Source organism: Cibotium barometz, chromosome 8 (assembly GCF_041138505.1).
Source record: "Cibotium barometz isolate CiBa-2024 chromosome 8, ASM4113850v1, whole genome shotgun sequence".
NCBI lineage: Eukaryota > Viridiplantae > Streptophyta > Polypodiopsida > Cyatheales > Cibotiaceae > Cibotium > Cibotium barometz.
Genome location: NC_141053.1, coordinates 24,266,203 through 24,388,002, shown reverse-complemented (window position 1 = coordinate 24,388,002; position 121,800 = coordinate 24,266,203). Strand labels below are relative to the sequence as shown.

The following is a 121,800-nucleotide window of genomic DNA, read 5'->3' as shown; positions in this document are numbered from 1 at the left end:
GCATAATGTTTTGTACTCTCTTGGGCTTGCTTCATATGCACCTTGCATTGTTGAAACAAACCTTGCATCTTCTCAGCCTCTTCCTTTGCATCTTAATTCACCACATCTTGCTTTATGATCATCATTGGCACATTCACTTTGTATCCATACAATGCCTCAAAAGACATGGCAATGCTCTTATGATGGGTGCTATTGTATGCAACTTCAGCGAGAGGAAACTACTTATCCCAAGAACTTTGTGTCTCATAGCAAAAGTGCCTCAAGTTGGTCTCCACCCACTTATTCACCCTCTTTGGCATCAACTTAGTGCCCATGGTAGCAAATAATGCACCCCAAAATAAGCTCATAAACTTTACATCTCAGTCACACAATCTCCACCGGCATACCATGCAATTTGGACACATGTTCCATAAATTGCTTGGCAACCAAAGACATGTATATTTAATCTTGGTAGGGATAAAATAAGCTAACTTTATTATAAGATCCACCACCATATACACGATGTCCCATCCCTTTCTTGATCTTATAACAAAGTCCATAGAAATGTGAGTACACTTGCCTTCGAGAATAGGCAAGGGGGCTGAAGAAATCCATTCAGCTCTAATGTGTAGGATCTTTGTTAAGTTGGCAAGGTATACACTTCGATACAAATGTATATCTGTCCTTCCACTACCATTCCACTATGCTCCTCCATACATGCATGAGATCCTTCTCCTTTATCTTGCTGTAGATGAGAATATCATTGAAGAATAGACCTCCCATACATGCACGAGATGATGCTCTTCCATCTTGCTATAGATGATAATATCTTGAAGAATACCAACACAAAATTAAAGAGGAAGGGCTACAACACCTTGTTCATTACGGCTTATCATGAATTAAAACAACCCTCTTTCCATCCTAAAAGTTGTTTTGAATTCATCCCCTTGTCTTGTCCCTATTTGATGGTCTCCTGACCTCAAATCAATCTTTGAAAGTAATGAGAGTTTTTCAACTCATCAAGGAGGTCATCAATACGAGGTATTGGGTAGTGATTCTTCAAGATAATCTTGTTGATGTCCCGATAATCTATGCACATTCTAAATGAACCATCCTTCTTCTGTACCAAAAGCATAAGAGATGTAAATGTTGATTAGCTTGATTCAATACACCCCATATCCCCAAGTTTCTTCATTTTCTTTGCCACTTCATCTCTTTCCACCTTTGAGAGTTTATAGAGTGGCTTGTTGAAATCGGTTTGGCATTTGGTTCAAGCTCTAAAGAATGATCCAACTCTCTCTTAGGCGGTAAACTATTGGGCATTTGAGACCAGTTTGGCATTTGCTTCAAGCTTTATAGAATGATCTACCTCTCTCTTAGTTGGTAGACTCTTGGGCATTTGAAACAGCTCTTTGAACTCATCTAAGAGTATTGTCATGACTTCATGTAAAACTTTCTTATCTTCCACATTGCTCTTTTCTTTTGGCAAAGTTGTAATACATATACACATCCCATTTGCTTGAGCTCTCTCTTAAGCTTATTTAGTAGCATTGATCAAGGTGACCTTTGATAATAAGCAAGATCCATGGACGTGCCCTCTTGATCCCCATACAAAAAGCTCATGAATCCATGCTTTAAATTCATTGAAAAGGTCCCAGGTGTTGGCTATCGCACCCTAACACAATGTCAATTGGACCCATCTCCAATGTAAGCAAATCCACATGGCATGTGTATTCATTAGAAAGCATGACCTTTACATCCTTACACCATTGTGAAATCCATCATTGACCCATTTTGCTACTTGCATCATGTGTAAACTTTGACAATGCTATGGGTTGGAGTCTTAGATTGTAGATTTGTATGTGTTAAGAAAACCATCAAAACTTTAAAAAATCAACAAAATCAAGAAACCATACCTTTTCTTGAAATTCTTACAACAAGCAGGTGCAAAAATGATGAAAATCTCTCCAACACAAATCAAAATTGAATCAAAGCCAAGCTCTAATACCAATGCAAGATAGAGGGTAGAGAGAAAATAATTCACTCAAGTGGAGTACCACACATATGCACTCTATGAGAGTACCACCATGGCCAAGAGCTTGGAGCTTATTCTTTGTATTATGAATATCAATATTACTTACATAACCTTGCCTAAGTTCACTTATATAGGCCTTAATTTATTCACATGACTTATTGTCCATGATCCTATTTACATGGCAGACTGCCCATGGCACCTTAACCCAACCAATGTGTTCCTCTACATTACAAATACCTATACATATATATACATAAGTTCCATAATGGCCCACTAATTCATGGGGGGGAACATAGATAGATCCTCATGTCTCATGAGCTATTGGTCAGACACTAAGTTATCTCTTGCACCCAGCACCTCTTTCAGTCTGCTAACATGAAAGACAAGATGCACATGTACTCCATTTGAAAGATGCAACCTATAAGCAATCTCATTAATATTTTCCAAGATCATAAAAGGTCCAACAAATTTCGGAGATAACTTATAGACTTTTCTAGTCCTCATTACTTGAGAGTCATTTGGGATTCTCAAGTAAATTCGTTGACCTTCTTCTAAGACTCTAAGTGATCGCTTTCGATTGGCATAAAACTATGCTCTATCTTGCACAATCTTTATGCTCTCTCTTGTAAACTGCAACATGTCTTAATGTTGTTTCTAAGACTCTAAGTGATCGCTTTTGATTGGCATAAAACGATGCTCTATCTTGCACAATCTTTATGCTCTCTCTTGTAAACTGCAACATGTCTTAATGTTGTTTCAAGAAATCAACCGTAACACCAACTCAAAATTTCTCTAAGCCAATCATCCACACATGGCTCTAGGCTAATCATCCACGGGGCTCTAGGATGAAAGCTATACATGAGCATAAAAGGTCTCATCTTAGTAGCCGAATGCTTAGCATTATTATAAGTAAACTCTACTAATGTAAGGCAATCTTTCCAATCACACTGTCTCAAAGAGAATATGCACATAACATATCTTCCATGGCCTGATTTATACGTTCTTTTTGTCCAACATTAGGCTCACTATGGGTCAGATGAACTCATATTCAAATTAGTATCCAACTTCCTGAATACTTCATGCTAGAAATATCTAGTGAACTTTGGATCTCGATCATTAACAATATCAACTAAGAACCCATAAATGCTAAAGAACTCAATAAAGAAATGAGCAAGGTGTACAACTAAGATTATCTTTTGTAGGGATGAACCTAGCCAATTTGGTGAGTCAATGAATGATCACCCAAATGGCATTATTCCCCCTCAAAGTCCATGGTAATCCAACCATAAAATCCATAAAAACACTTTGCCATTTTTTTCAGGTACTTCCAATGGCATCAAGCCCCACGACATCTTAAGTGCTTAGCCTTATAGACTTGGCATGCTAGCAACATATTATTCGATATCAACCTTCAACTTTGGCCAAAAGAAATATCTTCTTACCAAATGCTCAGTCCTAACAATAAGCACACTTGAATGCCCAACAAAAGGTGTGTCATAATAATCAAACATGATGTGACTCCTCGCACACCATCAACATTGAGTACATAGACCTTTCCCTTTTGAAAGAGGAAACCATTTCAAAGAATAGAATAATCCCTCATAGTAACATAAGTAGGGGTCGTCCTAGCCTAGATAATATCCCAGATCCTACCAAAGCAACTATCACGAGGATCCAAGCCCTTGAGAGAGTCAAATAGGTCAGAGTGAATTTCAACAAATGAAAGTTGATTTACATGGCCGATTTTACTCAAAGCATCTTCCACTTTATTAGTAGATTCTTTTTTATAATAGATCTCAAAATCAACCTCTTGCATAAGGTCAAATCTAGAGAATTGTAAAATTATTTCATAGATGAATTATCCATGAATACCATAAAAGTAGAGCTATAAAGATAATGTATGCACTTTTTTAAAGTACGAATAATAGCAAAAAGCCCTTTCTCATGCGCGTAGGCCACTTTTTATGAGGGCTAGTAATCTTTTTACTTTAAAAAGTAATTGGCCTACCATCTTGGAGCAATGCAGGTCCAAAAGCGTACTCACTAGCATTCATTTCCATAAATGGTTTACTTGGATCCACAACATAGGAGTGGTGGTTTCTTGACATTTCAATTCAATAAAGCACCCATCCAACTCCTTAGCCCACTCAATAGGCTTATACTTATTATACTTGCCTTTCTCCACCCCTTTTGAAAGTTTCCAAAGAGGAAATGCATAATTCCAAATAAATGTGTGGAAAATTTTGACAAATCTTAAAAAATATTTGACTTAGGTAATGGTCTTTAGGATTGGCCATTCACAAACCTTCCTAATTTTCTCATAGTCAATATGGACACCATTAAGAGATAATGTGTCTAAGGTACATCAACTCTTGTTTAAATAAATCACATTTGCTTTCTTTAGCAAACAAAATTTCTTTTATAAGAATATCTAGCACAATTCTCAGCATGTTCAAGGGTCCTACTATACACGAGGATATCATCTTTAAAAAAATCACAAACTTTCCCAGATATGGCTGAAATAAATCATTCATTATTTGCTAGAAAGTTGCCAGTGCATTCGTGAGTCTGAATGGTAAAACCAAGAAATCATAATATCCATATCTAGTCCTAAATCCAATCTTAAAGACGTCATCCTCAAATATCATAATTTGATGGTAACCTGTTCTCAAATTAATCTTCATGAAATATTACACTCCACAAAGCCAATCAATAAGGTCATCCATCCTTGGAAAATGATATTTATTCTTAACACTAAATTTGTTAAGGCCCTTGTAATCAACACACATTCTCTTAGTCTTATCTTTCTTGTCCACTAAAAGAACAGGTGCACCCCATGACGACTTACCAGTCTTGCATGCCCCATTATACGAGGTATTACGAAAGCTGTTTAGCAACTTCATCCTCCTCAATCTAGCTTAACCTTTAAGGCTACCTAAATATTGATTGAGCCCTAGGCAATAGCTCAATATTATGGTCTACACCCTTTCTCGAAGGTAAATCAAGAGGTAGTTCTTTTGGAAACATATTTGAAAACTCAAGCATAATCTCTCAAAGAGTCTTCCCTTAGAAGAATTCACACTCCGAAGGTCCACTCCCTTCGAGCCTACCATGTCAATAGCACAAATCTCGAACTAATCTGCTAGTCTCCCACCATAACCAATCTCTCGAACCACTCTTTTCTCCCTTCCCTAGAGCTAAACTCATAGCCCTAATAGGTGATACCCATAAAGCATCAACTTCACGTTGAGGAAAACAACATAGAAAGAACTCTTTGGATCAAGAAATGCTTCAAAATTATTCTTTAAAGAAGATGCACAAATACCATCACTGCATTGTACTTCGTTCTTTAAAACACAATAAAGAAAATCACATTCATTGTAGTTTTTCCAAAGTAAAACATACATGACTATCATTATTAATTACATTTGATACACCAACATTAGAAGAAATTTTACTCATTGGACCAGATAAATTACCAACCAAGGAAAGCTTTCTCATATTATGTTGAAAAGTGAATACATGTTTTACATAGTGAATATATTTACAATGGGGATTTTGTGGAAAAAACCACTTTTGCCCAATAATACATCTATGATGTTTTCAAGGTGCATAACAAGGAAAGAAAGGTTTTCTTCATAAACTTGGATCTTCAAAATGACTCGAGGAACCTTCCTTTGCCAACATTGACGCACGCCTTAAGCAAGATTGACCACATAGTGGTGGTCATTTGATGCCACTAGGATAAATAAGATGTGGATAAGAGAAGCATCAATAAAGTTGTGAGTACTATCATCACCAAATAAAACACATAGAGGGGATCCCGTAACTTCACCCATCATTCGGATAACGTCATGTGGACCAAACACCCCCATGTTAAAGTGACAATTATCATAGCTATTATTGAAAGCATAAAAAACAATAGAATGAATGAATGGATTACCTAGAATAGTATCTGACTATACCAAATAAGTGTGCACTAGTGGTTGCACTACTTTGCCACCGAAGAATTTTTATTGAGAATGGACAATTATAAGCATAGTGGCCTTGCTTGTGACATTTAAAGCATCCCACTTTGCGAGCAGTGGTCACTGTAAAATCGGATTAAGGCCTCTTACCCAAGAGAGTTCGATTTAGTTTTCTCTAAAGATGAGGCCTGCCCCAAAAGGCTGCCCACCACTAGGGCTTGAAGAGGCTACTACATTGCTGCTTGGTGGTTTCTCTTCATTTGCCTTTTTTCTTTATTGCACTTATTTGGTAAGAAAGACCTACAATGTGCTTCCTCGCAACTGGTGGTTTCTCTTCATTTACCTTTTTTCTTTATTGCACTTATTAAGAAAGACCTACAATGTGCTTCCTCGCAACTTCACATGTATCATCATATATATGTGCAAAGTGCAATGTGTCCTCAAAGGACTTAATCACGTTCTGTCTTACCTCATTTTGATAATCATGAGGTAAACCCTAAAGAAAGAAGAGACGATAGATGTAACAATCTAGGAGATCTAAGAACTTAGCTATAAGTTCTCAAAACTCCTAAATGAAAGTCTCAAGCTAATTATATTTTTTGAAGTTAGTGAAAATCCAAAGTTTCATTAGGTACTCTAATGAAAGTCTCTAAGAACACAGTCTTGAAGTTTTCCTAGGTCTTAGGAGCCGTGAGTTTCAACTTGAGATCCTGCCACAACTAAGTGAAGATACGACCTCTTAAAAACATTCCTATTGCCATTATTTTAGGCAACTCCCCAGAAAACAACTCTGGAGTAAAAAGAGGATATATTCCAAAAGTACCCAATGGTCCAACTTCTCTAGACAACTCCCCATAAAACAACTCTGGAGTAAAAAGAGGATATATTCCAAAAGTACCCAATGGCCCATCTTATGGGGTCCATCATTGTTCACTTTATGCTACTCAAGTTTGTAGATCCTGAACTTGCTAGAATAAATTCCGAAGCTCATTTGGATCGATAAGGACCATCTATGGTTGTGGCTGGGTAGCACTCCTCACACCCACTATAGCTTGAGAAACTGTTACCGACAATGTCATGTCCCACTTATCCTGTCCTACTCTAGTAGGTCTATGACTACATTTGTCAGAAGAAGAGGTTTCCATGTTTTTAACCAAACAATTTCAAAAGTTTAGCTTTGGTTAAATGTAAAATATATTCCTTTAATCTAACAAACCAAATAAAGCTTTTGCTTTCTTCTCTAATTTTCTAAAATTTCATGCATGAAGTTTTTGGAAAATTTTGATGTAACTTCCTGAATTTTGAAGCATGGAAAACCTAATCAAATTCTACCTACTTCTTATGGCACAACTAAATAAATTTTTACAATGTAAAAATAAAATTATGCATATACTAATGCATAATTTCTTCTTGCATAAACATAAATAAAAAATGTTAAATTCAAATATTTGTGATAGTGGCAAATCACTTGCCTCCATCACACAATTCACTAAAAAATATGCATGCAAAAATACACATTTTTGCCCCTCACAAAAGAGGTATGAAATATGTATTTTTATGTGTTGGATAATTCTAAATAATTTCGTTTATTATTGGGATTTGGTTGACTTTTGAAATCAAAATTTTACAAATTTGTAAAGAAGAAAAAATAATTGAAAACTCCGCTTACTTGGAATTTGAAAGCTTCATATCTCGGTTTATAGGAGGACAAGAGTTTTGTTTATGACTTCGGATTTCACACGTGGAAGGGTGAGAGTATTTGATGACCTTGTCTTTGTAAACTTGAGAGAAGAAGAGTATTTATATAGTTTTTTTTAAATATTCACTAGACATATTCACATCTAGTGAATATTAATTAATTAGTGCCCCTTGAGGGCACTAATTAATTAATAGTACTAAGGTAAATCTTTAGTACTAAGGCCGACCCTCCCTCCCTCTCTGTGCATCGACCCTCCCTCCCTCTCTCCCCCTTTCTCTCTATGCTACCCCACATACTCCCTCCCTCCCTCCTTATTTCTCTCTACGCTGCCCCGCACCCTTTCTCCCCGTTTGTCTCTACATTGCCTTGCAACCTCCCTCACTCTCTGCTTATCCCCACACCCTCCCTCCCTCCCTTAGCCCCATACCCTCCCTCGCTCTCTACTTAGCCCCACACCCTACCTCGTTCTCTGCACAGCCCCACACCCTCGCTCCCTTCCTCCCCCCATGGCCTCGCATCTGTCTCTCTCCCCTCGTTCATGCAAACTGTCGAAGACCAATTTTTTAAATAAAATAAAATAAAATACATTCACGTGAATTCTCCCCAGAAGCGTCCTTTTGTCTAAGGTCTCATTAAATTTTTTTAATCTTTTGCCTAAGGTCCTTTACCTAAGGTCCCGTCACATTCCTTCTTTGTAACTAATTAATTAATACCTAAATAAAATTTGTCACCCATATTTGAGATTGATTTTTGTCGGCTATTTTAAAAAAAGGAAAAATATAGTATAAGGTAAAGTTTATATGCCCCCAAAAGTATAAAGATGTAAACCTTACACATGTCATTAATATTGGGGGTAGAGATTAAACATGTGTAAGGATGGACGTTTAGGCGGCTTAGTCAAAGCAAAGATTGGAGTTGGTGATACTTATCATCTGCTATAGTCGACACCTACAGCCAATATGTGTCAACTAACACAACTACCAACAAACGTTGGTTGCCATACACTAAAAAGTGGACAACACATGGCAAAACATGAGAAAATGGTAGTCATTTTATCGCAAGAAAAAGTTACCAATCACCAAATGGTGACCACTGCCAATCACCAAATGGTAACAGAACGTTGATCATCACAAAGTGTTTAGCTATTGCCGGCGGTCGGACTTGGACCTCCAAAGGGCATAACTCCTAGAAAGCCCATTAAGTCCATTGGGTAGTCATGTTTACAATATGGGATATGCATGCCTTTTGGATACAAAGTAGGCAAGGTTGCAAGTTCTCTAGCTTACCAATGTCTTTGATTTTTATCTATGATTGTATGGTAGCTAGCCAACCCCACCTTTTATCCTCATAATATTTGTTGGTGTGTTGGTCTCCATTGATAACGTACTTGTATTACTTCATAGTTATGCTTATATCTATGTGTAGATCATGGGACCACACTCAAGTAAGAGAAAATCACAATTTTATTTTCTTGAGGAGATTGTGAATCTTGAATCATATTATTAGTTCTAATTGTTTGTTGATTAGATTGAGCAATTGGTTTATGGGTCATGCTAGGAAACCATGCATTTGAACACAACCAAATGAGGCTACTTGATTGTAAGCCTTGAGATTGATTTGCTTGGGCTTGGGCTTAAAAAGAGAAATATGATACAAGTGGTATTTTGATTGATTGATTTATTTTGTGTGCGTGTGTGTGTGTGTGTGTGTGTGTGTGTGTGTAAGAGAGAGAGAGAGAGAGAGAGAGAGAGAGAGAGAGAGAGAGAGAGAGAGAGAGAGAGAGAGAGAGAGAGAGAGAGAGAGAGGGCTTCATCGAAAACCTTAGTGCTTCAAATAAGTTTGTTTTCCCTTAAGTGATTGGGGATTTTAGACCTTTTGAGACTTGAAACTGTCATCTTGTTGATATTATTTGGTTTGTTTCATGAGGCTATCTCTAATGTGTTGCCATTATCCATCATTGAAAGTTGATTACCTAGTTGGAGATTCCCTTGTGTAGCTCCCAATGCTCTTGTTTGGAGCCTTGCAAGTTGGGGCTATGTATGCCTATAATTTTTATATGCTATTAGACATGGGTGGGTACTTGAACTAAGTATTTACAGGGGCCTACACAACATTAAACAGTGTAACAAATTGATGGCAAGATTTGGTGACCACCATTGCACAAAATTTTTCGCGGCCAACATTTTACTTGCGGTAATGTGATATGATCACATTGAGATGTAGATGTTGTATTATGGACATAAACATGCTTAGGACTCAAGACACATGGATAAATCTAAAAGGGGACACTTTATTGGATATCTTAAAGCATTGTATATGGAATCTAATCAAAGGCAAGAAAAACCAACATGACAAGAGCTCATATGAGAGCTAGAATAGTCACAAGTACCATGAAAGCTAGAAATTTCAAGAGAACAAGCACATAGAAAAGGATGAGAAGAAGAAGAAGAAGAAGAAGAAGAAGAAGAAGAATATATTATCGTCCTCGGAAGGCCGAAAAATGGCCCATGGGACCCCCACGAAGTAAGTACAAAAGTTGTAAACAAAGCCTCCTCCTTTCATGGGAGGGAAAAAAAAGACTAGTGTGCATGCCATTTTTGGCTTTGGAATCTCTAGGGGGAAATTAGAGATTCCAAAGCCAAAAATGGCATGTAAAAGTGTAGAGATATTGACTTATATACAACTTGAATTATGAAATGAGAAGCACCCACAAGAGGGAAACATGAGATTCTAAAGCTAAAAATGGCATGTAAAAGTGCATTGTGAGTGTAGAGATATTACCTTATATACAACCTGAATTATGGAATAAGAAGCACCCACAAGAGTGAAATAGGAGATTCCAAAGCCAAAAATGGCATGTAAAAGTGCATTAAGTGTAGAGGCATTGACTTATATACAGCTTGAATTATGGGCATTCACACTTGTCCGGTTCTCGAAACTCTTTTATTTTACAATATACAACTTGAACTATGGGCATTCACACTTTTTTCGGTTCTTGAAAAACTTGTTTATTTTATAATCATTCTTTAAATCCTTAATCTCCTAGATTCTAATGGCATAGTAGGCATACCCTAGTGCTATCACGACCACCTAATATATCACACATACACATTTCCTTGAAGCTTAAAGCAAAAAATGGAGTTTTGTCATTATTTTGGGTTTGAATGTTTATGGATTGGGAACTTGTCTTTGGTCAATGTAGACCTTTAATCCCCCTCAGACGACCAGTCTATTTGGCCTTGTTTTTAGCGGCATCTTTTACCATGTGTACCCATCCCAAGTTGCACATCCATATAGTAGATGCCACACATGTGGTGAATTCTTTTGCTAGAGCTTTTCTTCTTGCATTAATCAAGCTCATAATTGGTCCTTGTATCCATGGCATCTACTTCCCTTGTTGACCTTTGGATCCTTTGACTCATGTTAACTTGGTTAAAGCATTGAAAGGGTTAACATATATAAATGTTATCATGCTAGAGTGATTGCAAGCTTCTTGCTTTACTAACCATCTTATACTACTGTGTGGAGCCAATATATTGCGATTCAACCACTTTAAGTAGTTGCCTTTTGCCTTGCAAGATGAGTGACATTTTTATGGGTTTGAAAAGTTTGTGCAATCCTTTTAGCCTTTAAAGGTTTTTATGTAGGTTGTTTGTTCTACCTTGGGGAACATTGCATTGCCTTTTAGAGATTTTTTTATAATTTTTATTTTTGGAGAAAAGTGTCCCTATTTTTAGGAAGGGTTACACCTTCAAAAGTAGTGGGGGTGAAACCATGCCCTTTAGAATAAATTCAAACCTTGTATAGTTTAAAGTTTGTAGGAGAGGGTGGTTTAAAGTATTTGCCAAGTCAATGCTTTATGAGGTCTTTAACTCTAATCAATGTTACATTTGAGTCAGTGCTTTGGGAGGTCTTTGATTTTAACCAATGTTACCTTGGGCTTGTGAATTCCAAACTCATTTTTGTGAAGCTAAAAAGGCTTTCAAAAATGAATATTGTGAGCTTCAAACTTATTTTGGTGAAGTTAAAGAGGTCATCTCAACAATATATGGTTAAAACATTCCCCTCCCTCTCTTTGCAATTCAAATGATTACCTCTCTTATCTACTTGTCTCTTTGGAATTCAAATGATTACATATCCTCTCCCCCACATCCACCCGAAAAGGTCAACCCGCCTTAGAAAATGTGTAGGGGAGAGAGAGAGAATTATGAATGAAGGTTGAAATTTGCAACCATGTCTAAATTTTCAAAATTGGAGGTTGAAATTTGCAACCATGTCTAAATTTTCAAAATTGAAGGCCAAAATTTGCCTTCAAGTGAAACCCAATACTACTAAATATGGGACCAAAATATTTCTTTCCTATTAATTAATTAGTTGGTAGAGAGGAACCTTACGAGTTGGGTTTTAATTTTTTTTTCCTAAGGTCGAACATGTTCGGCATCTAGCACATTATTTTTTTAAATTTTTATTAGTTTTCTTGGGCTTGGAGCTTCTGGAGTCTTTCGAGAAGGCTATAAAATCCACCCCCAACCCGTGAGAAAGAGAGTCAATGGGTTGGCAGGCAAGCGAGAGAACGAAGCCCTGGCCCACGAGAGAATGAAGGGTTGGAAGGCGCGCGCGAGAGAGTCGAACCTCCATTTAAGCCTTCGGCTAAGGTATAAACCTTAAACCTTAGGCTTCATTAATTAATTAGTGCCGCTTGGCGGCACTAATTAATTAATAGAGACCTAGCCTGAATAGAGGGTGGCCTTCTTGGGAAACCTTAGGCACTAATTAATTAATAAAGAGGAAATAGTCTACTGCAACCTTCAAATTTCAGGACGCAATGGCGTCCCAAGGGTGAAAGGTCAAAGTCAACATTGATATTATCAAAGCTCCTCCTCGCCCACCAGATGATTTGATCAACTCGGAAGGTGAGGTCCGTCTATCTGTCTCTCTCACACACACACACATACTTGTACCAGAACACCATCCTTTGCCATTAAATGCTGATGGGTTCCATCGTATGAAGGCCTCACCACTGCTCATCTACATAAAAACGAACAGTAGAAGCACCATCTCAACAAGGGCTTCTTTCTCTCTCACAAGCAAGACGGGGAACCGGCAGCAGTCAGGGAATTCGGCCACGATGGCGGCTAGCTCCCATCCCAGTCGAGTAGGAGCGGGCGGCCTCAACGTGGGTTCTCCGATGACGCCCCCTTCTGCGGCGGTTCGCAAGTTTTCTAGTGTGCCCGCCACCAGCTCCGACAGAATCGAGCTCCTTTGGCACCTTGCCACAAGCTCAAGCCATGAAGCTGACAGGGTCCCCTTGACCCCCCAGCAAGTGGGCTTCTGCCAAGAAGCCCTCTCGCGCCTCGTCAAGAAGCTCAATGTATCTGGCCGCGGACGTCGACGTATCATAGACAAGGAGTTCGATTCCCTGCTTGTAAGGTTCCTGTCATTGACATCATTGTGATTGTGGGCTTGCATCAACATGATTTACAGTAGTTTGATTATCACGGAAAATAGGTATCTCCATAGAATTGTCGCATCTTACTTTTCCATTTTTCTGCAAATGCCTAATTTGTAGCACAGAGAGGGTTTTGTGAATGTGGCTTAGTCAAAACAGTACTATATATACACACACGAGATAATATTGCAATGTGGGCACTTCACATCTAAAGAATGCAAGTATGTACTGAGATCTTTCAGCAAAGCATGAGTGTGTGTGTGTGTGTGAGAGAGAGAGAGAGAGAGAGAGAGAGAGAGAGAGAGAGATTAATGTCTATGAAAGACCCCAAGGGATCTTAAAGAATCCAAAATTCAGAGTCTCAAGAAGCGATCGTTGACGGGGACACCCACGTCCAATGTATGTGTAGTCTGAGTAGATCTAATTGGATGATCTGGTTGATCTCCTGCCATGAGAGGTCGAGGTAGGGGGGATCCAGGCTGTCCTGAGATGGGAGGAGATGGTCCATCTGTATGCCATGTGCATGAAACCATTGAACTACCCTTGAATACCATGCACATGTAGGTATTGGTGGTGGCCGTGTCAACGAGGAGGAGGGCGATGCCCGTCTGACTGGCTCTCTCTCCCTCGTTTGTAAAAGGGCCTTGATCTTATAAAAGGCTCCACACCCTATCATTCCTCTGTTTCGATCAAGGGGCTGTTATCTTGTATCAACTGATGGGAGGCTGTCCTCTGTGGTCAAGCTTCTAAATCAAGCCTAACACGAGAGTTCGGGTGTTGGTGCGAGTGTGCCATCCCTGAGTGAAGCCAAGGGTGTAGTTCGGAGCCCAAATCAGAATGATTATTGAAGGTTACTCAAGCAACTCCACTGTTTCTCTGAGGGGGGTTTATTGGGATTCGGAGCTCATGTGTGTGAACCGCTTCTATGAGTCATTAGTGTTTGTGCATATGTGTGTGAGAACCCACTTTTAAAATGGGTGGATAAGTGTGTATTCACTGTATGTCTCTGAGGTAGCTAGCCTGTAAGGCTATATATGTAACCAACCTTTTGAGTAACGATCAAGCTTTGTGAGTCGTGCAAATCTTCTCTCTCTCTCTCTCTCTCTCTCTCTCTCTCAGACCTTATGGTTTTTTGCAGACGTTTAATATAACTTTCTTTATTTCTTTCTCTCTCTCCCTCCGTGACTACTTCACACTCTCTTTGCTCCCTATCCGCCGTGACCCTTAAGTAATATAAGCTGAACTCATCAATGTAGAAGACACAAATGTTTAGCCATGATCAACTAATAATGATGCCCTCCTTAGCCAATACAGATCTGATGGCTTAGAGAATATCTGGCCTATATGATGGAAGCATGTCATGGTGTCAAAGAACCTCCTAGATCCGCATCTATCTGGTGGAGGGTCGTGATGCTCTGGGCTGGGGATGTCTCATCCGCAAAATAGATCGAACTCTATCATTGAGGACCCTCTAGGGCAGAGGATCAGACCACTAGCGTGCGCCGTGGGCGGTGGGCTCTGATCATAGTTGTTAGGTGTTTCATGAAATGCGTTTCCCAAACGCGTTTGAAATGTTTCACAGCGTGGCAGGTGTCTCAAAAAGGTTTCATAAGGGGTGGGGGGGAGGTGGCGGGGCGTACGTGTTGCAAAAAATAGGAGATATGAAAGTTTTATGCATAAAAAAACCCAAGCAAGCAACAAAGTATGGATAAATGTTTAAAACAAAAACAGTATGATGTATCATCATCATGTATCCTGATTCTTGCAGCCTACTTAGGACTTACTACTGCTTGCATAGTGGTCAGGTACGATACCATACGGGAAAATACGATATGATATATATATTTTTTCTTATCGTACGATAAAATATGGTGTTTTAAAAAATTACTTATAAACTTAGGTATTTATGATTTTGAGATATGGAGTATTTTAAAAAGGAGGGAAGCATCATAGTACTGAGGAAGCTCAAACAGCCATAGAAAAGCAAAAACAAAACCTTTACTCCCAAAAAAAATAAAATTTTGGGAAAAAAAATTCCCCGAAAAATCTGTACGAGTCCGTACGGTATCATATTGTACGATATGCCGTCGTACTTCATGAGGAGACAACTATGACTACTTGCTGCTTGCAAGCTGCAAGTGAACATTGAGTGACCAATGATTGTTGAAACTTGAGAAGAGAGAAAATCAATTAAAAGGATAGATGACATAGATCATAGATCATAAGACCTGCCATGCAATTTTGCAAAAGTGCTCTCAAAACTCAAATCACTATGGGCACGATACATGGCAAGGACCTTTGGTCTCTTGGTGACAAACTTTACCAACCTCCGAGCTGTGTTGAAGATGTCGGAAATCCACCCCACCTTGGCGGACATCCTTTGTCAAGAGGTCCAAGCTATGGGCTGCACATGGTGTCTACACAATCTGTGGAAACTCATCCTCCAACATTCTGCCCATAGACACACAATTTGATCCATTGTCTGTGATCACTTGTACTACATTTTGAGGGCCAATCTCTAATAAAGCCTGGCGCAAATGTCCCCAAATGAAAGTGCCTGTCACAACTGTCCCTGGAACCCAAGCATCAATGGCACACAAGAACATTGTGCCCTTACAAGAGGACACTAAGATGTTGTAGACATTCCTCTTGCGCATATCTGTCTAGCCATCACATAAAATTGTACAACCATACTTTTGCCAAGTTTCCTTGAGAGGCTCCATCTCTAATTGCACACTAGTTTTCTCATTTTTTAAGTGTGTAGAGCATAAAGACTCATAAGATGGGCCCTCCCACTCATACCCAATGCGGCTAATAGCTTTCATGGCCTTCTTCCAGCGTGGGGTGCACAAAATGTGAAATGACAAAGCGCATTGAATAAACAACTTTGTTATCTCACGGGTAGCCTCAACGACAACTTGCTTCTGAAACCCTGCTTTGAGGCTTGCCCTCTTCAAAGTAGGCTTGGTGGGCAAGGAAGACTTGTGGGCTCGAGGGGCGGAGCTAGACCCAGCACCAATGGTGTTGGAACTAGGCAAATCAACCTGACTTTGCATATCGGGAACCTCTTCCATCCTGGCCCTTTTGTTTTCATCCTCTGAATCATCATGGGTATCATCACTACCACCCCCAATTCCTTGCATAGCCTCTTGTTCTCTCTTCCATGGCTGAAGAGAGGCTTTCAAATCTGCAGGGACTCTAGCACACGGACCAATCCCTTTCCCCTTCAATCCCGAGAAATGGACCTTTATCCTGATTGTAGAACCACCTGATACTTTGTCACAGCGCTTGCATTTCCATTTTTGTGTGCTTGAACCCCCGTATCTGCCAACGGGGGTTACATGGGTCCACACAGTATCCCTTACCCTCGGCATTTTGCCAAAAGAGGGGAGAGATTTGGGACAAGCTGATGCAAAAAGCCCAAATTTCAGAATCTGAAATTTACAAAGAAATTGCACAAAATCATAAAAATTGGAAGAAATCAACTTGAATAGCGGGCCACACAAGTCCCATGGTTGAACTAGGGCACAACTCTCGAGGAAAACCCAAGCGTGAGGGTATAGATGAAGACGGCACAACAAACAAAAATATACTGTACTTCGCAGGTACAATTTTAATGTAGGGCACGTTTTTTATTCATTAAAAAAAATGAGAGCTTTGAAACTCGTTTGAAACGTTGCAGAAGTTTCAAACACGTTTCATATGTTTTGAAACGCGTTTCATGGCAACTATGGCTCTGATGTGATGACCCTTTGGGAAATATCATGTTAGCTCTACCTCTCGGTATGTGTCTAAGTAATACATCCCGATGGCGTCTGAGCTCTAGTAAGTACATGCCTAGGCATCTTTGATCATCAAACTACTTTATGTGTGTGAGTGGACCAAACCCCTCATGGAAGAGGTAGTGGAGTCTGTTAGAAGTCATCTCCTGTCTTTATCAGACACCAGGGCCTCTGTCGTGGGTGTGCCTGCCCTTTGTAGGTGTTTTCTCATTTTGAGCTCCCCGTATTTTTTCCCCATTTTTCCCTATTTTTACCAGGTGTGGGAGGCAGTTTTCTGCACCCTGGCTGATCCAGATACTGGCCGACTGCTGGTCAGGAGGTTTTGGATGCTGGCCGACTGCCCCTTCTGGTCCCCGACCGACTGTGCACAGCTGGCCGACTGGTGGATGGGGCTGGCCGTGGACATGTAGGCCCAGTCGGCTGCCTTTTCAACAGGCCGACTGCATGTATGGGGCCATATAAAATGGCCCCATGGCCCCCACACCATTGTATCTTGTTTTCATCTCCGGGATCTTGTGTATAGAGAAGAGTTACACGCCTATCTCTCTCCTTCTCTTGTGCTGTCTATTTTCTGCACTCTACTTGCTCTTGTGGTCTCAGATTTGGTTATCATCTCCGCTGCGTATTTTGACATGGTATCAGAGCCCTAGGCTCTTGAAAGATCTTGGGAGTTTTCTGAGCAAGAGGGGGATTGTTGCGTTGCTGATTGGTGGATTGTTAGGGACTGTTCGGGAAGAGAAGAAGCTTGAGGAAGGCGGGCTGAGTTGCTAGACAGCCACTTGCAGGTTTAAAGTTTTTTTTTCCACCCACCCACCCTTTTTCAGTTACATCCCCGCGATGGCAGATTTGTTAGAGATGGCTGAGAAGCATGTGAAGATCCCAACACTCCCCACATTCCCAGTGGACCGTCAATTGGACGGGAAGGATTACGGCATCTGGAAGGTTATGATGGAGTCTGTGCTGGAGTCATATGACCTTGCTGATTTCATTGTTATCGGGGTTCCACGGCCGGAAGCAGAGGAAGGGGAGTTACTGTCAACGAGGAAGGACCGCGAGGCACAGGCACAGATGTGGGATCATGTCAACGCCGGGGTCCATTCATTTATCTTCCTCAACTGCACACCGCAAGTAATCAATCACGTAAAGCATATGACGCTGGCCAGAGGCATATGGCAGCACTTGGCTTCTCTTTATAACAGGGTATCGCCCATGAAGAGGATTTACTTGGAAGTACAGATGCGGGTTATGAACCCTGCAAAGTCGTCGACGATGCGGGAGCACATTAATAAGTTGCAGGCCCTTCAACAGGAAGTCCTCCAGGCTGGGAAGGAGATATTATCAAAAGATATGGCCATTACTTTGCTGTCCCACTTGCCTGCTCAGTATTCTGCTTTCTACTCCTCTTTGATTACTAGTGGCAGGCTCAGCACCATTACTTGGGAGGAGCTTGTGCCCATGGTCTTGGACCAACAAGGGCAAAGGGAAGGCTTCACCGGAGAAGTCTTCTGAGCATAGTGACAGGGGGACGGAGGGACGCCCACGTGGGACGTGGGAAGCGTCCCGAGCAGAGAGACCTGCACACCGGGCTGGGGACGGCCAGGGGGACGGGACGGAGGGGACGTGACCAGGGGATGGGCGTTCCCCCCTGTGGGAACGGGGGAACGTTGTCTGCAGGGGACGGGGACGGTTGCAACAGCTAAAACTTCAGGCATTTTTTTTCAAATAGACGGCTACTAGCCGTTAACACTGGCCATTTGAGAGAGAGAGAGAGAGAGAGAGAGAGAGAGAGAGAGAGAGCAACACAACTATGTAATGGGCTTGGAGCCACTCCTCTTCTACTCAAGCCTTCCAAGACTTGAGTTCCTCTCCACGATCTCCCTCTCCTACTCAAGCTTTCCTCTCCACTATCTCCCTCTCCTACTCCACGGTCCATCACCTTCCTCTCCACCCTCTCCTACTCACTACACCGTCCCCACCCCCCGTCCCCGTTCCCTACCTTTAGCCGTCCCCGTTCCCGTCCCCGTCCCTTGGTAACTATGCTTCTGAGAAGAAGCCTGACATAGAACGAGAGAAACTGAAGGCCGAGCGGTCGTGCAATGATTGTGGCGAGAAAGGCCACTATTGGAGAAAGTGTCCTAAGCAGATTGGGAAGAGTGCTGATTCTTGAGCCTCAGCTGCAAAGACTCCTGCATTTGTGCACTTACTTTCTTCGAGCAAGGAGGCAGTTGGCTTCACCGCGAAGGATACCCGGGAATGGATTCTTGATAGTGGTGCCTCCAGGCACATGACTCTGTCCCGTGACTTCTTTTTGGATCTGAACGGTAGTCAGGTCGCATTTTTATTGGCGACAACTCCACCATTCCGATACACAGTGAGGGCCGGATGGAGATTATTCCCGACGGCAAGGGGGGCAAGCATGCCTCCCGTGTTCTTTACGTCCCTGCTCTTGGTTTTCATCTTCTGTCAGTGCATGAAGTATGCAAGACTGGCTTTCGGGTGGAATTTGAGGAGCATTCAGTTGCTCTATGGGACCGTGAGACTGGCCTTTTGTTTGGGAAGGCGGTGTGGAGAATGGTATCTACAAGCTCTCTGCACTCTCCTCATTGATAGGTTCTCAGGTCGGAGATCTGTGGCACTTTCATTTTGGCCACTTAAATGTGGATGCACTGCGGTGAGCTTTCCGGGACTAGATGGTGGTTGGCTTGCCAGATGTTGGTAGCAGGCAAGGACGTTGCAGTTCTTGCATACGTGGTAAAGCAGCATAGGGAATCCTTTCCGAAGTAGGCTTCCAGGCAGGCTTCAAAACCATTGGAGTTGATTCACACTGACTTGTGTGGACCTCAGCAAACACCATCATTGGGAGGATCTCTTTATTTTATGCTGCTTGTTGAACTGTACCAGATTCACGTGGGTCTACTTTCTTTCATAGAAGGACCAATCTTTTGCACGGTTCAAGGATTGGCACATGATGGTGGAAAAAGAGTCTGGATTGCAGGTAAAGACTCTCAGGGTTGACAAAGGGAGTGAATTCTCTTCGAATGTTTTTCTCAGATTTTGTGCAGACCATGGCATCAAGAGGGAACTGACCAATACAGGATCACCTTTAGAGAATGGAGTTGTAGAACGCAAAAACAGGATTGTGGTGGAGATGTGGAGGACCATGCTGGACCATCGTGATCTTCCTCGTCCACTTTGGGGAGAGGTTGCGGCAACGGCTGTCCATACCCTCAACCGGTCTCCAACGACTTGAGTACCTAATATGACTCCGTTTGAGGCATACTTTGGCAGGAAACCTGATGTCTCGCATTTCCGTGTTTTTGGGAGTGATGCGTATGTACATATTCCGAAGAAGCAGAGGGGGAAGCTTGACTCTAAATCCCGCAAGCTTATATTTGTGGGGTATAATTCTCTTACCAAGGGATACAGATTGTATGATCCGGAATGAGATTGTTTTCAGCCGAGATGTGGTCTTTGATGAGCATGTTTCAGTATCCACTGTCGAGGAGCTGCCACTTCTTGGCGATCCAGAGGAGTCTGATGATGAATCCCAGACCATTGTTCCAGTTGATCAACCTCAGTCAGCACAGGAGGTTGAGCCCGCAGCTGGAGTAGAGCCCCCGCAACGATAGGAGGCTCCACGATCTGTTCGAGTACCCAGGTTGTTGATGGACACCCTTCGGGAGTCAGGTGTCACGGAGCTACCCTCTGAGTGGACCACAGAGGACGGCCCTCGAAGATCGGACAGAGTTTATGTGGATGATCTCATTCTCACCGGCGGTCATGTGGAGCACATTGGCGTGATGAAGGCTGCCTTGTCAAAGGAGTTTGAGATGACTGACCTAGGCTTACTCCACTTCTTTTTGGGATTGGAGATCTGGCAGACCTAGAGGGGTTTTTTTGTCTCTCAGCAGCGGTATGCTCATGAGTTGCTTGAGGCCTTTGGGATGATGGAGAACTGCAAGCCTATTACTTCGCCGATGGACCCAAATACAAAGTTAACTGTTAATGATCCTTGTGAGCCAGTTGATGCCTCGCAGTATCGGAAGTTGGTTGGTTCATTGATCTGGTTGCTAAACACCAGATTGGACTTGAGCTTCTCCGTGGGGCTGTTGAGCTCTTTTATGTAGATGCCATTGAAGTCTCATTGGGACGCAGGATTGCGGATCTTGCGGTATCTGCAGAGTATGAAGGAGCTAGGACTCTTTTACACAGGAGGGGATGGAGTCAGACTCCAAGGTTGGAGTGACTCAGATTGGGGAGGAGATCCAGACACGAGGAGATCTACTTCAGGTTACAGTTTTACCCTCAGCTCAGGAGCAGTAAGAGGCAGCCAACTATTGCCCTGTCTTCGACAGAGGCAGAGTACTGGGCTGCTCGTGGTTCTGCGTGCGAGGTTGTGTGGCTGCGGAGGCTGCCAGGCGAGATTGGGTTTCCACAGAAGGAGCCCACAGTCATCCAGTGTGATAACCAGAGTTGTATAGCTATTGCTCGGAACCCGGTCTTCCATGCCCGGACCAAGCACATAGAGATACAGTATCACTTTGTACGTGAGAAGGTCTTGGCTGGTGACATCTTGCTACTTTATTGTTCGACGGAGGACAATGCGGCGGACCTCTTCACGAAGTCTCTACCTCAGGCTATGCTCAGGCGGCACTCCAGCTCCCTAGGGTTGATTTCACAGCCAGGAGCTGAGAGGGGGTGTTAGAAGTCATCTCTGTCTTTATCAGACACACCAGGGCCTCTGTTGTGGGTGTGCCCGCCCTGTATAGGTGTTTTATCATTTTTCCTCACTCCCCGTATTTTTTCCCCATTTTCCCCATTTTTCCATGGTGTGGGTGGCTGCCACAGGCTGGCAGGAGCTTCTGATGCTGGCTGCACTCTTGTTCACCTGGAGCTGGCCGACTTGATCAGAAGGAGTCGTGGTTTTTTTCTCTGCTGGCCGACTGGCTGTGCCCAGTCGTGAGGGTTGGTGGGGCATGATGCGCTGGCCGACTGCACTCATGGGGCCATATAAATAGGCCCCATAGCCCCCACATTGTATTTATTCAGTTTTTCCTCGGGATCTTGTGTATAGAGAAGAGTTATATACGCCTATCTCTCTCCTTCTCTTGTGCTGTCTATTTTCTGCACTCTACTTGCTCTTAACTCTGAGGCGGTGAGAAGACAAAATGAGCTGGCCAATCACGATACGCATGGCATGTGACATGGATCTATATGTATCTAGGGATCATAATAAAACCATCCTCCGAGACTCTCAAGAAGAGGTCCTTGTAAAATTGGGTTTTCGTGCCACAGTTGGAGGAAGGAGACACCCATGTCTGATGTATGTAACACTGCAGTAGAGCCAACCGGATGATTCTGGTGATCTCCTATTGTGAGAGGTCCAAGAACGGAGAGTCTAGACTATATTGAAAAGGGGGGAGATGCATAGTTGTTAGGTACGATACCGTACGGTTTGTACGATATGATACTGTACGGGAAAATACGGTACGATATAATTTTTTTTTTCTTATCGTACGATAAAATTCGGTGTTTTGAAAAAATACTTATAAACTTAGGTATTTCCAATTCCAGATATGGAGTATTTTAAAAAGGAGGGAAGCATCATAGTACAGAGGAAGCTCAAGCAGCGTACTCTGACCTTTGTATTTTATAGAGTTCTTCAATTCAAAACACAAAACAAGACCTCATACATTTAGAACTAATCTTCAGATGTGCCTGACCCAGTGAATTTCCCGTCGTCAATTTCCCAAAAAACCTGTAGTTTCACTCCCCCCTCAGCTTTAAAGCAAACTAGACTAATGATTCCCCTATAGAACAAATTCAGACTCAATACAATATCTCAATTCAGGTCTGAATTTGTCTTGCTTGCTTTGAGGAGGTTGACCCAACTTGTAGTATCTCCCTAATCCTTTAAACCCAGAAATTCTCACACTTCTCAAATTTCATATAAACACCATCCTATGATACCTTTCCATGTTCATCTTTGCTACTGTACCATACTCTCGAGTCTCCACTGAGATCAAACCTGAGGTGCTGCTAGGATGATTGATCAACTTAAATGTATCTCACCTGTCTCCTAGAAATGATTGTTCTCCAACTAAGCACTCTCTGGTCATGTACACAATCCCTTATTTAAACGCCAAATCTGTCCAGCTCCATAGTCATCTTGGCTTCAGATTTGTCCCAGCCAGGTTGGTTCTCCTTATGACAGTTACGAGAAATCCATCCTCTCTGCTCTTTATAATATCTAAATCAAAAACACATCAGCCCCTTCTGAGTTGCTATGCTCTCTCAGACTTGTATTCCCAACAAACCCATGCTACCATATGAACAGACTCCATGTGGATGTCAGATGTATACATCCATGTATCATCATCATGCATATCATCCAACACAGCTTATTTTCATGACTCTCTACATGCATTTCAGTTATCTACTATCAGGCACCAAACCATAAGAATCTAAGGGCTGCCTATAGCTACTCTTTCCCATATTTACACCTACCATGGAATTCTAGCTGGGACTCTGATCTTTCTTGCCGGAATCACCAAATTTCCCCTCACACCGTGTGCATCAAACCAGTCGACCACCTCTGAGTAGCATGCTAGTGAGGATAATGATGTTGATGGTGTTGATGAGGTGGAGGGAAGTCTAGCCAACCTAGCCTGCTTTCCCTCTCCTGATGTAATTGCATAGATGACTCTTGTGCCATCCTTAGAGAAGGCGATCCCTGTCAAGAGTGTATAGATACTCGATGTAAGTGATCGTTTGAAAGAGGGTATCTATGGAAGTGGGGCCACCCTGAACACTGCTAGCACAACCTTATGTGGCACCGGCATTTGACTTCTGATCATGCGTGACAACATAATAGCCTGTAGCCTCTCAATACTCTTCCAGATAGCCTCCCCTAGCCTTGGTCCCCAAAAAGCTGCACCATACATGGTTGGTGGGCATACCAATGTGTCAAAAAGCAAACACTTTGTGTGAGGCTCCTAAAAGTGTGCTTGGAAACATTGCCTCTCTAGATGGGCTAGGGAGGGATGGCATTGGGCTATTTGATCAGTGGTGGCTGTGGTCATGCAAAAGAAGGACCTTTAAAGGTCACTCTGAGGTATACTAAACATAGAAGAGGATAGCCGTGATGCAACATCATAGGATGTGTTAAAGACCATGACTTTGGTCTTGCCAAGGTTAACAGGAAGGTCTCTCTCCCAACAAAACTTCTCCAATGCATCAAAGTATCTTTGTAAACCCTCGGATCAAGGCAATGTCATTTGCATACAACAATATGGGCTCCAATAGATGAGCGAGTGGTGAGCCTCTGCCTCGAAAGCTATATCTCATCAATGTATAGACCAAAGAGTGTAGGAGAGAGTGGGAAACCCTGTTTGGCCCCAACAGTATCGCATATGTTTCGAAAGAGTCCACATTGTGCATGAACTCGGACAGTCACTGCCTCGTATAGGGCTGTCAAATCATGTCGTGTGTGAGCTGGAGCCCCTGCAAATGTCCTAATAGGCGAGATCGATTGACGGAGTGAAAAACTTTGTGGAAATTCACAAAGCAACAATATACGTGCTGCTTCTGTGACCTCGCCTCCTCTATGATGGCCCATAGAGTGAAGATATGATCTAGGGTGGAGAAATTCCTCTTGAAGCTGACTTGACTTGATGCTCTGGAATAGCGTCTCAGCCATAAAGTTGATCTCTACCTCAATAATGCTCCATAGATCTTGGCCATTGTGTGGCCAATCACTCACACACAAAGGAACCAAATCGATTGAGAGAGAGAAAAAGAAAGAGAGATATATTATGCCCTGATGGCCCAATGGAGGAGGTATCAGGAGGGGTGTGGGCTGGGTTGCTGGTGCTGGTGCTAGTGCCGAAGAAATCTGTCAGGGTCCTCTGTCTAGGTACATCATGGCTCGGCCTCCTGTCTGCCAAGAGGGTCTCTTTGTGTCTGAGCTCAAGTAGAAACAATCCCAGGCATCTCTGATCCTCAAACTCCATGACTCTGCGTAACGGCCCAAAACCCTCTCGGAAGAGGCAGTGATATCTCCCTCGGATCTCATAATAGACTGTACATCGGCAAATGTAGTGTTCCTCTGTCTCTACCTCCTGGTAGCATAGTTGACAAATGCGGTCATCCAAGATCTGATGCACATATCGCCCTGTCTCAATCCGCAGCTGGTGTGATGAGGTTGTTAGAAGTCATCTCCTGTCTTTATTAGACACCAGGGCCTCTGTTGTGGGTGTGCCCACCCTGTATAGGTGTTTATCATTTTTCCTCACTCCCTGTATTTTTTCCCCATTTTTCTCCATTTTTCCATGGTGTGGGTGGCTGCCACAGGCTGGCAGGAGCTTCTGATGCTGGCCGACTGCACTCTTGTTCACCTGGAGCTGGCTGACTTGATGAGAAGGAGTCGTGGTTTTTTTCTCTGCTGGCTGACTAGCTGTGCCCAGTCATGAGGGCTGGTGGGGCATGATGCGCTGGCCCACTGCACTTATGGGGCCATATAAATAGGCCCCATAGCCCCCACATTGTATTTATTCAGTTTTTCCTCGGGATCTTGTGTATAGAGAAGAGTTATACGCCTATCTCTCTCCTTCTCTTGTGCTGTCTATTTTTGCACTCTACTTGCTCTTGTGGTCTCAGATTTGGTTATCATTTCCGCTGCATATTTTGACATGGTATCAGAGCCCTAGGCTCTTGAAAGATCTTGGGAGTTTTTTGAGCAAGAGGGGGATAGTTACGTTGCTGATTGGTGGACTGTTTGGATTGTTTGGGAAGAGAAGTTGCAAGAGGAAGGCGGGCTAAGGTGCTGGACAGCCACTTGCAGGTTTAAAGTTTTTTTTCCCACCCACCCACCCTTTTCACCCCGCGATGGCAGATTTGTTAGAGATGGTTGAGAAGCATGTGAAGATCCCGACTCTCCCCATGTTCCCAGTGGACCGTCAGTTGGACAGGAACAATAACGGCATGTGGAAGGTTATGATGGAGTATGTGCTGGAGTCATATGACCTTGCTGATTTCATTGTTATCGGGGTTCCAAGGCCGCAAGCAGAGGAAGGGGAGTTACTGTCAATGAAGAAGGACCACGAGGCACAGGCAGAGATGTGGGATCGTGTCAACGCCAGGGTCCAGTCATTTATTTTTCTCAATTGCACACCACAAGTAATCAATCACGTAAAGCATATGACGCTGGCCAGAGGCATATGGCAGCACTTGGCTTCTCTTTATAACAGGGTATCACCCATGAAGAGGATCTCCTTGGAAGTGTAGATGCAGGTTATGAACCCTGCAAAGTCATTGACAATGTGGGAGCACATTAACAAGCTGCAGGCCCTTCAGCAGGAAGTCCTCCAGGCTGGGAAGGAGATATCATCTGAAGACATGGCCATTACTTTGCTGTCCCACTTGCCTGCTCAGTATTCCGCTTTCTACTCCTCTTTGATTACGAGTGGCAGGCTGAGCACCATTACCTGGGAGAGCTTGTGTCCATGGTCTTGGACCAGGAGGAACGTTTCACGAACCCCCCTCGCAGCGGAGGTTCGGAGGCCTTAACTGGCCAACGGTCGAAAGGCCGGAATAACAACAAGGGCAAAGGGAAGGATTCACTAGAGAAGTCTTCTGAGAGAAGCCCAACACAGAACGAGAGAAGCTGAAGGCCGAACAATCCTGCAATGATTGTGGCGAGAAAGGCCACTATTGGAGGAAGTGTCCTAAGCGGACTGGGAAGAGTGCTGATTCTTCAGCCTCAGCTGCAAAGACTCCTGCATTTGTGCACTTAGAGATGATGGACTTCGATGCTTCATCGTCTTTGAGTGAGGAGGCAGTTGGCCTCACCGCAAAGGATACTCGGGAATGGATTCTTGACAGTGGTGCTTCCAGGCTTTGACTCCGTCCCGTGACTTCTTTTTGGATCTGAAACGGCAGTCAGGTCGCATTTTTATTGGCGACAACTCCACTATTTCGATACACAGTGAGGGCCGGATGGAGATTATTCCCGATGGCAAGGGGGGCAAGCATGCTTCCCGTGTTCTTTATGTCCCTGCTCTGGGTTTTCATCTTCTGTTAGTGCATGAAGTATGCAAGACTGGCTTTCGGGTGGAATTTGAGGAGCATTCAGTTGCTCTACGGGACCGTGAGACTGGCCTGGTTGTTTGGGAAGGCGGTGTGGAGAATGGTATCTACAAGCTCTCTGCACTCTCCTCGTTGACAGGTTCTCAGGTTGGAGATCTGTGGCACTTTCGTTTTGGTCACTTAAATGTGGATGCACTGCGGCGAGCTTTCCGAGACCAGATGGTGATTGGCTTGCGAGATGTTGGCAGTAGGCATGGACGTTGCAGTTCTTGCATACGTGGTAAGCAGCACAGGGAATCCTTTCCGAAGCAGGCTTCGAGGCGGGCTTCGAATCCGTTGGAGTTGATTCACACACTGACTTGTGTGGACCTCAGCAGACACCATCATTGGGAGGATCTCTCTATTTTATGGTGCTTGTTGATGACTGTACCAGATTCACGTGGGTCTACTTTCTTTCACAGAAGGACCAAGCTTTTGCACGGTTCAAGGATTGGCACGTGATGGTGGAAAAAGAGTCTGGATTGCAGGTAAAGACTCTCAGGGCTGACAAAGGGGGTGAATTCTCCTCGACTGTATTTCTTAGATTTTGTGCAGACCATGGCATCAAGAGGGAACTGGCCAATACCGGATCGCCTTCAGAGAATGGAGTTGTAGAACGCAAAAACAGGACTGTGGTGGAGATGGCGAGGACCATGCTAGAGCATCGTTATCTTCCTCGTCCACTTTGGGGAGAGGCTGTGGCAACGGCTGTCCATACCCTCAACCGGTCTCCAACAACTTCAGTACCTAATATGACTCCGTTTGAGGCATACTTTGGCAGGAAACCTGATGTCTCGCACTTCCGTGTTTTTGGGAGTGATGCATATGTACATATTCCGAAGAAGCAGAGGGGGAAGCTGTGGGGTATAATTCTCTTTCCAAGGGATACAGATTATATGATCCAGACAGGAACGAGATTGTTGTCAACCGGGATGTGGTCTTTGATGAGCATGTTCCAGTATTATCCACTGTCGAGGAGCCGCCACTTCTTGGAGATCCAAAAGAGTCTAATGATGATTCCCAGACCATTGCTCCATTGATCAACCTTAGTCAGAGGAGGTTGAGCCCGCAGCTGGAGTAGAGCCCCCGCAATAGTAGGAGGCTCCACGATCTGTTCGAGTACCTAGGTGGTTGTTGGACACCCTTCGGGAGTCAGGTGTCACAGAGTTACCCTCCGAGTGGACCACAGAGGACGGCTCTCGAAGATCACACAGAGTCCGAGACACAAGCAATACAGCGGAGCTTCTTCAGGTAAACTATGCTCTGATGTCTCGTATTATGCGGGACAAGGAGCCCACTTCCGTCAAGGAAGCCTCTCACAGGATACTTGGAGGAAAGCCATGCAGGTGGAACTTAATGCCATCGAGAAGAACAACACATGGGAGTTGGTACCGAGGCCGGCCCTTGGGGGCCTGAGCAAGGGTGCATGGGAAAAGGGCGCCCGACCTGCGCACAGGGCAGCGAGCAAGCCTACAGCGGCGGGCAGAGCAGAGCAGTACAGTTGGCATAGATCAACAAGTGGGAGGGTGGGTGGGAAAAGGGAGCCCGACCTGCGCACAGGGCAGCGAGCAAGCCTACAGCGGCGGGCAGAGCAGAGCAGTACAGTTGGCATAGATCAACAAGTGGCAGCAGTAGCAGTCGTACAATCTAGTCAGCAGCTGCAACAGTCGTACGGCACATAGTACAGGCGGGGGGCAGATTCAGCTGGCAGCAACTAGTAGGCGGCGTCGCTGGCAGCAATTTAACATCTTTCAGTTGGAAAAGATTGCTACCACAAAAGGTTGAGAGAGAGAGAGAGAGAGAGAGAGAGAGAGAGAGAGAGAGAAGTACTTGCACGTATATTCACACAATAATATGATAAGTGACAAGTACAAGTGATGCGCACAGGGCAGCGAGCAAGCCTACAGCGGCGGGCAGAGTAGAGCAGTACAGTTGGCATAGATCAACAAGTGGCAGCAGCAGCAGTCGTACAATCTAGTCAGCAGCTGCAACACTCGTACGGCACATAGTACAGGCGGGGGGCAGATTAACTAGTAGGCGGCGTCTCTGGCAGCAATTTAACATCTTTCAGTTGGAAAAGGTTGCTACCACAAAAGGTTGAGAAAGAAAGAAAGAAAGAAAGCTGTATTAACGTCTACTAGAGGCCGAACTCGACCTATGAGACAAATCAATGTACAACTGTCAATGTCTTTTGGATGTCCAGAAAAAAAAGGACAAAATGAAAATGAAATAAAGTATGAAAGTACTGAGCGCGGGGGGGGGGTGTGATGGATGGAGCACTACTGCTAGAGGCTCAGTATGCAACCTATATGCGTAGGGTATACAAGAATGCAATGCAGATCTGTCTAGCTCCAACCAGTACGATAATGGGGGTGTAATATGTGATACATAGGCGATGGCGAGGCTAAAATACCTTGCAGCATGATCTCTGGGTGTGAGTGTAAGTGAGCTAGCCGCTCCTGGATATGGTGCTGAGAGAGAGAAAGAAAGAAAGAAAGAAAGAAAGAAAGAAAGAAAGATTTTATTAACTTCTTCCAAAAGACCGAACTCGGCCTATGAGACAAATCAGAGTACCTGTATGGGGTATCCTTTGTCATCCCAACAAAATGAAAAAGTACTGAATAAAAAAGCTGAATCTGGGTGTGCAGGGGATGGAGCTCTATTACTAGGAGAATGCAAAGCTATATGCGTGGAGTATACAATCATGATATGCAACCTAGCTAGCTCCATCCTGTACCATACTGGGGGTATAAAATGGTATACATCAGTGAAGGGGGTGTCCACAGCTCCCTAAAGAACATGCCTGGGTGTGCTATGAAGGGAGCCAGTCGCTCCGCACCCTCTTTGTGAAACTGAGCTCTGATCTCTGTCATCTCTCTCTGGTATAGGCGTGGTGTCCGAAAGCCAGGTGTCCTCTGTCTCCTGCGGGCTCTAAGTGTCTCTGCTCTCTAGAGAGTAATTCCCTGCCGTGTAGGGGCTGGGAGGGGTATGGATCTCTGAAAAAATGTAGTAATCTGTGTCTGTCGCCCCCCCTCTGGAGCTGTCTGAGCCTGTAATAATGTCTCTCTGTGGCGCTGTATGTCTAGAATGTATCTCCCCAGTATGCGCTGGTCTGCTGTCTCAAAGATCTGGCGTAGGGAATGTGGCTCTCTGAATAAAATGGGATATCTCTCTCTGATGGCTGTATATGCTCTGCATCTGCATACATAATGCTCCTCACTCTCCACCTCCTCTCTGCACAATCTGCATACCCTCTCCTCTCGGGGGATCCGTGCTGCTCTGCCAGTCTCAATCTCCAATCGGTGTGATGAAACTCTGAGCTGACCAATAGCCACTCGGGAGCCGTGTGGTAAAAAGCCCTCCATGTATCTAGGCCTCTCTATAAATCCATCAACAGTGATACTCATGAAGTGATCTTTGTAGTATAGCATCTTCGGTGGAAGAGGCTGTGTAGGCGATATCCATGTCTCTCGTGTATAGAGCTGCCATAGATCCTGTCTCAATACTCTGTTCCTCTCACTATGAGAGAGACAGATATGTGGTGCATCCGTGTCATACTGGAATGGTGGTAGATGATCCATGTCTAGGCCATGCTGTGAGAACCAATGTGTGACCTGTGCATACCATGATCCTCTATCTCCTGCCTCAGCCAACTGTCTAGATGCCTGAAAAGCTCTGTATGATAATCTGTCCTGTGGCATCTCTTTGAATCTGTCTAGCAGGCATATAGTCTGAAATATGGCCTCTACCATCATAGGAGGCGCAGCAAACTCTGCTCGGATAATGTCATGAGGTACTGACGGTTTGCTGCGTATCATGCGTGCCATCATGAGGGCCTGTGGTCTCTCTATCTGTGTCCACCAATGGGTAGCAAGGCCTGGCGCCCATACTGCTGCTCCATACATCAATGCCGGTGTGACTAATGTGTCAAATAGCCACCCCTTCGTCCGGGGCTCCTGAAAATGCGCCTGGTGGCACTGTCTCTCTAGCATAGCCAATGCTGCATATCCCCGTGTCAATTCTAGTGATGTCACCACCTCCACCTGGCATCCTGCGAGAGTGAATGTCAGCTGACTCCTGCCCTGTCTCGATGTATGAAAGACCATAACCTTGGTTTTCCCAAGGTTCACAGTAAGACCCCTCTGTGTGCAGAAATCATCAAGTGCATGTAGATGCTGCTGTAGACCACCTGGGGACTCAGACACTAATACAATATCATCAGCATAGAGCATAATATGTACTGAGGTACCTGCTAAATCAACTCCATCTCCACCTCCCCGTGTAATGAAGTCAGCCACCTCATCAATGTATAACCCAAATAGCGTGGGGGAAAGTGGGCATCCTTGCTTCACACCAATGGTGCTAGCAATAGTCTCGGACATACCTCCTGGACATCTGACTCGCCCAAAAACCTGCTCATATAATGCATAGATGCCCCATGTCATATCTGCTGGTATGCCAAGAGACTGCAGGCGCTGAAAGAGCCTCTCTCGTGGTACTGTGTCAAATGCCTTGCGAAAATCCACAAAGCAGCAATAGAGCTTTCTCTTCCTCACTCTGGCCTGATCAATCATACATCTCAAAGTGAATACATGGTCAGTGGTAGAGAAAGCTCTCCTGAAGCCTGCCTGCCCTGATGAGCGTAAACCTGCTCGCTCAGCATATAAGCTAAGCTCTTGCTCCAGCACTGCACCATAGAGTTTGGCCAGCACGTGGCCAACCATAACCGTCCTGTAGTTGCTCGGATCGAGCATATCCCCTGTTTTGTGAATCGGCACAATGGTGTGCATTGTCCACTCCACAGGCAAACCCTCTGCTAGTGCCCTGTTAAACAGGTGTGCAAGAAAAGGAGCTAAAGAATCTACTGCATATATGAGATGCTCACCCTGCAGGCCCATATGGTCGGCGGCCCGTCCATGCTGTAGGCGGCGGATAGCTTCCTGTACCATCGAGTGGGTAAAGAACCTAGCTGTGGTAGGTCGAGGCTCCTGTGGCTGAGGTATAGGTGGCTGCTGTGGGGCATGGTATAGACCCTCTGCATATGTGTGCCATGTCTGCGGGTCTGCAATAGGTGTCGGGGTCCGGGGCTCTCTGAAGTGCCGCCATGAGACAGGGCTATCTCTACTCATGAAGAAATGAAAGATCTCTAGCTCCTGTATCTCTGCGAAGGCCCGCCTTTTGCGGCGAGTAAGTCTCCTCATCTCTCTCCTCGACTCCTGCTCTGTGATGGCTCCCAAGGCTCTCTGTATGCGGAGTCGTGAGTACAGGGCTCTGCACTCGTCATCATACCATCTGTTCTGGGGCATAGTCCCAGGTCTCGCAGGCTCTCCTGAGTGTACACGATGTGGGAAGCTCTGTAATGCAGCCGTGTGTAGGAGTGATGCGAGCTGGGCTGTAATGGTATCCATAGATGCCAGGGGATCCATGAGTAGGAGCCCATCCTCTACTCTGCCAGTGTATATGTCTGCCATGTCATGTGTGAAGTAGATGGTAGTGTGTGGCGTCGGTATGTGGGGGGCTGGTGATACTGGTGATCCGGCTAGTGAAAATGCCAAGTATGTATGATCTGCCCCAATAGGACGAGGTGGAATGGAGAATGAGGTGACAAGCTGTGATGCCTCCAAAGACCCCATAATGTAGTCTACCACCGTGCCTCCGGTCCGTGTATGACCCCTATGTGGGAAGCATGTCAGCCCTCCTGATCCCGGCCACTGTAGCATCCCGTTATAAATAACGAGACGATGCCTGGCTCCCAACTCTAGTAAGTGGTCCCCATAATGTCCTCTGTGTGGTCCAGTGTCCTCTGATGCCCGACTAGCCCCTATCTCCTTTGGATCCACAGGGTGGAGGATCTCCATGTCATCATAGTCATACACCTCACACTGTCTGCTCTGTGTGTGGGCATTGAAGTCGCCCGTAAGAAATACTTCCCCTAGTGTAGAATAATGCATAATCTCCTCTGACAGACAAGTGTATGGCGAGGCTCCTATCTCCTCCTCCTGTGGCATGTCCTCTGTAATGACATAGGAGGATCCTGATGGAGAAAAGTAACATAGAGCTATGTATATAACCTGTCCTGTGAGAGCTGCAAGCTGATCCACATGTATCTGGCCTCTGGATCCTGTGCTACCACTCTCAGTCTCCCCTGTAGCTCCCGTCTGAATAGGACTGCTACTCCCCCCCGACCCTCTCGAGGTACCCTGGCATGTGGTCCTCCTGTATGCTGACTCCCACTGGAATCCCTCTACTCGAGGTAGCCCTCTCTCTGGGCTCTGATGTGTCTCTGTCAGAAGTATGATGTCTCTCCCCACCATAACATGCTCCAGTCGTCCAGGCTGCACCCATAGTGAACCATTACAGTTCCATACTGCTATGTGTATCTCTGTCAGTGGCCTGGTCTGTGTCCCATAGGCCCCAAACCGCTAATCCATGGGCCGGCCATCAATGATGACCCGACCATCTCAATAGAAGGCCTTCTTGCCTTCTCTCCTCGCGTGTAAGACTCGTGGCATGCAAGTTCTCCTATGCTCAAGCTGCATCCTCGTGAGATCATCATCCAAGAAAATAGGAGCTCCCTCTAAACCCCGTAGTATGACCCTCTTCCTCATGAAGGTGACCCTCTCCGTCTCTCCTGCAAACTGTAGGATGAGGGCTCGCTTGCGTGTTGAGTCTTTCCCGGCTCTCCATGCTTTGGTGAAGGGGAGAGGGTGCTCTTCCTTGTAGCCGAGCTTCATGCATAGAAGCTGTCCATCTTTCTCGGGAGTGGAGTCAGGTGTCTCGGCTATACCTGTGACTCGAATGTTGAGGCGGCGGGCATGCCTCATCTTCTCCTCCTCAATGGTGGTGTGAATGATTTGGTTTTCTTCCCTTTGAGTCTCCTCCCTCACTTCTTTACGGATGTTCTTCTTCACCACCTCGACCCATCCTGACTGCTTGGCTTCGAGCTTTCCCTCCATGTCCTTTGTGATCTCCTTGGAGATCTCTTCTTTGATGGCCGTGAGAGTGTTGTCATTGATCTCCCCTTCTTCCTTCTCAGCATTCTTGATGGCTACCATTTCCACTTTCAATGCACTCACCTCCTCCTTGAGTGCCATGTTCTCTTGTTCGAGGTTCGTGACCCGTGCTTCGAGAGCTATGATGTGCCTGTGTAGTTTGTTTTCCACCTCATTGAGGTTGGAATCGGATGTCTTCTTGTTCTCCTTGATTAGTGCCTTCATTGCCATCTCGAGGACCTCGAGTTTCTCTTGGAGACTCGGGGCCATTCCTCCAAATCACTCTGCAGTCCTTCCCACAGGCAGGGAGGAGAGAGAGAGAGAGAGAGAGAGTTATGTTGCTGCCTTGGGGGCCTGAGCAAGGGTGAGTGGGGAAAGGGGAGCAAGGGTGGGTGGGGAAAGGGGGAGCAAGGGCGAAATGGCGAACTGGGGGGCAGAGAGGCGCACAGGCGGAATGGCGAACTGGCGGGCAGAGAGGCGCACAGGCGGAATGGCGAACTGGGGGGCAAAAGGGGGCACAGGCGGAATGGCGAACTGGGGGGCAGAGAGGCGCACAGGCGAAAGGGGGCTGAGGCGCACAGGCGAAATGGCGAACTGGGGGGGCAAAAGGGGGCACAGGAGAGAGAGAGAGAGAGAGAGAGAGAGAGAGAGAGAGAGAGAGAGGGAGAAGTACTTGCAGGTATATTCACACAATAATATGATAAGTGACAAGTACAAGTGATGCGCACAGGGCAGCGAGCAAGCCTACAGCGGCGGGCAGAGCAGAGCTGGGGGGCAAAAGGGGGCACAGGCGGAATGGCGAACTGGGGGGCTGAGGCGCACAGGCGGAATGGTGAACTGGGGGGCAAAAGGGGGCACAGGCGGAATGGCGAACTGGGGGGCAGAGAGGCGCACAGGCGAAAGGGGGCTGAGGCGGGCAGGCGAAATGGCGAACTGGGGGGGCAAAAGGGGGCACAGGAGAGAGAGAGAGAGAGAGAGAGAGAGAGGGAGAAGTACTTGCAGGTATATTCACACAATAATATGATAAGTGACAAGTACAAGTGATGCGCACAGGGCAGCGAGCAAGCCTACAGCGGCGGGCAGAGCAGAGCAGTAGATTTGGCATAGATCAACAAGTGGCAGCAGCAGCAGTCGTACAATCTAGTCAGTAGGTTGAACAGTTGTACGGCACATAGTACAGGCGGGGGGCAGATTCAGCTGGCAGCAACAACTAGTAGGCGGGGTCGCTGGCAGCAATTTAACATCTTTCAGTTGGAAAAGGTTGCTACCACAAAAGGTTGAGAGAGAGAGAGAGAGAGAGAGAGAGAGAGAAAGAAAGAAAGAAAGAAAGATATATTAACGTCTACGAGAGGCCAAAGTCGGCCTATGAGACAAAAAATAATACAACTGTGTTCTTCCGGTCATCGGAAGAAATGAAATGTTATATTAACGTCTTCAAAAGGCCAAAGTGACCTATGAGACCAAAGTTACAACCATGTGACATCAGATACACTGTCTGGAAAAGAAAAGAAAGAACTGAAGGTAAGTATCTAGCCCTACAACACATCAGTGATCCGGAAGCAGCAACTAGGGAGAGTGGGAAGCTAATGCTACTAGTCAAAATGGGGTACATGAGTACATGGATACATGAATACATGAATATGGGGGAGTACAAAAGTGACAGTGAGTACAACAGTATATGGCTGGAGTCGTAATCATCCTAGGAGCTCTAGCATGGGTCTCTGGCGGATGGCCTGGATATCTGCCATAGTGAGATGCCTGGTCGGACGAGCCCGATGCCTCGCAATGATGCTATGAATCCTCCGGTGTAGGCACCGTCTCTGATGTGAGGATCCGCGAACCCTCGGGCGTTTGGATCTGCCCAACTGGATAGCCTCAACTAGAGTCCCACGGGGTGCCCACTGTTGGGCTGTCGGCTGTGTGTCCTCCCAGGTAGTCCCTCTAAAGAAGTCAGTAATCTGTCTCTGTGTGGACTCCCTGCCAGTCGGGCGTCTGCTCCTGATAATGGACTCTCTGAGCCTGCGGATCTCTAGGAGATAAAAACCCAAGCATCGCTGATCACAATAGTCCATGACTCTAGCCAGTGGTCCAAATCCCTCTCTGAAAAGGCAATGGTAGTGCCCTCGAATCTCATAATATGCTGTGCAGCGAGAGACGTAGTGCTCCTCCGTCTCTGGCTCTATCCAACAAATCTGACAAATCCTATCCCCTGGAGGTATGCCTCTAAATCTGCCTGTCTCTATCTCTAACTGATGTGAAGAGGTGCGGATGTGCCCAATGGCGCACCTCAATCCATGAGACAGATGGGTATCCATGTAGCTCGGTCTAAGTATAAAGCCATCCTCAGTGGTGCGGAGAAGATGGTCTCTATAGAAAGCCATCTTCGTCCCCAACTCCTATGAGGGCTGTAGCCATGTCCTCCTAGTGTCCAACTAAATGAGGTCCTATCTGATGACTCTACTAATCTCAGAATGTGTCAAGGTTAGAGAGGACTCTAAAGCAAGTCGTGCATGCCGGTGTCGGGGAAGCTCCCAGGTGCTATGAATGAAGGACACTTATCTGGAAAGAGCCTCAACTACGATCGGTGGTGCTCCCATCTCGGCTCTGATAATCTCATGGGGTACCGAGGCCTTAGCGCGAATCATCCTGGAGATCATGGACACAAGTGGTCTCTCCATCGATCTCCATCCATCATATGTGCGTCCTGATCGACTGTGACGATCTAGGCTAGGCCTCCAGATCTGTACTCCATATAGCATAGCCGTGTCAAAAAGCCACAGCTTAGTGCGTGGCTCCTGAAACTGTACCTGTGAGCACATCCTCTCTAGACCTGTGAGCACATCCTCTCTAGACCTCCTAGCACTGCATATCCTCTAGTCAATCTGGCCTCTGCTGCCCCCCTCATGGAAAATGTGGGTCCAGTGAACACCACTCCAAGATATGTGTATGAGTCAACATACTCCACTGTCTCCTGCCCATATGTGAAAATAGGCGCTGATCTCCAGACCCACTGAGCTGTAGTGTTAAACCCATAACCTTGGTCTTACCAAGGTTAACTGAGAGCCCACTGTCCTGTGCATAAGCACGTAAAGTATCCAAGTGCCTCTGCATACCCTCTGGTGAGTCTGCTATAAGCACAATATCATCAGCATATAAGAGCAGAGGTATCCAAGTGCCAGCCAACTGGGCTCCTCTGTCCCCTCGTGTCCCAATATAATCAGAGATCTCATCAATGTATAGTCCAAATAGAGTCGGAGAGAGCGGGCAGCCCTGTTTCACCCCTGTAGTGGAGTGTAGTGGCTGGGAGAGACCCTCTGAAGTCCGCACCTGCCCAACTACTGTCTCATAAAGTGCCATAATACCCCAAATGAGCTCACATGGAACCCCCAAGTCTTGCAGCTTGCGCATCAGTCTAGCTCTGGGCACTGTGTCAAAGGCCTTGCGGAAATCCACAAAGCCACAGTAGATCCTCCTCCCATGTGCTCTGCCTTCCTCAATGATAGCTCTGAGGGTAAAGATATGATCCAAAGTAGAGAATCTCCTCCTGAAACCGGCTTGTCCCTGAGCTCAGACCCCTTGTCTCTCTGCCCATCTGCTCAACTCCTGCACAAGAATAGAGGCATATAGCTTGGCCAGCGAGTGACCAATCATAATGGTGCGGTAGTTAGTCGGCAGGCTCGGATCTCCAGACTTGAGTACCGGCACAATCGTGGAAGTACTCCAAGTCCCAGGAAACCCCTCACACATGGCTCTATTAAACATGAGAGCTAGCAAGTCTGCAATCATATCTCTAGCATGTATGAAATGCTCGGCTACAATGGCCTCATGATCCTGTGCCCTCCCTGTATGCAATCTGTTGATGGCCCTCCTCACCATCTCTGCTGTGAAGAAGGTAGAAGTGGGTGGACAAGGCTTTGGAGGGTTCGGTAGTGGTGGCTGCTTTGGTACTGTGTAGAGGGAGGCTGCATACTTGCCCCATGTATCTGGAGAGGTAATGGCCGGAGGCGGGAGGGTGCACTCTAAGCAATCTCCAGGCCTCCCCAGAATCCTGACTCAAAAACAACTGATAGATGTCTCTCTCCAGCCGAGCTAAGAATGCTCTCTTCTTCCACCGAATGAGGGATCGGAAGATGATGCGTGACTGTCTATATGTAGTAACACTTGTGGCCACCTCTCTGTGTAGCCGGGCTCTGAGCTCCCTACAGTCATCATCATACCAACTATTCTGGGGCATGCTCCCAGGATGTGGTCGTACTGTGGGCTGTGTGTGTGGGAAGGCCGTCGCTGCAGCTGTATGTAAAGCCTCTGTCAGGATCTGTGTGAGCTTTGCTAATGGCCTCTGTGGATCCTCGGCACTCAACAAGCTGTAGATCTCTGCGGTGTATACTCCCATTAGTCTCTCTACAGAAGGTATATCTCGGGTGATAGGAGGACTGCCCAACCTGGCAGGTACTGTAGTGGAAATCCACCGTAAAGGAGAGAAGTGCATGATCCACCGTAACTCCGATGGGCCTGGGCCAATCGCAAAATCCTGGATACTCGGGATGAAGGTTGGCGAGGCTAAAACATAATCCACTGTGCTGGTCCCATGTCTGTGTGGAAAGCAAGTAAAGCCACTGGCAAGTGGATACCTCTCTAGGCCATTTAAAATGGCCAGCCCATGTGCAGAGAGAGGGAGAAGTACTTGCACGTATATTCACACAATAATATGATAAGTGACAAGTGAGAAAAGCCCGTAGGACAAAAGTTCCTCTAGAGTTAGTGCTTGTTCACTACATATAACCATATGCCCTCAAATCCTCCCCGTAGTGGTAATGTGAACTTGTACAAGGATGCATATCACTCTCTGTCAGAGAGTAAGCCTAAAGCTTTGCGGAAAGCTTCAAACTTATCTTGAGACAATACCTTCGTAAACAGATCTGCAATGTTATCAAGTGTAGAGCAGTTTAAAGTGATCTCCTCTGCATGAAGCTTCTCTGTAATATAGTGTTAGTGTATCTTTATGTGCTTTCATGCATGGAAAACTGGATTCCTTGCCATGGTCACTGTTAGTGAGTATGGTAGTGGGTGTTTGCTGACACTTCCATTATTTTGCCTCTAGAGATTGGAAGTAAAAAAACATTGATTGCATGTATCTTGTGACTAGATGTTGTGGTATTATCAATATGTCACGGTGTAGGTTGGGTTTGCTATAGAGGCCTTTGGTTGTGTTCTGCTCAACCTAACAATGTGTTTTGAACAGGTACCCTACCAAGGCTTAAAGACCACTACTCCATATGAGGCCTAGTATGACAGAAAGCCTAAGGTTGACTAAATCAGAACTTTTGGTTGCCTTGCATAAAGCTTAGTTGTAGTGCTAGGTGTCCTCGTAGGTGTCATTTTACTAATAATGTGTGCTAGGGTAAGATTCTAACCTTTTATTTTAATGTGTGCACCACCTCTAGCACTTTTATTCCTAATACTCTAACTACCAAACACATTTTCATTACCAAAGTGTGAACATTTCCAACAATTTGATCACATGACCAAGCTTGTCGCAATAGAAACACTTTGCCTTTGATTTCTTCTTCTTCTCAAAAGTATTGGGGTTATCGAAGCCCTTCCCCTTGCCTTTTGTTGCAATAGCGTAGAATGCAGCGCCACCACCATCTCTGGCTTTAAAACGCATCTCCTCCTCCACCAACATTGCGTTGGACTCCTCAAAAGTAAGAGGCGGGTTGTGCACCTATCTATTTAGTGAGGTCACATCAAACTATCATAATTCAAGGGAAAAACTCTGATGTACTTGTGTGCGAGTTCTTCATTGGTTTTGGTGATCCCCACTGCCGCCATTTGATCTCATAGATTATTTATCCGTGTCATGAACTGCTCTACTTCTCTTTCAGAATGTTTTTGTGTTGCAAGTTGATTCTCAAGGTTTTGTATCCTTGTTTGATTTCTTGTCTCATACGGTTTTTGAGAACTTGCCATGCTTCAGAAGTTGTGGTAGTATGCTCAATCAGGGTCATCACTGAATCAATAGTGCTGGTGACGATGGCATACAATGCGTCTATGTTCTTTTGTCTCCACGCCAAAGCGAGAGCATGATCTGGTAGTGTGGTTTGTAATGGATCTATTGGTTTGACCCGACTTTGTATCAACCCCTGTGTCATTTGTCCCATCCAACTTCCCACATCCTCAAAAGGTTGAGGGCAGGCACAAGCAGTTGCATTATTTGCAGGTTGGGCATTGGGCCCTCTCTCCAAATCTGCCTTCAAATACCAAACCGCCAAAACAAGCTTTGTCTAGAGCCTAATCATTGGCACCATGTAAGAAAACATTAGCAGAAGCAACACAAAGCACTAAATTGCAGAAAGATGTGGAGAGTAAATGATATAACTACTTGAAACTTTGATTACAAACTGATGGCTGTCCACCCACCCATGTGCTTCGGGTAAGGAGCATAGATGGCGATCTAGTCAGACTCTAGACGGAGGATGTCTTGCTTACGAGAGCGCTTGAACACGATGATGAACAAAGGTTGCCAAACTAGTCTACATATAGTGCCTAGGGTCGGCCATGTGGGCCAATCCATGACTTGGTCCAAAATGGCCAATTGACCATATCATCCAAATAGGACCATATTAGAATAAAAGTGATCAAGCAGGGACTTAGCGTAGCTCCCACGGCCACCATTTGAGACCGTTTGACCCTCAAATAGGCCCTACAACCCGAGAATAGTGGCCTTGGTTAGCTGTCGAGCACTCACAAATGTGGTCACATAGCCCACACAAGCTTGCATCCTACTTGGCAGAGTGCCAAGTCTACATAGCCGTCTCCTAACCACTTGACCACATTTGGCCACCATCTAGTGTTAAAACCGGGAATTGTTGGCTGCTCGAGTGCTCACCACACAACGACGACTACTCATTTAGGGGGGCTTACAAAATAGAGCACATCTGACACGTGCAGTGACAACACGAGAGTGGAGCATTGAGCAAATGCTTTTCCAACAAACACTTTATAAAAGCATATAAACATGAGAGTATTCAATTACCCTTTTCATGGGCATTCATAAGAGAGATCTTGGGAGCAGTTTGGGATGAAGTAGTGGTTAAATTTGATTGTCAGCCATCACAATCGTACATAGCTACATGGACTTTGATTCAGTCTTTTGACCTCTGTGCAGTCATACACAGTGCAGGTTGACAAGTGTCTTGCATAAGAAAGAGCAGAGTTTAACTTATAGCCTTTTGAATTTTATGCAGTCAGACAGGCTACAGATGAACAGGATTCTGGCTTGTGCCACAGTTGGGAGGTTGGAGAGCAACCTACCAAAGAATCGCTATCTTGATGTCTTGCCATGTATCCTATATACGTGTTTTGACTATCTAAGCAGGCTGAAGCCTTTGTTGAATTAACCCTATTTTGCTTGCCTTGATAAATAAACAAAGACGATGACACTAGGGTTCTACTTGAGGAGAAGTCGTTTGGCTCAGGCTTGACATCTTCCTACATTAATGCAAGCTATGTGGTGGTAAGGACTTCCTGTTTTTTGTGCATTGCATTTGTGTCTGAATGTTAAAGGAACTTATCATTTGGGTTGGTAGAGCACAATGGTAGGCAATGGTAAAGGATTTCAAGTGTACAAATTGAGTGATTCTTGTGTGATGCAGGATTCCACACATGAAACTTTACCGAAGTTTATAGCAACACAAGGCCCTTTGCCAAACACAAATGCCGATTTCTGGGAGATGGTAGTGCAACAACAATGTCCTGTTATCGTTATGCTGACTGGTCTGGTAGATCAACATAATAAGGTATTTATTAGGTTGTAAGTCATGCAGTTGTACATGTTTCTTTTTATTTTTTGTCTCAAATATGGCAGCATGTTGATAAGATGTGGTGATTTTAAGACTCACGTTTGAAGCATGCCTATTTCCAGATGGTGAAGTGTGACAATTATTTTCCTGCTCGATTACAAGAGTCCCAAACACATGGACAGTTCAAAATAACAAACAAATGTACTACAATCTCAGAAAATGCAGTGGTACAGCGCTTGTTGGAGATCGAGCATTTGCAAGTAGGCTTACAAAGACACAAGTTAGCTGTTCTGTCTTTTGTTGTCTCCACTGAGAAGTTTCTTAGGAGTCAGGTTCCTATTAAAGCTCATGTTTGTGTCCTGCATGGGCCATTTAAGAAAAAGTACTATCTTTGGGTCGAGTTTTCTTGATTTTTCTATTCTGGGAAAGACAGCGACTCGAGGTACTATTCACTTTTGACAAGCCATGTGGAAGGCTGAGGATACGATGGGTCGATCACTCCTAAAAGCTGGATCACATGTTGTATTGGAGGGATTGAAAAACAAGGGAATGTGCCTGTGTTTGAGACTCCGATGTGTTTAAAAGGAGTTGAGTTGGGCATTATAGACATAATGAAATGGACTGTATATTACATGCCCCCATGATGTTGTCCCACGATCATCTTCACCATATATGCGCACAATCATACATATAGATTACACAAGGAGAGCAGTTGGCAGGGTCGGCGCTCAACCATAGCCCTGCTACTCTGAACCACGCCCTGAGCTTGGGGGAACTATATGGGTGCAACACCATAGCATGAGGCCTTCAAAACTCTAGACCACCTCATAGTGACCACCTCATAGTTAGACCACCATCATATGCACGCTCGGCAGTCTAGACCCAAACCCACACAGGCTCAATATACTGAGTTATGACCTCAGCCCTTGCTTATATAGGACTTAGGTGCCATTATTATCCCTGCTTTTATCGGATTATATCTAACTCTCTCAGCAGCCAATTGCTAAATCACATTACACTTCCATAGCACGTAGAGTAATAAACCATACCCCATGGGAGGGATGTAACACCATATTCCTGAAACTTTACCGCCATATTTTGGAGGCTAAGGTTGCATTTTTTGTGGGGCTTATATGAAAGAAAGTGAAGCAAATATAAAAGACAGAAGTAGGCCCAGGTACAAGACCTGTAAATGCTGGAAACTGATGTTTATTGCTGAAATCTGAGCACGAGGGAAGCCCGTAGGTGCTGTACAATGATGAGAAGCAGTAGCAGCTGCTAATGACCTCAACTGAATGCTGAAAAATGAGATAAACTGAGGGAAAGGAACCCAGCCCTTATATACTACCTTAGGATGCTGGTCGGCCAGCTGTAGCAGGCCGATAGCATGGCTGTAGCATAAAATGCCTAAAAATACTAAAAAAATGCTGAAGAATCTCTGCTAAGATATGTCAATGCAGGGCCTCATAAATGGCCAATACAAGCATGAAATAGATGATGTAGACCCTCTGGAGATGATATAATCCAACACCTCCTCTTCAGCGCCAGAGGGGCGGTCCAATACCAGCACGCTGAAGTAACACCTCCATAGTAGCTCTCGGAAGTGGTTTGGTGAAGAGATCAGCCACATTGTCCTTGGTAGAACAGTAGGGCAGTCGAAAAAGGCCCAACTCGATCCAGTCGCGTACAAAATGATAATGCACTTCAATATGCTTGGATCATCCCTGAATCACAGGATTCTGTGCTAGAGAAATAGCACTCTGAGAATCCGAGAAAATAGTAACCGGGGGGAAGTGTCGGCACAGCACAAATGCTCCAGAATCCGATGAATCCAAAGTGCCTCAGTAGAGGAGAGAAGGTATGATTTATACTCAGCCTCGGTGGAAGAAGCAGAAACAGTCCTATGTTTTTGAGACTTCCAAGAAACCAATCCAGAACCAAGCATGAAGCAATATTCAGATGTAGACCTCCGAGTATCAATACAGCCTACCCAATTAGAATCTGTGAAGCCAACCAAATCAACACCACAAGAGTAGGTGATGCCGTAATCTGAAGTACCTCGAAGATAATGAAGAACTCTCAAAGCTGCCTGATAATAAGACCTTCGAGCGGCTGATGAGAACTGGCTGAGGACACTCATAGGGTAGGAGATGTCTGGACGGGTGTTGGCAAGGTAAAGCAATGAGCCAACAATCTGCCGGTACTGTGTGGAATCCACCAAGGGTGTATCATCCTCCTTGGATAACTTGGCATTGGGATCCATGGGACAAGAGAGAGGTGTACAATCTGACAACCCATAAAGTGTGAGCAGCTTCCTCACATACTTCTGTTGAGAAATGAAGATACAATCATCTTTTGGCCAAACCTCTATCAGAATATGCAATGGAGATGATGACCAAATCTAGGAAGACGAGCAAACACAATGCAGAAAAACAACACAAGAGAAGGAGAGAGATAGGGGCGTGTAACTTTGCTTTATATACACAAAGAAGATCCCGAATACAAGATACAATGATACAATGTGGCAAGGGGCTGTGGGGCCATTTTATAAGGCCCCCAAACAGCTGTCGGCCTGCTGTAGGACAGCCGACAAGAGTCCAGAACTGCCCACAACTGTATACACTAGTCGGCCAGCTCATAGGGGTGTCGGCCAGCACCAAGAAGGTCCACGACCTGTCCACATACAGTTGGCCAGCACCACTAAGAAGATTGATGCAGTCGGCTACAAAAAAGGACATCCTGCCACCTCAGGGCTGCCACCCAAGCCACAGAAAAAATGGGAAAAATGGGGGAAAAATATGGGGAGTGAGGAAAAATGAGAACAACACCTACAAGGGCGGGCACACCCACAACAGAGGCCCTGGTGTCTCAGTAAAGACAGGAGATGACTTCTAACACCCCCTCTCAACGAATTGTTCACGAACAAAGTGCCTCTGGATGATCGTGGGTTCCTCCAGTGGAAGCCCAATCCTGCCATACAACCTCTGCAATCTTACCACCTCACAAGCAGCATCACAAGCAGCCCGGTACTCTGTCTCTGTCAACGACAAGGCAAAAGATGACTGCCTCTTACTGCTCCATAAAACTGCTCCTGGGCCTGAAGTAGATCTCCTCGTATCTGGATCTCCTCCCCAATCTGAGTCACTCCAACCGTGGAGTCGGACTCCATCCATCAATCCCCCTCCTGTGTAAAAGAGTCCATGACCCTTCGCATGCCGCAGAAGCCACAAGATACGCAATCCTGCCTCCCAAAGAGTCATCTGCAACCATGAGCTCAACTGCCTCATCAGGAAGCTCCCGTCCAATCTGGTATCCATCAACCAAAGCAACGAACCATTCTGCTTCCGAGTCAAAGAGGCATCACACTACTCGCAAGGATCAACACTTGTTACAGTGGAAAGCCAAGTCTTGGAAACCTGCTGAAGACCACGAAAGATCTTCTGAAACCTGTCAACCACCCCCTCTGAATCCGGAACCACAAAGCCTAGAGAATCCACCTCCTTCTACAAGTAATCATCTGCCACCTGCCTGGCTTTCCGAGAGGTCCCCGTGGAAAGAACATCCTAGGTTCTTTGTCCCAAATGCTACGAGACATTAGAGCATAGGTCACTTGTAAAGTTTCCTCTGACTGACGAACACAAGAACCACCAACATTAGTACTGGAAAGTTCCTGCCAACTGCTGCCATCAATTGGCAAGCTATCCACCATTTGGTCCTGGAAAGCTTGCACCTGCAGCGTATCCACACTTAAGTGGCCATTACCAGATTGCCACTCATCACAAAACTGAGGACCTGGGAGAGAGAGTGCTGAAAGCTTGTAAACTCCATTCTCCACTCCGCCTTTCCAAACTACCTGGCTTGTTGCCTTGTCTCGGAGAGCAACAAAATGCACATCAAACTCCACCCGTACGCCAGTCTTGCAAACCTGATGCACTGACAACAGATGAAAACCAAGGGATGAAACATACAACACTTGGGAGGAATGCTTCCCCCCTCTGCCATCGGGAACTATCTCCAACTTGCCCTCACTGTGAACTGGGATAGTGGATGTATCCCCAGTAAGAATGTGACTAGAATACCTGCAGAGATCCTGTAGAGCCGAACGGGAAGGAGTCATGTGCCTGGAAGCACCACTGTCTAGAATCCACTCCCGAGTATCCGTTGCGGAGAGTCCTCCAACCTCCTCCCTGCCTGAAGAAAATGAAACATCGGTGTCCATCACCTCCAAGTGCACAAAAGCCGGAGTCTTCATGATTGCTGCTGAGGAATCTTCACCCTCCTCGGTCTTCCGCTTGGGACACTGCCTCCAATAGTGGCCTTTCTCGCCACAATCATTACAGGTCCTCGCCTTTAGTTTCTCGTGGTCAGCGTCGGACTTCTTCTCAGAAGACTTCTCCGATGAAGCCTTCCCTTTGCTCGTGTTACGGCCTTTCGGCTGTTGGCCAGTTAAGGCCTCCGAACCTCCACCCTGAGGAGGGTTCGTGAATCGTTCCTCTTGGTCCAAGACCATGGGCACAAGCTCCTCCCACGTGATGGTGCTGAGCCTGTCACTGGTAATCAAAGACGAGTAAAATGCTGAGTACTGAGAGGGCAAATGCGATAGCAACGTTATGGCCATGTTCTCTGACGATATCTCCTTCCCAGCCTGGAGAACTTCCTGCTGAAGAGCCTGCAGCTTGTTAATAAGCTCCCGCATCGTCGCCGACTTTGCAAGGCTCATAACCCGCATCTGTACTTCCAAGGAAATCCTCTTCATGGGCGATACCCTGTTGTAAAGAGAAGCCAAATGCTGCCATATACCTCTGGCCAGCGTCATATGCTTTACATGATTGATTACCTGCGGTGTGCAGTTGAGGAAGATAAATGAACGGACGCTGGCGTTGACACGATCCCACAACTGTGCCTGTGCCTCCCGGTCCTTTCGGGTTGACGGTAACTCCCCTTCCTCTACTTCCGGCCGTGGAACCCGAACAACGATGAAATCAGCAAGGTCGTAAGACTCCAGAAGAGATTCCATCATAACCTTCCATATGCCGTAGTTGTTCCCGTCCAACTGATGGTCCACTGGGAACGTGGGGAGTGTAGGGATCTTCACATGCCTCTCGGCCATCTCTAACAAATCTGCCATTGCGGGGACGTACTCTAAAATAGGGTGGGTGGGTGGGTGGGAACAAAGAAGAACTTACACTTGCAAGTGGCTGTCCAGCAAATTAGCTTGCCGTTCTCTTGCTTCTCCTCTTCCCGAACAGTCCCATACAGTCCACTAATCAGCAACACAACAGTCCCCTTCTTGCTCACAAAAATCCCAAGAACTATCACGAGCCTAGGGCTCTGATACCATGTCAGAATACGCAGCGGAGATGATGACCAAATTTGGGAACACGAGCAAACACAGCGCAGAAAAACAGCACAAGAGAAGAGATAGAGGCGTGTAACTCTGCTCTATATACACAAAGAAGATCCCGAATACAAGATACAATGATACAATGTGGCAAGGGGTTGTGGGGCCATTTTATATGGGCCCCAAACAGCAGTCGGCCTGCTGTAGGACAGCCGACAAGAGTCCAGAAGTGCCCACGACCCTATAAACCAGTCGGCCAGCTCATAGGGGTGTCGGCCAGCACCAAGAAGGTCCACGACCTGTCCACATACAGTCGGCCAATACCACTAAGAAGACTGATGCAGTCGGCTACAAAAAAGGACATCCTGCGACCTCAGGGTTGCCACCCAAGCCACAGAAAAAATGGGAAAAATGGGGGAAAAATACGGGGAGTGAGGAAAAATGAGAACAACACCTACAAGGGAGGGCACACCCACAACAGAGGCCATGGTGTCTCAGTAAAGACAGGAGATGACTTCTAACAACCTCCAGCCCAAGAAAATAATGTAGAAGGTCAAGATCAGTCATCTCAAATGTCTCTGAAAGCTTGGACTAAACCTGTGTGACCAACCCAGTATCTGAACCAAAAAGAATGAGGTCATCAACATACAAAACAATGACACAAATATCTCCATCAGAAAGAAGCACATAGAGATTGTTGTCAGCATATGCCCTCTCGAAGCCAAGAGATAACAAGAAGGCATCAATCTTCTGATACCAGGCACGGGGTGCCTGTTTGAGACCATAAAGAGCCTTCTGCAGCCACTGCGGCTGTGAAAGAGCCTCCTCTAGACTCTCAGGCTCATCAATCTCCTGGAGAGAACTCATGAGAGCATAATTCACTGTGTGATGAGATGTGGAAGCTTGAGATGAATAGCGAGGGCCAGAGGTGGTGGTAGAGATCTGGTTATGGAGCTGTGCATCAGTGAGATCAGAATCTCTAAAGAGTTGCTGAACCCACCGAGGTAGGCCAGCCGTCCTCTCAAAGCGTGAAGAAGAAGATCCAGCTACAGTAGAGGACTAATCCGATGTTGCCGGAAGTGGTGATGAGGTAAGCATTGGTGAGGGTAATCCCGGAGTCAAAGCAAGACTCGTAGAGGGACTGGGAGCTGCAGAAGCTGATGCAACGGGAACGGGCGACTATAAAGGAGCAGCTGGCACTGAGGTTGCAGCAGGGGGAGGAGGAGGAGTGGGACGTGGAAGAGGTAGAAGATCACTAGCATCTGCTGTGGGAATGGATCATCGAGAAAGTCGGAAGATGCATCAGGCGGAGAGGAATCAATGCCAAACAAGCTCTCATCAAATCGAGCATCACGGGAAATGATGATGTCATCAACCTCCAGATCCCAGAAGCGGTATCCTTTGGATCTTAGACTATAGCCTGTGAAGATCATCCTCTTTGACTTTGGGGCGAGTGTGGTCCTTTTCTTATCTGGGACATGCACATAAGCAACATAGCCGAAAACACAAAGATGAGATACGGAAGGCTTGTGTCCTGTAAAGGCCTCCTCTAGAGTCATCCCCTCAACCGCTTTTGTGAGAGAGCGGTTAATGAGATAAACTGAGGTAGCCACAGCTTCACCCCAAAAAGCAGGAGGGAGATGCAACAAAGCACGAGCCATCTCTTTGACGGTCCGGTTCTTTCGTTCCATAACTCCATTCTGCTGAGGAGTGTAAGGAACTGAAGTCTGTCAGTGAATGCCCTTCGAAGCAAGGAAGTCATCAAATGGTACAAACTCGCCACCATTATCAGTCCGGAGGAATGAAACTCTACCCCCACACAGATTTTCCACCATCGCGATCCAAGTCCTGAAACTAGCAAAAGCATCTGACTTGTGAGCCAGAAAACATACCCAAACTTTGCGAGTGAAATCATCCACAACAAGAAGAAAATATCGAGCCCCGCCAAGAAACTCAACCTCCATAGGTCCTACAAGAGCTGCGTGTATAAGCTCCAGTCTTCGGGTTGCTCGATGAGTGGCCTCCTTTGGAAATGCATCTCAATGATGCTTGCCCATCATGCAAGATGAGCAGATGTGTGAGAGAGACCTGAGCTGAGGTAGTCCGTTGACAACCTGCTTAGAATGGTTTCTGTAAGGCAGCAATGGGTACATGACCGAAGCGAGAATGCCACAAAGAAGTATCTGCCTCAGAAACCAAAGCCAACACGGGTGAGAAAAGCTGATGAATATGGGAATTAGTGTGAGGGATTTGGGAAGAAAAATTGGTGATCTTGTAGAGACCCCCCATCATGGACTTCATTGGCAACAACCGAGAGAGTCTTCCTGTAGATTACTTCGATGACCTCATCATCAAAGTACACACCAAGTCCCTTCTAAGAAGCTTTGTATACTGAAAACAGATTTTTGGAAATTCGTGGTACATGCAGAACATCATGTAAGGTGGCAGAGGAACCCAAAGAAACATTACCAACACCGGTGACAAAAAGCGAAGAGTTGTTGCCGATACGAACTGAAGAAGAGATAGTCTGGTAGTCCTCCAAGATATGGGCCTGATTGGTCATGTGGGCAGAAGTACCACTATCACCAACCCATTCCACCGCTTCAGGTGGTGTGACACTAACCTCTTCAGGAGAAGTAATATCTGTGATCACGAGAAATGAATCCTTTGAAGAAGTGGATGAATCTGTGACTGCCATGTATGCAACTTTGGCAGATCCCTCCTCTGAAACTTTGCCATTATCTTTGGTGTTGTCCTTGTCAGATGCTTTAGAAGCATCCTGGGCTTTTATACTTGGCTTTTGCTGCTCGAGAATCATCATGACGAGCAAAGCAGCGAGCCTCAGTATGACATGTCTTGCAATAATCACATTCATTGCTTTTGTCCTTGGATTCCTCAGAATCCTGTTTACCCTTGCCTTTTCCTTTCTTTTTGTTGTTGTTGTTGTTGTTGGAGTTCTCTTTTTCGCTTTTGCCTTTGCCCTTGCCAGAGGCAACAAAAGCAGACTTCGACTTGCCTTTTCCGCGAAGCATGCACTTGTCGTGGAGATAACTCACGACTTCCTCAAAAGGGGGGAGAGGATCACGGAAATAAATATTATCCCTAAAAGAATCAAAGGAAGCATGTAACTTACCAAGAAGTTTATGGATGGGATTGTTTGTTGATGGTGCTCCCGTACTTCTCAAGTTGCAGCTTGATACGGGAAAACTCTCCAATCTTCTCAATCAGGTTATCTGACTCAGTGATGGTAAGCTTCCCCAGATCTGACTCCAATTTGGCAATCTTCACTGTCGGAACTCTCCTATACCTCCTCTGGATCTCATGTCCACATCTGATGAGCATTACTTCCGGGAGGAGACAAACTGTGCCTGTATGGATGGAGTCATGCAATGGATGACGATAAGATGAGTCGGAGCATCCAATATGCTTCTTAAAGCAGGATCCACCAAGTGAGGTGTGGAGATAGCCATCCACACACCAACTCCTTCCAGCAACAACTGAGTGTAGAAAGACCAAGTATGATAGTTGGTTGCGGAAAGCTTCATGGAGTCACTGACTTGGGGAGGGTTGTAGGATGGTATGTGGGTAGGGGTGGGAGCAAGACCTGGATGAGAGAAACTCAGAGAAGAAAGATTAGGAATAGGAACCACTTGTGGAGCGGCGGGAGCAGGGGATTCAGGCTGTGATGGTGCTGGAGTATCAACAAGAGAAGGAGCAGCAGTAGAGAAATCTCGTGAAGCCATGTCCTCTGACAAGAAACCTTCTCTGAAGAAAAGGGGCTGAAAAAAAAATTCAGCAAGTCCTCTCAAGCTGTGCACAGCAAGAAGAAAGGGAGGGAGGGTGGGAAACTGAAAGGAGAGGAAGAAGATCTCTCCAAGATGTAGTTCCCTGTCCTCAGCACCTAGAAGAGGGCTTCAGCAATCAGAAAATTCAGCAGTCTTTGCTGAAAATTCAGAAATACAACAGTCCCGAGTGTCAGATGAAGAAAACGCAGCACTCGTGAGGAAGCCTCTGCTCCCGGAAGAAAACGCAGCACCTTCAACTCTGAAATCTACAGAAAACGCAGCGAACTGTCGAAGCCTCTGCTCCAAAACAGAAAACGCAGTTTTCTTCTGCTCACATGTCAGCGTTTTTCTCTGATACCATGAAAGAAAGTGAAGCAAATATAAAACACAGAAGTAGGCCCAGGTACAAGACCTATAAATGCTGGAAACTGATACTTATTGCTGAAATCTGAGCACGAGGGAAGCCCGTAAGTGTTGTACAATGATGAGAAGCAGTAGCAGTTGCTAATGACATCAACTGAATGCTGATGAACTGAGGGAAAGGGAGCCAACCCTTATATACTACCTTAGGATGCTGGTCGGCCAGTTGTAGCAGGCCGACAACATGGCTGTAGCATAAAACGCTACATAAAATGCCTAAAAATACCAAAAAATGGTAGAAAAAATGATTAATAATCTCTGCTAAGATATGCCAATGCAGGGCCTCATAAATGGCCAATACAAGCATGAAACAGATGATGTAGACCCTCTGGAGATGATATAATCCAACATTATACGTAAGAAGAACTAGCATCAACGTAAGTCTCAGAAATAATGTACTTCAGCTCCTACATTTGCAAGTGTTTCCTTCTTCTAGGTTGTGTGGTCTCGCTTCCACACCTTCGGCAGACAAGTAAGATAGGAGTGGCTACTTTTAGAGCTACATGAGTTCAATCTTTATGTGATTTTTTTTTGAACTGAGACCTATCACCTCCGTTGCTTTCAAAATTAGTCCTTAAATAGTGCACGAACTAAGCAGCAAACTCTAATCAAATACAGTCATTTAGATGATGTTTGCAGATGCTGTGTATAAAAACCTCATTTTAATTGTGTTACTAGCTCTGATTCTTTTCCACCAGACCCTCTTGAGCCTGCCCCTGCTCTATATCCAGACTGCTCAACCATTGTTCCGAATTTTAAAGGGGCTGAAAGATGGAAAACTTTGTCCTTTCAGATGTTGGCAGTGTCCCGAATACCCTCTGTAGGGCCCCCACCACGGATGGTGTATTTGCTTTATTAGAATGATGAGAAAATAACACAAATCTGTAGATCTTCTGTAAATGATCTTGACTCTTGACCTTCAACCTTCACCTTTGCTTTAGGATTCCCTTTGGCTGTCCTGGTCCTTGGAATGCTTCAGCACTTTGTGAATTGTAAGATGCTTAAATGAATTTCTAGGCAATGCTTATATAGCACTTTTAGATGCTGGTCCGTGGGTTCTTACAGGAGTTGGCCTGTTGATTTATCATCCCACGACCTGAATATTATGCCTTTAAATAGGTGCCTTCTTTGCCCATGCCCTGGCTGCCTTGGGTATGCTGTCCAGGTTGCCTAGGTTTGGCCGCTTGCTGGACTGGCTGCCCATGGGTTAGCCAATAGTCTGGCCAAGCCATTAAGTGCTGGCCGACAGGCTGGCCAAGCCACAAGGGCTGGCCGCCTTGCTGCCCAGGCCCTTCTAGGCCTGGCCGACAGCATGCGCAGCCGTGCTGGCTGTTGGGCACTCTTGGCCCCTAGGGTGGCCCGCAAGGGTTACCCCCTTGGTAGGCAAGGGTCTAATACCCTTATTGGGGTGGCCCATAGGGCTTCCCCTTCTTCTACATGCAACTACATGCTCTATGTCTTAAATGCCTAGTATCTGGCGGGACTTGCACACCTCACCAAGACCATGTACGGGACTTGTACAGGTGACCTTGGACACTTAGAGTGGAACCCTGGCTGACTCGTCCCGGACTTGGGTTCACAAGGGACCAGTTTCCACTCTAGGTCATGCACGTGCTGTACAGTTGTCCACATGGCATCCAAGTGTGCGATGCATGTGACAAGCCTTCAGCATTATCTGCAGTCTCTTGTGCAGCTGAGTATGCACAGGGATTTGGAACAGAATAAACCTTCACCAAAGATAGGGGAAGATCTATGTACAAAGCTTACCTTGTTTTTGTCCTTCTTTCTACTTGAAGCTTGATTTTTTTTGGTCTATGTTCTATAACAGTGTAACTTTGAAATCCTTGCAGCTGCAGCAAAGAATTGTTGAAATAGCAATGTTGGTCATGGTTAGTGTATGCAAATTGAATGGTTGTATGGTCTAAGGTTGTCTTGAGTGGTGACTTGTAAAAGGTTAAGGAACACGAAGAGGGAATAAGCCACACGGAATGGTATGAGCTGGAGCTCCCAGCTTGCGCAACATCGTCTCCCCTCTCCTGCCTCCCCCCACAACACCCACAACCCCCCTCCCCCCCCCAGTGCAACAAACCCACCAAAAGGAAAAAGAAAGAAGGTAAAACCTGTCCTCCTTTCAGCGCTGCCCGCCTTCATCTGCCTCTTTGCCTGCCTCCCCCTCCCCTCTGCCGGTTTTTCTTTTTCCTTTTCCTTGTTGCACTGTTTGCTTGTTGCATGTGCTCACTAGAGAACAATTTGGTGCTTTGGATTTCCCCCTCGTGAGGACTTCATGACAGCCTCTCCATCTAACCCATTTGAGGCCGCCATCAATTGGCATTTATTCGAGGTGGTCTCCAGCTGCTCACTTCTTCGGTGCTCTCCTTTGACCTTGTTTTGTAATTTAGTTGGCAGTAGGCGAGCCTGGGGACAGATTCAAGACCTCTTGGAAGCCACGTTTGTCTGCGAATAAGGGTGTATTGTCGACATCCTTAACATCTACATTCGAATTGAGCTTGCCCTCTCTGGCTGCAAAGCCCCTGGCAGTCCAGAGCTACAAGGTCTACTTCTCCCGATGGAGACACGGCTTCTCTCTGGACTCTGACTGGTTGGTTAGTGTCTTAAGTTTCCCGTTCTCCCCGTTTCCCTAAGGATTATCACCACTCCTCCCGGTGATTGGGTGTTCCCTGGTTCAGGTTCTAGAGTCCCCTCCCTTGCCGGCAACTGCCGTTGTAAGAGCAGCACAGTTCCGATCCTTCGAGTGCTCATCTCCCCACCTAGAACCTCCTTTGCCATGTCACCATTCCCTAGTTTGATGGCTCCCATTTCTTGCAACGGGTTGAGTTCTTGGGACTGTCTGAGCAATGTTTTGTTTGTTGTTACATGGGCAACCTGGCATGGGCTTGTCCTCGCACTTGGGCGGGCTAATCACCGAGAGTTCCAGACATGGAGGACCTTGGCGTGTAGATCGGTTGCGGTGCTCCTTGACAACCTCATCTTGCCAGCACTTCCCTCCCAAGCCTCATCGCCCTCACACGTGAAGATCCCCTTCAGGCCCCTCATGTGCAGACCCCTGGCAGGTGCAGCTGTCATTGCCGTGGCACCCGTAGGGTTTGGGGGAGGGGAGGGAGCCTTATGGTCACGGCACCTGAGTAATGGTTTTGATGGAAAATTGTTATGTGCATTTATCCTTGGATCCCCCAGTGGATTTGACAAAGGGTTCCGTGGTACAGGGTCCGGTTTCAGACCTGGAAGGTCTGAAGTCCCCCCCTCCCCCCTCCCCCCTCGCCCCCCCCGCTCCTCCCATGGTGTCAACCATGGCTGCTCCAACCTCTTCTCCCTCGACTCCCTTGCCTTTGGCACCTCCTGCCTTTATAACTGTCACCATTTTTGGGATTTACAGGCATTTATCAATATTTTACAGATTTACTGGATTTATGAACTTTTGGACAAGCTTTGAAAATGGGAGATAATCCAACTATGGATTTTGAGCACCTTGGACATCTTGGAGGGCACTCCAGAACAGGAATAGCAAGTACACATGGAGTAGTTGAAAATTGAAATCATTGGATTGAAAATTTGTGGGAATTTTTGTTAATTAGTTGTAAAACATGATAATTTTTTGGGAATGCTAAAAATTTTGAATTCAAAATTTGGGAATCTAACAAGTTGGGAGAGAAATTGATGGGAATTGGGATTTGAGAGCAAAAATTGTGCAAAATTTGGGTAAATTGGAGAATTTCGAGAAAGTAGGAAAAAGAGTGGGTAGAGTGAGCAACATTCTGCAACTTAATTGAAACTTACACTAGTATCTTTGAATTTGCGAGTATATGTCAATAATTACTGTTTGTGCATTCATAGGATGCCTTTCAATGGACTTTCATGGTCTTCAAATCTGATTTACTTTTTAAAATATGATATGTTGCCATAGGCAGAGAAGCATTCTCCAATACTAGCTTTGATTTTGTTCTTTGTGTTTTTGCCATTGTACATTGCTGCAGCTGGAAGGTCCTGCTCCAATACCTGTGTTGCATATGCAGTTAGATTGGCCAGATTATGGCATTCCAACCTCCACTGTGGCAGTACGTCAGATGTTTAGATTGTTGTATAAAGTACCATCAAACTTTGGACCTTTTGTGGTTCATTGCAGGTCGGAATCATTTCTCAACATTTCAAGTCTTGCATGCTGTGTGCTATTTTAAAGAAAAGATGCCCAATATCATGCTTATGCCTGTTGGCACACAATCTTTTTCAAGTGCCATGCTTTAGAAGAGGAAGACATGCTTCTTTGGTTCTTTGTCAATTTCATCGAAAGGGTTCACATGGTAGTGTTTTGGTTCATACTTTGTGTAGAAGCTAGTTCTAGTAGTTGGTGCACATAGTGTAGGAGTGTTGATGTTTGAGATTTTAGTCCTTACAGATAAACTTCTACTAAAAATGTGGCTCTGAGGCTATTTGTAGTGAAGATACCATAAGGTGGGTTTTCACCTTGATTATCCAATGAATATTCAGACAACAAATTGTTCCCTCTCAGTTGCTGTGATTTGGCATTGTTGGCATGATGGGATCAACATAGTGGTTCTTGTTACTTGAAGCTTTGGAAGGAACGAGTCAGTATGCCACCAGCATATGGGCCGATAGCGCTTTTGGAAACAGCTCAGTCCCTTCCCAAGATGATCACATTTCCCAACCTTTGGTTTCTGTGGAAAGATGCACAGAATTGGGCAGCTTGTAGGAAAAGAACGCCTATAAAGCTGTTAATAGCCATTCAAAGTAAGTCTGAAAGATGCACAGAATTGGGCAGCTTGTAGGAAAAGAACGCCTATAAAGCTGTTAATAGCCATTCAAAGTAAGTCTGAAAAGTTTGGGAGTTCACGCGGAAAGGTTGCTCGATGGCAGTGGAGCGTGTCCTAGATTTGTAGCTGATGAGTGGATCGTGGCTGTGGTCCGGGGGGCCGTGGGTGCCGGGCATTCTGGAGTGCACATGCTGGGTTCGAGGTAACTCCTCTCGGGCAAGGTGGGTCCACGATAGCCCAAGGTGGGTCCACGGGATCCTCTTTGTGGGTGTCCTCCTCCTTGGGTCCATAAGAAGCTGGTGATGGGTTCAAAACCCCCTTGGTGCTATCTCGGCGGCATCGTCTATGGGCGGATAAATAAGCGCCTATGGGTGGGCGCCTACGGGTGGTGAAAAATTGGTAACTATGGAAGGATCTTGGGCCAAAGGCTAGTTGAAAAAAAACAAGAAGCTGGTGATGGTTGGCTGGCAAGGAGGGGGGCAGGGTGGCCGGGGCCTAAGCTTTTTTGAGCAGGAAGAGCTGTAGGTGGCATAGTGGGCCATGTAAGCATTGTCGGAGCTGCAAATTTCACATGGGTAATGGGGATTGCAAGATGGGTAAGAGATGTTAAGTAATCCTACATGCAAGGAATGTGTGGAAGATGCCAGGATGATATAAATAGTCTAAAAATGGACCCCTCCTATCCTTAACTCCCCCAAGCTTGTCTTTTTGTGGAAAGATTGGTGTGCTAATTAGGGAGAGTAGGGACCTACCTTAGCATGCCTGTGCCTGTGCAAGTCCACGTAAGCTTGTGTGCCTTGTGAATGCTAGCAGCCCTTATTGTGTGGAAGATGAAAGGATATAAATATTCTAAGTGGACCCCTCCTATCTTCAAATCCCCCAAGCTTGTCTTTTTGTGGAAAGACCGGAGTGCTAGTTAGGGAGAGTAGGGATTTACCTTAGCATGCCAGTGCCTTTGTAGGCCCACGTAAGCTTGTGCGCCTTGTGAATGCCAGCGGCCCATATTGTGTAGGGCATGCAAGGCACATTTGGCTAGCCATCATTCTTTCTCATGGTATGGTATTAGACACATCATGGGTGGTCTGGCAACTCTTGGTTTCCCAAGATAGTATTAGAACCCAGGTATGATTTCGGGCCACTCCTCTCCCGTGTTCCATTGGAGGGGAGAGTGCAAATCCTGCATGGGTAATGCGAGATGTACTCGGGAGTGAGTCCCTCATGATCTTGGGCCCACCTGTTACGTAGTCTATGGATGGCCTTGAGGACCATATCCTTTGTGAAGAAGGTGGAGGTGGTGAGGTGGGGGCAGAGGTGGCGGATGGGGGATATGATGAGGGAGTGTGCATAGCAGTGCCGTGTGTACGGGCATGTGATAGGCGTGGGGGGCAATGTTCTTGGAGTGTCCTCCAAGCCTCTTTGCAGTTCGGCCCTATAAGAAGAGTTGATATAATTCATCCTCTTTCTAGGTGTAGTTCTTCCGTTTCTTGCGTTGGGTGAGGCACAAAGAAATCTGTTGTGCTTGGTGCTTCGTGGTTTGCACAGTGCATCGTGCTTAAGACGGGAGCGTGTGGTTTGGCATTCATCATCATACCAACAGTCTTGGGGCATAGAACCGCAACGTGGTTTGGTGGGTGGTAGATTGCCGCATGCAGATGAAAGAAGTGGTGGAATGCTCGTGAGCTATGATGTGAGGGTGGGTAGGGGCACCGAAGGATCCACATCCTAGAGGTGACGGTAGATGTGGTCGGAGTAAACAAGGTCAAGCTCGTGATCAAAATGGACCTGGGTGCAATGTGAGATGGGGGCTGATGGCAGGGGGATGGGTGGTGTGCATGTAAGAGTGAAAGAGAGGTAGGCATGGTTGGCTTCAGAGGGTGGTGGCGGGATGGAGAAGTTGGGGAGAAGGTGTGCCAAAGATAGAGATTCCATCAAGTAGTCCATGGTGGTGGTACCTCTTGAGTAAGGGAAGGAGGTGAGGGCATCGGAAAAGGGCCATCAAGACATCCCATTATAGATAACAAGAGCATGTGCAGCTCCTAGGTCTAGGAAATATCTCCCATACACCATGATCTTCTCACGGTCCTGTGATGATCTTTGTAACCCCATGTCATTGATGTCCAACTGGGGACTTGGCACAGATGTATGCTGAGAATGCGACAGATTTGGCCTTCAGATATCTCTAGGAAAATGGTAGAATAAAGGTTCATTCCAATGGCCAATTTCTCATACCCAATCCTCCTGAGCAGTATAGGAACCGTTTCTCCTTTGTGACACCACCCGAAGAGCAAGACCGAAGATATTCAAACAACCCCCTCTCTACCTCCTGGGTTTGAGGGAAGAGCAGTTCTTACTAAGAAGCCCCGTTCTAGGGTGAAACAGAATGTTGGTTTTGTACTATAGAGCGTACCTCCTCGCACTCCTTTGTGGCAACCTGAGTGCAGAGATTGCGGAGGAGTGGGTCACGTGACGGTCTTTTGCCCTCATCCGGTGACTTCACATCTTTTTGATACGGAGGCTTTGCCCGAGTTATAGGCTCTTTGACGACAGTTTTTAGCCTCTCTTGGAAGGCATATGTTTATGTAAAAAGGATGCTATTTTGGATACACCTCGGTTGTGTAGTTTTTGCCAGTATCCTTCGATCTTGTGAAGATCAGCTTAGTATTTTGGCTTATGAATATGCAATCTTCTTTTTGAAATAAATATATTGAGTCTTTTTGTCGGTTGGATATATGTTTTTCACCCTTGCATGTATGTGCAAGGTGAAGCCTCTTGTTGTGTATGTTGTAGGAAGTATATTTTGAGCAATCTAGCTTTCATGAATTGGCTGCAAAAAAGCCATTAAACTATTCTATGATTTCGGTATTTTATGGGATACGGAATCGTTGAAATTCAGGATCTATCTATCCTCAATGAAGGATTTAATGGATTTTTTGAGGATTTAATGGATTTTTCGAGCCTTTTGTCATAATGGCTGTACAAACACATGGCATTATATTGGTATCAGCTCTTGATTCAAGCTCTTGCCTTACGGATATCAGGGATCTTCTTTGTGTTGAAGGCCACTTAAATGCAAAACGTTTCCATGAGGTATATGGCTAATTTTTGGAACTTGATGCATGCCTGGCATGCACAAAATCAGTGTGGACAGCGCGGAAGGGAAAACCGTGGCGACAAGCACTCATGGAAGGGTGGTAACCCTGGTGAGTGAAATATCGCGGAAGGGAAACCTTGGCGACAAGCACTCATGGCAGGGTGGTAGCCCTGGTGAGTGAAATATCGTGGAAGGGCAAACCTTGCCGACAAGCATTCATGGAAGGGTGGTGGCCCTGGTGAGTGTTTCATGAACTCGTGGCAGGGTAGTAGCCCTAGTGAGTGAAGTCTCCTAGAATGGGAAACCTTGGCGAGCATGTTTGGCTTCATGGATTCACCAGTTGTACTCGTGTAGGGTGGAGGTACTTGTGCAGAGATGGACATGTGGAGCATGTTAGGCTTTTGTGCTTGTGTCTGGCTCTTGATGTTGCCGGTAGAGTTTGGCCAAAGTTTATTTTTTGATACGGTTGGCTTCAATGCCCGTGTTATGAATATATTGGATTTTGGACCTGAGCCTAGCTCTTCCTTTGTAGTAAGGAACGGATATCCAACTGGGAGTGTAACTAGTAGAGTTACCCACTTCATGGAAGTTGGGACATGATGTATGCAGACTCACCTAGTCTCACCTGGTTATTTCGGCCTTATTGATGTGAAGGCAGCTCTACTCAGTTGCGGTCAACTGCTTATAAGAAGAGGGGAATGTCACCATTTGGTCCTCTCTTCAGTTGTAGAACGTCTAGTGGACACTGGACATCAGATTGGAGAGATAAGAATGTTGGGGTAAAGGCATTATGCCCACCCTTATAGTGTGTACAAGCCCATAAGTTTTATAGTACATAGTACACTTAGTACTTTTAATGTACTAAGTGCACTATGTGTACTAGAGCAAATATACATGTGTGATAGGGGAGTCACACACTCATATACTTTGTGAGTTGACTTATCCCCACATGTCTCTCTCTCTCTCTCTCTCCCTTCTTCTCTGTGTGTGTCTCCCACATGAAACCCTAACTTTCAACTGAGCTTCTTCAGCTCCTTCAACTGATATCAGAGCAGGTTCATTTCCTAGCCTTTAACACTCACACTAGTGCAACTCGTGGTCGTTGTCTTCTGGTTTTTCTGGTCAATGTCAAGTGTGGCTATTGTCACCTCAGCTGAGAGGTTAAACAGTTGGTCACGAATGAGCTGAGCAAAGCAGATCTGAGAGATGGAGCTTATTTGAGAGAAGGGCGCAGTCGTAAAACCCCAGCCAATCTCAATCGCCGTTAGTCCCTCGGAAAAAGATCTGAGCACCGTCTGGAGCCCTTGCGTACCTGAGCCAAGCGGTAGGAGTTGTTTTTTCTCAGTCGCATCTTCTGAGCCTTCTTCCTAAGTGGGCGAAGCCAGGCAGTGACTTTGTCGGGAGTGGAAGCGTAGTCGAGGTGGTAGACGTGGACACCGTGCTGGCCGAACATCTCTAAAGTAGCTTGCGTGCTACTCGAAGAAAGAAGTTGTTTATCTTTGAGTAAAGGTCTGAGGCGGAGCGGTGGAGAACTCTCAAGTTCTTTTGACACTGTAGCCACAACACTCGACACGTGCTCGCCTTGCACGTGTTCCAACTGCCAGCAGCAGCTAGAGGCTTGATCCAGCATCCGTACCTGCACAGCAGCAGCAGCATCAGCACACGAGTCAGCAAATACGACGCCTCCCTTCCTACAACAGAAATCAGAAATTTTCAGAGGTATTTGCTTCAATTTTGGGATTTGCATGTCCATTATCATCAATTGAGCAGGTACAGGTCCTAATGGCTCAGATTTGAGCACAATTGGCAACATTGGGTGACATTGGTCACATTCCGGGTCAATTGGCAGGAAATTGGGTGTCAACATTTGGGGCTTTTGATGTAATTGTGCCATTGGGCATTCATACATGCTGTATGATGTGAGCAATCTCACATTCCGGGCTAAATTGCAGGAAATTGGAGTGCAAATCAAAGGGCTTTTGTGCCAATTGGGTTGATTTGGATGCAGGCACTGGCATTTGATGCTTTGGGCAATGTGTTGATGCCTGTAAGCACTCAATGTGCCGGTAAATCAAGGGGCTTTTATGTATTGGATGTATATGTGGCCAGGGGGAAGCATTGTGAAGACTCTGGATGCCTTCATGTGCATTAATGTACCATTCATGATCAGAAATTGATCTTGAATCAAGGGGCTTTTCAAGATTTTGTGCTTGTTGAGCTTGGCAAAGCAGCAGGGAAGACTTTTATGCCTTGAACCCTCAGAAATCCACTTGCAGTCAAGGGGCTTTTGCCCAATTTCTGTCCGGGACTGTTGTATGCAGTGGTGGGGACTGTCAAGGTCTGATTTTCAATCATTTGGACAGCTAGGGGAGCATTTATTGCTACTGTACTTGCTGGCATAGATTTGGTACAACTTTGTACAAGTTTTGGCATGGCTGTACATTGATTTGAGTGAGAAAAAGGCTCATTTTCAGCTGCTATACTTGCCGGTACAGATTTGGTACATCATTGGTGAGCACTTAGTACTGTTGTACAGTATTTTGGAAGGGGAACAGAGCACATCTAAGGTGCTGTCATAAATCTGCAGCAACCAGATTTTGGTTATTTTATCACATTCAGTGGGAGGAGTTTTGCATTCGTGCTTCCGCAGTGGGAGATAAACTTTGGGAGAACAACTGTGAGCATTTTGTGTGCTTTGGTGCAGTGTTTGCACATCTTGCAGGGAGTCAGGCATTGACTGTGTCAAAGGTTGCATATTGCTATGGCAACCACAGGTGAGAGCTCTTCATTGCTTCACATCAAAAAGCTTGAAGGCTCACATAATTATGACATTTGGCAAACCCAGTGCTATAATGTGTTGCTCCAGAAGAAGCAGCACAAGCCCATCAAAGAAAGGGGTGTAATGCCCGCTTCTCTTACTGCTAAAGAATGGGAAGATATGGATGAGCTAGCAAGATCCACCATCATGTTGTCTGTGTCAGACTCTTTACTTTTCAGCATACGTGAAGAGAAGACAGCTTGGGGAATGTGGCAAAGATTGCAGGACTTGTATGCCCAGCAAAGTGCCTCAAGCCAAGTGTATTGGTTGAAGAAACTCACAGGACTTCAAATGAAGGAAGGGGCGTCTGCCCATCTAAATGAGTTTAATGGTGTTGTCAGCCAGGTCGTCAATCAAAATTTGGCAATGGACGATGAGTTCAGAGCCACTTTTCTCTTATGCACTTTGCCAGAGAGTTGGGACACATTCAGGACAGCCACCAGCAATTCAAATGCTATGCTGTCATATGCAGATGTGGAGGGCGCTCTCCTTCAAGAGGAAATGAACAGGAAGAACAACTCTGTTGGAAAGTCCAATGCAATGAATGCACGTGGGAGATCCCAGCAAAGGGGTAAAACCCAAGAACGGGGAAGGAGCAAGTCCCGCTCCAAAAAGGACTTGGAATGCCATTATTGTGGCAAGAAGGGACATTTCAAAAAGCAATGCTACAAATGGAAGAATGATCAAAAGGAAAAGACAAAGACAAAGATGAAGCCAAAGATGCAAAGCCAAAGGGCAAAAGTGGAGTCAAGATTGAAGAAGTTAATGTGTCACATGCAGGTGATAGTGAGGATGAAGTTCTATTCATGTCTTCACTTGATGCCCATTCACTCCATGCAGGAGATGGTCATGGTATGCACTCGTGGATCATTGATTCAGGTGCCTCCTTTCATGTCACAGGTTGCAGAGACTTGTTTGTCAGGTATACTGCTGGCAATGAAGGAGTAGTTTATTTGGGTGACAACCATGCATGCCAGATTCTTGGCAGAGGTGATGTGAGGCTTGTGTTTTCAGATGGCTCACAGCTTATGCTCCATGATGTCAGGCATGTGCCTGAGATCAAGAAGAACCTGTTTTCTACTGGACAGCTTGATGATGCTGGTTATGTTACCACATTTGGTAGTGGAAAGTGGAAGATTAGTAAGGGCTCACTGGTTGTTGCCAGAGGCTCTAAGGTGGACAGTCTTTACTTCATGCATGCTGGTGTTTGTCACCATGCTAATCTGCCGGAAATCTCTATGTGGCATAGCTGGTTGGGACACATGAGTGTCAAAGGAATGGAGCAATTGTCTCGTTTTGGTTACTTGCCTTCTCTAAAGTTCTCAAGTTTTCAGTTTTGTGAGCATTGTATATATGGTAGGCAACTCCAGTGCCCACAAGAAAGCTCTTGGACAGAAAGATGCTCAGTTAGAGCTTGTGCATACAGATGTATGTGAGATGCCTCGGCTTTCTTTGGGAGGGGCAAAATATTTTGTGTCTTTTATTGATGATGCCACACGCAAGGTGTGGGTTTATCCTCTTCGTTTGAAGAGTGATACATTCTCAGTGTTTGAGAAGTTTGTTGCTCATGTTGAGAATCAAACTGGCAAAACACTAAAGGCTTTGCGTTCCGACAATGGTGGAGAGTATATGTCCAAACAGTTTCAGGACTTTTGTGATGCTAAAGGCATCAAGAGGGAGCTCTCTACTCCTTATGATCCTCCACAAAACGGGACAGCAGAGAGGATGAACAGGACCATTCAGGAGAAGGTCCGTTCTATGTTGTCACATGCTGCGTTACCTCATGGTTTTTGGGCTGAAGCTGTTATGACAGCCGTTCATCTTATAAACAGGTCACTTAACACGAGGCTTGGTGGGAAAGTGCCAGAGGAAGTATGGACAGGGAAGCCTCCGTCCTACAAGCACTTGAGAGTGTTTGGTTGCGTTGCGTACGTGCACATACGCAGGGAAATACGCACCAAACTTGATCCTAAGTCTCACAAATGCATATTCCTAGGATATGGTGACAGAGGTGAAATGGGCTATAGACTTTGGGATCCAGTGAATAGAAAGATTATACGCAGCAATGATGTCATTTTTGATGAAACATGCATGTATAAGGAGCTTGCAAGGCAACAGGAGCCTGGCAAAGTCATCTTTGATGATGATGGACATCATGGACAACAACCAAGGGCTGTAAATCAGCCATTACAGCAACAAAACCAGCCCTTAAATAGTGCTGAAAATGGTCCAAATGGACAGCCAGAGATGGCAGAAGATATCCCTATGGATATCCCACAGTTAGAGGAGATACCGGGCATGATCTTTCAACCTTATGGCATAGAACAGGAGCCACCAATAGGTGATATGCAGGCTGGACAGCAACCTGCAAATGATGATCATTGGGTACGGAGGTCCTCAAGACCCTCCAAACCCCTTGACAGGTTTGTTCCAAGGGTTGACTACTTGATGCTCACTGATTGTGGGGAGCCCTCTTGTTATAAGGAGGCTTTACAGAGGGCAGACAAGGCTCTTTGGGAGCGTGCTATGAAGTCAGAGATGGATTCTCTGCACAAAAACGGAACATGGAAGTTGGTGCATTTGCCTACAGGCAAGAAGGTTTTGCCATGCAAGTGGGTTTACAGGCTCAAAGTTGCACCTGATGCAAAGCCAAGATACAAAGCCAGGTTAGTGGCTAAGGGCTTCAAGCAGGAATATGGTGTGGACTTTGATGAGATCTTCTCTCCAGTGGTCAAAATGACCACACTTAGAGCTGTATTAGCTTTGGTTGCTCATGATGATCTAGATTTGATTCAGGTGGATGTGAAGACTGCTTTTCTTCACGGTGATCTCCATGAGGAGATATATATGCAACAGCCAGAGGGTTATGCAGTGAATGGAAAGGAGAAGCTTGTATGCAAGCTGAAAAAGAGTCTTTATGGGCTCAAACAGGCACCAAGGGAATGGTATCATAAATTTGATACATTCATGAAATCCCAAGATTTCAGGAGGAGTGACATAGATCACTGCTTATACACCAAGAAAGCTTTGGATGGCAGTCTATTGATCCTCATCTTGTATGTTGATGATATGCTGATTGCCGGGAAATCTCGTAAAGAGATGGATGCCTTGAAGAAGAGGCTGCATCAAACCTTTGATATGAAGGATTTGGGTGATGCAAATCACATTTTGGGTATGCGGATACTTCGGGACAGAAATCAGCATGTGTTGTATTTGTCTCAGAAGGAATACATTGGCAAAGTTTTGCAGAGGTTCAATATGGAAGGGGGGAAGAAGACTAGTACTCCTTTGCCTCCATATGTGAAACTCAATGCTATGGACAGCCCACAGTCGGATAGTGACAGGGCTGATATGGCCAAGATTCCGTATGCTTCAGCTTGTGGCAGTCTCATGTATACCATGGTTGCTACCAGGCCGGACATTGCATTTGCAGTGGGAGTGGTTACTAGATACATGGCCAACCCTGGCAAGAAGCATTGGGAAGCAATGAAAGGTGTCATGAGATACTTGAAGGGCACACAAGATATGTGCATCTGCTTTGGCAAACAGGATACATTAGTGCATGGTTACACGGATTCGGATTATGCCGGTCATCCAGATAACCGGAAGTCTACTACCGGTTATGTGTTTACATTCACAGGAGGTGCTGTGTCATGGATATCCAGGATGCAGAAGTGCACTGCCTTATCTACTACAGAGGCCGAGTATATTGCAGCCACAGACGCTTGCAAGGAGGCATTATGGCTATCTCGGTTAGTGGTTGATTTGGGTTATACAGGGGATATTCCATTGTTGCATTGTGACAGTCAGAGTGCCATCCAGTTGGCAAAGAACCCTATCTTTCATGCAAAGACGAAGCATGTGGATGTGAAGTATCACTTCATCAGAGAGGTGATAGAGAACAAGCTGATTCAGCTTGTCAAGATTCATACGGATGACAACCCGGCTGATCTGTTGACAAAGAGTTTGCCTCCAGAGCGGTTTGCTCATTGCAGACACTTGATGGGCATTGGATGAGGCCAGTTTCAATCTTGATATGGCCTTGTATATTATCATGTACATGCTGATTTTTCTTTTCCTTCATTTAAGGGCACTTTGCCTTTAAGTGGGAGGTTGTTGGGGTAAAGGCATTATGCCCACCCTTATAGTGTGTACAAGCCCATAAGTTTTATAGTACATAGTACACTTAGTACTTTTAATGTACTAAGTGCACTATGTGTACTAGAGCAAATACACATGTGTGATAGGGGAGTCACACACTCATATACTTTGTGAGTTGACTTATCCCCACGTCTCTCTCTCTCTCTCTCCCTTCTTCTCTGTGTGTGTCTCCCACATGAAACCCTAACTTTCAACTAAGCTTCTTCAGCTCCTTCAAAGAACAGGGGATTTCCAAGAATCACAGGGTGATGGACACATGTATAAAGCTAGGATTTGATAAAGGACTGTCAGAGGATTACTCAAAAAGTTTCTGCGTGAGATTTTGGACACCGGATGTGTGTGTTGGAGGACTTTTTCTCTTATGAATGATTTATAAGGCTATTTGTTCACACTTATTTAAGTGGGTAGACATTTTATGGGCTTTGTAGTTGAGAGCATACATATGGGAAGGACCAGAATTTTTATCTTTGTATGGACACACAAAACAGGCGCCCATATCTCATGGATGAATTACGCTTTTAATATATTCATGGCAGCTGTCCTTCCTCTCTGCGTTTGGGGAAACGTGGGCATAAAAAAAGGTGCTCTTTATTATTTTTGGCTCAAGCCTATGCTATAGATAGGCTAGTTGGCTTCTTATGGGAGGACTCACGCATAAGCGAATGAGATCTCTCTCTCTCATATGCGCCCAGATACAGGCTGACAGTTTCTGTGCAGTTCTTTTTCTCCTGGCCGCCTCCAAGCTGGTCATACAGCTGGCCGTACAGCAGCTGGCCTCTCTCTCCCTTCTCCCATTTTGGAGCTGGCCGCCTGCAGTGCTGCGTTTTGCTTCTGCTAGTCGCTCACAGGCTGGCCGACAGTAGAGAGTTGGCTGAACAGCAGTACCCATGCAGGATACAGGGTGTACAACAGTACAGTGTTTTTCTTCTTCGACTGGCTGCTGCAGAAGCTGGCGGTACAGCAGATTTGTCATCAGCAGGTTCTCGGGCAAAAACAGGCCCTACAGCATCTGGCTGTATATGGAATTCCTTGGCTACAGGCTTATGAAAGTCTTGGAAATCTGGTGTTGAAAAACACCCTCATCTCTCATGTTTGTAACATGCTGAAATAAAATATTATTCTGAAAGGGGGGTCGGCCTGTTCCGGCCTCAGTGCTGCGTAGTGTTTATTTATTTCCTTCTGTTCAGTGTGTGCTCTGTTGTGGATATTTAAATCTGTGCTTGGAGTGGCCGGATCAGTTACAGCATATCTCATCATGGAACGGAAAATAAAATAGAACAAATCAAGAAGAGAGAAAAGGAAGAAAGTTATATTAAAGCTCTTCAAAAGACCCAATGGGTCTATGAGACTGGAATGGAAAATAAAACATAAAGAAAACATAAACATAGCTATCTCATTGGGGTGATACAAAACTGTCCATGGAAAATAAAACATAAAGAAAACATAAACATAGCTATCTCATTGGAGTACTAAGAACATAGAAACATGAGAGCAACATCAGCTCCAAGTAGATGGTATACCACTCCAAAATATCAAGCATGGGGCTGACGAGTATGGCCGAGAGGTCTCCCTCAGCTATGTCACGTGGAAAGGTAGCTCGATGGCGGTGGAGCATGCCCTGGATCTGGAGCTGATGAGGTGATCGTGGCCGACGGGGGGGGGGGGGGGGGGGGGGGGTTGAGGGCGTCAGGCACGCTGGAGTGCAGAGGCTCGGTCCGAGGTAACCCCCCTCGGGCGAGGTAGGTCTAGAGCAGCTCGTGGAGGGTCCACGAGATCCAGTATGTCGGTGTCCTCCACCTCCTAGGTCCGGAAGAAATTGGCGATGGTTGGCTGGCGAGGGAGGGGGCGGGGTGGTGTTCTCAAGAAGGTGTCCTTGTGTCTGCGAAGCTCAAGCAGGAAGAGGCCCAGGCAACGCTGGTCCTGGAAGTCAATGATCCTAGAGAGTGGACCAAATCCCTCACAAAATAGAGAGAGAGAGAGAGAGAGAGAGAGAGAGAGAGAAATGAAATGTTATATTAACGTCTTCAAAAGGCCAAAGTGACCTATGAGACGAAAGTTACAACCATGTGACATCTGATACACTGAGTGGAAAAGAAAAGAAAGAACTGAAGGTAAGTATCTAGCCCTACAATACATCAGTAGGGAGCATCCGGAAATAGCAACTAGGGAGAGTGGGAAGCTAATGCTACTAGTCAAAACGGGGTACATGAGTACATGGATACATGAATACATGAATATGGGGGAGAGAGAATTATATTAACGTCTTCAAAAGATCACTAGGGTCTATGAGACCAAAAATATGTTACAAAGTACCCATGGGTCACAATGATCCTGGTGAATAACGTAAATGAAAAAGAACCTAAAACTAGCATCATCATAACACGTAAGTAGTGGCTAATTGAGGTATGGCCTGTACAGCTATAGAGATTGAGGCTCATGGGGTGGTGGCATCCTGGAGAGGAGACCCAGCCTCATCAACAACTTTGTAGAGTTTCTCAATATCTACAGACTACCCCTCATGGGAAAGTACTCCGGGGTCTTTGGAGTATCTCTTGGATTTGAGACGACGAGAGAAAGTATTGCAGTGTACTCTCTGTCTCGTCAGTCTCGTGTTGGATATTCAGAGCTTTAGTGTGTGAATACCTCTTAAAGCGGAATCTGTGCAAGTGTGTGTGAACAAGGGCTTACAGCCACTTAAGTGTGTGTGTAAGGAGTGATGTCACTAGGTATGGACAAGTGTCACTGCTCCAGTGAATAGAGTGTTGAGAAAGATATGGTATTTTGCGTATAAAAGCATTGTACCTTGTAAACTTCAAATCAATCAATACAAGCATTACATTGTACATGCAAATACAATCTCTTGAACTTTGTCCTCTTATCTCCCTACTGCATTGAGAAAGATATGTCATTTTGCTTATAAAAGCATTGTACCTTGTAAACTTCAAATCAATCAATACAAGCATTACTTGTACATGCAAATACAGTCTCTTGAGCTTTGTTCTCTTATCTCCCTACCCTTCTCTCATTACTACACACAACACCAGGTATCAGTTTGAACCTCCATAGCTGTAGGTATGCTAACCCTAAAGATACCACAAATGTATCAGAGCATAGTGTTCTTCTTGCTGTCCCTGTGAAAGCGCCCCACCCCAAGCCACTGGCTTTCTCAGGCAAGGCTAGTGTTGGGCGCACCACTTTAGCCTAGCCCTCCATCCCCCCACCCCTAGGCACCGGCGGAGCCACCATTGTTGCTGGCCTTTTCGGGTGGTGCGAGTGTGCAGAGACCTATCAATGCCAACGATGTCGCTCTGCTCCACCGATGCCACCGCCTCTCTGCTCCACTGTGGTCGCCGCTCTGACCTCGGCTTGTTCGCCTAGTTTGCCCGACTCGCCTCTAGCCCGCTTTGTTGGTGATGGTGATGGTGATGCTGATGCCTATGCAGCTTTGCAGTCGAGCCTCCCTAGTCCAACAATTGCATACCAACAAGACCACATCAAGCAAGGAGTTTTTCACTGTTTTTCACGCATGGTAATCATCAATCTAAAGCGCATATAGTCCCAAAAGTTTGGGGGCTTCTCAAGCATAAGCCTCCGGTATCAAGATGAAGCCTTTGCTTCGACGAAAATCTAGGGATTTCTCTGTTCTGCTTCAAACTTGTGCCATTCCAGATCCTCTACTCTAGCCCCTGAGCCTAAAACGATGGCCCAAGCTTCCATTGTTTGGAAACGACACCACAAAAAGGTCTAAATCACCAGTATTGAGGGGGGATTCTACCCTGATTTTTAATCCATGTATGTTTGATTTTATGTGTGTGAGCATCTAGGGTTCTCTGCCCAAGATGTCCCTTAAAAATAATCTTGTGTATGGTTTTTGTAAGCCTTACTTTTATAAAAGGCTCCGTGTACTCTCATTCCTACGTAGAAACACGGGGGTCTTGCTTTTTTGTGCCGTCTGAGTCATGCTTATTAGCCTCTCAGCCATGTTCATGAGTTTGTGAGCTAGTTGCGGGGAACATGTTTTGTTTGATTTCATGTGTGTGAGCATCTAGGGTTCTCTGGCCGAGATGTCTTTTAAAAATAATCTTGTATATGGTTTTCATAAGCCTTGTTTTTATAAAAGGCTCCACGTACTCTCATCCCTACTTAGAAACACGAGGTCTTGCTTTTTTGTGCCCTTTGAGTCATGCTTATTAGCCTCTGAGCCATGTTCTTGAGTTTGTGAGCCAGTTACAGGGAACATCATGTGTTTTTGCTAGTATTAGAGGACAAGGACTATTGAAAGCCATCCTAGCATCTCCACCTTCGCTTCGAAGGGGGGTTTGTTGGATATTCGAAGCTTCAGTGTGTGAACACTCCCTATGAGCGTATGTGTGTAAACACGTCTCAAAGGTGAATGTGTGTGTGTGTGTGTGTGTGAACAAGGGCTTATAGTCACTTAAGTGTTTGTGTGTGTAAGCAGTGATGTCACTATGTATAGACAAGTGTCATTGCCCTAGTGAATAGAGTGTTGAGAAAGATATGGCATTTTGCCTATAAAAGCATTGTACCTTGTAAACTTCAAATCAATCAATACAAGCATTACATTGTATGTGGAAATACAGTCTCTTGAGCTTTGTTCAATTATCTCTCTAGCCTTCTCTCATTACTACACACAACACCATGTATCAGTTTGAACCTCCATAGCTGTTGATTTGCTAACCCTAAAGACCTGGCTCTAATACCAAATGTAGAAAACAATGAAGTGGAGGCTATGGTTGATCATAGAGAAACATGGCTATGGCTATGGCATAAATAGAGAGAGAGAGAGAGAGAGAGAGAGAGAGAGAGAGAGAGAGAGAGAGAAAACATGACTCAATATGAGAGTGGAAAAATAAGTCATAGCTTAACATTTGTGATTAGGTGAGTGTGTAGGTGTGAGTGGGTGGCTCCATGATTCACTCCACCTTTTCTCCTAAATCAGTTCCTTGATTCTAGCAGAGGTAGATGCCCCTTTGACTTTTGCCTTGTGGTTATTTTTTGGATTTTATCCACTCCCTTTTACAAGAGTGTGTCCACATGCCTCTATGCTTTTCTAATTGGATAAGGCTTGTTCATTAACAAATGTCTCCTACCTAATAGAGAGAGTTGTAGTAACGTCCTTAAACAACCCAAAGGGTCTATGAGACCAAAAGTAGTACAATAGCTCCATGAGAATACTGGTCCATGGAAAAAGAATTGAAAACTGGAAGAAAAACTAGCTACCTATGTCATGAACATGTGCGAAAAGTAGTACAAAGTGGCCATGTGGCTGATACAATATGCCAGTATGTGAGAGGGGTGCATGCTTCATCTAATTATAGTACCATCCTCCTCCATGATGGAGCGCTGAGCTGTGATGATGTCCATCGCCTGTGGTGGGGCCTCTCCATGTTTCTTGAGTACGTCTTGGATCTGCAAGTGGCGGGTGGAAAGTCGTACCATTACCATCCTTCTCCATAACCAAGCACAGAGCTATGATGCAAGTCCACCTCGTGTGGTTCATGTTGCAGGAGTATGTCTTGCATCTACAACTAACATGTAGAAGGTCGGATCTCTGGGGGTGGGGGGTGTGTCACCCTTCGTGGGTGTGCTCTCTCTAGTGACTCCGTGGGTGTATGGGGCTAGAGGGTCTCGTGCGTTGGTATGTCGATGGCTTGTATGGTCGCTTTGTCCATGTGGGCTCTAAGTGACCTCCTTTGTTGCAGGTTGAGGCAATCTAAAGAAGTCTGTAAAGGAGGTCAGAAGCATCTTGCTAGCTTTGACTGTGGGTGCTATTTGAGCATAGCATCCTGATGGTGATAGAGCTCGAGTAGGTACATGCCCAAATATTTCTGATCCTTATGCTCCATAACCCATGAGAGGGCCGAATTCATCTCGGAAAAGACAATGAAATCTCTTGCAATCTTAAAGTAGGGTGGGCATCTACACAAAATAGTGCTCCTTTGTAGGTGAACATGGTTTCAACCATGAGAGAGTGGAGTGGAAGGAGAGATGGAGAGATCAAGCCATGATGACTTGCGGCATAGACATCGATGGGTGGAAGAAATGAAATGATACATTAACGTCTTCAAAAGGCCAAAATGACCTATGAGACCAAAAAGGTTACAACAATTGGTGGATCGTATACAATGTGCGTGTAAGAAAAGCTAAAACAACTAAACAACTAACTGAAACTGAAACAACAACTATGAGGAAAAGTAATAGGAGCTCCTAATGGATAACATCTAGGAAGGAAAACTCCAGCAACAAAGGTAAGCATCATATACATCACTATCCAAAGATGTCTCTCATCGGTCGATGGTGGATATCCTCAATGTCCTCCATGGTGAGTACTTTGACTGGACGTCTCCCATGCCGTGCTAGAGAGAGAGAGAGAGAGAGAGAGAGAGAGAGAGAGAGAGAGAACACACACACACAAGAGAGAGAGTTGTTGTGTTGTATTATGATAATACTTCCACCATGTACAATGATTTATATATAGACACACCAAGGTCCTATCTTATGTTCTCTTGATAAGAGGGTGTTCACACACCACCGGACACTTATTAGACTCCGAAATATCCAACAAACCCCCCTTCCGAGTGAAGGAGCGTCAACTAAGAGAGAGACCTTCAGTATGATGATTTGGGCTCTAAACTGCAATCACGTGATATAAAAGAACACAGTGATACCAACACTTGAAACTCTCATGTCAGGGCTGACATGAGTCTATTCATAGACAATCCCTTGTCTCTAAGTAGGGAAAGTAAGATAAAACAAAGCCAAGCCTTTTATAGAAACAAGCCTTACAAAAAGACATCCAAAATATTTAGATTTCGGGGGACTTCAGAACCCCGAACTACAAAATATTTAGATTTTGGAGGACATCCTAGGCAGAGAACCCTTGACTCATACCAAAAGGCTTAGAAAGCCCAATCATAATCTTCCTCATTAAGAGAAATATTTGCCATGATAGTGAGGGCTTTGTCATCGGCTGTTGTAGATGCTTCCAACTTCATCTTCATCTTCATGCTCTTGTACCAAGTTTGCATGATCCTTTGATTGCTCTTTGGCCACTTCTTAAAACACCTATCTTCTGTACGTCCAAGCTTTTTGCAATAGGTGCACTTGATGGTCCTTCTTTCATGTTTGCCTTTCATCTTGAAGAGGAAGGCTTTCTCTGATTGAAGTGTTGCTTCAGTCAGCTCTCTAAGACGGTGGTCTTCATCAATAAGGACTGGTTTCAATGCACTATATTCCATCTCACGAGAGATCCTTAGTACTAGTGAATCCCTTCTATGCTGGTGAATAGGATGGCTTTCATATCATCTTCATCAAATTGTGCTTTGGTGGCAGCAAGGTATTGAATAATGGAGCCTAAGTTTCTCAAATGTTCACCCAAAGTTTGATCCTTAAATTTAAAAACTTCTGCTTAAGGGATACCTTTGAGTTGTTGATTTTGTTACGGAATAGGTTCTCTAGCTTCTCCCATACCTCTTGGGATATTTTGTCAAAGTCCACATGGTGGATGAGGTTGTCAGCAAAGCCAATTTGTGCCATTGCATTGTCATTCTTGTCCTCCAATATTAGGGTTTTCTAGGGGTCTGTTTTAGGCTTTTTCTCCGTTCCTTTGACAATGTTCCACTCTCCTCGCATTAAGAGAAGTTGGGTCTTAGTCTGCCATGTTGGGAAGGAATGCACATGCTGGTCGGCTGTTTTTGATGAAGAGATGATCCTGTTAGGGCGGCATTTGTATGTTGTAAATGCATGCCGGAGACAGCAGGGAACAGCCCATGATGAGAAGAAGCGGCAACATAAATGGATGATTACACAGGGGACAGCTCATAATGATGAAGAGGCGGGCAAAGAGAAGTCCTTAGGTGTGTATGGACAGCCAGCAGGAAATGCAAGGAAGAAAAATGCAGCAATGAAGGGAGCAGAAAACAGAACTTAATCATGTGTGCATTGAAAAAACGCATCATGTGGCAGCTTAGTTCAGAAAAAAACAGTAGGCAGAGACGACGGCAGCATAGGTGATGAAGGTTGAGCAGTAGAGAAACACAAGACTGAATGGAAGAAAAAAACCCAGGTGTGATGGTGGGGCAGCAGAGAAAACGCATCATAGATGGCGGTGATGTAAGGTTTGATAAAGTTGCACAATGTGGAAGCAAAACATAGGAGTGAGGGAGAGCAAAGGAGAGAGAGAGACATCAGACAATGAACATCATGTTATGTAGCAAGAGGCTTTTACAAAGGCAATACCAGTCAGCAAATGGTGTAGAACATGTGCCTGTCAATAGGTTAGATGATTGAACAAGTGAATAGAGGAGGCCCCTTTATATAGTGATGCCGGGAAGGTGGCCGACTGCCCCTAGAAGCTAGCTGACAGCCCACGACCTGCTAAACAGGAGAAAAATGGATAAATAGCCAATAAATGGGCACACCCCCAATACATTGAGATGCACAATTTCTAACACCCCCTCTACAGCTCATAGTGTGCAAGAGTTTGAAGAAGATAAGCTGATGAAGATGCAACCATGGACACTCCAGTATTGTGCAGTATCAGATACACCTCGGAAAGAGCATCCGCCATTCTGTTTCCTTGAAACAAAATGCCACCACGAACAGCAAGGAACTTTGCTTGGCTCCGAATTCCCACACAAGTGTGCAGTGAACTCTAAGAATAAGATGATGAGTTGCTGGACACACCGCACCATTTATCCCCCAACAGTGGACCATGAACACATCCAGTCCATAATCCCTGCTACACCAAGAAATAGACGTGGAACACATCCAATCCATAGCTCCAAAATGAACTTGTCTCGCAGGACATTTTTAATGCTTGGAACTCCGACTCACTGATCCCATGCACCAGAAATGGAGCTACTAACAGCCCCCTTTCCTACCCACAAGCCTCCTCTGGTTGGAAGCACATGGGGGAGAACTATCTGGATAACTATAGAAGTTGACCACCCAGGTCCTTCCTGGCTTTTGTAGCCTTGGGGACACTAGAAGTATCAGAGTCATTATCCTATATATGATCATTGCCCGTCTTTGAAAACTTGGTCCTGGCTTGGGCTATACCTTTGGTATTGCAATCCTTGGCCAAATGAACTTGCTTTCGAGAAGAGTAGCAGTGACACTGTCTTGTCTGTTGCACTATAGCAAGTGCCTGATCCTGTCCACTAGGAGTGAACCTTACCTGCTCTTGAGAAACAAGAACAGATACCTCCTCCAAGAGGGAACCCATATCCACGGCAATAGCACACCTCTGCAAGCAAGCCTTTGTGCCACCGATGATCTGAACACTCTACAACCAATCTCCAACACTTCTCCAATGGAACTAGGAACAAGCAGCCCCCTCTCAAAACTGAGAGAGAAAGGGGCTGGAAAGTAGCAAACAGTCCACCAAAACTTGCCGGAAAACGCCCACGAAGGAGGTAGATCCATCAAAGAAGAGGCAGGCTAAAGATGCCACAAGTCTGTTGCGCTCCACACGCGAAGAAGAGGACCACCAGCTACTGACCAGAGATCTGCTCCAAACACCAACACCACGAAAGCAGAGGACCGACAGCCCCCTCTTAAGCGAAGGCAAGGTTGAAGCATACGGGAAGAAACACCTCCACTGCTGCTCAGGGCTGAAAATGTAGCCTATGCACCACCAACAACAAACGGATGATGGAGAAGATAGCATAGGGGAGAAAGAGCTGCTGCACCACAGAAACGCAGCCACCAAAGCTGAAGCACAGCACCCTTGAAGAAAAACGCAGGCACCAATGTGAGAAACACAGCCTTCAAGATGAAAACGCAGAAGCAAGAGGAAATCGCAGCCACTAATTGGTGAGGAAAATGCAACCGCTTGGAAATTTGCATGAAACACAGCACTCTGTTGCATATGTAGCAAAAACTCAAGCCTTCTTCTGCTCCCAAAAATCTTGAACTTCTTGCAAAAAGGAAACTCACCGCTGCCGCCTTGAAGTGCTGGTCACGTAAGCGACTGATACCATGATAAAGTTGCACAATGCGGAAGCAAAACATAGGGGAGAGGGAGAGCAAAGGAGAGAGAGAGACACCAAACAATGAACATCATGTTAATGTAGCAAGAGACTTTTACAAAGGCAATACCAGCCAGCAAATGGTGTAGAACATGTGTCTGTCAATAGGTTAGATGATTGAACAAGTGAATAGAGGAGGCCCCTTTATATAGTTGTTGGGTAGGAGGGAAGCTAGCATGCACACACACACACACACACAACCTCAAGCACAGAGAAATGTGAGAGTGCTGGAAAAGATGTACTCAATAATGATATGAAATGAAAGTGCAAGTGAGTACTAAAAGGCCTAGGGCAAAGTGCCCAACACACATAAGTGTGTTCACACGGGGAAAAAACCTAAAAAGTGCCCGTGAGTAAGCTGGGTTCACACCTGAACTAGCCAGGCCCCTCAAGTGAATGGTGTGAACGGGTAGCAGCAGGGTGATAAAGCCGTGAATGCTGCCCTCCACTATGCTCCACAGTAAGAGTGAACTGCAGTGCCAATGGAAAAAGCAAGCACTATATGACGGGGAAAAGGAGAATCCCCAATGTCATAGCACTAATGCTAGAGCACAGTAGTACATAAATGCATCACCACAAATGCATGGCAAAGATCATGTGGACATCAACTGCATCAAATCAAGAGGCATCGCATAATATCCCCTTGAAGGCAAGCATCCAAATGCCAAGCTAAACTGCATGTAATCCACATCAATGCTTTGTAACTGCACCAGTGATAAGCATAAGAAGAGGTAGCAGATATACACGTGTAAAGGCAACAGGATCCAGAAGTCATGCCTATGAGACATGCAATGTAAGCTGCAAAAGTGAAACTCATCAATGGAGGATCTGATGAGGAAAAAAATCAGCAATGGTAGGGCTGATAAAAGAAAAAATTCAGCAATGGGAAAAGCTAAAAATGGGGGCTCAAGGCGGGCATGAGCCAATGCTATGAGAGGATAGATAAACTCTCAATGATGCCATGATCAGTGGCATGTATGGCAAGTGTAAAGATGCATAATCCCACAACGAATAATATACCATGAGAGCAAGCCAACACTGGCCAAGTGTGAAAAAGGAACTCACAGTAAACATCACATGTGAGAAAGTGACAATGTCAACACTGTAGAAACAATCTCGCTGGAAGGGAAAACAGCATAAAAGGCATCTCCAGTAGACATCACATGAGAGAAAGCGTCTAGCATAGACCAGCATAAGGGTCAACAAGCATAAGTGACCATGAGGCATCACCAATTGCATGTGGGCAAGTAAAATCCCCCCTTGAAATGCATCTGCCAGACAATGCATACCATGGAGTACAGACTATAAAGCATAGTCATCAAAAGGAATGCCATCAGAAGACATCTCTGCAGGCGATGAAGATGTAAGGTTCAAGGCTGACACATGTGTAGCCAAATTGGCCTGATCTGCACCTATAGAAGAAGATGCCAGCTTCTTCTTTTTTTCACTCTCAATACGCTTCCTGGATTCCTCTATGGTGTGCCTTGTTTTCTTGCAATAGTTACAGCGCTTTTTCTTTTCAGGCTTGTCCTCTATCTTGGGAGAATCTGATGGGCTAGGTTTAGGCCCAGATCTATTCCCACGAAAGGGAGCAGCCATTGGTGACTCAACAAACATCATGTTGTTCCTGTTGGAACAAGATTGCTCTTCACTAAGCAAGAGAGTCACAAGGTTGTCAAAAGTGATCGCATTAGGTGCATTGCCAGCCAACAACCGCAGAGTGGTGCTAAATGTACGATAAGAGTCAGGCAAGTTACGCAAAACTGTCTGAACAAGATAGCTATCTGTGAAGACCTCATCAATGTTAATGAGTTGCTCTCGTAGGTCCTTCGCATGCGTAAGGTACTGATCGATAGAGTCACCTTCAAGCATGCGGTGAGTCTCAAGCTTGCCCCGAAGGTAAGCTACACGAGCCTCACTGCGACCTAAATACAATGCCGCCAAGGTATCTCAAACACCTTTTGCAGTGGTGCAAGAACGAATGTGCGGAATGATATGCCTGCGGCACGAGAGAGCAATCAATGCATGGGCCTGAGCATCCCTAGCATCCCAAGTACGCTGGTGCTGAGTAGGAGGAAGACGAGGAGGTGGACTTGCAGGAGGATGAGCGGGAATCACCTCACCTTCCGCTGGAGCAGGTGCAAGAGGACGCTCCTCAGTGCCATCCACATACAGCCATATATTTTTGGCAACCAAAACATGACGCATCATATAAGCCCACATAGGGTAGTTGTCCCCATTGAGCTTGTCCTCTTGAGATAGCATTCCAAAGAGGTCATTATTACTGTTGGCCATGATAGCACAACAAATCTGTCACAAGTCACCAAGAGTAGGCAATGCCCAGCAAAACCATAAGAATGCGGGAGATAAATAGCAGGATAACCAATGGACTGAAAGGAAACTCCTTCACCACGAGAAATACATATGAATTTCCCAAATCTGCAAGTGTAATGCACAATGTGCAAATCTGTCAAAGTGTCCACAATGGCATACATATACTGCAGCAAACCACAAATGTATACATGTGCCGTGAATAACACAATCAGTTGACACCTGTAAAAGCTGCAAGTGCGCAAATCCTGTAAATCTGCTAATGTGATTGTCACCTATACTAAATGCTGTAATGCCCAACAATTGGGGGAAATGCCCCAATGCCAACCAAATGTGCCTGTAATATCCAAAAAGTTGGGGGAAATGCCCCAATGCCAACCAAATGTGCTTGTAATACCCAAAATTGCCTGCAAATAGTGCCAATTTCTGCTAAATCCCCAAATTTCTAGTGCAATTATGCACCAAATTTGCTGAAATCAATGCCAATGTTGCAATTGCAGGCTCAATGGTGAAAAGCCCCAAAATTAATGCAACTAATTTGCTAATTTTTAGCAATTTTAGGTCAAAATTTGCAAATTTCACAAACCTGAAATCTGTAAGGGATTTGGAGTTGCAGTTGGGCAGCAGCAATAGGCAAGTAGTGTACAGATTTGAGGCAGCTGCTGTAAGGTCGTACGGCGGCAGGGCGCAATACAAGGCGCAGGTACAGGGTAGGGCGTCGTACGGCGGTGTAGATCTGATGACGGGCAGCGCAGATCTGATCGCTACAGTCGGCGGCGGCAGCGGCGTGCAATTGAGGGCGCGACTGCGGCGGTACAGCACGGCAACGGCAGCGGTACAATATGGCGGCGACGGTGTAGTACGGCGTATGGACAGAGGACCGGCGGATGAGGGCAGCGGGAGGGTGGCTGTAGGGCAAAACCCTAACCCTAACCTAATGCAGCAAAACTCTAATGCCCTGATGTGTGCAATAGGCTCAAGCTCTAAAGGGCAGCAGGGGGCAAACCCTAATGCTAACCCTAACCAAGCTCTGATACCAATGTTGGGTAGGAGGGAAGCTAGCCTGGGCAAAGTGCCCAAAGTGTGTTCACACGGGGAAAAAACCCGTGTCCAATCATAGGGAAAAAGTGCCCGTGAGTAAGCTGTCCATGTAATCGCATCATGGTACAAAAGAAAACAAAGACTAGAGCTATGAGCTAAGAGAGAGAGGGAGAGAGAGAAAGAAAGAAAGAAAGAAAGCTGTATTAACATCTACTAGAGGCCGAACTCGACCTATGAGACAAATCAATGTACAACTCTCAATGTCTTCTGGATGTCCAGAAAAAAAAGGACAAAATGAATATGAAATAAACTATGAAAGTACTGAGCTAGTGGGGGGGTGTGATGGATGGAGCACTACTGCTAGAGGCTCAGTATGCAACCTATATGCGCAGGGTATACAAGAATGCAATGTAGATCTGTCTAGCTCCAACCAGTACCATAATGGGGGTGTAATAGGTGATACATAGGCGATGGTGAGGCAAAAATACCTCGGAGCATGATCTTTGGGTGTGAGTGTAAGTGAGCTAGCCGCTCCTGGATATGGCGTTGATGTCGAGCCCGTATCTCTGTGATCTCCCTCTGATGTAGTCTGGGAGTCTGGTAGCCTGGTGCTCTCGGTCTCCATCTGGCTCGGAGGTCCGCAGCGCGCTGAAGTGTAACCCCCTCCTGTGTCAGAATAGGCACTGGGATAGATCTCTGGAAGAAATCAGTGAGTTGGAGCTGACGCCCACCTCTCCCTGTGGTATGAGTCCGTAGCAGTCTCTCTGTGGCGCTGTGTCTCTAGCAAGAACTGGCCAAATCTGCGCTGGTCTGCGGACTCCATGATCTGGCGGAGTGAGGGATGTCCACTGAAGATGGTGGTGTATCTCTCTCTAATGACACTATATGCTCTGCACTTGCATACATAATGTTCCTCACTCTCAACCTCCCTGTGGCATAGTCTACATATCCTCTCTGCTCTCGGGATCCGTGCTGCCCTACCTGCCTCAATCTCAAGCTGGTGTGATGACACTCTGAGCTGGCCAATCACCACTCGGGCACTGTGAGGCATGTACACATCCATGTATCCAGGTCTCTGTATGAATCCATCCGCTGAGATACGCATAAACTGATCTCTGTAGTATAGCATCTTCGGCGGTAGAGGCTGACTGGGTGTAATCCAAGTCTCTTGAGTGTATCGCTACCATAAATCGTGCCGAAGGACTTTGTTTCTCTCACTGTGAGAGAGCTGGATGTGTGGTGCATGTATATCGTACTGGAAAGGTGGTAGGTGATCTATGTCAAGACCATGCTGAGTGAGCCACTGTAACATCTGTGAATACCATGATCTCCTATCTCCACTCTCTGCGAGCTGCCTGGACGCCTCAAAAGCTCTATGTGAGAGTCGATCTGATGGCATATCTCTAATCCTCTGTATGAAGCAGATCGTCTGGAAGAGGGCCTCTACTAGCATAGGAGGTGCAGCAAACTCCGTCCGGACAATGTCATGTGGGACGGAGGGTTTGCTGCGGATCATCCGTGAGAGCATGAGAATCTGAGGCCTCTCTATCTGAGACATGTGGAGGTGGCGAGCCCAGGTGCCCATACTGCTGCAGCATACATCAAAGCAGGGGTGACTAGTGTGTCAAACAACCACCCCTTCGTGCGGAGCTCCTGGAAGTGTGGCTGGTGACACTGTCTCTCTAGCATGGCCAGAGCTGCATACCCTCGTGTGAGTCTATCCCTGCTGCCTGTGCCATAGTAAATCTTCCTGGCGGAGTGGTAAATGTAATCCTTAGGTACACATATGAGTCTACCACCTCTACCTGTCCTCCTGCTAGTGTGAAGATGGCCTGTCTCGTCGGACCGGCCCTGAGGTGTGGAAAATCATGGCCTTGGTTTTCCCAAGGTTCACTGTAAGCCTCCTCTGTGTGCAGAAGGCATAGAGTGCATGGAGATGGTGCTGTAGTCCCATCGGCGACTCAGAGACCAGAATAATATCATCTGCATATAGCATAATGTGGACTGTGGTACCTGAGATGTCTACCCCGTCCCCACCACCGTGACCAATGAAGTCAGCCACCTCATCGATGTATAGCCCAAATAGTGTAGGAGAGAGTGGGCATCCTTGCTTCACACCTATGGTGCTAGCAATAACATCAGATAGCCCCCCGGGGCATCGTATGCGCCTGAAGACCTGCTCATATAAAGCATAGATGCCCCAAACCATCTCTGATGGGATCCCCAATGACTGTAGGCGCTGGAAGAGTCTCTCTCGTGGCACCGTGTCAAATGCTTTGCGGCCACAAAGCAGCAGCATAATCTCTTCTCCCGCGCCCTAGCCTGGTCAATCAGACATCTCAGAGTGAATATATGGTCAATAGTGGAGAAAGCTCGTCGGAATCCATCCTGAACTGGTACTCACAGTCCCTCCTTCTCTGCATATGAGCTCAACTCTACCTCGAGCACTACGCCATAAAGTTTGGCCAATGTATGACCAATCATGATAGTCCTGTAGTTGCTGGGGTCTAGCATGTCTCGCGCTTTGTGGAGAGGCACGATGGTGTGCATAGTCCACTCAACTGGTAGGCCCTCCACTAGTGCCCTATTAAAGAGGTGATCAACAAAGGGTCCCAGTGTGTCAGCTGCATAAATAAGATGCTCGCTCTGTATACGTGTGGTCAACTGATCTCCCATGCTGTAACCGGCGGATAGCTGTCTCTACCATCGAGGCGGTAAAGAAAGTAGAGGTGGTAGGGCGGGATTCTTGTGGCTGTGGTATGGGCGGCTGCTGAGGGATATGGTAGAGGCTCTTTGCATATGTGTGCCATGTGTGTGGATCCTCAATCGGGGTACGAGGGCGAGGCTCTCTCATCCTACGCCATGCAGTGGCTGCATCTCTGCTCATGAGTAGGTGGTATATATCCCAGTACTGTGCCTCCTCATATGCACGCCTCTTATGGCGTGTGAGGATCCTCATATGTCGGCTCGCCTGTCTTTGTGTAATGGTCCCCAATGCTCTCTAGGCACGGAGGTGTCTATATAGCTCTCTACACTCATCATCATACCACCGATTCTGGGGCATGCTCCCAGATCTATCTGTATGTGCAATGTGTGAATGATGGGGGAAGCTGCGGGTGGCGGCCATATGTAGTAGAGATGATAGCTAGGTGGTGAGTGTGTCTAGAGGTGACAGGGGATCCATCTGGAATAGCCCGTCATATACATGATGCTCATATATGTCTGCCAAGTCATGGGTGAAGTAGAAGGTTGTATGAGATGCCTGTGTGGGCTGTGTGGGTGCTGGTGTGGAGCTCACCAGTGACAGTAAGAGGTACGTGTGATCCGCACCAATAGGACAGGGGGGGATGGTGAAAGATGTCACTGCCTGTGTGGTCTCCATGGACCCCATGATGTAGTCCACTGTGCTACCCCTCCCTGATCGTGGAAAGCATGTCAGTGCTCCTTAATCCTGCCACCCACTGTCTCATCCCGTTATAAATAACGAGATGGTGTCGCGCTCCCAGCTCAAGTAAGGGATGACCATATCTGGTGTCATCCGGCCCCATGTCCTCTGACACCCTGCAGGCTCCTGTGTCCTCCACCTCTAGTGTGTGCATCACCTCGGGGTGCTCGAAATTATATATGTCGCATTGTCGGCTCTGTGTCCGTGCATTGAAGTCCCCCATAAGGAGGACTTCCCCCAGGTTGGAGTAGTGTATGATCTCATCTGAAAGGGCTGCATATGGTGACTCTCCCAATGGCCCTGTGTCCTCCTCCTCGCCTCTACTCTCATCCTCTGCTGTCATGGCATATCTCGATCCTCTAGGAGAGAAGTAGCATAGAGCAATGTATAACACCCTGTCTGCTGAGAGCTGCAGTCTAATCCACATGTATCTAGCCTCTTGGTCACGTGCTACCACCTGTAGGCGCTCCTGTAGCTCTCGCTTGAAGAGTACCGCTATACCTCCAGATCCTCTCGATGTGCTCTGTCGTGTGGTCCCCCTATATGTAAACTCCCACTGATAACCCTCTACTTTGGGTAGCCCCCTCTCTGGGCTCTGGTGCGTCTCTGTAAGTAGTATGATGTCCCGTCCCTCCATGACCTCCTCCATCCTCCCAGGATGTGTCCGAAGTGCTCCATTGCAGTTCCAAACTGCTGTGTATCTTTGAATCTGGATCCTCCATAGCCGATGCCCCATAGGCCGCCTAGCGCTAATCGGTGGCCTTGCCATCGATGATGACACGGCCATTGCGATAGAATGCTCTCTTACCCTCTTTCCGGGCCTGTAGGACTCTCGGCATGCATGTTTTCCTGTGTTCTATCTGCATCCTTGTAAGGTCATCATCCAAATAGATGGGATCTCCCTGTAATCCTTGTAGAATCACCCTCTTTCTCATGAAGGTGACCCTCTCCGTCTCTCCTGCAAACTGTAGGATGAGGGCTCGCTTGCGTGTTGAGTCTTTCTCGGCTCTCCATGCTTTGGTGAAGGGGAGAGGGTCCTCTTCCCTATAGCCGAGCTTCATGCATAGAAGCTGTCCATCTTTCTCGGGAGTGGAGTCGGGTGTCTCGGCTATACCTGTGACTCGAATGTTGAGGTAGCGGGCATGCCTCATCTTCTCCTCCTCAATGGTGGTGTGAATGATTTGGTGTTCTTCCCTTTGAGTCTCCTCCCTCACTTCTTTACGGATGTTCTTCTTCACCACTTCAACCCATCGTGACTGCTTGGCTTCGAGTTTTCCCTCCATGTCCTTTGTGATCTCCTTGGAGATCTCTTCTTTGATGGCTGTGAGAGTGTTGTCATTGATCTCCCCTTCTTCCTTCTTGGTGTTCTTGACGGCTACCAGTTCCACTTTCAATGCACTCACCTCCTCCTTGAGTGCTGTGTTCTCTTGTTCAAGGTCCGTGACCCGTGCTTCGAGGGCCATGATGTGCCGGTGTAGTTTGTTCTCCCCTTCATTGAGGTTGGAATCGGATGTCTTCTTGTTCTCCTTGATTAGTGCCTTCATTGCCGTCTCGAGGGCCTCGAGCTTCTCTTGGAGACTCGGAGCCATTCCTCGAGCTTACTCTGCAGCACTTCCCACAGGCAAGGAGGAGAGAGAGAGAGAGAGAGAGAGAGAGAGAGAGAGAGTTATGTTGCTGCCTTGGGGGCCTGAGGAAGCATAGCGAGCCAGCCCAGGCGGGAGGGCGGCGAACAGCGAAGCGAAGAGAGAGAGAGAGAGAGGGCGGCGAACAGCGAAGCGAACAGAAGGCGAGAGAGAGAGAGAGAGAGAGAGAGAGAGAGAGAGAGAGAGAGATGAAATGATATGATATGATATATTAACGTCTCTAAGAGACCAGGGTGGCCTATGAGACCAAAATTGTGAGTACATCTGAAGTTGGTGTCTCATCAAAGAGAACAACTAAATGAGACTAAAAAGTACAATAAACTGATTGTCCTATAGTTATAAGAACAGAACTGTAAGACTCCGAGATGATACTGAGTAGAAAATATTGGAAAATACTGAAAAATGTATATCAGGTAGATCCATGTATGCGGATCAGTTGAAGTGTTGCCCTCTCCTTAGATCAAGTATCTCTGCCATGGGGCTGTCTAGAATGGAGAGGTCGTAGAAGCGAGGTAGGCGCCTCCGATGCCGAGCAATAATGGCTTTGGTGAGGATGCCCTGGTCGGGATCCTGGTGGGCGTGGCCGAAGAGCACGACATAAGATAACTGCTCTATCAGTGGTGACTCCCTAGGAGCGTGGTCGGTGCCTTAATGGCCCAATGGAGGAGGTATCAGGAGGTGTGTGGGCTGGGTTGCTAGTGCTAGTGCCAAAGAAATCTGTCAGGGTCCTCTGTCTAGGTACATCATGGCTCAACCTCCTGTCTGCCAAGAGAGTCTTTCTATGTCTCCTGAGCTCAAGTAGAAACAATCCCAGGCATCTCTGATCCTCAAACTCCATGACCCTGCGTAACGGCCCAAAACCCTCTCGGACGAGGCAGTGATATCTCCCTCGGATCTCATAATAGACTGTACATCGGCAAATGTAGTGTTCCTCTGTCTCTACCTCCTGGTAGCATAGCTGACAAATGCGGTCATCCAAGATCTGATGCACATATCACCCTCTCTCAATCCGCAATTGGTGTGATGAGGTCCGGATCTGTCCAATGGCACAACGTATCCCATGTGATAGGTGTACATCCATGTACGCCGGGCGGGTGATAAAATCATCCGGTGAGAGGTGTTGTAATGAGCCATTTTCGTGCCCAAGGGCTCAAGGGGGCTAGTCCATGCCCTCTCTGTGTCCACTCTGATGATATCCATCCTGATCATGCGGTTTCGCTCTGAGCGGGTGAGATCCAAAAATGGACAATCCAGACTGTACTGAAAAGGTGGTAGTGTCTCTATCCGCAAACCTTGTAGGTCAAACCATGATCTCATCTGAGCGTACCAACAATGAGTATCTCCATCCTCTGCCGACTGTATGGATGAGATCAATGCCAATCGGGAGTACCTCTGCTGAGGGAGCTCCCATAGCTGCTGTAAAAAGGTAACTGCCTGGAATAGGGCCTCGGTTACTACTGGTGGGACACCCAGCTCAGCCCGAACAATCTCATGTGGTACTAACGATTTGCTCCGAATCATGCGGGCAATCATCATAATCAGTGGTCTCTCCATTTGCCTCCATCCCTCATCTGTCCCTCTTTGAGATCTGTGATGTATACTAGGTCCCCAAATTGGAGCTCCGGACAGGAGGGTCGGTGTGACAAGCGTATCAAATAGCCACAATTTGGTGCGTGGCTCTTGAAACTGTATGTGTGCACACTGCCTCTCAAGTGCCAAGGCTGCATGTCCTCGAGCTAATCTAGCTGCTGCTGCCTCCTTCAGGGAGAAACGCGGTCCTGTGAAAGTGACTCCCAAGTAGACATATGACCTGACGTACTCTACCGGCTCCCCTCGAAAAGTGAACTGAGGCTCTGATCTCGTCACCCATGTTTGTGTGGTGTTAAAACACCATAATCTTGGTTTTCCCAAGGTTCACTGTCAGATCTTTATCCGCACAAAAAGCCTATAATGCATCCAGGTGTCTCTGTAATCCCTCCAGAGAGTCTGAGATTAGAACAATATCATCAATATATAACAAGATGGGTATCAACACCCCTGCCAGGCATGTGCCAATCTGTCTACATAATCAGAGACCGCATCAATGTACAGTCCAAAGAGGGTGGGCGATAGCGGGCATCCCTGCTTCACCCCTATCATGCTGGTCACCCTATTAGATAGTCCGCCTGGAGCTCGGACTCTGCCTGTCACAAACTCATACAAAGCATATATCCCCCACTGCATATCCTCGGGTACCTCAATGTCATGCAATCTGTGCATAAGCCTGGCAAGTGGTACAATATCAAAGGCTTTGCGGAAGTCCACAAAGTAGCAGTATATCCTTCTCTTATGTGCCCTGGCCTCTTCAATAAATGCCCGAAGTGTCAGTATGTGATCCAAGGTAGTAAATCCTCTCTTGAAAGCCAACCTGTCCATGTACTCGATGACCATGCCTCTCTGCCCATCGGCTCAGCTCCGACTCCAATATAGAGCCATATAATTTGGCCAAGTAATGACCAATCATGATCGTCCTATAGTTGCTTGGCACCATGGGGTCCCCACTCTTAAAGAGTGGTACAATGATATGCTCTGTCCAGCTTGTCGGGAAACCCTCACAAATGGCACGATTAAACACATGTACGATGAGCGGAGCCAAAGTGTCTCGTGCATATGAGAAGTGCTCTCCAACTAGCCCATCATGATCCTATGCCTTTCCATTCTGTAACCTGTCTATCGCATCTAGCACCATCCACATAGTAAAAAAGGTGCTGCTAGCCGGTCTAGCTCCCAGTGGAGGGGGGGTGGGGGGCTGTCCTGGTGCATCATATAGCTCTCTAGCATAAGTATGCCATGCCTCAGGTGCAGTAATCGGAGTACCAAGCTGTCTCTCCTGAAACATCTTCCATGCCCTCTTGCTGTCCTTCCCCAAGAAGAGTTGGTAGATCTCCTCCTCTAGCTTAGCCAAGTAGGCTCGTTTCTTCCTCCGCACAAGGCGCCGAAAGATCATCCTAGCCTGTCTATGCGTGTGAGACCCAATGGCAATCTCACGCTGTAGCTATGCTCGTGTCTCACGACACTCATCATCATACCAACTGTTCTGTGGGGCAGTGCTGCGGGGGTGGGTGGAAGGGATAATAGTGCAGGGAAACGCATATGAGGCGGATGCATGTAGTAAGTACACCTGCCAATCCTCTCGTGATCTCGTCCAGAGGGCTATGCGGGTCTAAAGCAAACAAGCCATCAGATACTGCATCTCGATAAACCCCAACTGTGTCACGTGTAAACTGATATCTCGGGTACCTAGGTAGATGAGTGGCTGGCCAATCTCTCGAGGATCTACCTACTAGTGTGAAACTCAGGTATGCATGATCGGCTGCTATGCCAATGGGCCTACTGGAAATCGTGAAACCCCGCACATCAGGTATCAATGAAGGAGATCCCATCAAGTAGTCCACTGTGCTCGCTCCCCCTTTAGAGTTCCAGTGTGTGAGAGCATCTGATCCTTGCCATCTCGATAAGCCATTGTATATGACCAACCCATGTGCACTCCCGAGTGTGAGAAAATGCTTGCCATAATCTGTAATCTCCCCCTCATCCTGTGCTGATCTCTGCAACCCTACATCCTGTGCCGTGATCTCCCGGTATATAGCCTCTTGAGTATCATACAACTCTATCTGCTCTGTGCCTGTACGTGCATTAAAGTCTCCCAATAGTAATATGTCTCCCATGTTGGCAAACCTCATGATATCATCATATAGTGGTATATAGGGCGACTCTCCTGATGGTGCAAACCTGGAGTGGGCTGGGGGAAAGTAGCATACCGCCACATATAGCTCGCGGAGCCCCTTTCTGCATATTCGGACCCACATGTACCCCGCATCTGCATCTCTATGTACCACATGTATTTGTCACGAAGCTCCTCCCTGTAAAGTATTGCCACTCCTCCAGATCCTCTGGTACCTCCCACTGTGCGTGGCTGAGGGCGGAAAACTGATTCCCATCTATAACCCCAGACGTCAGGAAGCCTCTTGTTTGTGCACTGATGGGTCTCCATGAAATCTCGTCATGGATGAAATAAGAAAAAGTGACAATAAACTAAATTGAAAAATGAAAGCTAAGATCTCTGACTTTGAGATTAAACAAGATGAAAAAGCTAGATTCTACTATGCCAAGTATAGGGTACATTAAGTGATGGGATATGAGAGAGCTGAAAAAAAGTAGTCAATCAACTTTGTATGCCATACAAGGACCCATCCAGGATGTCCATCATGGGTGATACAAGAAGGCTAGAGATGTTGATAGTCTGTGTGAGGATGAGGCTGCTCGATGGCAGGCTAGGATCTCCTAAATCCGGGGCTGGTAGGCTGGGGGTGGTTGGGGTCCGGCAGGACGAGGGCATCTAGCTTTGTGGAGTGTGCGTGCTCGATCTGATGTGACTCCCATGAGCTTGCTATGAGAGAATGGTTGAAGGCAGCAAGTGGAAGCAGAGGAGAGACTTGGAGCAGCCAAGAATGATCCAACATTTGAGCAAAAGGATAAATGAATTAAATGGCAAAAATCATTTCCTTTTATTTAACACAAATGGCCAAGTCAGCTAGTAGATGAAATCCACAATTGGTGAAAATACCTACGACTAGGAAAATTGTCTAAAAATGTGGGAAAAAATACCCATGAATAAGTAAAATACATTAGATAAATATGCTGCAATAAATGGAATAAATATTGGAGATGAACCCAGTCCAACACCTCCTCCATGCTCTCTAGCACGGTGGACCCACTCCCATATGGGTCAGGAGTTGATCAATAGAATCTCGAGGAAGAGGTTTAGTGAAGAGGTCAGCTAGGTAGTCGTGAGCTCACGTTACCCACACAAGAGGCCACAAGGTTGGAAGCATCACCAATGGACACCTTCGAGGAGCTAGGCGGAATATTTTTCAGAATGGACCTGTCATGAGTCATGTGAGTAGTGCACCCACTATCAACCACCCAATTTGTTAGACGTGAGGTGGCAGGAACAAGTGAGTCCGCGGGAATGTCGTAAATGTCGATGAAGACACTCACCTTGGTGGGAGAGAAACTCTGGGATGGTTGGTAGACGAAGAGGTTTGATTGGTAGGCTTCTTGAGACCAACTGGATGGTAACAAACTCCGTGATGGAATCCATGATGTTAGCAGTATGAGAGATCTTTAGGTTGGCAAGCTGATTCTCCAAGGCAATCTTTTGAGTAGAGTTTTCTCCAGTTGAAAGGAGCAGCAGAGGAGAGACTTGGAGTAGCCAACAATGATCCAATACTTGAGCAAAATAGGGATGCTGCAAAAAATTGTGTTAAACTACAGGGAGGAAGGACTGGAAAAAAAGAAAACGTTGGCTAATAGTCTTCATGTAGAGTGTAGAAGCAAGAGCTTGAGAACCTTAGCACTCTGATACCATGAGAGAATGGTTGAAGGTAGCAAGTAGAAGCAAAGGAAACACTTGGAGCAGCCAACAATGATCCAATGCTTGAGCAAAATAGGGATGCTGCAAGGAGGGAGGATTGGAAACAAAGAACATGGTAGCTGATAGTCTTCCTATAGAGTGTAGAAGCAAGAGCCTGTCAACCTTAGCGCTTTGATACCATGAGAGAATGGTTGAAGGGAGCAAGCAGAAGAAGAAGAGAGGCTTGGAGCAGCCAACAAGGAGGATCCAATGCTTGAGAAAAATAGGGATGCTGCAAAAAATTTGTGTTAACCTGTAGGGAGGGAGGACTGGAAAAAAAGAAACGCAGGCTGATAGTCTTCGTGTAGAGTGTAGAAGCAAGAGCCTGAGAACCTCAGCACTCTGATACCATGAGAGAATGGTTGAAGGCAGCAAGTGAAAGCAAAGGAGAGACTTGGAGCAGCCAACAATGATTCAACACTTGAGCAAACTAGGGATGCTGCAAAAAAAATGCGTTAAAATATAGGGAGGGAGGATTGGAAAAAAAGAAAACGCTGGCTGATAGTCTTCCTGTAGAGTGTAGAAGCAAGAGCCGGAGAAACTCTGCGCTTTGATACCATGAGAGAATGGTTGAAGGCAGCAAGCGCAAGCAAAGGAGAGACTCGGAGCAGCCAACAACAATCCAACACTTCAGCAAAATGATGAATGAATTAAATGGTAGAAAGCTTGTTCTTATATACAACACAAGTGGCCAAGTCAGCCAGTAGATGAAACCCATGATTGGTGAAAATGCATACGATTGGGAAAAGTGGCTAAAAAGGTGACCCATTAATAAGTAAAATTTATCAGATAAATATGCAAATATGCTGCATAAATGCTGCAATAAATGGGATAAATGCTGGAGATGAACAGTACAACATGCTGTGAGTGGGCACTGTGGTATAGGCTCCCAGTGTTGACTAGTGAAGGTAGCTCCGAGAGAGAGTTGTTGCATAGTGCAACAATGATTGTATTATGATAATACTTCCACCATGTACAATGCTTTATATAGACACCAAGGCCCTATCTTATGTTCTCTTAATAAGAGGGTGCTCACACAGAAAGTGTCACACACCATTGGACACTTACTAGACTCCAAAATATCCAACATCCTTTGCCTCCACCTCCTTGAGAGAGAGAGAGAGAGAGAGAGAGAGAGAGAGAGAGAGAGAGAAGCCTTAATTCCAAGCCTCATTAGACTTTAAACAGTGTATTTTTTTGGGCCTTGTTAGTCATTAAACTCCCTTTATCCTTTAGGCCTTAATCACCTTGCTCTTTTAGCACTAAGGTCCTTACAGTTTCCTTAAACAGAATGCCTTGGCTGAGGGGGAAGGAGTAAGGTCTTCAGGGGGCGAAATGTCCCACAATCCAATGCTGATATGATGTGTGAGACTGTGAGTGCTGCAGTGGGAGCTGCAAAGGGCATCTATAACCTAAACAAAGCATGATGTAAGGTGGAAATTGTGAAGTGTGCCAAGAAAATGACGGAAAATGAAAGCACAAAACGTCAAAACCCTAACACGGTGAATGTTGCAACAGGGTAATTTGTAAGAAGGGGGCTTAAGGATTTTGGGATTGAGGAGTACCAATCTAAGGGAAATCAAATCCTTCATGTTGACTTTAATGCAACTACATAGCAGTGCAATGTTTGCCCTCTGATACTCCTCACCATGGAGGAGTTCGCTCTCTTATACCTCTACACCATGCTGGTCATCTATCAGAGTATCCTACATGACGCCACTTAAGTGCCCTCTAATACTCTTCACCACGCAGGTTATATATCAGAGTTGCTTACATGCAGGCACATCAGAACAATTTTGTGTTTGCACATGTGTGTATGTGCTCCTCCGGGGGATGGAGGGTGTAAGTGTGTTTGTCTATTTGTGTGTGTGGATGTTGGTGCAATGGTGTGAGTGGCATATTGAATTGTACTGAAGATCGGAACTACATGATGTTTCTGATGAGAATTTGGAACTCACTGCAGTGCTGGAATAGGAAGAACCGGGACTTACTGTACAATTGATCATACACTACGACGTATTTTTCTAGGTGATATGTCAGCAGTGGACTTAGAAAGCACAGTCCGGCATTTCAGGCAGCAGCGTCTTGGGATGGTTCAAACAAGGGTGAGGAATTTCAAATCTTAAGTGGCATAGTTCAGGCAGGATCTTGAGTCAATGCTTCTTTGAAAGCATGCTGTACATCACTTTTTCTTGTTCTGAACTATTTTTGGTGATTTCCAGGAACAATATGCCTTTTGTTATACAGCCGTTATTGCTGAGCTTCAAGATCTTATATCCAACCATGGAGTGCAATGAGCACTTGTGCTAAAAACATTGGCTTTTGCACTAGTTGCAAATTTCTATGCCTTTTTTCTTTTGTGAGAAGTAGACATTCTTTATACAAAAGATTGGACCTGAGTCCAGTGTGTTATTGCCAAGGGTTTTCTCGTCTCAGTTAAAAATGCATTTACTGCTCTCTCTATCTCTCTCTCTCTCCACGCACACACTCACACATACCCACACTCACACCCATGCACGCGCCATTGGTGCTTTTTGGAGCTGTATGATTGATCCCATGCACGTAAATTTAGGGGTTGGCTTTCCTTGACTTTGTTACAGTTCGGGCTATAGCCAAAGAGGATAGGATGGATTTTATGTGATCTCAAATGCTGTAGATGGGACTCTCAGCTGAAAGCTGATAAAATATTACGAAGCGAGTTTTAGAAGTTTGTTTGAGGTTCGGTTCCTTCTTAAAGGCTGAAGAAAAGCTTTTGTATCAGCATTTGATGTAGTTACCTATGATGGTGAACTCCCAAAGGTGTAAGTACAAGGAGAGAGAGAGAGAGAGAGAGAGAGAGAGAGAGAGAGAGAGAGAGATCTATTTATGTCTACAAAAGACCCGCTGAAGGACCTATGAGACCATGAATAGTACAACGCTACCATGGGTATACAATGCCATGGAAAAACTCAAAAAGAATGTGAAAAATGAAAACTGAAACATGACTCTATATCTCTTGATAGAAGATGTGGCTATGATGAGGACATGTCATTTCAGTGGTGAATCTCATGGATGTGTGTGTGTGTGTGTGTGAGAGAGAGAGTCGCTTCTTTCATATGTGTGTGTGTGTGTGTGTGTGTGAGGCCGCCGAAGACCTGCTCGACTGCTCTCGACTTGCTCCCTTGCTCTGTCGACCTGCTCGTCTGCTCCCTCATCCTGTTCGCCTGCTCGTGTGAGAGCACATGTGGTGAGGCGATTGTCCCAGGACTGTATCGGCCCTGTAGCCTATACTGTGTCAGCCCTGCAGTAATCTACGCGACCTTCTGAGGCTACCCTGATGCTCTTTTTTCTCATCGCCAATCTGCTCTTTTCATCTCTTCCTCGACCTGAGTGCGTGTATAGGAGTGTGTGTGTGTGCGCGTATGTGCTGTGCCTCGCTACAGGTCTATTTTTCCCCTTCTGTATAAGTCGCTTCAGCTTTCTGTTTTTCCCCTTCTGTATAAGTCGTTTCAGTTCTCCGTTTTTCCTCTCCTTGTAAGATTGCATTTCAATAGTGCTGTTCCCCCTTTTTTCCTGATCTCTGTCTTCCTGCTGAATCGATTGGTCTCGATGGCAGAATCAAGCAAGTATTATGTCAAGAGAGCTCTTTCTCCTGAACCTAAAAGACAATCAAGGGAATCTCTGCCCCCCATAGCTCCTTCATCTGAAGATGCTTCCTATGTTTTTGACATGTTGAATGAGGATTTTCAACAAAGTAGAAGAGAATGGACACTACCTGCTCCGGAACTCACTTACAAGATGAAGTTACCTTCTCTTGTGCATCCTCTGAAGAAGCTCTCTCAAACTGCAGTCATCATCTTTTTTCCAGGTAAAATACCCTCGGCTAATGATGTGGGACAATGGGTGAATTCTCTCCTAGGTGGATGCTATGTAGAAGGAGTCTATTTTGCCTCCAGAGGATTTTATGAAGTTCATCTCTTGGATGTATTGACAAAACAAAAGATGCTGGAAATGTCCCCTTTATTTTTTGGTCGTCAAATGGTGCACGTCATGCCCTGGTCTCCTAACAAGGATTATCAGAATCTCATCAAACATCACTGCCCTGTATGGGTTGAAGTTGTTGATTTCCCAGATTATATGAGAACAGAGCTTCCAGGCTTAGCGATGACTTTGGGACAAGTGATTTGTCCCCCTCGTCCCACAGGTAACAAAAATCGTTTTTGCATTTTATGGGATACTGATAGACCAACCCCCTCTTCTATTGCAGTTGAGATTGAGGGTGTTAATTTGGGAAAGAAATATTTCACTTTGAAATGGGGCATTTTTGCCGGAGCTTGTTTCTCTTGTCACAAGTTCGGGCATCTAGCTTCAGAGTGTCCCTCAATCCTTCATCCGCCTCCTCCAGCTGCCATTCCTCCACCATCTAATAAAGGAGGTCAAAAGACTTATGTGGAAAAGATTGAAGCTAAAGGAGCAAAGTCTTCACTTCCTACAGGGAACCAAGCCAATTTAGCCCAAAATAAGGATAAAGGAAAAAGCAAGCTAGTGGAAAATATTTCATCTTCTCACGAGGGTTGGCAGAATGCAAAGAAGACGGTGCCTCTCAAACAAAGACCTCTCCAATCTCGCAATTGGGATGCTTCTGCTCCATCTCCTGGCCAACCTTCTACCTCTTCGGACAGCCCCATCTCAAAAGCATGGGTCAATGCAGTTAAGAAGGGTATTCCACTTTGTGAAGAAGATGATTTAGTTAGGGAATTGGATTTTGAGGGTCAGCAAGACCCTGTGGCAATGGCAGAGGCTTGATGCCTCCCTTTCTCTTTGAGGATTGCTCATCTCTTGTACATATTTTCATGCGTACTTCTCTTAAATGTTTTTCTTATAATATACAGGGCCTCTGTAATCAGCACAAATGGAGACTCCTATGGTATTATATAAACAATACTCATCCTGATGTGGTGTGTCTGCAAGAGCATAATCAGCATTCTTTTGCTGGCCAGCATGGGTTCTTTTCAGGTTATGATATATTTTATGCAGGATCTGGACATTTCTCTGGGCTGTGCATTTTAGCCAGACATGATCTGCAGCCATGTGTAGCATTTAATGATCCTTATGGCCGATGGATGATTATCCAATGCATGATCAATGGAGAGATTTTTGAAATAGGCTCCTTGTATGCTTATCAAATTTCAGCTTCCAGAGCTCAAATGTGGGACTCCATTAACCAATATCCTTGGTCTTCAAATGCTCTACTTTGTGGTGATTTTAATAATTCCCCTCACTGGAAAGACAATACCACACATAAATCCCATATGATTCCCTCTGAAATCCAGCGATGGGAACATATGAATTCTTCTCTTCATACTGCAGATTTATGGTCAGCAATTCACCCTTCGGTTTTGGGATTCACATATCATCATAATGCTTTTACAGAATATTGGGCCAGGCTTGATAGATGGTATCTTATTCATGCTCAGCAATATGATGATTATACATGTCAAATGTGGACTGATTATTCTCAACAACTATCTGATCATACTCCACTCTGGCTCAACCTTTCTTTTGGTATGCCTCTGGACGACATTCAGCTCTCTTTAGTCAGACACTTGCAGGTTAATCAATTATATCTTTCTCATGAAAAATTCCAGCAAATGATCAGATTGGCTTGTAAGCCATTGTTAGCTCATGCTCGGGAGGATCTGGATTTTGCTTGGAACTCCTTTGTACATCGTATTCAAAATGTCATTAAGGAATATGAAAGATGGTACATGGCAGAAACTAGACAGCATATCCAGTGGGCAAAATCATACAAGCAGTCCTTGGTACAGATTAGCCATCAAAGGTCTCTTTCTGCTTCTGAACAAAATTCATTGTCTTGTGCTTCTTCCATAATTGATGCTAATGATAAACGCAAGCTTTCCAAATGGCAGACAAGGGCTAGAGTTAAACCTATGCTGGATAAGGGCTGCTCCTCGAAATCTTTCTTTCGAAATTTACACACGTACAGACAAAGTCAATCTATCATGAGAGTCAGGAAATCGGATGGTCTTTGGACCCAGTCTCTATCTCAGTTAGAAAAACAATGCCTGGATCATTTTCGGCTTCTTTTTTCTCTACCATCTTCTTCTACATCTCAGGCTGCATTGGCTCGGAGCAAATTTATTGAGCTGGTTTCTCCTATTGTTTCTTTGCAAAAAGCTTCAATGCTGGAAATGTCCTTTTTGGATACAGAATTGGATGAAGCCCTCAAGCATTTGGGTAAACATAAATCCCCAGGTTGGGATGGTTTGACAGTTGAATTTTTTGTAGCCTTCTGGGCTGAATTGAAGGGTCCAATCTTGAAGCTCATTAATGTAGCTTGGCAGCATCAACATCTTCCCTCAGCTTGGAAACATGGTCTGGTTAAGCTTCTGCCCAAAAAACCTCCGTGTGAAACAATGGATGACTGGAGGCCTATCACTTTGATGCCTGTTATATATAAACTTATTGCTAAAATGCTGGTACACCGGATAAAGGATATCCTTCATGATGGACTTCATCCCAGGCAATATGGTTTTGTTCCAAGAAGGCATATACATGATAATATCTCCAATACTCTCATTGCAATGGAATATGCAAAATACTCTGCTCAAGATGTCTTGGTCATGCAGGTGGATGTGGCAAAGGCATTTGATACGCTGCAGTGGGATTATGTTTCTCAAATCATGTCTAAACTTGGTTTTGGGCCAAAGCTAGTTAATGTCATATACTGGCTTTACTCAGATTCCACTGCTCAATGCTTTATAGGGAAACATTTATCTGAGTCTTGGACTCTAGAACGATCAGTTCGACAGGGATGCCCTCTCAGTGCTCTGTTCTATGCTATTGCTTCGCATCCTTTGCTTCTTTACGTGGATCATCTGGTTGATACTAGACAGTTAGAGGGGCTTCAGATTTTTGGTTCACGGCCTTTCATTGCACAGGCTTATGCAGATGATTCATTCTTCATGCCAAAGAACAGTCCTGTGGAGCTTCGTCTATTGATGGATACTCTTTCAGATTTTGGGTTGGCAGCTGGTTTAAAGATTAATTTTCAGAAATCGAAACTTTTACCTCTCAAGCATTGTGATTGGCATGCTATCCTGTGGCCTGGCCAGATTATTTATCCGGAAAGCATAGTAAGACACTTGGGCTATCCCATTGGCTGGAAAATCAGAAATAAGCAACAAATATCTTGGGTGCTAAACAAAATTAAGGACAAATTAGAATATTGGAAGATCTCCACTTGGCCATTACATGTACGGCTTCGAATTGTTCAGTCCATTGTTCTGGCCTATGTCCAATTCTACCTTCCTCTATTACATTGGTCATCTCGAGATCTTTCTTCTTTTATGTCTCAAGCCATGGAAATTTTTTGGAAAACTAAGCTTCATAAAAAAGCTTTAAGGCTGCTCAAAATGGACCTGCTTTGCTCGCCAAAAATGCATGGTGGTTTGAATATTATAAACATCAAATTTCATGTGCTGGCAAGAAAGATCACTATGCTCAAAACCTTCTTTCAGCAAGAACAGCCTTGGTCTATCATGTTGGCTATTCTGTGTGGTCGTATGCGCACAAATGCTTATGGTCGCTGGTTGGTTGATCCATCGGAAGTAGTGCTTGGCAAATTTCAAGGTAAAATCCCTGGTTGTCCATTTTCTACTTCCTTGATTCAGGATTGGAAGAAAGTGCTCTCCCGCATCAAATGGTCTCCGCATCCTGCTTCTATAGTTTCCTCGCTTCGAATGGAAAGCATACATTGGAGTGCTGTTTTTTACTCTCCCCTTGCTGTACAACAACCAATCAGAGCTTACAATCTTATGAAATTGGGCATCCGCTTCATCGATGATGTAGTGGATACTACAGGGCAAATTCTTTCTTTTCCGGCAGCTTGCCAACAATACAATCTTGGGATGCATCATAGATCTATATGGAAAGTTATTGCAGATCTCTTACACCCTTTCATTCCGATTCCAACATTGGATGTAAGAGACAGGCTTCAAGATTGGCATCTCCAGTCTTCAGGCTCAAGATTATCCTCTCAATCTTTGCATCAGATGACTTCTATACAGGCTTATCGATTGATATTACCTCCTCCATGGATTGCTCAACATGCTAATTCTCTTTGGCATCTGGATAAGTCTTTAGCTTGGTGGAAAGCAAAACTGACTTTGATATGGAAGTTGAAAATGCCATTGAAACAGAGACTCTTTCTCTGGAGATGCATTGTTGGTATTTTTCCAGTGGGAGTGAAATTGGCTCAAAGAAGGATTGCCTCTCCTTTTTGTCCAAGATGTCATCATACTACTGAGAGTGTTCCGCATTTATTGTGGTCTTGTTCATGTTCCAGAATCCTTCTAGACAAGATCTCCTATTTTTTCTCTCTCAGATTTCCTGCACACAGATTCTACAAGTTTTTCTGGATGTTTGGCACCTTATCAGCTTCATTGTCACAGTATTCTCTTTTCTTCCATTGGATCAGATATTGGGCCTTGTGGACCCTCTGGCTATAGCGAAATTATACATATCTGAATTCACCCCTTCAGCAGCCTTATGAGTTCTTCCGAGCCTCGTTGCGGCAGTCTTTATATGATGCCGTGCATGAGGGAGATTTGGATGTTTCTTGTGTTCAGCTTTTCTTTTACTGTTTCTGATAGATAGGGCATAGGCTCTTTTCTTGAGCACTGCCCTGCTCTTGCATAGAACTTTTTACTGCTGTTTTTTGAGTTCTAGGGTTTAGACATCCTCCTGATGCCTAACCCTTTTGTACATTCATGATATAATGCAATTTCAACTAGTTTCACAAAAAAAAAAAGTGTGTGAGAGAGAGAGAGAGAGAGAGAGAGAGAGGGAGAGAGAGAGAGAGAGAGAGGATCTGCTCAAGCCAATAGATTTGTTGCTCAAGTGAGTAGAGAGATCCATGGCTGTGGCCGTGAACGAGAGTAAGATACACTACAGACATTATTAAAGAGGAATATTTGTTGCTTAAGAAGATCATTAATCGTGAATCTTTCAAATCTAATCCCATACACTTGGATCACTGCCAGGTGTCCCTCAAAATAATCTTGGTTCTCCTTGCACTATTAAGTTTGGTTGGGCATACTTCGGCATCTAAGAAGTGGTCACCAATCTTGAGAATCATTTGACGGTGAGACCACTAGATTCGATAAGAGTCCATCCTCGTAAGGGTGACTACACAAGACTTGGCTAAAGAGAAGTGCCTTCTATTAGTCAATTATTTCTCTCTCAACATTTTGGGCAAGAGAACCACCTATTCATTACTAACTTACAAACAGACAAGATTCCATGATGTGGCCGTAGGTGAACATAAAATGCTCCCATGACCATGGGAATGCTTCCTAAGAGGCTATCTTGTCTTCTTTTTCTAGAGCTCTTTGATTGAGTGCTTTACTACAAGAGACAAGGGTTTTCAAGACCTTAGTGAGGACCCAGTGAGAGGTAAGGTTATCACGCAACCTTTTGTCATTGATGTTGGAACCAAAAAATATATGTATATTTTTTTCGAGGTTGGAAATGACCTAGTAGGCTAAGTTCCCAATTAGCTGAAGTTTGTAAGGTACATTAAAAAAATACAATTATTACTCAAACCTCATTGTACTAAGACGTAAAGACAGATTATAGAAAGGGTCTACACGCAGTGATTAATCCTCTAGATTGTTACTAGGAAACCAAGAGGAAAACAAAGCACCATGTCAATGAAAGGTTACGTGTTGGCTCGTGTTTTGCTTTGTTATAGCAATGAAGCCTTACAAGGGACTTACAAGTTGATTATTAAAAATGTTGAACATGATGGTTTTCGAGAAGAAATAATGATTGTTCTCTTGTACCGTTCATTCTAAATGGAAAAAAATGACATATTAATTCTTTAAGGAAACACAAATCTCAATCCAATTAAAAAAAAACTTTTTACTTCTTTTAAACAAAAGTAGACTCAACTTTCTCTTGAAATTCGATCATTTGAGTTGGAGCTACAAATAGAAAAGATGCATTTTGAGTCATTGATTTAGTATGTTCAAAAAAAACTTTCTTGACATATAATGCATGTTCTCTCTCTCTATCTCTCTCTCTCATATTTGTGCATTAGGGATACTCATATGCTCTCTCTTTTTGTATGAGCGTTTTTTAGTCTTGTTAGTCTTTTTCCATGGCTTACTACCACATGGAACTCCTATATCACTTTCGATCTCATAGACCCATTGGGTTATTTGAAGATGTTTACTCTCTCTCTCTCTCTCTCTCTCTCTCTCTCTCTCTCTCCCCCCAATTCTCCATTGATATTTCTCTCTCTCTTCCATACAAGGAGGTAAGGTTTAGTGGGTAAGCATTTCTTGATCAAGTCACTCTCTTCTATTAATCAATTGAGATCCACCATTTGAGATCTATGGTGGAAGATCTTGGATGTGGAACAAGGCCCTATTATCCTACAAGAGATAATTTTGCATTTCAACTTTCTAACTTAAGTTAGTTCGAGGAAAGAGGAGGCTAATACCCTTCTAAGAGGGCATCTTGAGAGAAGTGATGATGATATTGTGGCTTTGAAGTCACATAAAGGTATGTTTACATCTCAACTTTAGAATCGAAGTAGGAATTACTCTACAAATAATAAAAAGATGTTTGTATGTGACTTATATGTGTATATGGTGTTCAATATGATCGTTAGTGGACTTCCAGAAGATATGCAACCAAAGATCTATATTCTTGACCCTATCATCGCTAATTTTTAGCACCGTCCTAATAAGAGCTTCCTAGACATCCTAAATTGGTTTTCAAGAGTAGACTTTGGCACAATAGCATTTTTTGTCTTTACTTATAATGAAAAGTTGGTTAAATTTCTCCATATACTCATTGTCATAAGTTAAGTAATAACATTGTTGTCTAATGAAAGATAGCTTTTTGTAGCTCGCATTCAAAGCTTGGTAACTATTGATCTTAATGCTAGAAATCGCTATTGCGTAAGTTTTGTCACAGGATACCATGAAACGATGAAATTATAAGTAGTTTAATCTTTGTAATATCAACAATGTGAATATTCTATGTAGATACTTAGTTGCAACATTGCATGTAGGTCTGTTAAGAAAGTTTTAAGTGTTGTGGAGGTAATTATACAAGATGCCACTTATGTTGACCAAAAAAATTTCATAAGAGTCAAAGTTTCAAAGTAAGTTGATAGTCACACTTGTGGCTGGAGGGTTTGCGTTAATGCAAAACTCATGTTAAATTCACTCCTACGATCAAGCTCTGAGAAGGTAGAGGTCCACTTATTTCATTTACTTTCTTTTATAGTAGTAACTTTTAAATCTTTTCAAATCTAAAAATTTGGTCCTATTTTGAAGCAAAGCCAACTAGCAACCTACACTCCATTAGATGTGGAGGTATTTTGCATAGAAATGATCACAATGATATTGAACAATATAGGGTAACAAGAGACCAACCTTTTCTCTTGTGTTCCTCACCATGAAAAAAATAAGAACCTTTTGGCTTTTACTCCACCAACAATTGATGGTTTGGTTGGAATATCTTTTCCATTGGTCGACTTTTTTGTGTCAATCTCTATATGCACATTGTCACCATGAAGTCCCATATCATATAGTAATTTCTTTATCATTTTGATACCTTTCACCCCTTATTTCTTTTGTTTTAAATTCCATGCAAATCCTATATATAGAGATACACAAGCTTCTCTATGATTCTACAAAGAGCATGTAGGATGCAATGTAGACCCTTTGAGAGGAAGCACCTACTTAAAGTTAGGATCCTTGAGATGTTTAACAACATGAGTCTTATTCCAATACTTCCTGTCCATGACTTTAGAAGATTCTATACAATATAAGCATGGAGATTTTTGCATTACCTCCTTTAAACACATTGTACATGCATTTGAGTGTCTTTAAATCTCCTACCATGTGCGACTCCACATTGAATTCTCCTATCCCATCTATATGAAGTTCTTTACCATTTGTTTGGTCTATTACACCCCTTACTTACTACTTGATAATATCAAAATTTAATGGATCCAAGTGGATCAACTCAACAAAACCAAACTATTTAGATGCTACATAGTTACCGTGATATGTAATATTAACAACATAGTGACCTGACATCTTTTCCAATTTCCCTTAGATTTTGGTAACCGTCAACCTCACACGTAAGGGCTACAAATCCATCAAACAAACCTTTTATGTAAAAAATTAGGAGCCCTCCTTGAACCTAGGGACTTTTATTGAGTGTGAGGTATCCACCCATCTTGTTCATGCATGACTAGGCCACCACTCTTTTTCTTAATACAATTGTTGATGCCCTATAATTCTTGTGTTTATTTGGTCATGTACCTAGTCCCAAATTTATCGAGTGTGAGGTATCCACCCATCTTGTTCATGCATGACTAGGCCACCACTCTTTTTCTTAATACAATTGTTGATGCCCTATAATTCTTGTTTTATTTGGTCATGTACCTAGTCCCAAATTTATCCATTGCGTATCACATTATCACTATCTTGATTATCATTGTCTCTAGACCCTATGCTTATCAGCTTTAGAGCACGTGGGGTTATTCCTATGCTAGACTTCCACTCTTCAAAGTATTATGTGATCGGACTTCAATTTACAAGCTATTGAGCCTACCTAGTCCATGATTGCAAATTGCACATCCATAAGACTAATTATAACACATTGAATTATGTTTATTAAGTGCACATTTATCAACTTTATTATGTGAAAGCCTATAAGCACTCATAGTTGTACCCATCTAATGTCCCTATTCTTGGTGCTCTTAAAATCCTGGCTCTTCCTCTTTTTTCACTTTCACATTGACCACACTCCCCGGTTATCATGAACCTGTATGTCCACTGTAGGCAAACAATGTATGTGTGTGTGTGTGTGTGTGTGTACCACCCTAGAAGGCTTGTGAATGTGCCACCATGAGCCTATATCCAAGGAGGAGGAAGAAGCAATTTGTATGCACTTGCTACCTCCAAATTCCAAAGAGGCATGGCATGACAGCATCCATTTTGAAAATCTGGAAAGTGTAGATTACCCCTTAAACATAAAGTCTTCTTCTAGAGATGCCTCGTTGGTGCCTTATCGGTTGATAGCTTTTTGGTTGAAAGACGTATTGCTCCAACATCTTCTAGAAGATGTTAACATCCACGTGAGACAATTCATCATTTTCTATGCTCCTATCCCCATTCGTGTGCACTTGTGTGGATAGATTGTTAGTACACCTTCGTTTCAGATTTGTGGGGGCAGAACTTTTGGAAAATTCTTTTGGCTATTTGGCACCATTTCTCTTGGTCTGCCAAAATTTGATACTTTCATTGCATGGACTAGATTTTGGGCCTTATGGTCCATCTATCATGTAAGAAATCAACTGAGCTTTGCTACACAATATATTCCCTGTTTTTCTTTCTTCTTAGGATATCTCTTCTTTTATCTCTTCGAGATTCTTTTGACCTTGGAGATCTTCCCTTGCATCAGCTACAAGTGTTCTTTGACTGCTTTGAACTTAAGTTGTCTTGTACTTGGACACTTGGGCTTGTACTTGTAACTTCCCTTATGTTTCTTGTATTTTGATTGTGGGTTTTTCCCTCCACTTGGATGTTTCCCACTTGTAATATACCGTTGTTACAAAAAAAGTTTATACACACACACACACACATGTATATACATACATATATATATTTATATATTTATATATTTATATATTTATATGTACATATATGTATATATATACATACACACACACACACACACATGTGTGTGTATGTGTGTATAAAGAGAGAGAAAGAGATATATATAAGAAATACTAGGAGTAATCTCTTTCCTCTCATTGCTAGGCAGCTATGGCAAGGATCAAACACACCAAAATGTGTCCCTTCAAATTTAAAAGTAAAATAAGGGGGTGAACAACACAACCCCAAATCTGACCATGCACATAAGGCAAAGAAAGCAAGGGTTCTGGTGTTAGAGATCTACAAGAGATTTGGAAATATTAAAAAGAGTACCATGAATCTAGCTCTCCTTTGCTGCCAGAATGATTTGAACACAATTTGGAAGTCTGGTAAATTCCAAATGTTTGCTCTTATGCAGCTCTTCCAGAAGCAGTTCAAGTGTACCTTACATAACTGTTTTTTGATGCCCACAAGTGTGCGATCCATAAAAAAAGATCCATCAAAAGAGAGTAACAATAATGCCAAAGGATATTTACCCTGTCTCAAAGATAAGATGTCCATATTGACCATCTTGTGAATTGAGGTCGTGGAGACATTATCTGATAAAGTTGCAACAGCTGATGGAGAGTCAATGGAGGACGTCTCGCATGGCCGAGGTCTTGACCAGCCTTGGCTCGATTAAGATGGTGAGCTTCCGATACGGTGGATGAGGGACCAAGGAAGCGGCCTATGAGTGAAGCGCTACGTCACCTGCGAAGGATCCTAGAGGGTGTTGAACATATGGTGCTCAGGCTCTAGGTCGCCGACTATACCCATGCGTACGTCAAGGAAGATATTGGAACAAAGAGTAAGATACCCACGTGTGCGTCGAGAAAGATATTGGAACAAGGAGTAAGATACCCATGTGTGCGTCGAGAAAGATATTGGAACAAGGAGTAAGAGTTGTTTTTTGAATTTGGGCATGGATCTGGTTGATTGACCTTGCTGGTGCTCAACGAATGAGTCCATGGCTCTTTTATATGGATCCGTTTGGTTGATCTGGCTGATCTTCAAAACGGAGATTCCATTTTGATATGTGAATATATTGTCGAGTACTATGAGCTAGGAACCATCGAAAAGGCCCCTGAGTGGACAGGTGGTGAGCGTTCTGGTTGCCAATGATGCCATAGATACACCGATGAAAGAATGTTTGGAAATAAGGATTCAACCAAAAATTTTGAGGATTATGATCAGTGTGACACAATGGTTTCATTAAATGATTGTTTTTAAAGATAGCTGATTTTGTGAAAAAGGCAATCTCATATTGTGAAAAAGGCAATCTCATATTGGGTGTGTAAGTGTGTGACTAGTTTTAAGTTTGCATGAATATCCGGTTAATTTTGAGGATTATGATCAGTGTGACACAATGGTTTCATTAAATGATTGTTTTTAAAGATAGCTAATTTTGTGAAAAAGGCAATCTCATATTGGTGGGTGTGTAAGTGGTGTGACTAGTTTTAAGTTTGCATGAATATCCGGTTAGGGGGCCTGGGAACTCTTTTCCCCTAGTACCCGGGACAAAACATAACCAAATTCTTAATTGGATCCCATCACTACAGTGGTTGGGCGGTTGGCTAACCCACGGGACTAGATGGGGTTAGGTTGGACACTGATGGATCCCTAAATTAAGACTCAATTTTGTTATGGTATGATAATTGAAGTAAATCCCAAACAAAAATTGTTCTATAGAAAAGAATCAACGGCTGTGTCTCTCAATGAGGAAAAAAGGTTGGTCTCTATGATCCACGTGCAATCTTTTTTGTGATCTGACTATGGGACTTATGGGTTCGGTTAGATCAGTTTAGTGAGTTAAGGCTTTTGATTGTGTCAGAGAAAAATTATCCTGGAGGAATTCGCCCGTGCTTTTCGAGCAAGGGAAGTTTTTTCGGGTTCGGTTTTTGGAAGAACCGATGGACTAGTCTCTTGTCCAGATATCCGTGGTGGGGGGCGAGGCCCCGAGTGTGGGACCTTGCCCCGCGCAAGAAGTGCTACTTCCGCTGCTAGCATCCCTGAATTCGTTGCGTGGTGGGGACAGGGATCTTACAGTTGTATCAGAGCAAATTGGCTAAAGTGGATCAACTGATGAGCCAAAAATGTCAAATTGATGAAGTAACAGTAAAAGGTTAAAATTGTGTGATAAAATTCATACAAATTGTTATACAGACTGAAATTCATAAATTGGTAATTAGGTCTTCAGATAGAAGTACCGCAATTATATGAAATTCCTGACTTGCTTGAGGCCTAGACATGATGGTATTTACCTTATAATTCCAAGAACCGTGACTACCCGTATATACCGAGGGTATAATTATAGTTCTTTACTTGTTGTATATATACGAGTAAAGCTAAGACCTTGAAATTATAAGCATAAATGCTATCCAGATGATGAGTTCGAATGTGGTTGATATGATTTAAAAATTCTGGTTTTGAGAACTGATGAATTGATTTGGATTCTGATTGAAAAATGATGATTCCTGAATTTTGGTTGTAAAGCGATAAGCTGAGCAAAAACCACAATGAGGATGAATGGGATGAGTCCCTGTGATGATGTTTGTAACTAGAATGACGTTAATGACTTTAGCAAATCACTATGAGATTAATGGATTGTGTTGACAAATTGCTACTGTTAACACTTGACCCAGTGGATCAAGTTAAGGGATGACAAATTAAAAATTTGTATAATTGAAATTCTCATGGAGGACTGTTCAGATGAAAATTTTTGGTCTAATGGACCATTATTGTGTTAAAGATATGAATGAGCTATTTTGAATGAATTGTTATCTGATAATGAATTCTATATGAATATCTTTATCCCATGATTCTGTGAGAAACTGACCAATCTAAAGAATCCCAGAATTAGTTGAATCTAAAATCGGATTTGAATCAAAAATAAAGGGACTTAACAAGAACTTTCGTATTGATAGGCATATGGATCGAGGTCGACGTGGTAGAAATGATAACCCCCAACTCGATGAGGAAGATCTCGGCTTGGATGTTCGTAAGACTCTTCATAGATCGCAACCAGGACCTTTCAAGGGTGAAGGGGAAAACTTAGGTGAGGCTGTGGAAAAGTGGATCGAAGCAATGGAAGAGTACTTCGATGTCATCGGGTACAATGAGAAAAGCAAAATGACTCTTGCAAGACTGAAGATAGTAGAAACAGCCAAAGTGGCATGGAGAAACCACTGCGAGAGAAATCGTCTGGGAGCGAAATACTCAGACATGGAATGATCTCAAAATTTACCTAAGGATGAGGTTCTGTCCTCCGGGCTTTTTGGAAACAAAGATGAACGAATTCTTAGAGTTAACCCAGGGGAGCAGAACTATTGAATTATATCACCAAGCGTTCGCTCTCCTCCTCGAATTCTCGCCACCGCTGGATGAAGAACAGCTGATGGCCAGGTTCATTCGTGGGGACGACTGAACGAACCTTTGAATATCCTGGTGAAGAATGCCAAACCAGTTCCAGTTTCTATGGGCTTAAGCAGTACGGATGGTGAAGGATTTCACCAAGGCCTTTGATGTCAAAGTCCTGCCGAAGCCAGCACCATCACCTTTTAAAAGGTTTTTAATTCTAGAAGGTGATTCTAACCTTTCGCCGCCTACTAAAAGATATCAGGGTCAAGCCTAGGATATGGGAAGTTCCAGAATGGAAGAAATGTCCTTTTTTCGAAACTCAATCCCTGAAATTCAACTTCAGAAGTTCCACCCTTGAACAAGGGAGTGAAATACTATAACTTTCAAGGATTTGGACATCACAGTATGAATTGCCTAACTCCTCTTGGATCAAGGTTTTCGCGGCAGGGAAATCAAGGATCAAGATTCCCAACTCCAGCTCCTTCCTTCCAGGGTAATCAGGTTTCTTTCCGCCAAAATCAAGGAAATCCCAGAGAGGAAGTAGACCCTCTAACCAACCCGTAGTCTCAATCCAAAGTAATGCAAGACCTCCGCCTCTCAGAATAGGGGAAGGAAAAAGAGATATTTCCAAATCGGTCGTCCACTTCCAAGGCAGTAACGCTGGGAGTAATTGAAAAGAAGAAGAAGATGAAAGAGATCATACTCCACCTGTGAGATGAGGACATCTCGCGTTTTTCAAGTGGGAGAGAATGTAAGACTCCTCCCCACCCCCCCAAGATGTCCAGTTTCTTCCCCTGTAATCAATTCCCTTTTCAGAATAATAAAAGATCTTGTTTCTACCTATTTTGGCTTAGAGAGAGAAAATATTCTAGAGAGAGATAACTCAGTCTTTAGATATCTTTGGATGGAAAAATATCCTTTCTTATTAAACAAAATTCTCCCGAAACAGAAGTTTAAAAAGAATTTCCTAAGGTACATTAGAAATAAATTATAATCTGCTGCTCAAAATGCCTTAGCCTAAGGGTCCAGATTTTTTGAAAATTTTAGATTAAGGTTTTGAGGGACCAATAAGATTAATTCAAATGTAAAGAGGAGATAAATTGAATAAATAAAGAAAAACCTCTCAAAAATGAGTAAATACTCACATAAGATAAAGAGTGGACTAAGGACCAAGGAAAATAGTAAAAAACTGATTTTTTGACACCTCAGAGTGGGGATTCCCCTTCATGAAGGAGGTGCCTTTTTTCTCATCATTGCTTTCCATTTTAAATCAATAAAATGAGATATTTCATCCCTCCTCTCTCCTAATTCAAGTCTAGTTTCAAAAAGTAAGCTGAACTGATCCAACCAAAAATGGTCAAAAATTAACAAATTGATCTGGAAATTTCTAAAATCAGTTTGCTTGGTTTGAGGCACGCCCTCTCTTCATTAAGAATTCAGCCTTTTCTTATCCTAAAATGAGTAACAAATAAATTGAATTAAACTTTTCCTATTGATTACTCTTTAGAAGTGAAAATTGATAAGATTAGAGTGCCTTATTTCATCTTGGGATAAATTTTAAAGTAAATTTAGAATGTACAAATTGAGAAATGGTCAGCCATACAAAGGAGGTTATGGCAAAATTTTCTTAAATTTTGTGGAAAAAAGTTTTATCTTTATGTTATTCTAAAAGAATAATCTCCACCGTTTGTGCATTCTAAAAGAAGTTCTTTTTATTTTAAAAGTGTTATTCCTATTTTATGCATAAATAGATGTATAAAAGGATTTTCTCTTATATAAAAGTGTTATTCTCATTGGATTTAATTTCTATGCATGTAAAGATGTATAATAGAAATTTTTATTATAATAGTGTTATTTTAATTTCTATGCATGGAAAGATGCATAATAGAAATTTTTATTATAAAAGTGTTATCTTCATTATATTTAAATTCTATGCATGTAAAGATGCATAATAGAAATTTTTATTATAAAAGTGTTATCTTCATTATATTTAAATTCTATGCATGGAAACATGCATAATAGAAATTTTTATTATAAAAGTGTTATCTTCATTATATTTAATTTCTATGCATGGAAAGATGCATAATAGAAATTTTTCTTTATAAAAGTGTTATCTTCATTATATTTAATTTCTACAGATTAGTTTAATGAGTTAAGGCTTTTGACTACGTTAGAGAAAAATTATCCTGGAGGAATTCGCTCATGCTTTCTGGGTAAGGGAAGTTTTTTGGGGTTCGATTTTTGGAAGAACCGATGGACTAGTCTCTTATCTTGATATCCGGGGCGAGGCCCCGAGTGTGGGACCTTGCCCCGTGCAAGAAGTGCTACTTTTGCTTCTAGCACCCTTGAATTCGTTGCGCAGTGGGGACAGGGATCTTACAACTGGTATCAGAGCAAATTGGCTAAAGTGGATCAACTGATGAGCCAAAAATGTTAATTTGATGAAGTAGTAGTAATAGCTTGAAATTGTGTGATAAAATTCATACAAATTGTTATACAGACTGAAATTCATAAATCGGTAATTAGGTCTTCAGATAGAAGTACCACAATTATATGGAATCCCTGACTTGCTTGAGGCCAAGACATGATGGTATTTACCTTATAATTCCAAGGACCGTGACTACCCATATATGCCAAGGGTATAACTGCAGCTCTTTATTACTGACAGTATACGAGTAAATCTAAGACCTTAAAATTATAAGCATAAATACTATCCAGATGATGAGTTCGAATGTGGTTGATATGATTTTAAAATTCTGGTTGAGAACTGATGAGTTTATTTGGATTCTGATTGAAAAATGACGATTCTTGAATTTTGGTTGAAAAGCAATAAGCTGAGCAAAAACCACAATGAATATGAATGGGATGAGTCCCTATGATGATGTTCGTAACTGGAATGATGTTAATGACTTCAGCGAATCGCTATGAGATTAGTGGATTATGCTGACAAATTCCTACTGTTAACACTTGACCCAGCGGATCAAGTTAAAGGATGACAAATTAAAAATCTATATAATTGAAATTCCCATGCAGGACAAATGAAAATTTTTGATCTAATGGACCATTATTGTGTTAAAGATATGAAGAATGAGATGTTCTGAATGAATTGTTATCTGATAATGAGTTCTATATGAATATCTTTATCCCATGATTCTGTGTGAGGAACTAACCAATCTAAAGAACCCCAGAATCAATTGAATCTAAAATTGGATTTGAATAAAAAATAAAGGGACTTAACAAGAATTTTCGTATTGATAGGAGTATGGATCGAGGTCGACGTGGTAGAAATGATAACCCCTAACTCGATGGGGAAGAGCTCGACTTGGATGTTCGTAAGACTCTTCACATAGATCGTAGCCAAGACCTTTCAAGAGTGAAGGGGAAAACTTGGGTGAGGCTGTGGAAAAGTGGATCAAAGCAATGGAAGAGTACTTCGATGTCATCGGGTACAAAATGGCTCTTGCAAGACTGAAGATAGTAGAACAGCCAGAGTGGCATGGAGAAACCACTGCGAGACAAACCATCTGGAGCGAAATACTCAGACATGGAATGATCTCAAAATTTACCTAAGAATGAGGTTCTGTCCTCCCGGATTTTTGAAAACAAAGATAAATGAATTCTTAGAGTTAACCCAAGGGAGCAAAACTATTGAATTATATCACCAAGCGTTCGCTCTTCTCCTCAAATTCTCACCACCGCGCTGGATGAAGAACAGCTGATGGCCAGGTTCATTCGGAGATTGAACAAACCTTTGAATATCCTGGTGAAGAATGCCAAACCAATTTCCATGGCTGAAGCAGTACGGAGAAATTTCCAAATCGGTAACGCTGGAAGTAATTGAAGAAGAAGAAGAAGATGAAAGAGATCATACTCCACCTGCGAGATGACATCTTGCGTTTTTCAACTGGGAGAGAATGTAAGATTCCTCCGCGGCCCCCCAAGATGTCCAGTTTCTTCCCCTGTAATCAATCCCCTTTTCAGAATAATAAAAGATCTTGTTTCTACCTGTTTTGGCCTAGAGAGAGAGAGAGAGAGAAAATGTTCTAGAGAGAGGTAACTCAGTTTTTAGATATATTTGGATGGAAACATATCCTTTCTTATTAAACAAAATTTTTCCAAAACAGAAGTTTAAAAAGAATTTCCTAAGGTGCATTAGAAATAAATTATAATCTGCTGCTCAAAAGGCCTTAGCCTGAAAAGATGCAGGGGGGAAGAGAGCTTGAGCTCTTGCAAGCACACACACACACTCACAAAACCCTAATAGAGAACACACAAGGTGAGAGGCTGAAAATCTTCTTCTCCTCTACTCAACACTCAGCACACCATATACAAGATAAGAGTACACACAATATGAAAGGTACTCAACCAAAACATACACGGGTTCTCTATAGTGTGAACCTGACTAAATGAGCTGGTGCTATAACTATGCCAGTCTCTAGAATGGCTGTCATACAGCTTGTCATCCCACTGGCCGCATATCTCCCATGATCTCACCAACCATGCCAGTGGTGTAAGTGTAGGGCCTATCCCCCAGGCGGGTCATCAGTGTCCACCGCCTCACTAGACGAGCTCGATATCTCAACACTCCCCCTCGAGCTCAACTCCATCTCATGTACACCAAGCGAAGCCCTGAATCTACAGAGTTTCTCTGTACCCAATGCTTTGGTGAAGATGTTAGCTACCTGATCCTCTGTGCTGACATAAACAAGGTCAAGGTCTCCTGCCAAGACCTTCTCTCTGACAAAGTGGTAGTGAACCTCTATGTGCTTCGTACGAGCATGAAAGACTAGGTTCCTGGCCAACTGTATACTGCTGATGTTGTCACAGAAAATGACAACTTGTCTATCCACTGATAGACCCAAATCTGCAAGTAGTTTTCTCAACCAAGCTACCTCACATGCTGCCATAGCAGCTCCTCTGTACTCGGCCTCTGTACTAGATAGAGAAACCGTAGATTGCTTCTTGCTGCTCCAAGTCACAGCAGCACTCCCCAAAGAAAACATGAATCCACTGGTAGATCTTCTATCTGAGATACTACCAGCCCAATCAGCATCTGTGTACCTATGTACACATATCTCTGTCCCAGTCTCAGAGAATAGTCCACAATGCAAAGTAGACTTCACATACCTCAGTATGCGTCTCACTGCATCCAAATGCGATTTCCGTGGAACCTGCATAAACTGACTCACCAACCCAACAGCATAGCTCAAATCTGGTCTGGTGATCGTCATATAGATCAAGCTTCCTACTATGTGCCTGTACATAGTAGGATCCTCCAAGATCTCTCCTAAATCTGCACTCAACTTGCCATTCTGATCCAATGGCACAGAAATAGACTTACAGCCTGTCATACCATACTTGGACAACATGTCCAAGCCATACTGTCTCTGCAGTAATCCAATACCATGTGGTGACCTAATCACCTCAATGCCCAAGAAATATCTGAGCTCTCCCAGATCCTTCATCTCAAACTTCTGTTTTAGCAAGATCTTTACATCAAAGATCTCTGCATCATGGTCCCCCGTAATGATCAAGTCATCTACATAGATGACAACAAGCACAACTCCTCTATCACCATGTCTCACATACAATGAGAAATCTGCATTGGCTACATGAAAGCCAATAGTGACAAGATATTCAGAAATCTTGTCAGACCATGCTCTTGGTGCTTGCTTTAAGCCATACAAGGCTTTCTTCAGCCTGCAAACATGCTCGGGGTGACCCACATCCTCATAACCAGGTGGCTGCAACATATACACCTCTTCTTGCAAATCCCCATGCAAGAATGCATTCTTTACATCCATCTGATGTAGAGACCATTGCTTTGACGCAGCCACTGCTATCACAACTCTCACCGTTGCCATCTTGGCAACTGGGCTGAAAGTTTCCTCATAATTAATCCCATATGTCTGCGCATATCCTTTGGCTACCAATCTAGCCTTGTACCTGTTTATGCTTCCATCACTGTTATGTTTAACTTTGTATACCCACTTGCATCCAATGGCTTTCTTGCCTTTAGGCAATTGCACTAAATCCCAAGTTTCATTTCCATATAGTGCATCCATCTCCTCATCCATAGCTTTCTCCCAACACACATTTCCAACAGCCTCATCAATGCATGTGGGCTCTACAACCTGCACAACCTTCGCCATATATGCATAGTGATGTGCCACATAACCATCATATGTAAATCTCTGCACAGGATTTTTCACTCTCCCAGATCTTCGCAGATTCTCATTCATGGCTTCCATAGCCTTCTTTACACCAGGTGTTCTCATAGCTGGGATCCCAAGCTCCTCATCAAGGCTCATATCTGAACCACTAGACTCTCCATCAACATGGGAATGCCCTGCAGAAATGTCAGGCATACCAAGGGGCTCAACCACTTTCTATTTTCCTTTACGCGATGTAGTAATCACATTTGCAGGGCTGGTATTATGACGCAGCTTGCCACTCCATGGTCTATCAACAGACCCACTAGATGAGGACTCTCCTGGTCCACTCAAAGACTGTGATTGCTGACCTGCATTCTCTGCAACCACACTTCCACTCACATCAGCCCCAACAGCTTCTTTTTCAGCAGCATACCAGCTGCTCATCTCATCAAAAACATCCCTGCTTACCCTCAACTCACGTGTAGCAGGGTTATAACACCTGTATCCCTTTTGCTCAAGGGAATGTCCAATAAACACACATTTTTCAGCTTTCGGATCCAGCTTAGTTCTCAGCTCATCTGGCACATGCACATATGCAATGCATCCAAAGACTTTCAGATGAGACAAATCTGGTTTTCTGCCAGTAAACCTCTCCTCTGGAGTTACATCATGTATGGCTGCAGTCGGAGTCCTGTTCATGATGTATACTGCTGTAGAAACAGCCTCAGCCCAATAGCTATGCGGCATATTTTTCTCTTCCATCAATGCCCGTGCAATCTCAGCAATGTGCTTGTTTTTCCACTCAGCAACTCCATTTTGCTGCGGAGTGTATCTGCATGTAAACTATCTCCGAATACCATTCTTCTTCAAAAATTCAGAGAACTCATTGGAGAAGTACTCTCCCCCTCCATCTGACCTTAGGCACTTTACATATTTCCCTGTTTGCTTTTCAACCAAAACTCTGAAATTCTGAAAGTGAGTGAACACCTCACTCTTCTCCTTCATGAAATATACCCACACCTTTCTCGTGTGGTCATCAATGAAAGTCACATAATACCTGCAGCCTCCCATAGATATGGTCTTCGTAGGACCCCATACATCTGAATGCACAACATCTAGTGCATTTCTGCTCACATATCTGTTACGTGGAAACACATGCTTTGTTTGCTTCCCAAATTGGCATGCTTCACATATTTTTTGCATACCTTCCACTTTAAATTTTGGCAGCCCTGTCACAATTCCTTTTGTCTGCATAGACTTCAATCTCTGCACATTTACATGTCCAATCCTTTTATGCCAAATGTTTGTGTCTGCAACAATTCCTGAACCATTTGCAAACGTCGTAGCACTCATTTCAGGCATGTCTACATTCAACGTAAACATTCTGCCCACTCTGTTGCCTTTTGCAACCAACCTGCACTTATCTTTGAAATCTTCAACATAACACCCATCAGGGTTAAACCGAACCTGCAAACCCTGCTCAATCATCTGTCCAACTGAAACCAGATTCTTTGTTATGTTCGGTACATGAAGTACATCTGCAAGGTACTTCACTTTGCCATCCTGCATAGACAATGGCACATCTCCAACGTGGGCAATTGGATGAGCAGTGTCATCCCCTGTTTCCACAAAACCTGGTCTTTCCGGGTTTTTTATCTCCTTGAACCACTCCCCATGACTCGTCATGTGGTTCGAAGCGCCTGAATCCACATACCATACATTATCTTTTTGTGCTGCTTCAACATTTTTAGACATGGCATTCATGACATGCTGCATAACAAACAACCTTTCATTATCCTCATTATTTCTGCTTGAGGATGCATAGTTGTTTTGCTGCACTTTCCCATTTTGCATGTCAGCCTGCTTCTTATAACATTCTGCCTGCACATGTCCAGGCTTACCACAATAATAGCATTCACGTGCATCATTATATTGCCTTTGCCAATTTCCACGGCCTCTTTGACTCCCCCTGCCTCTCAATTTGCCTCTTCCACCTGCGTGTTGTTGTTGTTGTTGATTCTGGGACTGTTGTTGTTGTTGCTACTGCTGGCCATAATTCTGATTACCTGTTCGGCCACCTCCTTGACCGCGTCCACGGCCTCCTCTACCTCGTCCTCTTCTTGAACTCGTGTAGAAGGCCTGTTGCTCTGAACTGTTTTTGCTTTGTGAAGACTGTTGGTCTTTACCCAAGCTCTTCTCTTCGATAATCAGCATAGACACCAAATCTGTAAAGTTGGGAATGTTTTCCCGAGTCTGAATAGACGTCTTGAATGCCTTGTATTGTGGCCCGAGACCACGTAGACAGACCTCCACCTTATCATCATCATCTACTGACACACCAATAGATGCAAGGGATTCCACAATACCCTTTATCTTCAACGCATAGTCATTCACAGACATGCTCTTTTTCTCCACAGTATGAAGTTCATTCTTCAACTGTATCTTACGTGCCTTGGTATTTGTTTCATAAAGCTTTACCAAGGTGTCCCACGCCTCCTTGGGGGACTTGGCATCCTGAATGTGTCCAATCATGGTATCCTGTATACTAATGGAGAGCCAATACATAACCTTCCTGGCTCCTTGGCTCCAGTCTTTAAACTCTTTCACATCTGCAGCAGTCGGATTTATATCCGGTATCTCTGGTGCCTCTTCATGCTCACCTTCTATGTAGTCCCAATAACCTTTTCCCATTAGGAAATTTGTCAACCTGAACCTCCAAGCATGGAAGTTATTCTTATCAAGCTTCTCAGCCACAATCTGGGTTATCCCATCATTTGACATCTTGCCAAACACACAATTTTACCAAAAACTGCACTCTGGTTTTTCTGCACAAACTGCTGTATTTTTGCACAGCGATACTGTAGTACTCTCAAATGTCACCACTAGTGACTTCAATGTGCATACATACACCCAATGGCAACTGTAGACCTCTTTGCAGCACCCACAGTGTCTGCACAGTCAATCTGTCTTCCTGCAGTTCTTAAAACAGAGTTCTGCAGAGAATCGATGACTTACCCGCAGTGCTCGAAATCGCCTGCTTTCTGAAAAACGGAGGTCCAGACGCGCCCGAAACGCGTTTTTGGCCCTGAAAATGTTGTTCGATAGGACAGTATAGTTGCCCTTTAGCTTTACTCCCGCGAAGAAAGCTCCTCAATCAGAGACCGTTTGCCGGTGCCTCCTGTAGAGCTCCCGACAAGGGTGTAGTCACCAACACAATAGGAAAGAGTAGTTGAAGCTCCTACCCTCGTACCGCTTCCTGTGGTTCTCTTGCTTGCAGCTTGGCCCTTAGTACGAACCAAGCTCTGATACCATGAAAAGATGCAGGGGGGAAGAGAGCTTGAGCTCTTGCAAGCACACACACACACTCACAAAACCCTAATAGAGAACACACAAGGTGAGAGGCTGAAAATCTTCTTCTCCTCTACTCAACACTCAACACACCATATACAAGATAAGAGTACACACAATATGAAAGGTACTCAACCAAAACATACACGGGTTCTCTATAGTGTGAATCCGACTAAATGAGCTGGCGCTATAACTATGCCAGTCTCTAGAATGGCTGTCATACAGCCTGTCATCCCACTGGCCGCATATCTCCCATGATCTCACCAACCATGCCAGTGGTGTAAGTGTGGGGCCTATCCCCCAGGCGGGTCATCAGTGTCCACCGCCTCACTAGACGAGCTCGATATCTCAACATAGCCTAAGGGTCCAGATTTTTTGAAAATTTTAGATTAAGGTTCTGAGGGACCAATAAGATTAATCCAAATGTAGGGAGGAGATAAATTGAAGAAATAAAGAAAAACCCCCCGAAAATGAGTAAATACTCACATAAGATGAAGAGTGGACTAAGGACCAAGGAAAATAGTTAAAAATTTGATTTTTGATACCTCAGAGTGGGGATTCCTCCTCATGAAGGAGGCGCCTTTTTTCTCATCATTTATTTCCATTTTCAATCAATAAAATGAGATATTTCATCTCTCCTCTCTCCTAATTCAAGTCTAGATCCAAAAAGTAAGCTGAACTGACCCAAAAATGGTCAAAAATTGACCAAACTGATTTGGAAAATTCTAGAATCAATTTGCTTCGTTTGAGGCTCACTTTTTCCTATAAATAGAAACCTCCCCCTTTGTAAAAGCTTAATAGTGTTTATGCACTATTACTCTACTCCTCCCCAGAGTCAAAAACATTGAATTTACTTGATAATTCAATTGTTTTTTACTAAATCCTCTACAAAGAATTGGTGGCCACTCTCTTGATCCAAACAAGAGTACCCCCAATCCCTCAAACCAAAGGAAAGCTCACAAAACTCCATGTAAGTTAAAAATTCTACTTTTTTTTAATTCTAATCTATGGTTTTCTGATTCTTGCTTTTTTAATGTGAATATGGATGTTATGCCTTGATGAAAAGGCCACCCCCTTCTCTTCATTAAGATTTCAGCCTTTCTTTATTGTAAAATGAGTAACAAATAAATTGAGTTAAACTTTTCCTATTGATTACTCTTTAGAAGTAAAAATTAATTAGATTACAGTGCTTTATTTCATCTTGGGATAAATTTTAAAGTAAATTTAGAATGTAAAAATTGAGAAATGGTCAGCCATACAAAGGAGGTTATGCCAAAATTTTCTTAAATCTTATGGAAATAAGTTTTATCTTTATGCTATTCTAAAAGAATAATCTCCACCCTTTGTGCATTCTAAAAGAAATTCTTTTTATTTTAAAAGTGTTATTTCTCTTTTATGCATAAATAGATGCATAAAAGGATTTTCTGTTATATAAAAGTGTTATTCTCATTGGATTTAATTTCTATGCATGGAAAGATACATAATAGAAATTTTTATTATAAAGTGTTATTTTCATATATTTAATTTCTATGCATGGAAAGATGCATGATAGAAATTCTTATTACAAAAGTGTTATCTTCATTATATTTAATTTCTATGCATGGAAAGATGCATAATATAAATTTTTATTATAAAAGTGTTATCTTCATTATATTTAAATTCTATGCATGGAAAGATGTATAATAGAATTTTTTATGAATAGAAGTGATGAGAATGTGAGATGAATGGTTGGGTGGATGTGATGTGAATAGAGGTGATGAGATGTGAGGTGAATAGATGTGATGAGAAGTGATATGAATTAGATAGATGTGAATGGATGGATGGATGTGATGTGAATAGAGGTGATGAGATGTGAGGTGAATAGATGTGATGAGATGTGATGATGTGAATCAGATAGATGTGAATGGATGGATGGATGTGATGTGAATAGAGGTGATGAGATGTGAGGTGAACAGATGTAATGAGATGTGATGTGAATCAAATAGATGTGAATGGAAGAATGTGATGTGATGTAAAGAGATGTGATGTGTCATGAATATATGTGGATGTGAAGAATGTTTAGATAGATGTGAGAAGTCATACATGTGAACGATTGGATGGATGTGGATGAATGAGATGAGATGTGTATGAATGAGATATTATGTGGATAGAAGTGATGTGATATAATGGTGATGAGAATGAATGTGATAGATATGAATGAATGTGAATGTGATGGATATGAATGAATGTGATGTGATGGGATATGGATCAAGATAGATGTGAATGAATGAGATGCGATGTGAGTGAATGTGATGTGGTCTGAATGGATGGGATGTGAGTGAATGTGATGTGGTCTGAATAGATGAGATGCGAATGAATGCGATGTGATGAGATGTGGATATGGGTAGATGCGAATGAATGCGATGTGATGAGATGTGGATATGGGTAGATGCGAGTGGATGAGATCTCATGAGGATAAATTTAGGAAATATGTGATGAGATGAAAATGATGTGATTGGATGAGAATAGGAATACTTATGAAATGGTTGTGGAATTAAATAATGTGGATTGATAATGGAACAATGTGGAAAGACGAGAGTTCGTTATAGAAACTGTATTTTCCCTGATCTGACTATGGGACTTACGGATTCGGTCAAATCAGTTTAGTGAGTTAAGGCTTTTGACTACATTAGAGAAAAATTATCTTGGAGGAATTCGCTCATGCTTTCTGAGCAAGGGACGTTTTTCGCGTTCGGTTTTTGGAAGAACCGGTGGACTAGTCTCTTGTCCGGATATCCATGGGCGAGGCCCCGAGTGTGGGACCCTGCCTCACGCAAGAAGTGCTACTTCCGCTGCTAGCACCCTTGAATTCGTTGCGCGGTGGGGACAGGGATCTTACGTCTAGCATAGAGCCATACGAGAAGATTTAGGGAGTTGGTGATATAAGACCACCATAACAACCTCGTGTGGGCAATTGGGACTAGCATACATCATACACACATGCATAGAAACACAAGGAAAGCAATTCATGGACTCCAAAACCCAACTTCTTCACACTAGCTCAGAGCATAGGAGAATTAAGAATGGTAAGTCCTTTAGACCCATAGAGGTACACTCACCATCATCATACAATGTTAGCATGAATCTACATCAGAGGATTTGTAGAGCAATCTACATGATATACTAAAATAGCTTTAACAAGAATCGCTTCACAAGTTGGCTAATTCTACCCACAAAAGAGATGTCCCTTGGTCTTTCAAACCCTTTAGTTCCGATCATAAGTTATAAGTACACTTGGTCACTATGGATGCCACCTTGCCTACAAACACAAACAAACTTCATTGGGGTAAATAAGGATTTCCTAAGCATGGTTTCCATTAGTGGTTTATTGCCTCTTGGTGAGGCCAAAACCCAAAATTCATTTGACACACATGCATGAACACAAGTTCACCCTTGGTATTATAAACACAAGAAAGCTTCATGGGGGCGGGGGGGGAGGGGGGGGTGGGGAGGTTAATTTTTCAGTTCAATTTCGCACAGCACCAAGATAATTTCTACCAGTTTGTCTTCTTCTACTACAACCAGTTTGAAATTTCAGCCTAGCGTGGAAACTTAGCCTTAGAAGTTCCAAGTTTTGACTAGTCTTTTGAGAGTCTCATATCGTGGGTCGAGGAGTTTATACTTTGTTCTTCCTTAGTGTGTACAAAGGCTAAGGCATATGGAATGCAAACAACAGCATATTCATGGTGACTACTACAACAAAGGGATGTATATGGGTCAAGGTTTTGAGATGTTCATGCAAATATGTTATGATGCACTACCCTTGAAGTTCAATCAATTTGGCATCTTCTTTCATGGGCTTTAGTAAGGAGGTTCAAGATGAATGAGCACTAAGAGGAGGGCATGGAAAGAACTTGAAGATCAAAAACAAAGAGACACGGAGCCATTCCTTGAGTTAGAGCCCGTTCATGCACTTCAAAGGCTTATGTACTTTGTTAATTCCTTGAGACACAAATTGCAAAAGAGAGTGCTAAGGCATGTATGTGATTTTCAATGTTATGAGCATGCACTAGCACGTGTTAAGAAGGAAAGAAAAAGGGCTACGAAGAGGATTCCATCAAGTATAGCATTGTCAAGGACATGCATAGCCATGTTAGTCAAAGTGAACATTCTAATAATGAGGTTCTTGATAATACTACCAAAGATGTGATCAAGGAATCCAAGGTAAATGCACCAATTGGTGTGGAGCAGGATGTCTCTTTTCTTGATGATGTGTTGCCTTTGGGTCTTCTTGGTGAGTACAATGGATGCAATGAAGAGGCGGTTCTTGAGGATGATGTGTTTCATAGTCTTGTTGGCATATTTGAGGAAGACAAGACTTGCAAGTTCGATTAACACTTGGAGGCTGTGTGGAGTGGTGAGATCATGAAGGAAGGGACAAGCACGAGTTGGCTCTAGGCATGTGTGATCATGGTATGCAAGTATATACTTCTTGCGGTGCGATTGTTCCAATGTTATCATCCACGGAGGATGGCTCTTAAATCCATACGATCATCAAGAGATGGTGGTTGCTACATGTGGAATTTCAGATACCTTTGATATGGATATGGATGTTTGTAGGTTGCCTTGTATTCTGATGATGGTAATGATGATGATCTCCAAGATGAGTTCTTCCTCATTATGTGTTTTGAAAAAATGCTTGGAAAAGCTTTAATGGACATGAACAAGCTGTGGATATTGACACTGCCTACAAAGACAAGGCAATGGTTGAGGAGACAAGGCAACGGTTGAGGAGACAAGGCAACGTATGGACATACACCTACAAGAGGGGACAATGAAACCTACCCTTATGACTATGGACGTATGCGAGGAACCATGCACTCAAGGAAAATCTATGGGGCGTTTTAAAGCTTTGCCATGGTTTCTTATTGACATAGAAGAGACAGCTTTATAGCCGTAAGGTACAGAACCTTGGTGTTCTTGCCCTGGGAGCACATAAAGATGACGGCTAAGCGTGCAGACGATAGCAAGGGCTC

The 121,800-nt window shown here is 44.3% G+C and overlaps 1 protein-coding gene across 2 annotated transcripts; it reads left to right on the top strand.

Annotated features, from left to right (window-relative positions):
* The first annotated feature begins 12,471 nt into the window (after window positions 1-12,471).
* On the top strand, window positions 12,472-92,658 carry PTP1 (protein tyrosine phosphatase 1). Of its 2 annotated transcripts, XM_086801510.1 has the most exons (9): window positions 12,472-12,594; window positions 12,693-13,106; window positions 41,277-41,373; window positions 41,463-41,545; window positions 41,685-41,828; window positions 41,954-42,091; window positions 55,370-55,518; window positions 92,165-92,306; window positions 92,424-92,658. In XM_086801510.1, exons 2-9 carry the CDS (start codon window positions 12,810-12,812, stop codon window positions 92,496-92,498), a joined length of 1,125 nt encoding a protein of 374 aa, XP_086657636.1. In that variant the 5' UTR covers window positions 12,472-12,594; window positions 12,693-12,809; the 3' UTR covers window positions 92,499-92,658. The 2 variants fall into 2 exon arrangements, with proteins under 2 accessions (XP_086657636.1, XP_086657635.1); XM_086801509.1 differs by lacking the exon at window positions 12,472-12,594 and having other exon boundaries at window positions 12,606-13,106.
* The last annotated feature ends 29,142 nt before the right edge of the window (window positions 92,659-121,800 follow it).

Coding starts and splice junctions, on each gene's coding strand:
- PTP1 (XM_086801509.1), top strand. CDS start 12,687: ATGAAGGCCTCACCACTGCTCATCTACATAAAAACGAACAGTAGAAGC. Junction 41,546..41,684: donor TTAATGCAAGCTATGTGGTG/GTAAGGACTTCC, acceptor TGTGTGATGCAG/GATTCCACACATGAAACTTT. Junction 41,829..41,953: donor TGGTAGATCAACATAATAAG/GTATTTATTAGG, acceptor GCCTATTTCCAG/ATGGTGAAGTGTGACAATTA.